General features: G+C 38.2%; 8 protein-coding genes and 5 pseudogenes across 10 annotated transcripts; 5 read left to right on the top strand and 8 right to left on the bottom strand.

Moving 5' to 3' along the window:
• Window positions 1-4,221: 4,221 nt before the first annotated feature.
• LOC143578180 (nuclear/nucleolar GTPase 2-like) lies at window positions 4,222-5,677 on the top strand (annotated as a pseudogene). The gene is made up of 6 exons (XR_013143218.1): window positions 4,222-4,323; window positions 4,406-4,511; window positions 4,604-4,732; window positions 4,815-4,955; window positions 5,040-5,140; window positions 5,239-5,677. The product of XR_013143218.1 is annotated as a nuclear/nucleolar GTPase 2-like (transcript).
• A 3,729-nt stretch (window positions 5,678-9,406) lies between these two features.
• Window positions 9,407-17,336, top strand: LOC143578170 (uncharacterized). The gene is made up of 8 exons (XM_077061834.1): window positions 9,407-9,428; window positions 10,232-10,449; window positions 10,536-10,673; window positions 10,861-10,939; window positions 11,136-11,210; window positions 11,302-11,368; window positions 17,075-17,131; window positions 17,222-17,336. The coding sequence occupies exons 2-8, from the start codon at window positions 10,246-10,248 to the stop codon at window positions 17,334-17,336; spliced, it is 735 nt and encodes a 244-aa protein (XP_076917949.1). The 5' UTR covers window positions 9,407-9,428; window positions 10,232-10,245.
• A 27,147-nt stretch (window positions 17,337-44,483) lies between these two features.
• LOC143578162 (citrate synthase, glyoxysomal-like) lies at window positions 44,484-50,050 on the bottom strand. Its single transcript, XM_077061825.1, has 13 exons — window positions 49,779-50,050; window positions 48,609-48,789; window positions 48,428-48,513; window positions 47,748-47,852; window positions 47,603-47,665; window positions 47,411-47,520; window positions 47,193-47,312; window positions 46,452-46,527; window positions 46,254-46,327; window positions 46,043-46,163; window positions 45,861-45,958; window positions 45,657-45,780; window positions 44,484-44,758 (listed from the first exon to the last, which is right to left on the bottom strand). Exons 1-13 carry the CDS (start codon window positions 50,037-50,039, stop codon window positions 44,621-44,623), a joined length of 1,557 nt encoding a protein of 518 aa, XP_076917940.1. The 5' UTR covers window positions 50,040-50,050; the 3' UTR covers window positions 44,484-44,620.
• Window positions 50,051-53,841: 3,791 nt separating this feature from the next.
• On the bottom strand, window positions 53,842-54,732 carry LOC143578169 (ubiquinone biosynthesis O-methyltransferase, mitochondrial-like). The gene is made up of 5 exons (XM_077061833.1): window positions 54,723-54,732; window positions 54,474-54,497; window positions 54,174-54,373; window positions 54,010-54,090; window positions 53,842-53,949 (listed from the first exon to the last, which is right to left on the bottom strand). Exons 1-5 carry the CDS (start codon window positions 54,730-54,732, stop codon window positions 53,842-53,844), a joined length of 423 nt encoding a protein of 140 aa, XP_076917948.1.
• Window positions 54,733-56,587: 1,855 nt separating this feature from the next.
• LOC143578161 (phosphatidylglycerophosphate phosphatase 1, chloroplastic/mitochondrial-like) lies at window positions 56,588-59,276 on the top strand. Its single transcript, XM_077061824.1, has 6 exons — window positions 56,588-56,682; window positions 56,722-57,253; window positions 57,360-57,437; window positions 58,322-58,395; window positions 58,480-58,587; window positions 59,114-59,276. The coding sequence occupies exons 1-6, from the start codon at window positions 56,590-56,592 to the stop codon at window positions 59,228-59,230; spliced, it is 1,002 nt and encodes a 333-aa protein (XP_076917939.1). The 5' UTR covers window positions 56,588-56,589; the 3' UTR covers window positions 59,231-59,276.
• A 1,138-nt stretch (window positions 59,277-60,414) lies between these two features.
• On the bottom strand, window positions 60,415-62,990 carry LOC143578160 (G-type lectin S-receptor-like serine/threonine-protein kinase SD2-5). Its single transcript, XM_077061823.1, has one exon. The coding sequence runs from the start codon at window positions 62,984-62,986 to the stop codon at window positions 60,485-60,487; it is 2,502 nt and encodes an 833-aa protein (XP_076917938.1). The 5' UTR covers window positions 62,987-62,990; the 3' UTR covers window positions 60,415-60,484.
• Window positions 62,991-63,618: 628 nt separating this feature from the next.
• On the bottom strand, window positions 63,619-72,551 carry LOC143578159 (G-type lectin S-receptor-like serine/threonine-protein kinase SD2-5; annotated as a pseudogene). The gene is made up of 2 exons (XR_013143217.1): window positions 69,993-72,551; window positions 63,619-63,726 (listed from the first exon to the last, which is right to left on the bottom strand). The product of XR_013143217.1 is annotated as a G-type lectin S-receptor-like serine/threonine-protein kinase SD2-5 (transcript).
• LOC143578179 (G-type lectin S-receptor-like serine/threonine-protein kinase SD2-5) lies at window positions 66,136-68,684 on the bottom strand. The gene has a single exon (XM_077061843.1). It carries the CDS (start codon window positions 68,680-68,682, stop codon window positions 66,163-66,165), a length of 2,520 nt encoding a protein of 839 aa, XP_076917958.1. The 5' UTR covers window positions 68,683-68,684; the 3' UTR covers window positions 66,136-66,162.
• A 2,248-nt stretch (window positions 72,552-74,799) lies between the features above and the next one.
• Window positions 74,800-81,249, top strand: LOC143578158 (G-type lectin S-receptor-like serine/threonine-protein kinase SD2-5; annotated as a pseudogene).
• A 28,731-nt stretch (window positions 81,250-109,980) lies between these two features.
• On the bottom strand, window positions 109,981-112,585 carry LOC143578157 (G-type lectin S-receptor-like serine/threonine-protein kinase SD2-5; annotated as a pseudogene).
• Window positions 112,586-116,455: 3,870 nt separating this feature from the next.
• Window positions 116,456-118,983, bottom strand: LOC143578178 (G-type lectin S-receptor-like serine/threonine-protein kinase SD2-5; annotated as a pseudogene).
• A 444-nt stretch (window positions 118,984-119,427) lies between these two features.
• Window positions 119,428-120,336, bottom strand: LOC143578177 (uncharacterized). Its single transcript, XM_077061842.1, has one exon. It carries the CDS (start codon window positions 120,268-120,270, stop codon window positions 119,428-119,430), a length of 843 nt encoding a protein of 280 aa, XP_076917957.1. The 5' UTR covers window positions 120,271-120,336.
• A 2,550-nt stretch (window positions 120,337-122,886) lies between these two features.
• On the top strand, window positions 122,887-125,018 carry LOC143578176 (cytochrome P450 CYP72A219-like). Its single transcript, XM_077061841.1, has 5 exons — window positions 122,887-123,148; window positions 123,238-123,458; window positions 123,549-123,796; window positions 124,010-124,394; window positions 124,593-125,018. Exons 1-5 carry the CDS (start codon window positions 122,890-122,892, stop codon window positions 125,016-125,018), a joined length of 1,539 nt encoding a protein of 512 aa, XP_076917956.1. The 5' UTR covers window positions 122,887-122,889.
• Window positions 125,019-125,745: the final 727 nt, after the last annotated feature.

Raw genomic sequence — 125,745 nt, 5'->3', positions numbered from 1 at the left:
TAAGGGTCTGGTCCCTTGTTTTCGAATATTAGTAGGGTTCGATTCCCTCTTCGTTACCATACAACCATACATCATACCTCGAGTATTATTAGGGCTCGATACCCTTTTCGTAACCATACAACCATACAACCATCGCTTCCTTCTTTTATCAACTTTATTACGTTCATACACGTAAACATACATATCATACTTACCATATTTATAACGTTACAACCTGACAGTACGTGCAATATCCGAAGATCGTTCACGTGCCATCAAGCAATCATTCATACATATCATACTTACCATATTCATAACGTTACAAACCTGACAGTACGTGCAATATCCGAAGATCGTTCACGTGCCATCAAGCAATCATTCATACATATCACATACATCACATATGGCATACACTTATCACTTGGGATACATGTATTAACAACACATCAAGTATGCACACAGCCCCGAAAACATAACAAGGAATGGGGCTAGAAACTCACCTGAATTCTGCTTCTTTCTTTGGTAGCTGTAAATCCCCTCTTTAACCGAGCTCGGCTGACTGTACAAGTTACACGTATCAATACTCGTCTGATCTAATCTGGTGGCCTAGTATTAGCTTACTTTAACTTATCGCTTTATAATTTATTTTCTAATCAAACTTGGCTTTAGGCGAAGTTAACCCTCGGGCGAACTTAGCTTCAGGCGAAGTTAAACCTTAGGCGAACTTGGCTTCAGGCGAAGTTAAACCTTAGGCGAACTTGGCTTCAGGCGAAGTTAAACCTTAGGCGAACTTGGCTTCAGGCGAAGTTATCCTTAGGCGAACTTGGCTTCAGGCGAAGTTAAACCTTAGGCGAACTTGGCTTCAGGCGAAGTTAAACCTTAGGCGAACTTGGCTTCAGGCGAAGTTAAACCTTAGGCGAACTTGGCTTCAGGCGAAGTTAAACCTTAGGCGAACTTGGCTTCAGGCGAAGTTATCCTTAGGCGAACTTGGCTTCAGGCGAAGTTATCCTTAGGCGAACTTGGCTTCAGGCGAAGTTATCCTTAGGCGAACTTGGCTTCAGGCGAAGTTACGCTTGAAGGCGAAGTTACGCTTGAAGGCGAAGTTCATCAGGCGAACTTAATCTTGCAGGCGAAGTTGTCGCGCTGCAGATCTGTTTGCCCATAACTCCTTCGTTTCTTAGCCAAATAACTCGATTTTGGTACCTACGGAATCGTATGATCGGCGCCTACAAACCCTAACCATCGAATCGGCCTAAAATCGACGTTTTAGGAGTCCGATTTGGGCAGTTTGGGTTTCGGGTCCGGTTAACCCATCCAATCCTAACCATTTTACAGTAATATAAGCTTTGTTGGATTGTTCTTACCTTACCAACTCAGATCTATCAACAAAATCTCGGGTCTCGGCTTCGAATCTTGATCGGTAGAATGTGTGTGTTTTGAGTGTGTGTGTTAGGAGTTTAGGGTGTAAGGTGAGAATGAAGATATTTTGGGTTTAGGGGATATTTATATCCCTTAAATCCCATTCTCATTTAACCCAAGTCCACAACCCACATCCATTACCCAACACTGACCCGACCCATATCAACTCCTATTCTTTTATTTATTTCCTAATAACCCGGGTAAACTTTCTCTCTAATATTAAGTAATATAATTAATATTATCTTGAAATTTCGGGATGTTACAAGTTTGGGTGAACTTTGTGGTGGTGGAGGAGGCAGCCGGATGGAGAAGAAGACCTGCAATTTTCGTTATTTCGACATAGTCGTCTTCTCCGGCAACCAGTAGGGGGTGGTGGTTCTGTGGTGTAGAGAGAGAAAAAGATAGGGGTGGATGGTGATGGTTTAGAGAGGGGGAGATATATTTTTATTTTTATATATATAATTATTAAATAAATATGTAAATTTACTAAGCTACCCTCATGTGCCTTCCACATGACCGGATTGAACGAATATAATTAACTGCGTTAGGGCAAAAGGACGTAATGTGATATGGGTTTTAAACATAAAGGATGTTTCAGTCATTAAGTTTGTTAAAAGACAACCACTGAAAAACTATGCAAACATGAAGGACGAGTTTTGCTATTCTCTTTAATATAAAATTTGTTGTCATTGGAAGAGGGCAAGCTCAAGAAGCATACATGCAATTTCACTTTTCAGTAAATGATATTGACGTTTTAACATGAAGGATATATTGTCTAAAAAAGGAATATTCTCTCAATTGTTATCTTCTTTGCGGACACACATGATTCATGTTGGAAATTGGGATGAATTCACGAACCCTGAATTTTGGTTGATTGATTTCTTTAGATATTTTCATAAGTTAACAATGCAACTTTTACGTGTCTTCCTTAAAAAGGTTTCTTTTTATTTTTTTAATTTATAATCTAAAATGTTTAGCAATTGGTGATATATTCTTCTTTTCAAACAGTATATTGGTCCTGTTAAACACAAAATTATTTAGCACCAAAATACATAAATAATGATATTATCAAAAATAAAAAATAAAAGGTTGCATATTTGTGTTCCGTCTATATTGAAAAATGAATCTTATGTTCTTTAACTTCAATAATTACACTTATTGTCATTTCGTGCAATTTTATTATGAATTTAGTCCTTTTGGTGGGGTTGGCGTTGAAAGAGAACGTTAAATGCTCATGATTCAATCTATTTTTCAATTGATAGTTGTTGGCACACTTCAAAAGCTCATTGTTCATCGAAATGATCAATCACTCTGTTTTCTTTATAAACATGTAACACTTTAGGTAAATCTCACATCGGCTGTGGACAGGAAAGATCGTTGGTTCATAAGTAAATGTTATGCCTCTTAAATCACCAACGCGTTTTGGGCTTAATGGTAGTGAACGAGATGAGAGCTCCACAGTTAAGCATGCTCAGGTGGGAGTAATAGCAGGATAGGTGACCTCCTGGGAAGTCTCCACCTGGGCAACCAAAAACAAATCTGTGAGCTCTTCGTGGGCAGAGCGGACAATATTGGTGGTGCGAGGGGCTGGATGTTACAAGTGGTATCAGAGCCACTCTTGTGCCGTTCAAGATGGAGGGGCAAACCTCATCAGAGACGGTGAGTCCCCGGGGGTGTCGCAAGGTACATCTTAGGCGAATCCCCCATCCGGGATTGGATGGTGGGGCAAACCTCATCGAGGACGATAAGTCCAAAAGGGGGGTGTTTTGTAACACCCTAGGCAAATCCCATATTGGCTGTGGACAAGAGAGATCATTGGTTCATAAGTAAATGTTTCTGTCTCTTAAATCACCAACGCGTTTTGGGCTTAATGGTAGTGGACGAGAGGAGAGATCCACAGTTAAGCGTGCTCAGGTGGGAGTAGTAGCAGGATGGGTGACCTCCTGGGAAGTCTCCACCTGGGCAACCAAAAACAAATCCGTGAGCTCTTCGTGGGCAAAGCGAACAATATTGGTGGTGTGAGGGGTTGGATGTTACAAGTGGTATCAGAGCCACTCTTGTGCCGTTCAGGATGGAGGGGCAAACCTCATCAGAGACGGTGAGTCCCTGGGGGTGTCGCAAGGTACACCTTAGGCGAATCCCACTTTTACAAAGAAAGTAAGGGGGGTGTTTGGTACAGAGAATTGGGGGGTGAGAAATGGAAATGGAAACAATTCTCTTGTTTGTTTACGAAAGAAAGAGGTGAGAAATGGAAATAAACCATTTCCATTTCCCTGATTTCTTTTCTCTAAAAAAAAGCGGAGAAATCATTTCTCTAGGGTTTCATTTCTCACTTCCATTCTCTTCCTTTTCACTTCTATCACCAGCTTCCTCCTTCAGAGCACCGCAACCCAAAACAAGGTATGGTTCAAATTTCCGATTAACAGATCCATAAGCATTCAATCTATATATATCAGCTTCCTTTTCACTTTATTATTATTAATCGTACGAACTGGGTTTTGAGATGTTGAGTTCTGTGTAGTTTGTCTGTGCTTGCTGTATCAAGTTGGTTTTTCTTCCATCTGTGTGTACCCACCGCTTTCCCACAAAAACCTTAATCATAATCAGAAATGCTCTTTTTCTCTCCCTCTATGTGCGATGTGATGGTCGCTTGTCGCCCCCGTTTGCCTACTGTTGTCGGGTTCAATTTCTGAACCCTAGGTGACGGTGGTGTGGTGGCCTGGTTAGGGTTTCTGATGTAAAGCCCCGTGACTGACGGCTGTGGGTCTTGTTTGCTGTTTGAGGGAATGAATTGATAAGTGGTACACATGTTTCTGATTACAGGTGTTGGATGCTAGGGATCCTCAAGGTACTAGATGTTATCATCTTGAGAAGCATTTAAAAGAGCATTGCAAACACAAACACATGATTTTACTGTTAAACAAGGTAACTGTGATCTATTTCTGTAACTAAGGTCTTTTTAACAAGGTAACCATGATCATTAAATTTTTTACTCGCATTTGTGCAGTGTGATTTGACCCCACCATGGGTCACAAAAGGATGGCTTAGGGTACTGTCTAAAGAATATCCTACTCTCAGCGTTTCATGCCAGCATTACTAAGTCTTATGGCAAGGTATGCTAATTGTTATTAGTTACTCATATGTATATGCATGATTTTTGCCATTTTAGTTTCTGTTTGATGATCTTTTGTTAAATTGCTTACAGAATTCCCTTCTATCGGTGTTGAGACAATTTTCACGCTTAAAAAGTGACAAGCAAGCTATATCGGTTGGATTTGTTGGGTACCCAAATGTTGGAAAGTCGTCAGTAATTAACACGTTGCGTACGAAAAATGTAAGTTCATTATTTCTTTTTTTCTAAGCATGTGGAGGTCTTAACCGAACTTGATTATATTTTTTTGTTTTCTTTTATGAAGGTCTGTAAGGTTGCTCCAATTCCTGGAGAGACGAAAGTTTGGCAATATATAACACTTACAAAAAAGATATTCTTGATCGATTGTCCTGGTGTTGTTTATGGAAGCAGTGATACAGAAACTGATATTGTTTTAAAGGGCGTGGTATGTGAATTTTAACTTTTATCATAATAACAATTCACTTTCATTTCAAAGATTTTGCTTATGCTTAGTGTGTTATATTTGCAGGTTCGAGTCACGAATTTGCATGATGCCACAGAACACATTGGTGAAGTGTTGAACCGTGTCAAGAAAGAACACCTTGAAAGAGCATACAAGATAAAATAGTGGTATGCCTTATTTTTCTGATATATTTGTCTCATAAAGAAGTATTAGTATTTTTAGAATTGCAAATTCAATTTAAATTTTATCTGATTTTATGTCACAGGGAAGATGAGAATGACTTTCTGGTTCAGTTATGCAAATTAACAGGCAAACTTCTAAGGGTAACTTTTTCTCTCTATTCTCCAATGGGTTAAACATGTGAAAGTAATTTGCTTTATTCAATATTGTGATATATGTTTTATGTTTGAATATACAGGGAGGTGAACCTGATTTGATGGCTGCAGCAAAAATGGTTTTACATGATTGGCAGAGGGGTAAGATACCCTTTTTTGTTCCACCTCCAAAGCAAGACGGACCAGAAGAAGCTGATGTGGCGAAGGAAGATGTGGTGGTTGACGAGGACAAAGATTTAGCAGCAAAAAGAAGCATTGAAGACATTGTTTCCTCACAGCAGCTAAAAGATGTTCCTTTTCAAGAGGATCTGTTTACTGAGAATGAGCTAAAGGGGGATGCTGCAAATGAAGTTTGATCATAGGTTTCGGTTTTCTTGCATAGGTTTTTTTGGTAATTTTATCTGGTTTTAATGATCTGTTTTACTTTTTGGGCTATTTATGCACTGGCTGTTGTAACCAATTTATGCACCTTTGAGAGTGATACTTGACTAAAATTTTGTTTTATGTGTTAGAACAAGTTTATATTCAATTGAACTGTAACAAACAAATGCTCCTGAATAGTTTGATTATAAATTATTATTATAGAAGGATTTGTGGAATTAAGGGACTGTGCTATACAGGCGTTTAATGTACATGTTTTTCCTGTCACATAAGTTGTTTCACTTGTATACGGGTGTTTAAAGTTGAGTATTTCTATGCAAATGGGCGTGATGATTCCCTTGTAAATGAGCGTTCGTCCTTGCTTGTCCTGGTAATAATAAAGTTGGTTCCTTCTAGCCTCACCCATAAAAAACATATAGAATAAACATAGAATAAATGTATGACAACGTTGTCTCGCTATATTAAAAGCTCCACTATCCTCAAATGAAAGCATCTTCATGACATAATAGTTAATATGCTCTTCTGCGTGACAGTGGTTAAAGAAAGTGAACCGCAAACCACTGCTTGCTGCTGTGGAGAAAATGAAAGAAGGTAATTGGTATATTAATCAATGCATATTTTGGTTGGAATTTATGCATCTTTTTATATGTTTTTTATTTTTTAATAAATATTTGTTATGAAAAAAATACTTGTGCTAATGATAAAGTTGATATAATTCTCTGTTTATTTCCTATGTACCAAACAAGAGAAATGATTCTCAGCTATATTTTTCTACTGAAATCTCTGTACTACCAAACAGAACAGTCAATTCTCATTCTCCAGACCAATTCCCTTTCTCTGCAATTCCATTTCTCTATTTCATTTCTCTACAATTCCATTCTCTGTACCAAACACCCCCTAAGGTGATTCTTTTTAGAGTTTTAAGGTTCATAATGTTGTTTGTATTTGATACACTTTGATGTTGCTACCGTATAATTATAGAGGTGTTATGTTTTAACCTATTAAAAGTCTAGACACTATTGGATATATGGTGTATTATGGTCCATCCATTACGTATTTTGATAAGACAATAACGCTCTCATCTAAAACTATAAATCTGGAGGCTTATATGCGAATGTCAAATTATTGACATAACACCACGACTAACTTACTTAATCCATCGTAGCTTGCGAGTAATCAAATCAAGTCTTAGAATCGATAACTCTTTTGTCTTATTAGATCTTCTTCATTTCGCTCAAGCCGAAGCCATACTCTTATCTCCTGTTGGTTAGAACTTGGAAGACCATATTGAATAAAAATGCCCATAGGTATAATTGTCAAAGTTAGAGAATCTAAAACTTTCAACATACAAAATTTGCAATATATACTTAAACGAACAAGTACAATACAATACGATTGAATGAAGAATATAAACACATATATTTTGAAAGACTAACCTATGTCATCTCATTTCCATTAAACTCAAAAACTAGGCACAAATAAAACAATTCCATGACCATATTTTTATACCAACTTTAAACAAATCATACTCTCATAATCCAAACTCAATTTAATAAACAAAAACGAAAAAATAATCCTCACCTAAAGAAATTCAAATAATCAACACAAACAAATTAACCTATCTTATCTTATCTTATCTTACTATACTATTAAAGCAACATATCTTTTTCACATGTCATTTAACTAGGTCATCCATATATGATGCCAAGTATACAATTTCTATAAATAAATTATCCACCTAATAAACAATTTAATTTTAAACATTAACTCATAAGTTGGAGAATGTTTCAAAATAAATGGTGATAATCACCATTTATTGAGTAACAAAGGCAATTAATTGTCTTCATTGTTATTTTCTAAAATTTTGAGACTTTATTATTTTTTTTTTTTTTGATTTTGGGAAATTATTTATGAACGTTTGGACTGGATATATGGATATTTGGATTGAAATGGTGGTTTAAGTCATGAAGTTTGGATTTTATTGTTGCTTAAACGGTTTAATCAAAATTATAATTGTTATATCTCATTATTATATTCATATTTGTAGTATTCTTTATGTTGTGTACTTGTATGTTTTATAATTTCAATAAAAATAGTTTTTATAGCAAACAACTTATGTTACAGCATCTACATGTTTACGATTCATAGCTTACAACATATGATTTCAGTACATGATAAAGTTTTAATTAATGTCTTTTTTTATTTCATGATATAAGTTAGAAATATGTTTTAAATTGTTATTTATCTCTGTTTTTCTTTGTATGTTAGATTTTTTTAATTAAAACAACAATGTGATACCTTATATTAATAATGTTAGATTATCTGTCATTTACAATTCATTAAAATGTATAGCACATACATACATACATACATACATATATATATATATATATAAGGTTTTAGGGGAAGGTTATTATACAAATTAAATTAACATACTAAACATACAAATAACATAGTGTAATTACAGTTATCAAGTAGAGTAATTATGCTACAAAAATAAAATAGTGTACTAATAATTACACTACTCATAAACGTAATTACACTACTAACACAGATAATTACTCTACACTATTATACCAAATTATACTACTTATTTCAACTAGAGTAATTATTTTGTAAGTAGAGTAATTGTAGTATATGCTTCTTTCTCCTCAAATTATACTACCTGTTTCAACTAGAGTAATTATTTTGTAAGTGAAGTAATTGTAGTATATATTTATTCCTCCTCAAATTATACTAGTTTCAACTAGAGTAATTATTTTGTAAGTAGAGTAATTGTAGTATCTGCTTCTTCCTCCTCAAATTACACTATGTGTTTCAAATAGAGTAATTATATTGTAGGTAGGGTAATTATTGAATATGCTTCTTCATCTTCCTCAAATATCCATGGCAATTTTCTTCGATTGGAAATATCAATTAGCTTCAATTGATGTATGTAAAATCGATTTGCAGGTTTCAATTAAGCAATCAATATTCGCAAAAGATTCATTTGATTCACAAAATTGTAACCTAGGAATGAACAGCGACAATAAGAAACGACGATCGACGAGGTCCGGTGGATGGAATCTGACGGATGCGGACGGTGACGAAATTGATAATCGTTTTGACGGTTGGGAGTTTGAGGTGGAGGCGTGGTGGCTAGAGGATCAATTGAATTAGGCGGAGGTGGTTCCGTGGTGGAGAATTGAGAAGGTGTTACCGTGGGGAATTGAGAAGGCCGGTGCTGCCGTGGGGAATTGTGAGGCAACGGAGACTTGGTTGAAGGAAAGGTGGCGGAGGTTGGCGGTGGAGTGATTGGAGTCCGGTGATTTTGTGGTGGATGAGGAAGAAGATGGAGATGGGGTCTGGTGGTTGAATGATAAAGAAGATGGAGATGTGGTGTGGTGGTTTTGTTAAGTTTATATGTTTAGTATAAATTTTTTATTTGTATTTGATTCATCTCCTAAAATTTTATACCCGTGTGTGAAACACGGGATCTAACCTAATTCCTATTATCTTCAAATTCGAATCTTCATCTAAAATTAAAAAACGGGTCGAATCTTTACCTTGTCGGGTTCAATACATCATTCATCGCAAGAAAACCAACTAAAATAGGAAAATAAATACCGAAACTACCCTCAAGACCTACCCGCCGTAAACTAACCGGCCGGAAAATAATAAATAATATCTTTCTCCGATCGTTTGATTCCGATCTCGATTCATCTCCGATCGTAATCTCCGACGCCGCTTACAGCTTAAGGTAGTCTAATTCATTCGTAATTGATATTATCTGGTTGTTGTTATGTTTGAGTATCGGCCAATTAATCTGAATTGTTAGGGTTTTTACGATGAATATCCGAAGTCAACGTGCTTTTGACCTAATATGTTAATAATAAGTTAATTGACCATAAAATTGTGATTGATAGTGTAATGATTTTATTGAATTAGGCTTGGAGCATTAAATTAGGGCAGATGCTTGTTATGTCAGGCACAATCACTCAAGTTTTAGTGCAACAGTTTAGGTTTTACACAGATTTTCAGATACGGGCATTTTTTTATTTAAATCAAATAGGCTATTTACTATTCCTACATTGATTTAATTTGGCTTGGTATTCACAACTGCAGCTTCAAATTTGTTGATCAGTTTGAATGAATGTAAGGATATTGATTATGTTTTGAAATAACTTTTTAATTATAACTATACATTGTCCAAATTTAGTATGTTATAACATAATAATATGTGAAAAATACATAATTGGTGATGGTATAAGAATTTTAATAAATTAAAGATACTTGGGAGCATAAAATTAGGGCTGATGTTTGAATTGTTGTCATGTCAGGCACAATCACTTAAATTTTATACATCACTATAATGACTTCACCATTAGATCTCAAACTAAATGCGTTCAGAAAGAAAAATATCAAACTAAATGCAACATTTAAGGTTTTAGACAGATTTGAGGTAAAGTATTGTTAAGTTGGTTTAGTATCCAGAACTGCGGCTTTGTTGATCAATTTGAATGACCGTTATGTTTTGAAAGAACTTTTTACTGCTTACTTCAGGGCTGTACTGGAAAATGAGATCAACTGACCCAATGGTGGGAGAATGGGGTGCAAAGCCAGCGAGAAGAATCCCTACTTTGGTTGATCTTTGTGTTCAAAAAGCTATAGATAATGTTAGGTATTTAGGTGATGTGGGAGAGACGGACGCGCATCTTTTAGAACGGTTTTTACCGCATTGTACTGAGGAACAGCTTATGCATATTGAGGATTCAACCGAGGTAGTTAATGCCTTTTAACATTGTTTTGTTTTCGAACAAAGATCTAGTTTAAATTTGAGATATTTCAAGTATTGTATGTTGTGCAGGGCCGAGATTTAAGCCCGATTACTGATAAGCTATGGAAGAACTTTTACACAAAACAGTTTGGTGCTAAAAGCACCAACATTGTAGTTGAAAGAATGAAAGAAAAGAGAGTTTCGTTTAAATGGAGACAATTGTATGAGGTACTAATATTTTCTTTCCCATCAAAAGTTTTTGTGACTCATTTTTTATTCTGTTTGTGTATCACAATATAGTTGCTTAAATGCTATTTACATTTTGTTAGTATCCAGAAAATGATAACTTTTTAGAAGATTTAAACAGTTTGAAAATTTATGTAATATGCTAATATATAGGTTGCTCAATCTGTAGGCAAAGCTAAAGGATGTGGAGGAGGCCCAACAAAAATCATTTGAGCGAATAAAGCAACTGTATAAAAAAGAAGATGCTAGTAAGTTATTCATTTATTATGCTTGGTGACCTTTTTGCCTTATGTTTACTTGATTTGTTTCTTGCACTGCTGACTTTTGTTTAGTTAGCTTTAAGTTGCAATTGATGATGTTGATATCTTCACACCTGTTGGGTAATTTATGCTGTATTTCTGTATATATTATTATTTTAAGTTAACCGTTCTTATGTTATGACAGAGAAGCAAAGTCGGCAAGTTCAGTTGTGCACCAAAGTGCCTCCGTCCATCAGCTATAAAAGGAGTTTTTATGGAGGTACCTTATAAAAGTTGCAACTTTCAATGGTCAATATTAATATTATCAAATATTATGAGCTTTATGACATTTGGTGATGCGGCTTCTGTAGGGCCCGGGAGCTGCAGTAATACAAAGAGTGGAATAATGAAGAAAGCCAAACAAGAATTCCTTAAGAGGTACTTGTTGCCCACCATTGAAATAATATATCATTGTTCATTTTCAGAATTATTTTTTGTGTTATCATAAAGTTTTTATCAGGGGTCATGGAAATAATTAGGTATGGGGTTGTCATTTATAACCTGTTTAATGAACATGTTGACATGTCTTACCCGCTTGGTTAAACATGTTGACCCGCCAAGCCATTTAAGATTTGAATAAGAGCACAAAATATTTTACAAGGTCAACCAACCAACCAACCAACCAACCTGTTTACGACCCATTTAATCCATTTATAACCGTCAACAGACTCGTATAGATAAGTGGGTTATACATAGATAAATTCTTGGTAATCTGTTGTATTTAGTTGTAATTGTGATTATGTTTATTATGAATACAAAGGGTCCTATATATAGATAAATGCAAAGCATTAGGGCTGGCTATAATAACCAGGTCAGGCCCATACTAAACTAATGCTATCAACTAATACTCCCCCTCAAGCTAAGGCCGGGGACCGACTTTCAGCTTGGACTTCAAAAGGAGAAAACGGTTTGATGGCAGCGGCTTCGTGAACACGTCGGCAATCTGATCATGAGTAGAGATAAACTGAACAGCTAGTTTTCTTTGAGCAACCTTCTCACGAACAAAATGAAAGTCTACTTCCACATGCTTTTCTTCTGGCATGGAACACTGGATTAGCAGATAGGTATGTGGCTCCTAGATTGTCGCACCATAAGATAGGAGGTATCGGCATAGGAACACGAAGTTCATTCAACAACGCTTCAAGCCAAGTCAATTCGGAAACTGTATCAATCAAGGCCTTGTATTCAGACTCAGTAGATGACCGAGATACAGTCTTTTGTTTTCTGGCTGACCATGAAACAAGATTCGATCCTAGATAATAGCATACCCCCCGTGGATCGACGATCATCTGGGCATCCAGCCAAGTCTGCATCAGAGAAGGCTGTTAAGTTGTGTGCATCGGTGTAGGCATGTAGTACACCATGTAGGACAGGAGAGGATTTGCTAGAGATCAAGAGTCCATGTGTAGCAGTTCCGTGGAGATATCGTAAGATACGTTTGATAGTAGACCAGTGATTTTCAGTAGGGGAATGCATGAACTGACAAACCTTGTTGACTGCAAAGGTAATGTCAGGACGGGAGAGTGTAACATACTGTAATGCTCCAACCATTTGTCTATATTTAACTGGATCGGCAAAAGGAGAACTGTCACCAAGAGAAAGCTTTGCACTGGCAATACAAGGAGAGGGTACCGGTTTAGACTGTGACAATTTAGCTCGGTCCAACAGTTCAGAGATATATTTCTTTTGGGAAAGAATGACATCAGACCCGGTACGAACCACTTCAATACCCAGAAAATAAGAAAACGACCCCATGTCTTGAAGTGCAAATGAATGACTGACTTGAGGCACCACACAATGTGATCAATAGCTTGGTTGTTATCCCCTGTCAGAATGATGTCATCAAAGTACACAAGCATATACATAAGTGTCCCATTATTAGGATATATAAATAAGGAGGGGTCTGTTTTGGATCCCTGAAATCTGAGAGTAGTTCAGGCAGACAATAGCCGTTCAAACCACGCTCGGGGAGCTTGCTTGAGACCATATAAAGACTTATGCAGGAGACACACATGGTTCGGCCTCTGGGGGTCAACAAACCCTTGTGGTTGTTTCAAATAAACAGTTTCCTTGAGATCCCCATGTAAAAAGGCGTTTTGAATATCAAGCTGCCGTAGGGACCATCGATTAGTGACAACCATTGAAAGAACAACTCTGACGGTGGTGGATTTCACCACTGGACTAAAAGTGTCAGTGTAATCTATGCCTGGCTACTGATGAAAACCTTTTGCAACCAATCGTGCCTTGTAGCGCTTAAATGCCCCATATTGATCCTTTTGACTTTATATACCCATTTACTGTCAACAATATTAGTATCAGGGGCACGAGGGACTAAAGACCATGTACCATTACGAATAAGTGTAGAGTATTCTTCTGCCATAGCCTTGCGCCAGCGAGATTCTTTGTTGGCAATGGCAAACGAGGTAGGTTCAATATCAGGTGGGGTGGTGGAGGTGTGAAAGGAGGCTGGATTGTAAGGGTTGTTCTGTTTGGGGTTAGGTCTTAGGTTTGGTGGACGTGTATGTGGTGGTGGTGGTGCGGTATGGGAGGTAGCAGAAGTGGTGCTAGTGGAATGTGTGGATTGGGTAGATTGTGAAGTAGTGGATGGGTCGGAGGTGGTAGAGTAGCGGACAAAAGCTGGGACCGAAGGAGCTGGTTGGGTTGAGGACCGACGGGAGTAGGTAGTAGGCTGGGTAGTGGTAGGCTGGGCTTGTGAGGAAGATAGAATGTGGGCTGGTTGTGACGGTGTGGGTTGGATTGGTGGGGATGAGTGTGAGGTCTGTGGTGGTGGTGGTGGAGGAGGAGGAGATGGTGTATCTTGGTCTGGGTCTGAAGGGTTGGTTCGAGCTTGGGATGTTTCAGAGAACGGGATGGCACCGGTTGGATAAGAGGAAACATATGGGTTAATAGGTGTTGTAGAATTGATGGGTTTGGAAGGAGACGGAGCAAGAAAAGGAAACGTGTTTTCATGGAACCGAACATGTCTGGCAACATAAATGCGTTCGTTGACAGGGTCAAAACAACGATAACTATGATGAGATGTGCTGTAACCAAGGAAAATGCATGGTGTAGAACGGAAATCCATCTTATGAGTATTATAGGGACGAAGATGAGGAAAGCACCGACACCCGAAGACCCGTAGGAAGGAGAAATCAGGTGTGCGTTTGAACAAGTGTTCAAAAGGGGATATGGTGGAGTGTGTGCGAGAAGGCATGCGATTGATCAAGTAAACAGCGGTTTCAAAAGCATAATGCCAGAAACGTTGGGAACATGAGCCTGTGACATGAGTGTGAGCCCAGTTTCAACGACATGTCGATGACGGCGTTCAACTGTACCGTTCTGTTCGCTAGTGTGGGGACAGGACAGACGGTGAATAATGCCAATTGAAGTGAAGAAAGAGGAAAGGTTTCGGACCTCCCCTCCCCAATCAGTTTGTATCGATTTGAGTTTGGCAGAGAACTGCTGTTCAGCCATAGTGACAAACTGTTTAAGAATTGCAAAGACATCAGATTTAAGTTTTAAAGGAAATAACCACATGAACTTTGAGAAATGGCCAACACATAATAGAAAATAATTGTGGCCATCAAAGGAAGTGACAGGGGCTGGCCCCCACACATCACAAAAAACTAAATCCAAAACATAAGAACTTTTATAATCATAAGGTAATAGGTTTATTTGGAAGATTTTCCAACTGAACAAGGATTACACTTAAAATCAAAAGTCTTAACAAAAACAGGTAAATGATATTTAGAAAGCATAGTCTTGAATAACTGGGAATGTGGGTGTCCTAAACGTTGATGCCATGTGGTGGTTGTAGTACGGGCTGTTGAAAAAGCGCCTTTTGGAATCGGCTGCTGCTGTGGAAGTGTGATTGAATAGAGTCCACCATCACTTGGACCCATGAGGAGGGTAATGTGTGTAGACTTGTCCTTCATAGAAAAAAAAGTGGCATGAAATTAAAAAAAAACATGATTATCTTGACAAAATTTTTGTACAGAAAGATTTCGTTTAAGAGCAAGAACATAAAGAATATTGTTTAAGTAAAAGGTTTTATTGGGTGAGGAAATTCTGGAGGAACCTATATTTAGGATGGGTAGGGCGTTACCATTACCAACATGTAGATTATCATCACCAAAGTATGGTTTAGCAGAGTCAAAGCCTAACATATTTGGTGCTGCATGGCCATTGGAACCTGTGTCTGGAAGCCAGTTTATAGATGATGCTTGTGAGCGGTGGTCAGCATAATTAGGGGACGGTTGTCGTGTCCTAAAGGTAGACGGATCTCTGTGCGGACATTGAGAAGGAAGGTGTCCAATCCCACACCTGTTACAGCTTCCATAAACAGTATTTGGATTAGATGCCAAACTGAACTGACCTGAATTACGAGTCTTAGTCCCCTGGTTGTGATTGTTGTTATTACGGCCACCACGGCCACCACGATTACCATGGCTGCGGTTGTAATTGGATTGCCCGGTCCTGTTGGTGTAGAAGGCTTGAGGATTGGGGTTCGATGAGGCACTGTGGGCAGGTTGTAGTTGATACCCTAGACGGCCAACAAGCTGCTGGATTGCTTGAACCGTATTAGCCGAACGGATGGTGAAGTGGCTGCTGTGGCAGCATTGAATGCTTGAGCAGGGGCAACCTCGATGTTGGGTTTTTGGATCAAAAACTCGTGGTCGGCGAGACCAGGAAGTTCATTGAATACCGTGGTAAACTCTCTAGCAAATAAGGTTTGTTTGACACCATTGTATTCCTCTCGAAGACCTGCAACAACAAGCATAAGAATCTCTCTATCTGGCATTGGTTGTCCAATGTTAGCAAGGGCGTTTGCATACTCCTGTGCCCTCGCGAGATATGCAGCCGGCGTCTCGTCTCCTTTCATCTGAATCTTCAACAGTTGGGCTCTCAAGGTAAACTCCCTAGAGGAGGTACGTGTGGCATAGGCTCGTTCAAGACCGAGCCAAAGGTCACGTGAAGTGATGCCTTGAACTGTTGAAAGCATGATTCCGAAAGAGTAGAGATAATTAACATTCAGACATGTGCATCATTGCACAGCCAAATCGTATGGTTTGGATTGGCTTGGGTGACTGGGGATGTTCCTTCTTTTCCAGAAGAAGTTGCTGGAGAAGTGATGGTTGCAGGAGGACATGGAATACTCGTATCGACATAGCCGAAAAGGCTGTGGGTTGTAAGGAATGGTTGAATCATGAGTTTCCAATGACCATAATTTGTAGAGTTTAAGGTGAAGCCAAACTTATGTTAATTATGTGAAGTCTTTTCTGCAGTTGTGAAGGCTGTAAGTTGATCAGCCATTGTGGAATGATCAAAAAAGGTAGAACCCTAGGCTCTGATACCAAGATAAACTCTTGGTAATCTGTTGTATTTAATTGTAATTGTGATTATGCTTATTATGAATACAAAGGGTCCTATATATAGATAAATGCAAAGCATTAGGGCTGACTATAATAACCAGGCCAGGCCCATACTAAACTAATGCTATCAACTAATATACATAGTGTGTAACGAGTCAAACCGCTTATGAGCTAAAAGCTCGAATTGAGCCGGGCTTAAACGAGCTCGAACCTCAACATAAGACTGTTTTAAATAATATTTGTTATATGTTTAAATTATAATTTTTATATAGAACATAAACGAGCTTGAGCTTCACTTATCGAGCTTGAGCCTATTATCTAAATAAATTTTAAAAAAACATTGAATAAAAAATTATATAATAATTATAACTGTTTGTAAAATTATGATAAAAATAACTAAATAATATATATTATGTGATCTATAAAAATTAAAATAAAATTATATAAGAAAATATTTAAAGCTGTATGTTAAACGAGCCGAGCCAGAGCTCTCATAAGTCAAACGAGCCAAGCTCGAGCCTAGTTGAGCTCAGGTGCGGCTCGGCACAATTAAACTTAGACAGGTCGTGTTCGGGTTACACTTTTTTATTTTTTCTAATTTGGGTTAGGGTTAATGTTTGACATGATAAATATACGGGTCGTGTCAGGGTTTATCAGTTCAACCCTACAAGATTTGACAGTTTTTGTATGTTTTGGTTGATTTTTTTGACAGTCGAGAGGTCCAAAACCTATCTGCTATGAAGAAAGTTGCTGTGCATGGCAATCGCAGGTATTGTTATAGTTAACATCTGTGTAGAAACAATAACCGTCTTTATGGATCGTGACCTAACCGTTGAGAAATCTTATTATTATCGTGCAGTGTTCCATCTATAAGGAAACCGATTCATATAAGGAAACCAATTCATATACCTGGAAAGTCTGCTGCTTCAAGTTCCAAGTTTAGTACAGTACTACCAACCGCAAAAAGATTCTAAAAAGCCTTATTATAAAGTTGCGTTAAAAATATTTCAAATGTATCAAAGCCGGTGTTTGTTTTTCTGTTTACCAATCAGTATTTTTGTTAATCTATGTATTCCAAAAGTATTCAGTTTGACATGCGTATTGTTATATTTCAGTTTTTAAGGGCTGGATGGAAATACTTTGCATTAAGATGGATTTTTATAAGCTTGGACGGGTCGGGGGTTTGGTATACGATCGAGATATGGAAGTCATTTAACCTGACAGGGCTAAATGGAATTATGGAAATATAACTTCCTCTAGTTGTCTAGCCGTGCGGTTACATTTCGTGTACATGGGTGGATGAAATCGCAAACCACATTTGATCTCATGCCACTGAAAGTAGAATTTGACTTAAGTTTGTTTTGGTCTCTATGTGAGTGAATTATGAAAATGAAATAGTGAACTGAAAGCACACAATTTTCTAAAACTTGCTCTGAATCACAAAAGACTTTGAATCTTAAAACATTAAGTCAAAGTTAAAAAGAAATTGAAAGAATAACTTAAAAGAGCCAGAACTTATGATAGTGCTTGTGTAATTTATGTACTAATTAGTATTATAAATGAAGGGTCAAGTTATTATACAAAGTGAGATAAAAATGAGAATGATTTATAGCCATACAAAAATACCCTTAAAAAAAATTAAAATAAATAAATAAAAAATCATAACTCAAAATTTAATACAAAAACAAAAAAAGTAAAAACACAAAAATGTTTCCACTGTCTTCCTCGTTCTTAAAAAAAAATCGAAAAAAACACAATGTTAAGTGAAAAAGACTATTGTGTCTTTTTGTTTATCATTGTGTTTTGTGTTTATTTTCGTAACTGATTGTGTCTTTTTTCCTTGACATTGCGTTCTTTTTTCTTGATATTGTGTTATATTAGTCAACACTGTGTTATATTTTGTTCAGCATTGTGTTATATTTTGCGATTTATTGTGTCTTTTTTAGTTATATTTGTGTCTTTTGTTCATTTTCGTCATTGTGTCTTTTGTATCTGCATTGTGTCTTTATTTTTTGGAACGAGAATGATGAGGGAAACATTTTTGTTTATTTAATTTTTTATTTATATTTTGAGTTATGATTTTTTTATTGATTTTTTGAAATTTTTGTTGAGGGGTTTTTTGTGTGGCCACAAATTCTTCTGACACTTCTCATTTTTATCTCATTTTGTATTTTAACTTTTCCCTATTTCGTTAAGCATAAACTCTTGATGCGTGCTAAATTTTTAAAAAGCTAAAACAGTAAAGAAAACAAATCTAACAAACAAAATTAATTGTTTTTACCAACTTCTGTATTTGGGTGATAACTGGTGAGACTCTTAGGTAACCAAAACAATATAAATACCCTTCTCCCACTTGCATTACGTTAATTACTTAGAACCTCTTCATCTTCATAATCATCGAATCCGCCATGGAATCCGATTAAAAAAACACCACGAGCACCGCCACTCGTCTATAATGGTCCAGCCTCTCGTCGGCTAAACTAGCTAAATCGGCTAGTAATGCCTAACAGGGTCCTTGTAAGGTGTTGTTAGCAACGTCCAGAACCCGAAAACGAAAATGAAAATTGCACGTATTTCTGTTTTTGGGTTCTGGACACTCAACGTGGCTAACTACACATTACAGGGAGGGTCAGAGGACCCTTCCAGGCAAGTAAAATTTGATACAGAAACACGATGTTCGTGTTCTTCATGTCAAGTATTGGGTAATAAAAGCACCTTAAGAAGTGTTGGAATATGTTTCAAAACTTCAGTATCTTAGTTTGATTGATTCTTTATTATTATAAAAGCATCATAAGAAGACAGTATATTGTAGAACTGTAGAAGCATCATAAACATCATGGTGTTTCAGGTATGTGCAGTGGTACACCCAAGAAATTTCACATGGGTCGGAATTTCTTGATCGACTATCGCTATACGTGAGTCAATCCAGAAATTTTCACACTGGGTGGGCCACCCGCCTCAACCAGAAAGCTGCAAGTTTAAATTCTGAAGAACAAGCTATCACTTATTTATCCTAAAAAATCAAGAAAATGTTATTAAAAATGGTAAAACATACAAAACCAACATAAGATAATGTATTCATTAATAGGGAAAAGTTAAAATACAAATAAAGACAAAAATGAGAAGTGTGAGAAGGATTTGTGGCCACATAAAAAACCCCTCAATAAAAATTTCAAAAAATCAATTAAAAAAATCATAACTCATAATATAAATAAAAAATTAAAAATTAAATAAACAAAAATGTTTCCCTCATCATTCTCGTACCAAAAAAAAAACACAATACAGATACAAAAGACACAATGACGAAAATGAACAAAAGATACAATTATAACTAAAAAAAGACACAATAAATCGCAAAATTTAATATAATGCTGAACAAAATATTGAAGTGTCAAGTGTGTAGAGAGTACAATTCAATTGAAAGTGCATAATAACTTCATTAATCAACCAGCCTTTTATAGCCAACAAACTACAACGGATAAAGAAAACTACTATCTACAAAATAGGAAATAAACTGAAAAACAGGAAGATTAAGAAACAAACTAAAAACAACGTGCCAATATCCCTAAGACTCGGCTTATTAAACAGAAAAATAGACTTGGTCCTCAAATAGTTTAACGGCTCTTTCATCTTGACTAGTCACTAACAATATTCCAACAAATCCTCCCCTTAAACAAGAATCCTTCAAGTTTCTTGTTTAATCATGCATATGCCCATGGCTTCACGAATCTCCTTGAACGTCTCTTCCTTGACGGGTTTTGTCATACCATCTGCTATTTGTTGCTTAGTACCACAAAACTCCAACTGAATCAACTCCTTCTCTACCAACTCTCTTAAATAATGAAAACGAACATCTATATGTTTTGTTCGATTATGCATAACCGGATTTTTGGACAACTTAATAGTAGATGTATTATCACATTGGATACTTACCATACCAGTAGCTTCTCCTATTTCCTTCAACAACCCTTTCATCCACACACAATGGCAAGCACACAAACTTGCTGCCAAATATTCGGCCTCGGTCGTAGAAAGTGTAACAATCTCTTGCTTTCGAGAACACCAACATACAGCTGCACCACAGAACAAACATACATAACCGGAATTACTTCTCCTATAATCGCTATCTCTTGCGTAGTTACTATCCGTATATACTTTCAGCCCCTCATTTTTTACTTTATCATACCTTAAACCAAATTCATTAGTTCCAATTATGTACCTTAAAATTCTCTTGGCTGCCATCAAATGATCCTCCCTTGGCTTTCCCATAAATCGTGAAATAAGACTTACTACGTACATAATATCGGGCCTCGAAACCGTTAAATACATCAGACTTCCCACGAGACTTTTGTACTTTGACTCATCAACCTCCTCCCCTGAACCCGACTTCGTTAAGACGAAACTGATGTGTGTCGGATAACCCTATAACAATGACCCTCACAACTAAGCTTTAATTAAAACGAAAATCCTAAACCACACACAACCGGCAAGTGTACCGATCGCAAGTAGTATAGACCTAGGAAGTCCGAGTATCGAACACGTGGACACGTAAGACGCTAACTATTACTAACCCTAGACAAAACCTACCTAAGAATAATATTTAATTGATTTTTAATTTCTTTTAACTTAACTGAACTAACTAGACTGACTGACAAAAGTTACCTAAAATAGAAAACTTAACGACAAACTAACTGTGTTAACTTAGGATGGAGAAAAACGTCTACCTAGGTCTGAATCAAACTGTAGGCCTAACAAGCTAATGGATTGAATGACTTCAAGACACCGGTCCCTAAAGATGACACGACTAAGGATCGCTCGGGCTCACTGGATTACCTCTCGGTCTCACTCAACAAGCCTAAACTACTCAAAATCAATTAAAACGACCAAACCGGGAAACAATTGCTAACGTGTTCTAATGATGGATCACCTCTCGGTCTCACCAACACTCGACCCTAATGGAAATGAATACTACACAACCAATGATAGAGAAACAATTCAACTTAAACTAAAATAGATCAACTAGTCGCTCAAAACACCTAAACCTGACAAGAAACGAACTCGCTCTCGCGCAATCCTTATTCTAGCATGCAAAGGCAATGAGACAACCCTAACTTCTTATCACCTCTCGGTCTCAAAGAAGGTGCCTAACCGCTGTACTTAATCCAATAAATCATGCAACAAAACCCTACGGTTGTACCTACCACAAACAAACCCTAAACACAAAGTCTAGAATCAAACAATGCACCGATCAATCAACACAAAACTAATTAACCTACACACGGGGTTTATGCAATAATTCACCAAAATTTCCAGCCCTTAAACACAACCTATTTCATGTCTAAATCAAACTTTACAATAACAATTCAAGTCTATCAATCAAACAATCAAACCGCCCTTTCATTCTCAAAGGCTGAGCCTACCGACACACGATTACTGAGTCTAAACCGTTCGGTTGCCATACATTACGTGCGGGATTAATGGGCACTGTTCTTATTTATTATATATATATTTTTAAAACCACCAAGAATTTATAAAATAACCACTACTCGGTAATATTATCATCTCCTGTTTAACGTAGAAAAAACAAATTTCAAGGGACTATTTTTTTTTTCAAAATTTTTTTATTATTATTTTTTTATGTATTTTTATTTATTTATTTATTTTTTCAAAAATTTTCCTACGACTAAGTAAAATAAACCCCATCCCCACACTTAGAACGAAATCGTCGTCGATAAGTATAAAGAAAAGAAATAAAATAAAAATAAAGTATACAAGACTAAAACAAAGAACGTGTCACTCCCCTGGTTTGTGTGCAAAATTCTCAATAGCTGAGTAGTATCCAAACGACCGTATAGCATTTCATTCGCGGTCGCAACCTCGGGAGAACCTGTTCCAAAACGCCACCATAGCTACCATGCGCATAATATAATATGCAAAACTCAAACTCACTCGCATGTAGCGGCGTACAACACGGAAAACAAAAACATAAACAAATAAACATAGTTTTGTGTTTTTGGTTTTTTTATAATTTTTTTATTTTTTTCAATAATGGAACACCTCTTAAATCGACCGACTCGAATGGAGATTGAGTACGAGCGGTTTCATCTTGGAACATCCTGAAATAGACAAAAACAAATGAAACAGATAGCACAAACATATAACAAAAATACAAACTCTACAACTCGGGCAGTCTCCCGAGTGGTGCATCCATCACGTCTATGTCTCGGAGAGCGAGTCAAGGTAGAATACCTCGACCGTCTGATCAGTCACCAGCTCGCCAATGTAGTGCTTCAGTCTATGACCGTTCACCTTAAACTTCCCGCCTTTATCCTCTATCTCAATCGTACCATACGTGAAAACCTCAGTGACCGTCAACGGTCCCGACCATCGGGATCTCAATTTTACCGGGAATAACCTCAACCGGGAGTTATACAATAAAACCAAATCCCCATACTTGAACTGCATGTTAGCCTTCAACTTTTTATCATGCAGTTCCTTCGTCCGCTCCTTATACCTGAATGACGGCGCATAAGCGTGATCTCTCAGCTCCTCTAACTCGTGCAACTGGTGGAAACGAGTGCTCTCACGGCAGAAATATCAAAGTTGACCCTTTGTAGGGCCCAAGAAGCACGATGCTCCAACTCTACAGGCAGGTGGCAGGCCTTCCCATAAATCATCCGAAACGGTGTGGAACCGGTCGGAGTTTTGTAGGCTGTACGGAAGGCCCACAACGCATCATCCAACTTGTCGGACCAATCCCGACGATTCGAACCAACCGTTTTCTCAAGAATACGTTTGATCCCCCGGTTACTCACTTCTACCTGCCCACTAGTCTGTGGGTAGTAGGCGGTTGCAAGCCGATGGTTGACCCCATAGCGTCGCAACGCCTTCTCCATCTGCGCATTGCAGAAGTGAGTTCCTCTATCACTGATCAACGCCTTCGGGACACCAAAACGAGCAAAAAGGCTCTTGAGAAAACGGAGTACAACTCGGGCATCATTAGTGGGTAAGGCCTTGGCCTCAACCCATTTCGAGACATAATCAACAGCTACAAGTATGTACTTGTTCCCATGCAAAGATGGAAACGGTCCCATGAAATCAATGCCCCACACATCAAAAACCTCACAAACCTGAATAGCATTCTGGGGCATTTCATTCCGCGAAGAAATGTTGCCGACCCGTTGGCAACGATCACAACTCCTCACAAACGCATGCGCATATTTAAAAATCGAAGGCCAATAAAATCCACAATCAAAAACCTTCTTCGTCGTCAAACTCGCACCGTGGTGACCTCCTGTCGGTCCAACATGACAATGGCCTAGAATCTGCCATCCCTCCTTAACGTCAACACACCTCATAATCAACTGGTCAGCACCTATACGAAAGAGATACGGGTCGTCCCACAGGTAAAACTTAACATCAGCAAAGAATTTCTTCTTTTGCTTGTAAGACATCTTCGGGTAGTACCCGTCCGCAAGATAGTTCGCGAAGTCGGCTAACCATGGAAAACCCTCATCCTGAGCCGGAACAAACATAAGACTCTCTGTCGGAAAGTGGTCATTAATCCTGACCCCCGGCTCTCCTAATTCAGCTCCCTCAAGACGCGAAAGATGATCGGCCGCCACATTCTCGGCCCCCTTTTTATCACGGATTTCAACATCAAACTCTTGAAGCAAAAGGATCCATCGGATAAGGGGTGGCTTAGCATCCTGTTTGCTAAAGATATAATGAATTGTCACACCCCGTTAAGCGAATTGCGGAAGCGTAAAACGGAAATGCAACAGATACAACTGGTATCAAATACATTGTTCATAAAGAAACATTACTAACTAATTTACAATATATTATATCGTTCTAACATCTTTTACAAACTAGGTGATACAATCAAACCGGTTCTTCAATTACTTTACTTCTAACTCAAATGCCCATGACATCAATCACCAATCAGACACGTAACGCACAGGAAATTACTTCTCATATCTGATTACCTGAAAAGCATGTTAAAACAGGTCAACTACGAATAGTTGGTGAGTTTCATAAGTTTAACGAAATCAGTTATGCGTACCACACAGTCATAGTTTGTATGTACGCGCGTATGTAAAAATATGTATTTACGTTTGTATAAATTTGTACAGCCATATCCTTGTGTGTGCATATGCACACATGTAAGTTTATAATATAAATTCAAAATTTCGGTAAAACCGTGATTGTTTGTTCGTACTATCTGTTTCCAATTTTCGTGTTTAACCAACCACTGTGGACCCCCTTCCTCCCACAACGGTTCCACATTAACTCAACCACTGTGGCCCCTCTTCCGCCCACAACGGTTCCGCGTTAACATCAACCACTGTGGTCTCCCTTCCACCCACAATGATTCCACGTAAACTCAAACATTATATAGTGTACACGCAAATAATTAGTATATTCTACACATAGTATTTCCTACGGCTAATCACATAGCATGTATATAGACACATATACACATATAGTATTTATCACGTATCACCAAATACTGTGGCTCCCCATCCGCCCACAATACGCATAATCACATTATTTTCTTAACATTCATGTCATAATCAAGTTAGTTCGTTTAATAAGTTGCAGCAGAACTTGGCTCATAGGCCATACTCAACTTTAGTTTATAAGTTGCAGCAGAACTTGGCTCATAGGCCATACTCAACTTTAGTTTATAAGTTTAGTTTATAAGTTGCAGCAGAACTTGGCTCATAGGACATACTCAACTTTAGTTTATAAGTTACAGCAGAACTTGGCTCATAGGCCATACTCAACTTTAGTTTAGTAAGTTGCAGCAGAACTTGGCTCATAGGCCATACTCAACTTTAGTTTGTTACTATTGTGGCCCCCCTTCTGCCCACAATAGCCCCATAATCATCACAGACCACGTTATCCCCATGGCCATTACAGACCACGTTGTCTCCCAAATTGGTTATGTTTAACATTACATAACGTGTTCGTATAAACATGCTGTCACGTGTAATTTCATTATGTTTTGCAATTCGTATTATCTCCACTCAATATATCAATCAACGATAATAATCATCTTTCGTCAGCACGTAGTCAATCATTATGTTTGTAGGGACTTTTCATATATAAATGTTCGGATATTTTATATCCTGATCCGTTTTAGATAGATAACGTATATAAACATGCTTTCCACCCCAAAATTTCGTAAAATAGTTTAAAGAGTGGGGTCATGAAGCTCACGGTTTTGTAGGCACTCAGTGCGAGATCAGCACGGGGTTCGTTTCCCTTGCTATCACTTAGTCCATATAGTCCATATTATAATAATATTAATATTTTAATATTATTATAATCTCAGTACTAAACTGGGCTGTATAACTAATCTGGGTATAGCTGGTACGCCCAGAAAGTGGTAATAGACTTAGGCTGTGATGTTGTTCAATATCTAATACTTAAAACTGAACTTAGCTCATATTCTCGTTTTCCCAATTGGGCCAAGTTGTTCGTTTACGCGTTTAGAAAACAGTTATGGGAAAATAATCTTGGATAAATGTATTTGTTAATAAAATGATTAAGTTATAAAGAATGATCACATACTGGGGTCCCGGATTAGCCACGGGGCCCGTTTCCGTTTATTCAGTTTGATTTGAGAAGAAACGCAAACAATCCACCCGGATTGTCCAGGTTTCTCATAGAAAAGTTCGTTTTTACTTAATTAATCGGAAAATATGATTTTTGATCACTCTTGGTGTTTTGATATTCCCGCAGGTTCGCTAGTCGCGAACTTGCCGGTTTTTATAAAAACTGAATTTGTTTAATATTTAAATTAGCATAATTAATTAACCGTTAATCATTAAATTATGAAAATTTAACAACTTATCAATTAAAATATCTAGATTTTTATAAAAATAATTCTGGAATTATTTACTGATTTATTAATTTATAAAAATTCATTTTGTCAGTTATATTTCGCCTGAAAATCGTCCGTTTACCCCAAACAATTTCCAAAAATTCCAAAAAAATTCTTGAATGCTCAAATCATGTCCCAAATCAACCTGTATTAATTCCAGAATGTAAAAAACTCGTGCGATATTCTTTTCGACCCAAATTCGGCTATAAAAATTCACACGAACGCATATACACAAAACACCTTTAGACTTATCCAAATGATCCCAAAATTAATATGTGATCAAAATACATCAAATCTGAGTTCCCAGAAAAATTTCATAATTTTTGAAGTATTTTAGCTATTTTTCCCAAATAATTGTCCCAATTTGGTAATAAATTCGCCAAATATTCTCGGATGGTCGAAAAATACCAAAATTTAAACAGGGACTTATTGACATGGTCCCTGATGTTCCTGAAAAATTTCAAGGCCTAACAATATGCAAATCACAACCTTAGCCTAAATAGCCTGTAAGCGAGTGTTTCGGCATTACCTTAGCGGTTTTGGTTCGTTTCCGCCTTTCTAATCAACTTTTCAAGCTCTTTTGCTCCTATGTAAGCTAGGTACAGGTCCTATATCACAACCCAAGCAATTTTTCATCAACATAACAGCCCTTAACTTAGGGTTTCGGCTAGTGCACAAAAACGAACTTTTGAACCCTAAAAACGCCGTTTCAACCCTTTAATCCGTGTTTATGGCCAAAAAAAACTATCAAACCAGGTTCCTTACCATGAGTATGATCAAAACATGTTTATGGACTATTTTTAGGGTTTTTACATGGTTAGGAATGATTTTTGGCAATCAAACTATGTTTATTTGGTATTAATCAATGTTAAACAAGTGTAAAAGTAGCTTATTTAAGTTGTTTACCTTAGGGTTTGATGTGACATCTGACCCGATCCGACCCGACCCAGGTACCCGTTTCCCTTATCCGATCTCTTTCTTTTATGATTTAATATTTATTTATACTTATATTTTACTTTTAATAATAATAATAATGTTTTCCTTCCCGCCTCTTTCTCTCTCTTTCTTTCCGCCGTCCCGTCCCTCTTCTTCTCTCTTTCCGCCTTCTTTTCCCTCTTTTTCTTCTAACTCTTTGCTTGTCCTTTGTTCCTTCCCGCCTAAGGTTGTCTGCGCAGCTCCACGCGCCAGACCCCTTACAAGGAATCCTGCGTGAAGACCACCTGTTTCAGCAATACGCGAGACGAACTCTTCTCGCAGCGCGCTAAGAATTGTAAATCTTCTCGCAGCGCGCGAAGGACGGTAGTTCTTCCCGCGACGCGCTAAGGATTTGTAGTTCCTTCTCGCAGCGCGCTAAGGATCGTAGTTCATCCCTCGACGCGCGAAGAATTATAGTTCTTCCCGCGGCGCGCTAGGAATTTTAGTTCCTCCCGCGGCGCGCTAAGAAATGTGACTCTTCCCGCGGCGCGCTTAGAAATGGTAGTTCTTTCCGCGACGCGTTAAGGTTAGTTCTGTCTGCCTTCGCGCTCGCGCTCTCTTGACCTTCTGTGTCAGCCTTCTCGCGTCAAACCCTTTGAGTTTTCTTCTGTTTAAGCTAGCCGTTGCTTTTGAGTTGTCTTATCTTTTGAGCTGTTGACCTAATCTGCTTTATGTCTGAAAAGTTACTTTCGGCGCAGCATGCGCACCAACCCCATTGGTTGACAGATAAAGTGACTGACATAATCTTTTGAGATCTGCTTTTGCCATGCTTGACCTGTACCTTTATCTGACCCGCCCATGCTTTTTACTGTTCCCTGACAGCTTTTCCTTTGCCCCCTGCAGCTGCCATATCTTTCCATATCTTTTGCTTTTGGAATCTTTTACTTTTTGAGATCTTTTCCCCTTTTTCTAGGGATTGTGTTCCCTAGGGTTTTCCTATAAATAATAATGTTATTTTCTTAACACTACACACACAAACACTTAATCTCTCCTGTTCTCCTTGCTCTCTCTGCCGCCTCCCTCTCTGCCTCCGTCTTCCTCCCTGTTCTGTCCTGCTCTTCCGGTAATATATATATATTATATATAATAATTTACTTATTAATTATGCTAACTTATAATCAAGACTTAAAACAAATCATTAAAACAATAATCTTATTTATAGGTTAACTTGTGCTTGTTTAAAGTTGGTTCTTGCTTTATCTTACACCGCATCGTTTATCAAGTGAGTAATCTCGTACCTAATCCCTTTTTGCTTTTAATGTTTTGGGATGATCATGTGTTCATACAAACTTAGAGTCTTAAACTTGTTTATGAACTTTAGTCGCGCAGTATCCCATGTGTTGAGGACGTTTACTTGGCTGTTTATTTGTATGTGTGTATCATTAACCGCTTTGTTCGGCCTATTCCGAAGTTTTCATGGATCCATTAGATGAACACGGGAGACCTATCGTTTACGGTTTTCTTTGTTTACACTTGCACAGATGTTTTCTCGTTTTTGTGCTCAATTGGGAGCACGGATTGAACTATGAACTATGAGCTATGATCTATCTAGGCTTGATCACAATCTGATTGCACCCTTGTTAAACACCAGACATACACGTGTTGCGCGCAGATTTATGATTATCTATGTATTGTATTAAACTTGATTTCTCACCAACACGCAAGTGTTTGACGTTTATTTTAACACATGTTCAGGTTTGCAGTAGCTGTTTTGGAGCTTGTGGACACATAGGAAGTTTTCTTTATTTTGGACCTAGATTAAAATGTATCAAGACAAGTTATTGCTGTTCGAATATTATGATTTATAATATATTGATTTATGTTTGATTTATGTTCTTTATTTTCCCCGCTGCGCGTGCGCGATAAAATGTGTATTAATAAATATTGACACCAATAGTGTCGCGAGTAATGAAGCAATATGTGGCGCCCCGATGTATAATCCGCCTTTGGTCGGGGTGTTACAGATTGGTATCAGAGCTCGTTGACTTTAGGATAGGTGGTTAGACGTAACGGCCTAGAATACCTAAGAGTCCCTTCTCGCGCATGAGAGAAATCTCATGTTTGCGCGCTTATTGTTAATTACTCGTTATTTATGAATATGCTCGCGCTTGCGCAGTATATGATTTTATGTTTTATTTCGCGATATTTCGATTTTTGTTGAATTTCGATTTTTTATTGATTTTACTTACATGTTCGTTTGTTGGATTTGAAAATCCGAAAAGTCATGGTGATACATGAATAGTTGATTTTCAATTTCCATTTACGATTATGTTCTGAGGTTGGAGACTTGAAAAGTCATGGTGATACATGAATTGTCAACCTCCAATACTCATTTTCTTGTATGTTTTATATTGAGGATTGAAAAGTCATGGTGATACATGAATCGTCAATCTCCAATACTCGTTTGCTCGTATATTTTAAATTGGGAATTCGGAAAGTCATGGTGATACATGAATTGTCGATTCTTGATTCGAATTTGTTACCTTTATTAAGTCTGCATTTAGGATCATTTATTTTACTTTAACTGTTGACTGTAACTGACTCCGTGAAACCAAGCTTTATAAGATTAAAACTTTGCGCTAGAACCAAGATATTAACTAAAATTAAAATTTTTATAGAATGCCTCCGCTATCTCGCCGATTTCAGAGAAGAGAAGCCTCGCGCATGCGTAGACAGCAACGTTCCCAGGAAATGGCCGCCGCGATAGCCCAAGCCTTGAGCCAAAATAATACCTCCAGTTATAACATTAAATCCTTCAATGCGGGTAACCCTCCAAAGTTCACAGGTCTTGAAGGAGCCACCGTGATGCTCCAGTGGCTTGAGAAAATAGAAAACACTTTCCTCCACACCCAATGCCCCTCAGACAGACGAACCCTGTATGCTTCCAGTGTCCTGGAATCTAGAGCGCTTACATGGTGGAATGGAGTAGCTCATGCGCGTGGCGCAGAAGCTGCTTCCAGCATGCTCTGGGAGGAATTTAAGGAAATTCTGACGCGAGAATTCTGCCCTCCCAACGAAGTTAAGCGCCTGGAGGAAGAATTTTGGAATCTTAAGCAGTACAGCGGTGAAGCGCGCGAGTACGCGATGCGTTTCCATGAACTAAGCCTGCTTGTCCCTCACCCTGTTACCCCTTCCCGCCGAGCCATAGAGAAATTCCTTGGGGGTCTCCCCATGGAAATTCAAGATTCTGTATGGGCCAGAAACCCAGTAACCCTCTCTGACGCCATCGAGTTGGCCGCTGTGCTCAGCGACAACCATGTCAGAGCAGGAACCCTGTTCCTGCGGGGAACAGAAAAGACCAAACTCACCAAGACTGTTCCTGAACCAACAGAAACCAAACCAGAACCCTCAAACCGTAACAACCTCAAGCGCAGGCGCAAGGCCTATGCGCTTACCAACCCGCCCATTACCCAACAACCCATTCATCAACCTCCAGTTTACACGCCTAACCCACTGTCAGCCTACCCAACTCCCCCTGTAGTTCACAACTATGCCCTAACCAATCCCGCACTCCCTGCCCCGCCACCTAAGAAACCTTACACAGGAAATCAACCCTTTTGCCCAACCTGTAGACTTCACCACCCAACCCAAACCCCGTGTCGACAATGTAACCGATGTGGCCGCATTGGTCACTCTGCCGAATATTGTAGAGTCCCTCCCGCCAATCCAATTACGCCAATACCACCAGTCTACCCGCAGAACCCACAATCAATCTACCAAAACCCACGACCCAGGTCGTGCTATAACTGCGGTGATCCCAGTCATTTCCGGAACGCGTGCCCGAGACTACAAGTTCAGATCACACAAGCGAATCCGGTGAACCAGATTTCAAACCAAGTGACGCGTGGACGAGCTTTTAACATAACCGCGCACCAAGCGCAAGCGAATAATGACGTAGTTAATGGTACATTTTTGCTTAACGGATTTTATGCTTCTGTACTTTTTGATACTGGCGCCGATCGAAGTTTTATCTCTCGCGCCTTCGAGCAGAAGCTTGCGCGACCGCGCGATAACTTAAAAGAAGATTTTTCAGTTGAATTGGCTAACGGTGAAACTGTTTTAATTAACTCGGTGATTAAAGATTGCACGCTTAACCTTAACGAAAACGATTTTCTGATCGACCTCATCCCCCTGCCTCTTGGAAGCTTTGATGTTATTATTGGTATGGACTGGCTGTCGAAGAATCGCGCCGAAGTTATTTGCGCCAAGAAGTTGATTCGCATTCCTCGAGAAAATGGTGATCTTCATATTTACGGCGAAAAACCCTCCAGTGGTCTTAAACTTATGTCTTGCGCCGAAGCCCAAAGACTCATGCGGAAGAAGTGTATTGCATTTCTAGCCCATGTGGTTAAACCTGCTGAAGAAAAGAAGCTTCGCGATATCCCCGTCGTGCGTGATTTCCCTGAAGTTTTTCCTGATGATCTTCCTGGTATCCCTCCCGCTCGTGAAGTCGAGTTCCGTATTGATCTTGTCCCTGGTGCTTCCCCCGTAGCCAAATCTCCTTATCGTCTTGCACCCGCTGAGATGCAAGAATTGGCAAGCCAACTTCAAGAGTTGACTGCTAAAGGATTCATTCGCCCTAGCTCTTCGCCCTGGGGTGCTCCGGTGTTGTTCGTTAAAAAGAAAGATGGATCGTTTCGCATGTGTATTGATTACCGCGAGTTGAACAAACTCACCATTAAAAACCGGTATCCCTTACCGCGTATTGACGACCTCTTTGATCAACTCCAAGGTGCCTCTTGTTTCTCGAAGATTGATCTCCGCTCTGGCTATCACCAGTTGCGCATCCGCGATGAAGATGTTCCGAAGACTGCTTTTCGAACTCGTTATGGCCATTTTGAATTCTTGGTCATGTCCTTCGGTTTGACCAACGCACCCGCCGTTTTCATGGATCTAATGAATCGGGTGTGTAGGCCCTTCCTGGATAAATTCGTGATTGTGTTTATCGATGATGTTCTGGTGTATTCTAAGACCAAGGCCGAGCATGAGCAACATCTCCGATTGGTATTGCAAAAGCTTAGAGCCGAGCAACTCTATGCTAAGCTTTCCAAGTGTGAATTTTGGTCTGATGAAGTACAGTTTCTTGGTCATGTTGTAAACAAGATGGGTATTCATGTCGACCCATCCAAGATTGAAGCAATCAAGAACTGGATTACGCCATCCTCTCCTTCTGAGATCCGTTCCTTTCTGGGCTTAGCTGGTTATTACCGGCGTTTCATTTCGAACTTCTCAAAGATCGCTTTGCCTTTAACAGCTCTAACGCACAAAGGTAAACCGTATATTTGGGGCTCGAAGCAAGAAGAAGCCTTTCTGACGCTCAAGCGTTTGTTGTGTGAAGCTCCTGTTCTTGCGCTACCTGAGGGTAATGATGATTTTGTCGTGTATTGCGATGCATCCAACCAAGGTCTCGGTTGTGTTCTTATGCAACGAGGCAAGGTTATCGCTTACGCATCAAGGCAACTTAAGGTTCATGAAAAGAATTATACAACTCACGATCTCGAACTTGGTGCAGTTGTTTTTGCCTTGAAGATCTGGAGACACTACCTTTATGGTACTAAGTGTATCCTCTACACTGACCATAAAAGCCTTCAGCATATCTTTGATCAGAAGGAACTTAACATGAGGCAACGCCGATGGAACGAACTCATCAGCGATTACGATTGTGAGATCCGGTATCATCCTGGTAAGGCTAATGTGGTAGCCGATGCGCTCAGCCGAAAACCCTGCCAGCTTAACTGTATTTTGCCGCGCACGCATCTTCACTTCGCGCCGATTCAAAGCAACCTTGAATCGCGTATTCGTGACGCGCAGCGCGCATCCATCAGTAACGGTAACCTTCGCGCCGAGTTAGCGTGTGGCGCGGAAGCACTCTTTGTCCCTAATCTGGGTGGAATTCTTTGCTATCTTAATCGCATCTGGATTCCCTTTGATGAGAATCTTCGCGCTGATATCCTGAGTGAAGCGCACAAATCTCGGTATTCTATTCATCCTGGCGCTGATAAGATGTACAAGGATTTGCGCATAACTTATTGGTGGCCCGGTATGAAAAAGGATATTGCTGTGTTCGTAGCTAAATGCCTGACTTGTTCTAAAGTGAAAGCTGAACACCAACGCCCATCTGGTTTGCTCGAACAACCAGAAATTCCTACGTGGAAATGGGAATGTGTAGCGATGGACTTTATTACCAAGTTACCTTTGACAGCAAGCAAACATGATAGCATTTGGGTAATAGTGGATCGTTTGACTAAGTCTGCTCACTTTCTGCCCATTCGTGAAAACTACCGTGTTGAGCAGCTCGCGCAGCTTTATGTCAAGGAAATTGTCTGCCGCCATGGTACTCCTTTGAGCATCATATCCGATCGCGATGGCCGTTTTATATCTCGCTTTTGGAAATCTCTCCAATCTGCGCTAGGAACTCGCTTGGACATGAGTACGGCATATCATCCCCAGACTGACGGTCAGTCTGAGCGAACTATTCAAACTCTTGAGGATATGCTCCGATCTTGTGTTCTTGATTTTGGAGGTAATTGGGATTCGCACCTGCCTTTGATCGAGTTCTCTTATAATAACAGCTATCATTCCAGTATTGGTATGGCCCCATTTGAAGCACTTTACGGTCGTAAGTGCCGCTCCCCGATTTGTTGGAGCGAAGTGGGTGAAACTCAAATCACAGGACCCGAACTTGTTCAAGAGACAACCGATAAAATCGCCAAGATCCGTGATCATCTGCTGACTGCCAGAAGCCGACAGAAGAGTTACGCAGATCGCAGGCGAAAGCCTCTCGAATTTCAAGTTGGTGATCTTGTTCTCCTCAAAGTGTCGCCTTGGAAAGGTGTTGTCCGCTTTGGGAAGAAAGGTAAGCTTGCTCCTCGATATGTTGGACCATTTAAGATTCTCGCGTGTGTGGGAAAAGTTGCCTACAGACTTGACCTGCCGCCCGCGCTCAGTAATGTGCATCCAACGTTCCATGTATCCAATCTTAAGAAGTGTTTAGCTGACGAGAACCTTCACATCCCACTTGATGAAGTTCAAGTTGATGAATCTATGCATTTCGTTGAGAAGCCTGTTGAGATTATGGATCGCGAGGTTAAGCAAACCAAGCGCAGTCGTATCCCTATCGTGAAAGTTCGTTGGGAGTCCAAGCGCGGAGCCGAGTTTACATGGGAAAGGGAAGATCAAATGAAGATCAAGTACCCGCACCTGTTCTCTGCGCAACCTACTTCGAGATAAATTTCGGGACGAAATTTCTTAAAGTAGGGGAGACTGTGACATCTGACCCGATCCGACCCGACCCAGGTACCCGTTTCCCTTATCCGATCTCTTTCTTTTATGATTTAATATTTATTTATACTTATATTTTACTTTTAATAATAATAATAATGTTTTCCTTCCCGCCTCTTTCTCTCTCTTTCTTTCCGCCGTCCCGTCCCTCTTCTTCTCTCTTTCCGCCTTCTTTTCCCTCTTTTTCTTCTAACTCTTTGCTTGTCCTTTGTTCCTTCCCGCCTAAGGTTGTCTGCGCAGCTCCACGCGCCAGACCCCTTACAAGGAATCCTGCGTGAAGACCACCTGTTTCAGCAATACGCGAGACGAACTCTTCTCGCAGCGCGCTAAGAATTGTAAATCTTCTCGCAGCGCGCGAAGGACGGTAGTTCTTCCCGCGACGCGCTAAGGATTTGTAGTTCCTTCTCGCAGCGCGCTAAGGATCGTAGTTCATCCCTCGACGCGCGAAGAATTATAGTTCTTCCCGCGGCGCGCTAGGAATTTTAGTTCCTCCCGCGGCGCGCTAAGAAATGTGACTCTTCCCGCGGCGCGCTTAGAAATGGTAGTTCTTTCCGCGACGCGTTAAGGTTAGTTCTGTCTGCCTTCGCGCTCGCGCTCTCTTGACCTTCTGTGTCAGCCTTCTCGCGTCAAACCCTTTGAGTTTTCTTCTGTTTAAGCTAGCCGTTGCTTTTGAGTTGTCTTATCTTTTGAGCTGTTGACCTAATCTGCTTTATGTCTGAAAAGTTACTTTCGGCGCAGCATGCGCACCAACCCCATTGGTTGACAGATAAAGTGACTGACATAATCTTTTGAGATCTGCTTTTGCCATGCTTGACCTGTACCTTTATCTGACCCGCCCATGCTTTTTACTGTTCCCTGACAGCTTTTCCTTTGCCCCCTGCAGCTGCCATATCTTTCCATATCTTTTGCTTTTGGAATCTTTTACTTTTTGAGATCTTTTCCCCTTTTTCTAGGGATTGTGTTCCCTAGGGTTTTCCTATAAATAATAATGTTATTTTCTTAACACTACACACACAAACACTTAATCTCTCCTGTTCTCCTTGCTCTCTCTGCCGCCTCCCTCTCTGCCTCCGTCTTCCTCCCTGTTCTGTCCTGCTCTTCCGGTAATATATATATATTATATATAATAATTTACTTATTAATTATGCTAACTTATAATCAAGACTTAAAACAAATCATTAAAACAATAATCTTATTTATAGGTTAACTTGTGCTTGTTTAAAGTTGGTTCTTGCTTTATCTTACACCGCATCGTTTATCAAGTGAGTAATCTCGTACCTAATCCCTTTTTGCTTTTAATGTTTTGGGATGATCATGTGTTCATACAAACTTAGAGTCTTAAACTTGTTTATGAACTTTAGTCGCGCAGTATCCCATGTGTTGAGGACGTTTACTTGGCTGTTTATTTGTATGTGTGTATCATTAACCGCTTTGTTCGGCCTATTCCGAAGTTTTCATGGATCCATTAGATGAACACGGGAGACCTATCGTTTACGGTTTTCTTTGTTTACACTTGCACAGATGTTTTCTCGTTTTTGTGCTCAATTGGGAGCACGGATTGAACTATGAACTATGAGCTATGATCTATCTAGGCTTGATCACAATCTGATTGCACCCTTGTTAAACACCAGACATACACGTGTTGCGCGCAGATTTATGATTATCTATGTATTGTATTAAACTTGATTTCTCACCAACACGCAAGTGTTTGACGTTTATTTTAACACATGTTCAGGTTTGCAGTAGCTGTTTTGGAGCTTGTGGACACATAGGAAGTTTTCTTTATTTTGGACCTAGATTAAAATGTATCAAGACAAGTTATTGCTGTTCGAATATTATGATTTATAATATATTGATTTATGTTTGATTTATGTTCTTTATTTTCCCCGCTGCGCGTGCGCGATAAAATGTGTATTAATAAATATTGACACCAATAGTGTCGCGAGTAATGAAGCAATATGTGGCGCCCCGATGTATAATCCGCCTTTGGTCGGGGTGTTACATTTGAAGAGTTTCTGGAAAATTAGATTGCAGCTGCTTGGACTTGAGCTTTTGGTTAAATGGAATGAATAAATTTGGCTTACATAACAAGTTTTATAAAATAATGGGGGGGGGGGTCCAAGGTTGCGGCCGCAAGAAAGATTGGGCCACCTTGGGCCCAGTTTGACCCATTAATATGATTCTAAAGGCCCAAACACGAAAATCCCAGTCCAAATTTAGTTCGGGTTCAGTTTTTGACGCGAAAAACTTATTGGGTGCGTCAAACAGCGCGAAAACGAGTGTTTTTCGGCTAGTTTTGTGTAAAATTATAAAAACATACTATATGTCTGTAAAAATCGAAAATATTTTCACGGATCGCTTAAAACATTTCAAATAAGTGGTTGGTAAGTCTTTTTCGGCTTAACGGATGATACAATGCTTGGTTTGTAACTATCTTTCGTGTTTAAGTCTATAGCGGGTAGTTAAACGAACATGTTTTCGTTTAACTTGTTTGCTATCAAACTAAGGCCATATTATCAGTATGTTGGCTTATAATAGACATATATCTCGTATAGATGGCCCATCGGGATATCTGGGTCATAACCAGACCCATTCGGTTAATCGTTCGTTCGTTACGCAATAAGCGGTCAAACGCTTATTCGAGTTTGTAAGTACTAAGGTGTACTCGATTTTGCCACGGATGTCACACGAATGGCAGAATGATCCGTGTACACAATCGTCTTGGATGGAACAAGATAGGACCTGAATTTATCGAATGCAAACACTACAGCTAAAAGCTCTTTCTCGGTGGTGGTGTAATTCTCCTGTGCACCATTCAAGGTCCGGCTCGCATAGTAAATCGGATGGAAGTGTTTATCCTTCCACTGTCCAAGAACCGCTCCGACTGCGAAGTCGGTGGCATCACACATCAACTCAAAGGGGAGCGACCAGTCGGGAGCAATCATGATCGGGGCGTTAACGAGTTTGTCTTTTAAAAGATCAAAAGCCTCGACACACTGCTCAGAAAACACAAACGGGGCATCCTTCTCCAAGAGTTTGGTCATGGGTCTCGCGATCTTAGAAAAATCTTTAATGAACCGGTGATAGAACCCAGCATGACCCAGAAAACTCTGGATGGATCTCACAGAAGTGGGCGGGGGAAGATTAGAAATGGTATCGACATTCGCTCGGCCGACCTCTATCCCCGCACTCGAAATACGATGCCCCAAAATGATGCCCTCGCGTACCATGAAGTGACACTTCTCCCAGTTAAGGACTAGGTTAGTGTCAACGCATCGGGCGAAGGGTTGATACCCTTAATGTCGATAATCTTCCATGCAATGGCCTCCTTGTGCTCTCGTAGCACCCTCAACAATCTCTCTTTCTCGACCTCCGTCAAAGCAGATGCAACAATGATTGGCAACTTCCTCTCCTCGTCCAAAAACGCGTACACCAAATGGGCAGGAAACTCCTTAAGCTCTAAGGAAGGAGGGGGGCTCTCGACAGAAGGTCGGTCCATCGGATCGTCACGTACGATCCCAGCAGACACTTCAGACTCAGGGTGATGTGACTCGGTGTCATCCTCCGTTGACTGATCGGTCATGGCAACCATCCCAATCTCCGGAATGTCCCTATCGAGAATTTGAGCGTCGGAGGCAGATCCTCCACAGATAAAGCTGAAAAACTCCCCAACATGCTCCATGATGGTATCGATAAAGTATAGGGAGTCATCAGCAGACTTGGGGTGTTTAAGTGACTGTCGAACTTCGAAGGTGGCGATCTCATCCCCAACTCTCAATATCAGCTTACCCTCGCAGATGTCAATCAACGCCTGTGCAGTGGCAAGGAATGCTCGGCCTAAGAGAAGCGGTACACTAACATCATCGTTCATGTCCAGAATGACAAAGTCCACCGGGAAAATGAACTTGTCGACACGAACAAGCATGTTCTCGACCACCCTTCGAGGGTATTTCACAGAACGATCAGCAAGCTGGATACTCATCCTGGTAGGCCTCGGTTCGCCTAAACCCAGCTTGCGATACACGGAATACGGCATGAGATTAATACTGGCACCGAGATTGGCCAGCGCATGAATACCGTATCATCACTCAAGATGCAGGGAATCGTGAAACTCCCTGGATCGGCCATCTTTTTTGGTAATTTCCTCTGTAAGACAGCAGAACAGCTAGCACTCAATGGGATGGAAGCGACCTCAGCAAGCTTCTCCTTATTCGAAAGGATATCCTTGAGGAACTACGCGTGTTTAGGCATCTAAGTCAGTGCCTCAAGGAATGGAATGTTAAGGTGAAGCTGCTTCAAAAGATCAAGAAATTTGGAATTCTGCTCCTCATCTCTATCTCTACGGAGTCTCCCGTGGTATGGCACTCTAGGTTTGTAGACTCTCGGTGGCTCGCTCGGTAGCTGCTGTCTCTCGGCCTGTGCTGAACTCTCTGGGCTTCTCCTCTGATGCACCTGGGCTGGTGGAGACTCCATCTGAATCTCCTCATCCACCTGCTCCTCTACAACTACTGCAGGCTCCTCGAATCCTCCTCCTCTAGACCTCTACTGAATCCCGGGCTCACCTCGTGCCCCTGCACCGCTCCTCGTTGTCACAGCTTTAGCGAATCCCTTCGGGTTCTGCTCGGTGTTACTCGGTAGTGTACCCTGCGGCCTCTCGTTCAATCGACTGGCTATCTCCCCCATTTGCCGCTCAAGACTCTGAATCGACGCTCCCTGATTCCTCATGAACTGCTTGTGCTCTCGAAACTTCTCCTGCGTCTCCTTGTGTCGGGAATCCTCACGCGCCATAAGCTGCGACAACATCTGTGTTTGCTGCGCCATCATCTCCTCCAAAGTGGGCTTCTTCTCCCCACTGCTCGTTCCCTCACCGGCATCCTGGAAAAGGCTCTGACGCTGCTGAAAACCGGACTGATTACGCCCCTCCAGTTGGAATTCTGATTGCCTCTCCACCCCGAATTATAAGAATTGAAAGAATTTGGATTTTGGTTCAAATTTCCTATGAAGTCTACGGCCTCCTCCTTCGAACTGACTGGGCACTGAACGGTATCATGCCCTCCTCTGCATATCTCGCATAACTTACTCTTCGTCTGCAGGTCCTTCGCAATCTGCGCCAACGCCTCTACCTGTGCTGTGAGTGTGGTGGTCGTGTCCACCGAATGCATACCGCCTGAAATAGAATCGACGGTCTTACCACCCTTGGCGGGTGGTCGCTGGTATCCACTCATAGCTAACCCGTTAAACAACGCGATGCACTCATCCGGGTCCTTCGTCGTCAGCAAATTTCATCCCGCAGCTGTGTCGAGCATATTTTGCGTCACGTACGTCACTCAATTGTAGAACTTCTCGACAACCGCCCAATCTTGCAAGCCGTGGTTCGGGCACAACGCTAAAAGATTTTTGAATCGCTCCCATGCCTCGTAGAAACTCTCGGTATCCTCCATCTGAAAAGAATGAATCTGATTACGTAGACGAGCAGCCTTAGCCGGATGATCATATTTTTCGAGAAACAGGGTCTGTATGGCAGCCCCAAGTGGCTATGGAGCCCTGTGGGAGGGACTCGAGCCACAGACTCGCTTTATCGATGAGCGAGAACGGAAAAACGCGGAGTTTCACGGCGTCTTCGGATACGCCGACAAGATGGAAGGTGTCGCAGATACACGTGATGCGAGTGAGATGATGATGCGGGTTTTCGTGAAGTAACCCGTGGAACTGAGCAGAATGAGAAATGGTGTTCAGAATATTCGAAGGAATCTGCCAGTTCGCGTTAACTTCAATGGCGGGTGGTGCGATGCTGGATCTCGTGCCAGCATTGGCCGGATGGGCCCGATCTGCAACTGTCCTCCTCGGTGGTGGAATGTCGCCCATGATCCTATCCCTATCGTCGAATTCAACGGATGAAGAAGTGGATGAAGGTGAAACGGGACGACGTCTCTCACGAAACTCTTTCTCTGACTCGGGAAATGCTTCAGTGTCAGGTGGTCCACGAGATCGAGTCTATCGCATAAAACTATAATTAGAAATAAAATTATCTAAACCATTCTAACGAATAAGCAAAATAAAACAAAAATAATTACAAATAGCACAAAAGGTAAGTCCTAACTCGGATTGCTCTCAAAACGCCTAAAACCGTGTCCCCGGCAACGGCGCCAAAAACTTGATGTGTGTCGGATAACCCTATAACAATGACCCTCACAACTAAGCTTTAATTAAAACGAAAATCCTAAACCATACACAACCGGCAAGTGTACCGATCGCAAGTAGTATAGACCTAGGAAGTCCGAGTATCGAACACGTGGACACGTAATACGCTAACTATTACTAACCCTAGACAAAACCTACCTAAGAATAATATTTAATTGATTTTTAATTTCTTTTAACTTAACTGAACTAACTAGACTGACTGACAAAAGTTACCTAAAATAGAAAACTTAACGACAAACTAACTGTGTTAACTTAGGATGGAGAAAAACGTCTACCTAGGTCTGAATCAAACTGTAGGCCTAACAAGCTAATGGATTGAATGACTTCAAGACACCGGTCCCTAAAGATGACACGACTAAGGATCGCTCGGGCTCACTGGATTACCTCTCGGTCTCACTCAACAAGCCTAAACTACTCAAAATCAATTAAAACGACCAAACCGGGAAACAATTGCTAACGTGTTCTAATGATGGATCACCTCTCGGTCTCACCAACACTCGACCCTAATGGAAATGAATACTACACAACCAATGATAGAGGAACAATTCAACTTAAACTAAAATAGATCAACTAGTCGCTCAAAACACCTAAACCTGACAAGAAACGAACTCGCTCTCGCGCAATCCTTATTCTAGCATGCAAAGGCAATGAGACAACCCTAACTTCTTATCACCTCTCGGTCTCAAAGAAGGTGCCTAACCGCTGTACTTAATCCAATAAATCATGCAACAAAACCCTACGGTTGTACCTACCGCAAACAAACCCTAAACACAAAGTCTAGAATCAAACAATGCACCGATCAATCAACACAAAACTAATTAACCTACACACGGGGTTTATGCAATAATTCACCAAAATTTCCAGCCCTTAAACACAACCTATTTCATGTCTAAATCAAACTTTACAATAACAATTCAAGTCTATCAATCAAACAATCCATAAAACCTATCAAAACCTAACAATTAGCATCATTCCTAGGTAGAACCGACAAGATTAGCCAAGCATATTAATTGGACAACAGCAAATACTCAATAAAAACACCATAAAACTCATACCAATCATCTCAAAAATCATTCAACAATCAATACTAATCAATACAAGTCAATCCTTAAAGCAATTGCAAAACTAGTTAACAATTCAATAAGAAAATCAAAGTGTTGAACAATGTTTAAATAGGAAGGCTATATGATGTTTATGGCTGTTGTTGGCTGATGGAAACTGACGGGAAATCGATCCCCGAGGCTTATTCTTGTGTCTTCTTCCTTCCCTATCCGCCACAACCTTCAAACCCTAGCCGAAAAAAGATTTTCTTCTCTTGTTCTTCTTTCTGCTCTGGTCCGATCGCAACCTGCTGCCCACTTAGGGTTTTTTAATTTTTCTTTTTATGTTATAATATAATAGGGTCTTGGGCTTTTTCATGATGTACACGGGTCGGGCTTTGAGTCTTGTCTTGAAATTGTATGCGTAAAAGGGCCGTAAACTCCTCGAAAAGCTCGGTTTCTTCAATCTTTCACCCATAGCCTACAAAATAAAGATTAATATGTAAAAGCTATCTAAAACGAGTTAAAACATATAAAATATAATATAATACGTAGATGAAACGTGCGGAAAATACGTGTGTTTTACAACACATTAGAAACCAGGTACCATTGGTACATGAACTGGATCGCCTCTTCTAACCCAAATCGTTTTACGACCTCCTTCCCTTCCTCTACCTCTACTGAATGAAGACCGTCCTCGACCTCGACCCCTTCCCCATGAAGTTTCTTGTTCCGCCTTAAGTGCTTGCTTTTCAGTTGATCTTCTCATAAACTTCTGTTCGTGGACAAGGAGAGAGCTTTGTAACTCATCTACGGACATCTGATCAAGATCCTTTGACTCTTCAATAGAACATACAATGAAATTGAAATTTTCAGTGAGTGTTCTAAGCACCTTTTCAACGATAGTTACGTCCGTCATGTCGTCACCACAGGATCTCATCTCATTTGCAATAACCATTACCCTCCCAAGGTAATCGGTCACACCTTCTCCCGTCTTCATCTCTAGCACTTCGAAACTTCTTCGGAGCCTTTGTAATTGTGCCCATTTCACCCGAGCACTACCATGGTATTTGATCTTCATAGCGTCCCACACTTGCTTAGAGGTTTCTTTATGAGTGATTGTCTTGAGTATTGACTTATCAATGGATTGGAATAGATAATTCAATACCTTTAAATCTTTAAGCTTGTTGTCTTCATAGTTCTTGCGTTGTGGAGCTGTGGCGTGTTCGTTCGGCCTGATCACCGCAACCCGTCATTTACAACACTCCAATATTCTTTGGATTGGATGAGGGTCTTCATTACCATACTCCAATGGTCATAATCCCCATCGAACTTTGGTACGTGGGTAGCTTAAAAATTGCCGCTGCTGCTTCCTTCTTCGGCCATGGCTAGACAACACCGATTACACTACAGATCGTTCTTGTGCTCTGATACCACTTGAAGTGTCAAGTGTGTAGAGAGTACAATTCAATTGAAAGTGCATAATAACTTCATTAATCAACCGGCCTTTTATAGCCAACAAACTACAACGGATAAAGAAAACTACTATCTACAAAATAGGAAATAAACTGAAAAACAGGAAGACTAAGAAACAAACTAAAAACAACGTGCCAATATCCCTAAGACTTGGCTTATTAAACAGAAAAATAGACTTGGTCCTCAAATAGTTTAACGGCTCTTTCATCTTGACTAGTCACTAACAATATTCCAACAAATATAACACAATGTTGACTAATATAACACAACATCAAGAAAAAAGGACGCAATGTCAAGGAAAAAAGACACAAACAATTACAAAAATAAACACAAAACACAATGATAAACAAAAAAGCACAATGGTCTTTTTCACTAAACATTGTGTCTTTTACGATTTTTTTTAAGAACGAGGAAGACGGTGGAAACATTTTTGTGTTTTTACTTTTTTTTTTTTCATTAAATTTTGAGTTATGATTTTTATTTATTTATTTTTAATTTTTTTGAAGAGTTTTTTTGTGTGCCTATAAATCCTTCTCATCCTTCTCCATCTCCCTTTGTAGAATAACTTGACTCTAACGAAATAAAGTAATTGCTTTCGTATTCAAATAAGAGTTTCCATAAAAGGATATGTTGATACGTAGGCGAATAGGACACTCAATTTGATGATATACCAATATACATATTAATAAGGTAGAAACCCGAAAAGTTATTTGATTTATAAGATATACTAATAAGGTAGAAACCCGAAAAGTTCTACGACACAAAATCGATTTTATATTTTGAACTTTGAAATGTTTATAAGATTTTTGTCGAACGAATGAATTTCTTTTAAGGAAAATAGCAAGTAGCTATCCCAAACGACACCAAGTTGCATTAGTTTATTATGATAAAAACTACACCAATTAGACTAATCAAAGTCATTTAACTTTCGTCGTGCTCTTTATCTAAAGGAATGATAAAGATTTGATACGCTCAAAAGATTATTGTGACCAAGAAGAGATGATTCAAGAGCTTGTTGGTATTATTAGTGATTACATAATTTTATTGTCACCCCGGTAGCAAAGACAAAACCTCTTAAGCACTCAAAGGTCCTGAGTTCAAGTCTTACAAAGTATGAAATTTGTCGTTCAAAGAAAAAATAGTTTGTCGTTCACATCACAATGGGGGACTCTAGTTTGATATTGGATATTTGCATTACCAAATACCCATAAGACCAAACATTAAACCTTAAATAAGCAACCGTCGGTGACATCAAAACAACAGTTCAGCATGGCCTTGATTATACATATATTACAAGAACCAAACAATAATCATATGATCATATATAGAATTATTAAGAACACTTAAACCATCTTTCAACTTCCATGAAAGTCAACTCACAAGGCCAGCCAAGTCAAACCCCAGACCCCGATAACCGCCTCTTTGTTGCGTTGGAGACCGACACCTGTCCTAGTTTATCAACTACAGCTCCGGTTGATGACATCCGTTCCTGGGCAGGAATGTAATGCCGCAACCATACACCCGTGTAAACCTAAGAACATACCAGCAAAATAAAGGTTTTAAAAACTACATCAAAGCTAAATGTTATACACAGCCGGCAAAATGTGCGAATCGGACAGATGAATAACAGGTCAAACCAGTTTCTTACTGCAATGGGTTTGCAACATACCCAAGCCAGAGACAATGTAAGCTCGGCTCGCTAACTCGTTCTTTAGGCCTCTTTAGTTAGCTCGTTTAAAATAAAGCCCAGATTTTAATATGTATAAATCATAACCCAAATCTATTACCCAAGTTTTAATATATATAAGATAATAAATTTTGTAGTTTATTAATTATGCATTTTGTACATGTTGAAAATATTATTTATTTTTCTTTTCATGCATATCAATGTGTAAAAAATAAAATTCACTTTCAAAAAACGAGCTAGCTCAAGCTTTTTACGAGCCGAACCTGAGCAAAAGTAAGCTCGGCTCATTGGCTCGCTCGTTAGGTCCATTTAGCTGGCTCGTTGGCTCATTTTAAAGCCCAGATTTTAACATTTATAAATTACAATCCAAAATTTTAGAACATATAAATGTATACCTCTTATATTAATTATGCATTTTGTGCATGTTAATTTCTTTTTTCGTTTGATATATATCAATGTGTACAAATATAAGATTAAATTTGCTTGAGCATTTTACAAGCTGAGCCTGGGCTCAATATCTCAGTTCGTTAAGATACACAAACCGATCAGGCTCAGCTCAGTTTGTGATTGAGCCGAGCCCCACCTGGATCCTCTCGGCTCGTTCACAGCCCTAAGTACAAATTGGGTTGGCCCACAAAATAATTTTTCTTCGTTTTACACTGTTTCATACGTAGCTACATTCTTTGATTTATAACTCGTTTGAGATACACTCGTTTCAAAAGTGGGTTGAAATCGAGCAAACCTGTGCGGGCCTCATGATCTTAGTGTCGGGATCATCAAGGGACTCTCGCCAGTGTGACAAATAACCAGCCATACGAGGTACAGCAAACAGAACAGGAAAGAATTCAGTTGGAAAACCCATCGCCCTGTTTCAAGAACGATAAATTTTATCAGTTACTTATTTAGCAACAAACAAAATTGTACGAAAATCCAAGAAAAAACATACCGATAAATCAGGCCAGAATAGAAATCAACATTAGGGTACAACTTTCTTTTCACAAAGTATTCATCTGATAATGCAGCTTGTTCCAAAGCAATAGCCACCTGTTCACATCATGTTAGCCAATGAATAATATAGATAATATGCACTAGAATAATATAATAATAATCTTATATAGTTTTAACTACCTCGATAAGGGGATCCCTGCCTACAATTGAGAAAACCTCTTCTGCTAGTTTTTTAATAACCTTTGCTCTGGGATCATAGTTTTTGTACACGCGGTGCCCAAAACCCGACATTTTTCGTTTCCTGTACAAATAACACGTGCATGATAAAATTCACACTCTTTTGATATGTGTCTCAACAGTTCAACAACTAAAACAGAGAAACAAAACTGACCTGTTTTTCACACCTTCAATGAACTCGGGAATATTGTCAACGGTTCCAATCTCGTTCAGCATCTTTAGAACCGCCTACGATGTCAGGATATCACAAGAAATTTAATAAGTTTATTTGTGGGTTCGTTTATTATCAAAAGAAATGAATGTGTTAATTTGGTTCCGTTTTATCACAAACTTAAAACAAATATCAGTATACCTCATTTGCTCCACCATGGAGTGGCCCGTATAGTGCTCCAACTGCTCCAGCAAGAGCAGTGTATACATCAACACCACTGCATGCATATTCCAAAACTATTGTTTACATTTCTATTTTAACTTATCCAGTTTCAATAACTGGTAAGCTATATTTTACTAATTTCCCTGTTTACCCTTAAACTACACTAATCAATAAATCTTGCATGTTTACCATATCCTAAATGTGTTAATAAGTAAGATTGGTATTTTGTTAATAAAAAGAGTATTAGTTGTACACGTCTTGAATTTTGTACTTTTCATTCATTAACAATAGTTAAGTACTGATGAAGTTCATTTAATAAAGTAGTTCGAACTCAAGCTTCGGGCCTATTATTTATATAAATGTCAAATATTTTTTTTAATAATATAATAAAGATAAAATCATTTAGCATATACTATTATTTATATAACAATGATAACTTAATCAAATAATATTATGTTGTATAAATCTATAATCATAAAAATGTGTATAAAAGATTATTTATAGACTTTTATAAATAAAAAAATAATTTATAAAGAATAAACGTGTCACACCCAGGTCGAGCTTGAACTTACAACATTATTCATGAGCATTAGACAGAGCCCACAACAGCTGAGCTTGAGCTCTATTAAGTTGAATGGCCCCAGGCTCGGCTCAACTTGTTTACACCCCTAATATATAACACTAAGGCCGCATCAGTTAGTTAAGCAAATAAACGGTTACCTTGATGCAAGATGTCTTGCTGCTGCTGTGGAGCAGTTCATCTCATGCTCAGCATGTAAAATAAAAAGAATATCAAGTACTCGAGCAAGTCTAGGGTTTGGTTTATAAGACTTGTCACCTCTGCAAGTTTACAACATGTAAACCTCAATTTCAATTACATAATTAAAATAGTCAATCATAGCATTTCCATATTAAAAATATGTAATAATATTATTTACAATGAATCTAGCATGTATAAGAAGTTCTCTGAGTAAGAAAGATTGCTTGAAGGAAGAACAGGTGGCCTCCCTGCCATTCTTAGATACGCTGCTGCTGCTATAGTTGGAGCCTGAAAATTAATTAATAATAAATAAGCCAAAATAATTAAAGAATAGCACTCAGATAAACAGGCGAAAACTCAAAAGTCAAACCTTTCCAAGTATGCGCACGATTTGCTTGTCTCTGACTGGTTTAGACTTGTACAGATCTTGACCCTGTATTAAAAAGCAAAACTTGAGAATATATTCAAAGTATAAAAGAATATATGTATATTTGTTTGAACGTGAAATTACTTACCCTAAGAGCAGGGTTTGCATCGGGATGGAATACAGAAAGGGCACTCATTGCACTGACTAGAACACCCATTGGATGTGCATCATGAGGCATGGCATGTATAATATCCTGCCATATAAGTGGTATGATTTTAATATAGAAAATATTCCACATCAAGAAACTTGCAAAACAACTTTCTTATATAAAGGAACCCAAAACAAAGTCATCACATAAGCATATAAAAGGTCTTACAAAGATGATGAATTTGCTCTCAAACTTTGCTAAAACTTGATGAATATGTTGATACCATAAAAACCAACATGCTCTCTCATTTTACATGAATAAGTCACTCAACCCAATTTTGGTACATTAAAGACACTAAACTTCTCTAGAATACAGATGACTTGTTACCTCTTGAATTGGTCAAAATAAGATGAATTTCTTTATGCAAAAAAGTTAATGTCACTTCATCAAATCGCGGTAACAAGTCACTATTTTTTTGACGAGTGCATGCATTCCACACAACCTTAGCAACTTTAAAACACCAAGATTGGGCTGAGGGAAATTGACGTATTTTTCTGATAAGTTTAGGGACTTCAATATGTAAAAATTAAGTTGGGAGACTTTTCATGTATAAGAAAGATGATGCCTGTTAAGGTATTTACCCAAATTTGCAAACAAGATCGAATGTAAAACCATCTTACCAAAATCCCCTGTGGGACAGCTGAATGTTGTGCTACAGTGAACTCCCAGTCCGCTAACTGGCTCTGAGAAGGCAAATTTCCATACACTACAAACAACAAGCATCAATAAACGAGAAGCAGTCACAAAATTCAAGGATATATACAACAAACTATTGATATTCATCAAGTTTCTAGGGCTTACTTAAAAGGTATGCTACATCTAAGAACGAACTACCCTCTGCCAACTCTTCGATTGGGTAGCCTCTGTATCTTAAGATCCCTTCATCACCATCAATGTAACAGATTGATGATCTAACAGGTGCTGTGTTAAGGTAGCCTGGATCATAGAGCTTCAAACCCTTATCATTGCTTCCTGTTGTTATCTGCAACAAGTTATACACAAACTATCAAATTCATGCACCAAACGATACAATTGGCGTGCTCATGTGCAATTTCAATTGGATTATAAATTTGATTGGACGATATAGAATAATGAAAACCTAATTAAATCATATCTCCTAATTACATAAAATTGTACAAAACTATCAAATTCAGCACGCCAAACTGTTACTAGGAACAGGCTTACAACTGGTGTGTTCATGTGCAAATTCGATTAGATTATAGATTTGCTCCATAAATATAGAAAAATGATACCTAATCAAATCATATCTCCTGATTACATAAACCTAATCAACTCATATATCCTAATTACAATAAACCCTAACTAACATAGTCTATCCAACACTTAAAAACCAAACACACACAAAAGCTATCAAATGTAGTGCATCATATCCATACAGTTGGTGCGCTCATGTGCAAATTCGATTGAATTATGAAATTAATTCGTTAATACAGAGTAATAAAACCCTAATCAAATCATACCTAATCAAATCACATCTCATAACTGCAATAAACCTAACTAGTATTTAAAAACCTAAATCACACAAAAACTATCAAATTCAGTGCATCAAATTGATACAATAGGCGTGTTCATGTACATACTCAATTGGATCATGAATTTTATTCAACGATATAGACTAATGAAAACCTAATCAAATCATATCTCCTGGTTACAATAATAAACCCTACCAAATATACTTTATCTAACAGTTAAAACCCTAGCTCACACAAAAACTATCAAACTGCACGCATCAAACCGATACAATCGGCTATTCGGCTTGTTCATGTGCATATAGAATCACAAAAACCTAATCAAATCATACCTCCTAATCACAACAAACCTAATCAAATGATTCACATCACATCTCATAACTGCAATTGAAGAAGCACAAACCTAAATAACAGTAACATATTCTATCCAATACTTAAAAAACCTAAATAATCAAAATCAAACTAATCAAACTCCGATTACCTTCTTCAAATCCGTAGCTCTGACGGTACCTTCATCGGAAACCGGCACTCTGTACTTCTTACCGGTCCGTTCGTCAACAATCAACACCGAGCCTTTCAAATTAGGCGGCGGCTGTACAAACACCTGAGCGGAAACTGGTGATGATTCGAGAACCGGAGTGAACGTATTGGATTGGACACAAGCGGATAGGTGAGCTGATAGTACGGCTAATCGTCCACGAGCAGCAACCGTACTGTGATTCTCAGCGCCTTCGGCTCCCATAATTGGAATTGGAATTGGAATTGGAAATGAGTGTTTTGGTGAACGTGTGTGTATTTGTAAGAGTTAGTTGCTTGCAAGATTGATCGACTGTAGCTGGTTTGGTATTGAAGTTATTATTATTATTATTTAGTATTTTGTATTGTTTATGGAATAAAATAATATTATTTCTAGGAATGCTACAATTGACCGAATTGGTTTCTCTTTATCTTCTTCCTTTTTATTATTTTTTTTTCTTTTTCAAGGTTTTATTTTATTTTGATTTTTGTGCTAAGTAATGATATATTTTTAGAGTTAAATCACATAGATAAATATTTTATGAGCAAATTCTTAAAATAGGCTAAATGATGAGAAAGTAACAAAAAATAGTCCAAATGATGGTTGGAGATAGTGTAGTTGACAGTGGCCGGAGATGGTGATGTTGGATATTGAAGGACGGAGACGGTGATGGTGGTGGTGAATAATCAATGGTGGAATGATGTGGATTCAAACTTTTTCCAAATCGCACGGAGAAGATGGTTTTCAAAAAGACGGTTTTTGTATCAAAACTCGCGGGTCGGACGGAATTTGGTTTAAAATCTCATGGGTGGGGTCAGATATATAACACGTGGCATAATATTAGTGGCTAGCGAAAACTCACGGCATGAACCCAAATATTACGGCTCCGTGAGTTTTCAATAGATCGTTATTGGAAATTTTTTGAAATTTGGATTATTTTTTGTTTCTCTCTCATCATTTGGTTTATTTCGGGGATTTGTCCATATTCTATAGTTTAGTTATAAATTCTAACATACCAATCTGTCCAAAAGTATTCTTAATCCATTCTCTGTCTTCATCTCTATATTACACTAAAAAACACTAAATTTTCTTTCTCATATACAATTAAATAATATTTTTTTTACATTTTTATCATTATCATTTATCCACTCACAACCACTTTCAAATATATTAACAAATAAATAGAGGATGAATAGGGTTTTTCTCCAAATTTACTGATCTCTTTAAATTATTCTCTCCTTTACTCATAACCACTTACAACCCTCCAAAAAATTTTAGAGATCCCTCCCGCATAATTACAGGGGAGCTATTTGGAATGCTCTAATTATATTAAAGACTAGTTTGAGGCCCGTGTATTACACGGTTAATTGATGAAAATTTTAAACTTTAACCATTAAGTGAAATGCAATCAACAAAAATGATCATATATTGTTAATAAAGTACAATTTATATTAAAATAACAGAAATTACATAACTAAGATTAAAAATATGTTGCAAATAAGTAAAACCTTCATTATATACTACATTTGTAATTGTATTGGTCGGTATACACCGTATATCAAAAATCAAAATCTTTAGTCCATGTCTACTTGTAACTCTTGATAAAGTAACAAATAGGCCTGCTTATAACTCTTTTTGTGTGACAGATAAGGTTCTTCAAGTGCATTCCAACCCTAATAAATGATACTATATCCATGAAACCAAACAAAAAAAAAATATCCATGCACATAAAATATCATACCTTTTAATTAGTTAATATGATGTCATTTGAGATTATCTGCTAATTGCATTTAATAAAAATATTGAATTCATATATTGAAATGACTTAAAGAATAAGGACTATATATTGAAATGGGTTGACAAAAATGTGAGGATGGCTATGAGATTGACAAGTGGCAAGAATATGTAGTCTTTTATTAGAGGCGGCAGTAGGAATTAGGGTTTGTTATTTGGGTTGGGTGTGTGTTATGAAAAGAAATGAACAGAACAATAAAAGGATCTGGAAGCTATTATTTGGACGGGTTGACCCGAAATAAAAACCATTTATTGAATATGAGTTAAAAAAAGTGAGAAGTGATGAGAGCTTGACAAGTGCCACAATTAAGTAGCCTTTTATTAGAGTAGTAAGATACTGCATTTTTTTCTCTCATTCAATAAAATAATACTTTTTTTATATTATTATTATTATATTTTCTCTCTCATATGCTCAAAAAACACTTTAAAAAGTAGGTAACACACTCATAGAATATGAAGACTGGTTGGGAATGCTCTAAGAACATTATTATTTGTTTTTTTTACTAATTTTATTTATAATATGGGGTTGGATCCGATACAAATAAAATTAACCTACTAAGCATACAAATAATTAGAGTAATTACAGTTTTGAACTAAATTAATTATGTTATAGATAGTGTAATAATAATTACTCAAGTTTATAATAGTTCCTTTAGCGTTTATATAATTTACTTTTACTTATTTATACATTTCTCACGATTAAAGTTGTCTGTATTTACTCTAAACACTACATAATATTTTGCATAAATATTTATTTTATGTTTTAATTCTTAATATATAATATCTTATATAATTTCAAATATATCATTGATTAGTTTATATTTTACATATTTATTTTATGTTTTAATTCTTAACATATGATATCTTATATAATTTCAAATATATTGTTGATCAATTTATTTTTATTTATGTTTCGATATATATTTAAAAAAAAATAAGTCTTATAACATATTGTATATAACAAACATGTTACAAAATATTTTTATATAAAAATAAGTCATATTGACAAAAAGATTTAGATAATATTAAGACTATGTAGCCATTTAGGCATTTATGTCTAACATATAATACCATCATCATCATCATCATCATCATCATCGTACTCAGTGATGATGATGATGATGATATAATACCAAATAAAAACAAATCTCTCTCAATCACAAATATATTAAATCGTTACGATTCAGCTTTTAATAAGATTTACATCGATGTAAAAGTAAAATAAAACATCCATTACGACCGTATATTTGAATTATATGTAGAACATTGCGTATTGAACTTTATAATAAGAAAAGTATAAAATTATTTTGTTTTTAATAATATTTCATATCATGAGAAAAATCGTGGGCATGCGCTAAATACTTCTTTTTAGAGAGCTTCTAGCTATCTATAACAAACTTTTACAAAACGTTATATTAGCTTCATATCATATTTCAAACTTTTCTTAAATATTAAATTTTATTTCACAAAAATCTTCACAAACCCCATTAACATAATATATAATATATCTATATGTGTATGTGAGAGATAGTGAGAGAAAATGGTCTACCTCACTTGTCTACCACTGGTCTATAAGAACAAACCTTATCCCAAAGACTTTGCTCCACAACAAGGAAGTTTGTAACTCATCTCGTCCACCGCCGCACGCCACATAGATCCAGACCTTGGGTTTCACACCCCATTGTGGATGCTCTGAGCACAATTTAGATAACAGTTGTGGGATATGACACATTAGGTCCCTAATGTTTTTAACTTGTTTCAATAAAGGTCCTACATGAATTATACCCGTACTGAAATTTTCAAACCGGTTGTGAGAAGATGCACAAAAGGTCAAAAAAAAAAATAAAAAAAATCCTAAAATAGTATAAAATGTTATGATCTCCGATTCGATCCTAAGTGCATCCGGATTTTACCACAAGTGGACCTTCGACCGGTGGGTTTCCCGGAACTAGAGATAAATTGGAGTCGCTTAAGGGCTACATACGGCTGGGTTAGGCAGCTGGCGATGTACTTTTACCATTGGGTCACCCCGTACGGAGTACCTAGGCATTCTATGTTTGTTGGCCGTTAAAAAAAAACCCAACAATTTTAGCTATCAAAATGGTCCAAAACTTTAAGAGAGCTAACACTTTTAGTCCCTTGTGAGTTGTGACAAATCAAACCAAGATGTTGATACAAAAAACTAGATGATAAACAAGGGTGCACCACTCTAAACCTAGCCATAATCGGTAAATCATTGGCTATTTTTAGCACCGAAGGCGATGTACAAGACATCGATATCATCAGTGATAGACCATTGACTGGTCAACGGGTCGTATGCAAAGCCAGCCATCTCTTCAACCTATAAAAATCTGGTCAAATAACCAAACAAAAAATGAACTCAAATTACACATTAACTTACATAAACCGAAGCACGCTGTAGCATCAATACTAGCTCTTCAGGTGTTATAAAACTCGACCATTGATGCGTGCCCTTTGGAAGCTGTTAATATACGATTTTTCAGCATACAAAAACTCCAAAATTTAAAAATGAAAAAAGAAAATTTTAAAACGTTATTATGATACCCAACGCAGAATGCACTCTGCTGCTACAATTGTAGAGGCGAATGCTCGCATAGAACGGTTTACAGTTGAGATGACAGTTGCTCCATTAGATTCAGTTAATGCTAACAAGGATTTGCATAACTCAGCAGGGGCTGCCACATGTTCAATTACCTCTAAAGCAAAAATTGCATAAAACTTCATCCGTTCTTCAACTAAATATTCTGTTCACAAGGTTGTAATACAAGCATCTTAAAGAATAATGCGCGCGCGCGTGTATGTGAAATGATAAACGAAAAGGGTTAAATAATGTATAGGAGGTACCGGTAGTTGTACCGGATCCAAATCCTAATACAAAAAAACTAATCATAAATCAGTTATACCAAAAATAATATAATAATTACACAAAGTAAAACAATGGTGCATATAAATCAAGACAGTGGCGAAGCTTGAACGAGTTCATCGGGAGGGGATACTATAAGCGAGTATATATGTTTTTGATAATTGAATCGGTTATTTTCTAATATTATATTCGTGTTATGTTCACATAAATTTTTAACACTAGTCATATACCTATTTCCATACATGACCACTTATAGATAAGTGACTTTGTACTTCAAATATTACTTGTTTACTTCCTTACCCCTTCTTTTAGATAGTAGTAAATTATTGGTTTTGCCATCAGATACTAAAACTTCACCTAAGATCCTTTATTTACACACATGCTTTTGTTGAGGGAAACTACTAGGCAATTTGATTTGATATATTAAAAAAAAAACACATGAAGGTAATGGAACACAACCTACATTAGACTTTTCCATTCAAAATCGTAATCGTGACATACGATACATGCTAAGGACAAATATTTGACGCCAACTATGGAAAGTTCGTTAGGAAGGTCGTAAGAACAAGCAAACTTTCAAAGCTCCTACTTTGGATAAACTCCCACTAATAAAAAGATATTTGTTGTTATAAGCTCAACATGTTCAACTGAAACCCATAAAAACTAGGTTGGTTGGTTTTTACAACAAATCAAATGCCAAATGAGAACTTCATAGTTAACATGCTTAAACAATAATACAGTAAAAAGTGAGTAACCTCCTAATCCAGGGCCGGCCTGTTAGTTATATGAAGCAAAGCTAGGGCTTTGGGCCCCCAAAATAAAAAGGCCCCCAATTTTTAAAAGAAAGATTATAGTTAATATACATAACAAGTACAGTACATGTACTTAAAGAAACAAATGCCATCCTGTATTGGTGGTAAGACTTTCATTTTCTTTATTTACATTTATAGTCGTTGATTTGATCCCTAATCTCTACATTTATTTTCTTTTTTTTTCTGCAATTTGACTTTTTTGCAGCACAATAATCAAAATCAACCTTTTATGAAATTAAATAGTAAGTCATTTTGAAAGAATAGAATATATATAAAACAATATCTGAATTAAATTAGATTAATTTTAACATATGATAAATTAAATGTGAGTTCGTTGACTATAATTGTTTTCACAGCTTTCCTTTGTTCTTTGCGTCACTGATTTTTATAATTTAATTACATTATTTTAATTCAAAGTTTTACTCATTTCACAACATAATAACACACCAATATAAAATAAAAAAATTATAAAAGGGCCTTGTATTTTTACTTCGTTTTAGGCCACCAAACTGGTTGAACCGGCCCTGTCCTAATCATAATACACAAACTAATGAACGACACAAGGCAAACACACACAAAGCGCTACTCTTACGAAGCTTAGCACCTCTCATCGACGGTATAGTTAGACATGCCCTTTAGTCATTGTGAGCAAATGAGCCCACAAACCACATAACCATACCTCATGCCCTAATCTTTCTATTTTGAAAGTCATCAAGTCATCTCCCAAAGCTTACACCCATCACTAAAGTCCTAAACATTAAATTTAACTATTTAAACGTACAAACATAGTACCTAAACTAGAGGTGCACAAAATATCCGGGTCTGGACTTGACCCGGAACTAGTTTCTACGCGTACCCGACCCGCGGGTAGGACCTGGTATTAGATTCTATCCGGAACCGGAACCGGAACCGACACAACCGGAACCGGAAATACCCGGTCAAAACCCGACCCTACTCAAAACCTGAAAAAACCGGTCAAATACCTGACTATACCCGAAACCGGTTACTGTCCGACCCAGTTTTGACTTTTGTTGATCATACCAGAAACCAGTTCCTACCCGTTCCAAATAAAAAAAAAAAACCGATTTGTGCACCACTGACCTAAATATAGTACCAAAACATTAAACAACAACCGAATCTACTTAGGTCGGCCCAAACACAATAACACATGGTTTCAATTTTAAAGTCCTCCACATAGTTGGGGTTTATAATAAAAGTATAAAACTTTAGAATAGAAAAATATTTCCTCATCCTCACCTTATGGATCAACCAATAACATCATAAAATGCTCAACACCTTCACTTTCACATATCACATCCCCCGTTGCAGTCTCTTCACCCACCCAATTCACTCATCACATCTTCATCTTCATCTTCATCTTCATCTTCATCTTCAACCCCATCACTGTCCTTCCAACAACAGACTCCGCCCAACCCACTTCTCCACCGGCATCTTTCACTCCCTTTCGGCCATCGATAAACACCAAGAAAACAAACAAAACCATCAAAATCGAGATCCAGACAACGATTCCGATGCCGATTCCACATACCCAAATCGCCTCTACAACTCTCCACCCATTTATTTAAACAAAACCCATCAAAACCCGGACAAAAAACCCGGCAAATTTGGTTGCGGCATTTCGTCGAACATGTGGTGGGCGGACTTGAAAGCGGCTGTGGGACAGAGGATTAATGTGGAGGGGCTTTTGTTCTCGGTGTCGGTGATTACTAAGAACAAGCATTGGGTGATACCGCATGTGTCGGTGCCCGATGTGAGGTATATCGATTGGGCTGCGTTGAAACGAAAGGGGTTTGAAGGTGTTGTGTTTGATAAGGATAATACGCTTACGGTGCCCTACTCGTTGGCGTTGTGGGGCCCGCTTTCGCCGTCTGTGGAGGCCTGCAAGTCGGTTTTCGGGAACAACATTGCGGTTTTTAGTAACTCTGCTGGTAATTTAAGTTTGAGAAGAATGCTGATGGTTTTGTTTGTTTTTTGTTTTGTTTTGTTTTGTTTTGTATTAATGCACGATTTGTTTGCGGTTTTTGATGGGATCAGGGCTTCAGGAGTATGATCCAGATGGAAGGAAAGCTAGGGCTCTTGAGTTTGTGATTGGAATCCGAGTCATTAGACATCGTAAGTATCGCAAAATCGATATCCTTTTACTTTTGTAAATCAAGATTCAAGAATTATGATAAAAAGTTTAAATCTTTTAAAATGAATCTTTATGGGAAACATGAGATTGTTAACATTTTATCATGAACAAGCAATATGCGGTTAATAAAGGATGTGAAACTAGCTACTTGAGCTTTGAATTTTGTGACCGAAAAGGCGATAAGAAACTTGTGTTATTTTGTAACGAGAAGTTTGTAATTGGTGTTGATAAGTAGTTGTGCTAGGAGATAGATATATGACTTATCGGGTTCATTAATATACACATAGTATTAGGTTAATTTGGTTTTATAGTCTTAGCCTACTATAGTTGTACCATATGGCATATACAACAACAAACGTATCCACTGTGATCCCACTTATAGCAGAGCTATCGTATTGTATGTGTATGTCAATATGAACAAGAGTACAATATGACTTTGCTAAAGGCTAAAGCTTAATCTGTGTTACGACTTACTGAATTAGGGTCTCGGTTATGATTTGGAAAAACCAAGTATGGTTTTTGTAAAAACATAATTTGTAATCATTGACAAGATAAAAACTAGCATGTGGTTCCAATCATAACTTGAAGCCCTAAGTTAGTAAGTCATAACACAAATTAAGCTAGCAAATGAAGTGGTTTTATTTGTCATCTATCTTTTTTTATTTGATGTTTAGTGCCTGACTAATGAAAGCCCATGAGTTATTATGTAAATGCCCATTAAGTCTTATGTAGATGCTATTTACATTTATGATTTAAGTCAACCCAAATTTGTTATATATGACTCAATCGTTTCAAACTTCAACGATACTTACTTAATGTAGGAACATCATATTATATAATTTGTAATTTTGTTTGTCGACTGTAGAGGTGAAGAAGCCAGCTGGCTCGGCTGAAGAAATTGAAAGACACTTTGGATGTGATAGTTCAAAACTCATAATGGTACCAAATATATTTTTGAACTTTCTTTTTGGTTTTTGTTAAATTTAAATAGAGCAGTAAAACCACACTGTTTTTTATTTTCAGGTGGGCGATCGTCCATTCACAGACATTGTTTATGGTAACAGAAATGGCTTTCTTACTATATTAACCGCACCTCTGAGTCTTGCAGAAGAACCGTTGACTGTTAAGCAGGTTCGTTTTTCATATATCATATTTATGAAATTTAATAGATATTAACAGCTTTCAATATATAAGAAACAAAAGTGCATTATTTACTTGTACATCATGCATAATACTACCAAGGTCGGCTATGAGGTAGGGCCGGGTGGTCGACCGACCCCGGCCCGACATCTCGAAAGGCCTGATTTTTTTTAATTATATATATTTATTTTTTTGACAAAAAGATATGAATTCATAATGTTTAAACCCAATTACTCAACTAATTTAAGGCCCACATTTTTTTCCGCCTTCGGCCCGAAATTTTTTCATGATTCTCGGAGATGGCACTGAATACTATTTGTGTGCCAAGAAATGCTTATGACTTTAATACTATCATATATGCTCAACAAAAAGATTATAATATATGATACCTGCTTTCAATTTTTTTGACATAAATACCCTTCTCTTATATAAGGATTTAGAGAAGGGTATAATGGTCATATTCTAAATTATATTATATCTAATGAAATAAGTGACTTTTGTAATTGGTTGTTTACAGGTGCGAAAAATCGAACTGGCTCTCATGAAGCGGTGGTCGAAGAAGGGTTTAAAGCCAGTAAATGAGAGGCTTCTTTCGGACGCCTTGGATTGCGTGAAAGAAACACCATTTGTTTAAAAAAAGTTATAGGGAAATCAGGAATTGAAATTATTGTGTGGTGCAAGCCTATGCATGATACTTTTTGTTACTTTATGATTATTTTATAAATGAAACCGCATGTCGTGTTAGGTGTCTTATGCAGTGCTCCAAGTTTAGTTGATGGGCGGAGTGACGGATTCAGTTTCAGTATGTATCCGAAGGACTTCATACTGTCTTCATCTCTCTTGCGCCGTTATACATCATGTTCCTAGACATTACATTGTTCTAAAATATGCTGACTTGATCATTAGGTGGTACTTACTAAATGTGTTAATACTTGTGACTACATACTTGATACATCTAGATCCATATAAAATATACTGACATGATCATTAGATGATGGTCCTGAGGCTTTAGCCTAGAGGCCCCTCATAACAGTTAAATCTAGGTTGCTAACAACTTATGGTCGGGTTAGAGAGGATGAAGAGTTTCACACCACCGAGACCACCTCAATCTAGGATGGTCTTTTGTTTGCACTGCTGTAACACCGAATTCTTGCAAGTCTGAAAACAAGGCCATGAATTGTAATTTGCAAGGACCATTCAAGGCAAGATTTCCAAATATAACCTGGCCATGAATATTGCAGCCTTTTAAAGCATACATGAACCACCCTTCATACTGTGAATTGTAAAGCGTCGGTTAAGAAAAATCCAATGTATTTTTACGACAACCATCGCATTTTAACACTTGAATAAGTGTTGGTGAAATTCAAAACATATCAAATGTAACTAGGACTGAGGTGTGCCACTCATCTTTTTGAACCGTGAAAAGACGTAGTGTTTCACGGTTTGAAAAAGATGAGTGGCACACATGGACTAATATTTTAGACTTCAAGTTATTAAACCAATAGAAACGAGGTTAATTATTAAAGCAATAGACTTTATTTTTGTTTTTAACCATATCTTACTGTGCATGCTGTATACGTGACTATGAAGCCCGTGGATTGCTAGCAGGATGCAGATGAATACATAAAATTTCCAAGCGCGTGCTTGCGTCAAAATGATATTTTATCAAATGGTTTAGTGATTCTAAAACACCATTATTCATATAAAAATGACTTAATTTAATATTTTTGCATGATAATCAAAACTGCAAGTTACAACTTCCTTTGAAGTGATGTGTACAAACACAACATATGTACACATGCACTCATTAAAACATGTATACCAAAAGATTAAGAAAGAGAACACCATAAAACATTAAGAATGTGCATAAAAGTCATCAACAAAAACCTCACCTAGGACCAGACAGAACAGAGGCCAACAATGGTGTCATATCTTTTTCATTTTCAACCACCGTGTTTAGCAGTTTCGGATTTATGAAGTTGTAATCCAAGCTAGATTCAGCAATCATAACGCCTTCTAACACCTTAACAACCGTCGACATGGAAGGCCTTTTCGTATAATCATATTGTAAACACCATGAAGCCACTTTCATCATCTCCACAACTTCTAAATCGTGGATATGCATATCTTCACTGTACTTGTCAACCATATCTAGCAGCGTTCCTTGATCCCAACATTTCTGAAGGACACTAAGTAAGTGCCAGCTTTCTTCAGGCTGTGATCTGTCAAAATTCTTCCTTCCACACAACATTTCTAAGAGAACGACCCCAAAGCTGTATACATCCACTTTTTCAGTAATAATCGAGCTCAACCACTCTGGAGCCAGATATCCTGGGGTTCCTCTCATAGTGGTCATAACTTGGGTTTGATTTCTGTCAATGAGTTTTGACAATCCAAAATCCGATACTTTGGCATTGAAATCACTATCTAGCAATATGTTTTGAGGTTTAATATCTAGGTGGATGATTTTTTGCCTACACTCTTCATGAAGATATGCTAGACCCTTGGCAACATCAAGAATGATTTTCTTTCTGCATTCCCATTCTAGCACGTGCTCTCGGTCTCTGTGGTAAATCCAACGTTCTAATGATCCGTTATTCATGAATTCATATACAAGAAAACGTTGTGATTTCCAAGCACCAAACCCTCTTAGTGTAACTAGGTTCACATGGTGAATGCTTCCAATGGATTGAACCTCAGCTAGGAATGATTTGTTAATGTGCCCAAGGCCCTCAAGACATTTAACTGCAATCTTTGAGCCATCTTCAAGAGTCCCTTCATAAACTTCTCCAAATCCTCCTTCACCAAGCTTTTTGTTAAAATCCTCCGTGGCAGTTTTCAATTCTTCATAAGAAAACCGATTTGGCATTCCTGGTACCTCGCCTATAAACTCTTCCTCCAGTTGAGAGTCCCTTCTTCGCCTGCGGATTATGGAAATAAGAATACATATACCCAACAGCATAACCAAAACACTTGAAATGATGGCAATTAATGCAACTCCTAAAGTTGATCGAGGTGATCCAGATGTGGAAGCAGAAGGAGGTGATCTTACATTCTGTACTTTTATGAAAGCTGAAGTATTGCGGTGAACTACATTGGGATCTACATTCATCATTGTGAAGAGCTCAAAAGGTAAATAACAATCCCCATCAGAAGAATTTGAACCATATTGAAATAGAGCTGCTTTGCATGAGCAATTGTTGACACATGCTTGTTTGCAAGTCTCTATGTCCACACTGTCTAAATCTACAATATCATTGAAGTATATAACATTCTCAAGTGCAATAAAAGTTTGTTCATGGGTGGCATTACATGTGAGAGGAGTAATTTGAGAGCAACCCTGGTCCGGTTGCCGATCATTAACTGCTCTGAAATAGTCTATCCTGGGAGAGCTTGACACTGGACAACTACACTGTTGATTACCCGAGCAAATGGCGTTTCTCCCACAAGCCAAAGGGTAATTACAATCTCCAAGATCGCCCGTAAGTAGATCAGACACCACTAACCATGCGCTTTGCCATTCAAGTGCTTGCAAATGCCCATCCGGCATCAGTTTCATGTACTGGTCCGGTGAAGCTTGAGGTATGGTAAGCATATTATCAGGATAATGTGGATCATCAGAAAAAAAGAATAGAGAAAAACTACCATTCCCGAACCTAATGTATGGCCTTACGATATATGTACGGTTACCAACGATTGGCCAACTGAAATAGGCCTGAGCTGGGTTTGATCCAACATAAGCAAACAAACCTTTATCTTTGACTTGAAGAGAAAACAAACCTTTTTGGGACGTCCAATTGGTTTCCGAAACACTAGGTATCAACTGTTGTCCTCGAAACAGTCTTTGCCCCGGTACCAAACAGTCTGTTGGGTAGTCAAAAGATTGCCAAACCACCGAGTTATTGACATTAACCAACACGAGGTTTCCCTCAATTAACTTCAAACCGGCAACAGATTTCCCCGTGGTGTTGGTACTCCAAACTGTGCTTCCATCAACATCCCGCAGGACCAATTCTCCGGTTGAAGTGAGATTCAGTATTGCACCATCACTAACTGGACTATCTCGGTTTGCTGACCACACAACTTCAGGTTGAGGGAACCTGAGTCTTGTTGGAACAATGAAGACAGCAAAGAGATAAGAGGTGCATGTTCCATTGCAGTAGAAACCACAGCCGAATCTAGGCCCTACTGGTTCACCAAGGAGGATGAGTCGGACCTTCGGGCCATTTGTGTAAGAGAAATTTCTATCGAAGGCAAAGGATCTATCGTTGGTCCATGTGGTGGAAAGATTTGCAGTAGTAGGGTAATCGAAGGCCGGCTGCGCAATGGTTGAGTAGAAACTTAAGATAAGAAACAAGTCAAAATAATAACATATACATGGTGCCTTCATCCCTAATGATTAAGGAATAGTACTCATTAGCATATAAAGATATATGTTTCAGATCTAAGTATCATATCTACACACTGTAAAAAGTCAACTCCATACTTGTAATTTAATTCAGAAAACCGTAAATTATGATTTGCCGTCATGTTAGTTGGCCAACCATCTAAATTATTAAATACAACTTGTATCTTCGTCTCAGAAAAATAATTGTTTAACACCATGACTCTCTGGAGACGTTAAAAGTAACTGAAACCAACTAGTACTGTTTGGCCTAGGTAAGATGCATATTCTGTATCTCGTGACAACTTTGGCCTTCAATCGTGCATTTGATATGAAACAGTAGTTGTGGTAGAAGCTCAAACGCCTCTCGAAATCCGCATATACAATATATATATTATGAGATTACTATACTTCTTAGAGACCAGAGGCGAAGGATGCTTATGCTTAATACTATTTGTGTGCTACAAATGCTTACTGCTTGAAAACTATCATACTTGCCCCACAAAAAGATTATTTTATCAGCTATACCCGTTTTCAAATATTTTTGACATAAATACCCTTCTCTTTTATAAGGATTTTCCCTATTCGGAATTATATTTAATGAAATATAAGTGAATGTTGCAATTGGTTGTTTACAGGTGCGAAAAATCGAACTGGCTCTTGTGAATCAGTGGTCAAAGAAGGGTTTAAACCAGTCAATGAGAGGCTTCTTTCGGACTCCTTGGATTGCGCAAAAGAACCACCATCTGTTTAAAAGACTGTTGCAAGGAAATCAGGAATTGAAATTATATTGTGTGGTGGAAGCCTATGCATGATTTTTTTTGTTACTTAATTATTATTATTTCAAAAAAATGAAACTGATTGTCAATGCTCAGGGTTTACTTGATGGGCGGAGCCATAGATTCAGTAAATACGAGTTAAACAGTCGAAAGCTGTAACTTTAGACGAGTTAACGGCCCAAACTTGCGTCGTGCATATGAGATTTTAGGTCATGAGAAGTTAGGGAAACATTGTGCTAACTACAGTTGTATTATATAGTCACTCTTTTTTTTCTTTCACTTATTCGTTTTTGTTTAATATATGGCCCAATAGACGTGTAATTTGTATTTGAACTTGAAAATTGTAGAAGGTAATTTGGCTACATGCATTGGGCCTAGGCCCACCAATAATTAGGCAGCATGTAATTTAGACCAATCATTCTTCAATTCCTCTAACTTGGTAGTGACCACCAGTTATCTCCTTGTCTCAAGTATGCTCTCTCCACATATGGTTTATACTTTTGATTACATGTACATACAATGATCCATATAAAATATACTGACTTAATCATTAGACGGTAGTCCCGAGGCTTTAGCCTAGAGGCCCCTTGTAAGAGTTAATCTTGGTTGCTAACAACTTGAGGTCGGATTAGAGAGAACGAAGAATTTTACACCACCGAGACAACCCCAAGCTAGACTAATGCCCAAGTCTAGCTATGAGGATATATGTAGCAACATTTAACACCATCTGTAAACTGAATACTTACAAATCCAAATACAAGGCCATGAATTACAAGGGCCATTCACGGCAAAAAAAAAAAAATCCAAATATAATCCGGTGTCCTTTGTATATCCATTAAGGCTAGGCTGTATGAGTACCTGATAGAAACCGGAAAATTGATTGATTAAAATAAACAAGAACAAGGATAGTTGGCCCAATTCGATATGGGCTGGTCTTCGATTAGCCGATTCGCAATGACAATTCTCCAAATATAAGGTGTAAAAACCCTAATTTTGATGCATAAAATTTGACACTTCTAAACTTAAATAAAGAGCTTAAATAAGCATATCGGTAGCTGCTGCATTTATTTCCCTAAAGCTTTACTCTTCATCTTCCCACTTAATTAACTAACTTGACCTATTCGTTCTAGTCTCTCGAGCCACCCATATTGGAGCTTGGTATGTATCAGTATCAAAACCTTTTAATGCATATATGAACCACCATAAAATTCATATTGTGCATTGTAAAGCATCGGTTAAGAAAGGTGTTTCTAACTTCTAAGTAATGACTCATCAGAAAATCTAAACCATATTAGTGTTGTCACAACACTAACCCTTTTTTTAATTTGGCCTGTTTCAACCCTGACTCATTCCATCCCTAACCTGTTTCGACCCATGACCCATTCTGACCCGACCCAGTTGCCAGTCCTAGTGTTGTAGATAATACCATAGCTAGATCCATATTGTTTGGTAATCTTATTAGTGTTGTAGATAATATCTATTATTAACGTTAAAGAGAATGACAAAACACCCACTCTTATGTCTCACAAATGTATTATGATACAAACAACTTCATAGCGAATAAGGTCTATTCAAAAGAGAGGGGCGTAATTGCCTACCCATATAGTTTAGATGACTAATTTAATAAATAATACGGAGTAACATTGTTAGGTGTCTTACTTATTAATATCGACAAAATTACATTGTTGATTACAATTTCAGTCTTTCTAAATCTTTATATTACAATTTCAAAAACTCACCCCATAAAATAAACAATTATACCTACCAACAAACCCTTAATCTATGGATAAAAGAAATGAAAGGAAAGTATCAACCTACTTTGATAAATTATTGTCAATAAAAAGTTGACATGGACGTATATAATTAAACAATCGGCAACCTAACCAAATAATTATTATAATTGTATTAATAAAATGTATACTAATATGTTAGGATCAAGGTTTTATTCTCTCTTTTATAAGCTATAAAGTCAACTCGTAATCTTTATTTAACTTCAAACAATTGTCTGGTTTTCCAAAAGATATATATGAGAACAAGAAATTTGGGGTATAGTAAGAACATTCACATTGATGCATTAAAGATATGATATAGGGGTTCCAATGTGAACAAATATGATATAGGGGTTCCAAAATGATTGCATAGGAACATGTTATGATAACAAATGAAGTATTATTTTGATTAGTATGCAGATTTATTTTAAGCACATAACAAATGACATAGAACATATTTTGGAATTGATCTGTAGAAACACAGCATGTGTACACATAAACTCAGTAATTAATACGTGTATACGCGTGTAATTATAAGCATTTAGGTGACCATCTAGTGAACATTCGTACCAAAAGATTAACAAAGAGAACACCATGAAACTAAGAATGTGCATAAAATTCATCAAGAAGAACCTCACCTAGGACCAGATAAAACAGAAGCTAACAATGGTGTCATATCTTTTTCATTTTCAATCATCGTGCTTTGCAGTTTCGGATGAGTGAAATTGTAATCCAAACAAGATACGACTTGCATTACACCTTCTAACACCTTAACTACCATCGACATTGACGGCCTTTTTGTATAATCATATTGTAAACACCATGAAGCCACTTTCATCATCTCTACAACTTCTGAACTGTTTAGCTGCATATCTTTACTGTACTTGTCAACCAAATCTAGCAACATCCCTTGTTCCGAATATTTTTGAAAGACACTAAGTAAGTGCCAGCTTTCTTCCGGCTGAGATCTGTCAAAGTTCTTCCTTCCACACAACATCTCTAAGAGAACGACCCCGAAGCTGTATACATCGACTTTTTCTGTAATAACTGAGCTCAACCACTCTGGAGCTAGGTATCCCGGGGTTCCTCTCATTGTAGTCATCACTTGGCTTTGGTTTCTGTCGATGAGCTTTGACAATCCGAAATCAGATACTTTGGCATTGAAATCACTGTCTAGCAAAATGTTTTGAGGTTTAATATCTAGGTGGATGATTTTTTGCCTACAGTCTTCATGAAGATATGCTAGACCCTTGGCTACATCACGAATGATTTTCTTTCTACATTCCCATTCCAGTTCGTGCTCTCGTTCTCCATGGTAGATCCACTGATCTAATGATCCGTTACTCATAAATTCATACACAAGAAAACGTTGTGATTTCCACGCACCAAATCCTCTGAGAGTAACCAGATTCACATGGTGAATGCTTCCAATGGATTGAACCTCAGCTAGGAATGATTTGTTTACATGCCCAAGGCCCTCGAGACATTTAACTGCAATCTTTGATCCGTCCTCAAGAGTCCCTTCATAAACTTCTCCAAATCCTCCCTCACCAAGCTTTTTGTTAAAATCCATTGTGGCGATTTTCAATTCTTCATATGAAAACCGATTTGGCATTCCTGGTACCTCGCCTATAGACTCTTCCTCCATTTGAGCCGCCCTTCTCCACTTGCGAATTATGGAAATAAGTAAACCAATAACCCCAAGGAGAAACAAAACACTTCCAATAGTGGAAGCTAATATAACTCCTAAAGTCGATCGAGATGATCTAGATTTAGAAGCAGAAGTAGATGATCTTACATTCTGCACTTTTATGAAAGCTGAAGCATTACGATGAACTAAATCTGGATTAATGTTCATCATTGTGAAGAGCTCAAAAGGTAAATAACAATCCCCATTTGAAGAATTTGAACTATACTGAAATAAAGCTGCTTTGCATGAGCAATTGCTGACACAAGCTTGTTTGCAAGTCTCTATGTCCACACTCTCCAAATCTGCAATATTGTCGAAGTACATAACATTCTCAAGTTCAATAAAAGTTTGATCATGGGTGGCATTACACGTGAGAGGAGTAATTTCAGAGCAACCCTGTTCCGGTTGCCGAGCGTTAACTGCTCTAAAATAGTCTATCCTGGGAGAGCTTGGCGCCGGACAACTACACTGTTGATTACCCGAGCAAATGGCGTTTCTCCCACAAGCCAAAGGGTAATTACAATCTCCAAGATAAGTGGTAAGCAGATCCGCTACAACTAACCAGCTTGCGGCTTGCCATTCAAACACTTGCAAATGCCCGTTCGGCATCAGTTTAATATACTGAGCCGATGATGCTTGAGGTACCTTAATCACCTCATCAGGGTCACTTGGCTCAACAGAATTAATGAACAAAGAAAGACTCCCATTCAAGAACCTAACGTATCTTCTAACTTTATTTGTATCGTTGGCAAAGACCGTATTACGATAATAGGCTTCTGGTGGGTTCGATCCAACATAAGCAAACAAACCATTAATTGCAACTTGAAGAGAAATCAAATCTTTTTGGGCCGTCCAATTGGTCGATGAAACACTAGGTATCAACTTTTGTTCTTGAAACAGTCTTTGCCCCGGAACCAAACTGTCCGTTGGGTAATCGAAAGATTGCCAAACCACCGAGCTAGCGTCATCAAACAACACCAAGTTTCCATCATCGGTTAAGTTTAAACCAGCAACCGATCTCCCAGTGGTGTTAGTAGTCCAAGCTATGCTTCCATCAACATCTTGTAGCACCAACTCTCCAGCAACAGTGAAATTGAGTATTGCACCATAGCTAACCGGATGGTCTCGGTTTGCTGACCAAACCACTTGAGGAAACCCCACAGTTGTTTGAACGATACCACCCCCGCTGTTGGTTTGAACAATAAAGACAGCAAAGAGGTACGAGGTGCAGGTTCCATTGCAGTAGAAACCACATGCGAATCTTGGCCCAAAGGATCCTCTAAGGAGGATGGCTCGGATCCATGAGCCATCTGCGTAGTTAATAGAGTGTGGTAAAGATGCATTGTTGGTCCATGAGGTGGATAGATTTGCGGTAGGGTAATCGAAGGGCGGCTGGGCAATGGTTAAGTAGCAATTTAAGATGAGAAACAAGGCAAAACAATAATAGATCCATGCCCTCATCATTAATGATTTAATGAACATACATTAGCCTATGAAGATATATGTTTCATGATATAATTATTATAAGATGTACGGTAGAAAAAGTCAACTTATGGTATAGTCGAATCATTTAGATGGAGTTTCCTTACTAATTTAATACAGAAAACTTTGTCCTGAGCATCTGAATTATAAGATACAACTTCTGTCTTCATCTCAAAATATTTATAAAAACCCGCAACGATATTTATAAGTATTAAACTGGCCGTCCTGGGTTGGTGGGTCCAACCCGAACATGACTCGAGCCCAAAAAGCGTGTGTTAGACACGTGAACTAGAATACGTATATATGTGGGTTGACCCAACACTACCCGAAATTTTTTTACCTTTTTATTTTATTTTTTCACATCTTAATACTTTAAATTTACATATTTACAACAAAAATTACAAATTTATATAAAACAATTATAAACTTTAAGTCTTAAGCTAGTTATCTTTCTTACTTTGAATCTTAAGATAAGATGCCCAATCAATTCGCTTAATTACATAGAACTCATTTTTAAAAAACAAAATACAAATAAAATGGGTTAAAAAGGGTAAACCGTGAACTTGCTAGGTTCGGCCCTAGCATAACCAACATAACCCAATTTTAGCTAAACAGGTTCGCGGGTTTGACCCAAACCAGTTTATACCACACCCAAACTCGAGAATTTCGTGTCGTGTTAGAAATTCACTCCCCTATATATATTTGGTAGTGATCCTAAGGTGAGCGTACCCACCAAGGCGAGACACCATAATAATTGTTTACAACAATGAATCCAAAATATTTTTTGTTAAATCAATTTCTATTCTCAATTCCATTGTAATCTATTGCCGACCAACTAAAGTACAATTTGGCAATCCAGATGGAGGCCATTATGGACGGCCAAGGGGTTTGGGTAGCAGTTGAACCGGCAACTGAGACGACTATCGATGAAAAGAAGAATAAGATGACCTGACCTTATATCTTCCAAGCAGTCATGGGAGATATGTTGCTACAGATTGCGAAGAACAAATAGGAGAAAGATGCACGAGGAGTCCTTTAAAAATTGTGACCTTGGGCTGGTCGAGTTCAAAAGTCCCGATTACAAATCATTCGAAGCGAGCTAGAAGTATTACGGATGTAGGACAACAAAAAAAAAGAGTAGAAACACAACATATTTACACATACACTCATTAAAAAAGGTATACATGTAACCATAATGCCAACGTACTAGCGAATTCTCAAACCAAAAGATTAAGCACCATCAATATTAAGAATATGCATAATGGCCATCCACAAGAACCTCACGTCCTCACCTAGGATTAGAAAGAACAAAAGCCAACAATGGTGTCATATCCTTTTCATGTTCAACCTCTGTGTTTTGCGGACTCAGATGTGTGAAGTTGTAATCCAAACTAGATTCGACTTTCATTACGCCTTCTAAGACCTTAACTACCATTGACATTGATTGCCTTTTTGTAAAATCATATTGTAAACACCATGAAGCCAATTTCATCATCTCCACAACTTCTAAACTATGTATCTGCATATCTTTACTGTATTTGTCAACCATATCTAGTAGCATCCCTTGTTCCCAACATTTTTGAAAGACGGCAAGTAAGTGCCAACTTTCTTCGGGTTGAGATTTGTCAAAATTTTTCCTTCCACACAACATCTCTAAGACAACCATCCCGAAACTGTATACATCCACTTTTTCTGTAATAACTGAGCTCAACCATTCTGGAGCAAGATATCCTGGGGTTCCTCTCATTGTGGTCATCACTTGGCTTTGATTTCTATCGATGAGCTTTGACAACCCGAAATCAGATACTTTGGTGTTGAAATTACTGTCCAGTAATATGTTTTGAGGTTTAATATCTAGATGGATTATTTTCAGCCTACATTCTTCATGAAGATATGCTAGACCTTTGGCTACATCAAGAATGATTTTCTTTATGCAATCCAATTCCAACTCGTGCTTTCGGTCTTCATGGTAGATCCACCGATCTAATGATCGGTTGCTCATGAATTCGTACACAAGAAAACGTTGTGATTTTCAAGCACCAAACCCTCTTAGTGTAACCAGATTCACATGGTGAATGCTTCCAATGGATTCAACCTCAGCTAGAAATGATTTGTTAACTTGGCCAAGACCCTCAAGGCATTTTACTGCAATCTTTGAGCCATCATTAAGAGTCCCTTCAAAAACGGCTCCAAATCCACCTTCACCAAGCTTTTTATTGAAATTCTCAGTGGCGGTTTTTAATTCTTCATAGGAAAACCGATTCGACATTCCTGATACCTCAACTATAGACTCGTCATCCATTCGGACGCCCCATCTTTGTTTTGGATTGCATAAATAAGAAAACCTGTAATCCCAAGCAGAAGCAAAACACTTACAATAATGGAAGTTAATATAACTCCTAAATTCGATCAAAATGATCATGTGGAAGTCGAGGGAGGTGATCTTACACTCTGTACTTTTACAAAAGCTGAAGCATTGCGGTGAACTACATTTGGATCAACATTCTTCATTGTGAAGAGCTCAAAATTTAGAGAACACTCTCCACTAGAATAATCTGAACCATACTGAAATAGAGCTGCTTTGCATGTGCAATTTTTGATACATGCTTGTTTGCATGTGTCTATATCCACACCCTTCATATCAACAATATTGTTTAAGTATGTAACGTTCTCAAGTGCAATAAATGTTTGATGTTGGGTGTCATTACACGCGAGAGGAGTCATTTCATAACAACCTTGACCAGGTTGCTGATCGTTCACTGCTTTGAAATAATCTGTCTTGGGAGAACTCGCAGATACTGGACAGCTACACTGTCGATTACCCGAGCAAAGGGCATTTCTCCCACAAGCTAAAGGATAATCACACTCACCTAGCGCCCGTCTGGCATCATTCGTAAATAGATCAGCCACAACTAACCACCTTGTTTCCCATTCAAACACTTTCAAACGCCCGTCTGGCATAAACTTCATATATTGAACCGATGATGCTTTAGGGATGAAAAGATCATCGTCAGGATAACCAGGCTCAGTAGAAAGAATGAATAAAGAAAAACTTCCTTTCAAGAACCTAACGTATCTTCTTCCTTTATGTTTGACTTTTCCAGAGACCGAAAGACTGTAATAGGCTTGAGGTGGGTTTGATCCGATATAAGCAAGCAAGCTTTTATCTGTCACTTGAAGAGAAAACAAACCTTTTTGGGCCGTCCAATTGGTCGACGAAACACTAGGTATCAATTGTTGTCCTTGAAACAGTGTTTGCCCCATTACCAAACAGTCTGTTGGATAATCAAAAGATTTCCAAACTACCGAGCTATTATCATCAAACAACACCAGGTTTCCCCATCATCGGTTAAGTTTAAACCAACAACAGATCTCCCAGTGGTGTTGGTAGTCCAAACTGTGCTTCCATCCGCATCCTGTAAGACCAATTCTCCAGTCGCAGTGAGATTAAGTATTGCACCTTCACTAACCGGATAGTCTCGGTTTGCTGACCACACCACTTGAGGGAACCCGCTAGCTGGTAGAGTGATATCACCCCTGCTATTGGTTTGAACAATAAATACAGCAAAGAGGTAAGAGGTGCAGGTTCCACTACAGTAGAACCCGCATGCGAAATTGGGCCCTACGAATCCTCTAAGAAGGATGGCTCGGACTCTTGAGCCATTTGCGAAATTAACAGAGTTGGGTAAAGATTCATTGTTGGCCCATGTGGTGGAAAGATTTGCCATAGGGTAATCGCAGGGCGGCTGTGCGGTGATCGAGTACCAATTTAAGATGAAAATCAAGAAAAAACAATAACAAATCCATGGTTTCCTCATTACTAATGATTGATGAACACAGTAGAGCCTATGAAGATACGTGTTTCATGATTTATATATCATTTCTACTGTTGAATAAGTCAATTTAATGATGCTATAATCAAAATCACAAAATACAAGAAGAATATAACATATCAGGCAACATACTAAAGTAGACAAATAGAAAAACATTACCTAGTATTGAAGGACTTTTCGATGATCAAACAACTTAAAAAAGGAGCATACAGAGTATCAGAATAATCAAAAGTAGACAAACAGAAGAACCAAAAGTTAACATCAGAATAATCAAAAGGGACATTGTGCACTTGAATATGCATAAACCATAAATGTCAGAACAATAAAAAATATATATAAATCTTAAGGTCCGGTTTTTGTTATAAGCTGCAAACAATACCGTTTGCTTCGGTTTGAAATTTGGAAACCGACCGATAGAAAGTAAAAAAATAACTTACCGTGAAACCAAACTGATGACGGGTTTTGACAATTTGGTGGTTTTAAACCGAACCATGAACACCCCTATGTTGGGTAAATTTTATATATGTGTCTTGTTTGGTCCAAAACGTGGGTGGAAAATATTATCTAGCAAAACCGCCGGCTAGTAGTTATTTCAGCGAGGCCACAGGCTGCCGTACAAATGATCTTGGGGACCGTGGCGGCATTTAAAAAAAACTATTTAATTAGAAAAGAGTTTTTTATGTTTCTAATTTTTTAAATCAGGAAAATCAACCATTTTTAAACTTGTTGAATTAAGGGGGGAAATGATAGAAAAAAGGAAAGACATGTGATAGCTCATAACAAGGTTTTTCCAGTTATAAAGAGTTATTATTGACAACAATCCATGAGCAAACAGTCTTAGCTAGTGTTTATTTGTAACTTTGTTTTTATTTGAGGTGTTATTTGATAAGCAGCTGAACTTGGATGACTTAAGTTGCAGTTTTAATTTTAAAACCTCCAGGTTAGGCAGCCAGGCAAAGGTCCACATCTCTTCCCAATCCATCACAGTATTTGACAAAATCAATTTCTTAAGCTTTTCAGGAAACCTAACGGATTGCACAATCTAGTTGCTTCAGGGAATGAATATGTATGTATTAACTTCAATTTTTGAAGATGCTCCAAAGAGCCTAAATTTGGAAATTCCAGATCGCCTAGCGTTGATATTAAGGGTCCACAAAGCCCAAGCTTCCTAAGATTGGGAGCCATTGAAAAGATGTTGTGGCAAGATTGATGACAACCGGATTACCTGTCGCTTGTAGAAAAGTAGGCTCCCACATAAGGTTTCCCCAGATCATAGTTTTTGTTGGTAGATAAAACTTTATGAAATTGTTATCTGAAACTCACAACAACTACTCACTAAATAATAACAAAGTAGATAGCTATAAATATTCACTCATTTGCAAAAGCTTCCTGTGCTATTTGTCTTGAGATCATGTGTGCATGCCAAGACCGGGTGATCTTAACATGAACTCTGCCGAGACGTGGCCGCAAACAATGATTATGGTGTGGCGTTGCTAACCAGTTACCCCTCATTGGAGTCATTGCAGGGTATTTTTAACTTTTTATCTACCTTTATTTTTAATTGGTCTCCATATTTACAAATTTCATATTTTTTGAGATGAAGTAATACGTCTTGTATTTTTATGCTCTTAAATGTTTGGCCAATTGACATGCATGATGATGACTGCTATGCCCTTAAGATACGGTTTTATCTAATTAGAACACACACAAGAAGTTAGAAGAAAATTTTGTCTCAAATGAGTCAACTATAGCATCATGGTGTTGACTTTTTCTACGCATGAAGTATTTTATGGGATGCAACAATGCATATTGTACCATTTTGTTTTTTTGATTAACTCATTCTATTAAACCAATAGAAACCAGCAAGTAGCTGGGTACAAACAAAAGACCACCAAACAACAAAACACCAAATTACACCATATCACAAGTACTAAAATTTACCCAATTGTCCACTTTAGAGAGGAAAATTTCCTGTTTTAACCACACGAAAGCATCTAATGATCTCCACAAGTTTCGTCATCGTGATGAAATTCGCTTCGAACGTGATTTCGTTTCTCCATTTCCACGGTCTCCATAAAGTAGTAATTATAACAGCACCATTAAAAACTTTCTTCCATAACTTGGAGCCAGTCTGATTCTTCAAATGAGTCACCACTGAGTCTAAGTCGTCATAGTCGACCTCCAAACACGTCTAGTAAAAAGACAACCAACAAACTAAAATGTGGTCCGGATCCTCTTGGGCCATACCACATCTACATTTCTCAGGACACGGTTTTCTTTATCAAATTAGAACGAAACTTCATCTCAAATGAGTTGACTATAGCATAATGGAGTTGACTTTCCTACATTATATCTGATATTTAAATCACAAAGCATATATCTTTATAGGCTCTTGTGTGTTCATTAATCATTAGTGATGAGGATATGTTATTGTTTTGCCTTGTTTCTCATCTTAAATTGCTACTCAACCACTGCCCAACCGCCCTTCGATTACCCTACCGCAAATCTTTCCACCACATGGGCGAACACTGAATCTTTACCCCATGATTCTGTTAATTTCACAGATGGCTCAATGGTCCGAGCGATCCTCCTCCGAGGATCATTAGGACCCAAATTCGCCTGTGGATTCTTTTGTAATGGAACATGCCCTCCTACCTTTTCGCTGTATTCATTGTTCAAACCAACAGATCCGGTGGTATCGTTTTACCAGATAGCGGGTTCCCTCAAGTTGTGTGGTCAGCAAACCGAGACCATCCGGTTAGCTATGGTGCAACACTGAATCTCACTGGAACAGGAGAGTTGGTGCTACAAGATGTTGACGGAAGCATAGTTTGGACTACCAGCACCACCGGGAATTCTGTTGCTGGTTTGAACTTAACCGATGATGGAAACCTGGTCTTGTTCGATGACAATAGCTCTGTGGTTTGGCAATCTTTTGATCACCCAACAGACTGTTTGGTACTGGGGCAAACACTGTTTCAAGGACAGCAGTTAATACCTAGTGTTTCATCAACCAATTGGATGGCCCAAAAAGGTTTGTTCTCTCTTCAAGTGACGAATAACGGTTTATTTGCTTACGTTGGATCAAACCCACCTCAAGCGTATTACGGTAATCAGGTCAAGGTCACTGGCAACTATATAAATACAGAAAGAAGATATCTTAGGTACTTGAATGGTAGTTTGTCTTTATTCATTCTTTCTGCTGAGCCAAGTGTTCCTTAAAAGGTGATTGAGATACCTCAAACATCATCAATCCAGTATTTGAAACTGATGCCGGACGGGAATTTAAAAGTGTTTGAGTGGCAAGAATTTGCGTGGTTAGAGGTGCCTGATCCATTTAATAGTTATCTTGAAGGGTGTAAAAATCTTTGGCGTGTGGGAAAAATGCCCTTTGCTTCGGTAATAAACAATGTAAATGTCCAAGCTATTATTTCAGTTCGGTGGACGATCAACAACCGAACCTGGGTTGCTTTGCACATTATCCTCTCACATGTAACGCTAAAAAAGAACAACCTTTGTTTCGACTTGAGAATGTTACATACTTCAACATTATTGCAGACATGGAGAACGTGGATGTTGAGACTTGCAAACAAGCATGTGTCAACAACTGCTCATGCAAAGCAGCTATATTTCAGTATGGCTCAAACTCTTCAACTGGCGATTGTTTTTTACCTGCTGAGCTCTTCACAATGATGATTATGGATTCAGATATAGTTCAACGCAACGCTTCAGCCTTCGTAAAAGTGCAGGATATACGCAAAGATTACACTGCATTGGGCCTACCACATGTATTAAATAGAGGAGTTGCCATTTTGCTAGTTATTTTGTTACAGCTAGGGTTTATAGGTTTAATTATTTACAAAATCTGCAAGCTAAAGCAGACTACTCTAATGGAGGAAGAGTCTATAGGTGAGGTACCAGGAATGCCCTGTCGGTTCCCTTATGAAAAATTGAAAACTGCAACAGAGAATTTTAATAAAAAGCTTGGTGAAGGAGGATTCGGATCAGTTTTCAAAGGGACTCTTGAAGACGGCTCAAAGATTGCAGTAAAATGTCTTGAGGGTCTTGGGAAGGTAAACAAATCATTCCTAGCTGAGGTTCAATCCATTGGAAGCATTCACCATGTGAACCTAGTTAGACTCAGAGGATTCTGTGTTTGGAAATCACAACGTTTCATTGTATATGATTTCATGAGTAATGGATCATTAGATCGCTGGATCTACCATGGAGTCCGAGAGCACGTGCTAGAATGGGAATGCAGAAAGAAAATCATTCTTGATGTAGCTAAGGGTCTAGCATATCTTCATGAAGATTTTAGGCAAAAAATCATCCACCTAGATATTAAACCCCAAAATATACTGCTTGATGGTGATTTCAATGCCAAAGTATCTGATTTCGGGTTATCTAAACTCATCGATAGAAATCAAACCCATGTTATGACTACTATGAGAGGAACCCCGGGATATCTGGCTCCAGAATGGTTGAGTTCGGTTATTACTGAAAAAGTGGATGTATACAGCTTTGGGATCGTTGTCTTAGAGATATTGTGTGGGAGGAAGAATTTTGACAGATCTCAGCCTGAAGAAAGCTGGCACTTACTTGGTGTCCTTAATAAATGTTGGGAACAAGGAATGCTGCAAGATATGGTTGACAAGTACAGTGAAGATATGCAGTATCATAGTTCAGAAGTTGTGGAGATGATGCAAGTGGCTTTGTGGTGCTTACAATGTGATTTTACAAAACGACCTTCAATGTCGACGGTGGTTAAGGTGTTAGAAGGCGTGATAAGTGTCAAATCGAGCTTGGATTACAACTTCACAGATCCTAGAATGCAAAACAGAGCAGTTGAGGTTGACAAAGATATAACACCATTGTTGGCTTCTGTTCTGTCTGGTCCTAGGTGAGGTTCTTGAGAATGACTTTGATGCTTAGTAATTAAATCTTTTGCGAAAACAACAGTTGAGATTATTAATATTTAAGTATTTTACTTCTTCTTGGTCTGTATGCTCCTGATCTGTCAAAGAGAAACATATTCAAGAGAATTGTTGAAGCCCTAATATTAAGTATAATTATTTATTTTGTAACATTATGCTTAAGTGGATATGAATGTGAAGTTTCTTTGTATATAATATAACGAGCTTGTAGATTTTGAAAAGAGAAAACAAACCATCACTAAAGTATTGATTATGATATGATTTGAGGTTGAGTTTCTGTATAAACAGAATATTTGCTAGATATACTGGATAATTTGGTTTGCTGAGAATTATATAATCAAACATTCATTTATTGAGGTTATAATATAACCCGGATTAATGATTTATTCTCTTATATATAACGTAGAAAATATCACGATGATATCATTCTCTTAAAAATGTTATGTCTTAGCGATAAAAAAATTCAAGAAAATGTATTACTACAAAGTTAACCTGATTTACCTTAAAAAGAACCATAATAGTAGACTATTGAAAGTAATAAATATAGGAATCCATCTTAATTCTACTGCATACCACTTCAAGTTCAAAGGACAGCTTGAGCACATATTAAATACAAAATTTCAACCTCCTGGTAAGTTTATATTAAAGGCTATTCAATTACCGCGAGTGGTACCTGATACTTGAATGGCATCACATTCAACATTTAGTATTCATTTTTAACAGATATTACACAGAAAAGAGTAAAACTAACATATTAGCAAATTAGGACAGAAAACTTCAAATTTGAGTGGTGTACCTAAGTCATTGTAATCTACCCAAACTTCGATTTTCATCCACACCATATCCGACCGCCAATAAAAATGTGGTCCGCATCCTCTTGGGCCATACCATATCTACTTTTAATTGGTACCCTTACAATTCTTAAAAAAACGGTTTTCTTTATCAAATTAGAATGAAACTTCGTCTCAAATGAGTCAATTATAGAATAATGAAACTGACTTTCCTACACTAGATCTTAAATTTAATTCACAAAGCTTTTATCTTCACAGGCTCTTGTCTGTTCATTAGTGATGTGGTATTATTGTTTTGCCTTGTTTCTCATCTTAAATTGCTGCTCAATCACTACCCAACCGCCCTTAAATTACTATACGACTTCAAATCTTTCCACCACATGGGCCAACACTGAATCATTATCCCATTCTATTAATTTCACAGATGGCTCAAGGGTCCGAGTGATCCTCCTCAGAGGATTATCTGGGCCCAAATTCGCCTGTGGATTCTTCTGTAATGGAAGATGCACCTCCTACCTTTTTGCTGTATTCATTGTTCAAACCAACAGTTCGGGTGGTGACGTTCTACAAGATAGTGGGTTCCCTCAAGTTGTGTGGTCAGCAAACCGAGACCATTTGGTTAGCTATGGTGCAATACTCAATCTCACTGCAACAGGAGACTTGGTCCTACAGGATGGTGATGGAAGCACGGTTTGGAGTACCAACACTACCGGGAAATCTGTTGCCGGTTTGAACTTAACCGATGATGGAAACCTGGTCTTGTTTGATGCCAACGGATCAATGGTTTGGCAGTCTTTTGATCACCAAACAGACTGTTTGGTACTGGGGCAAAGATTGCTTCAAGGACAGCAGTTAATACCTAGTGTTTCATCAACCAATTGGACGGCCCAAAAAAGGTTTGTTCTCTCTTCAAGTGACGGATAAAGGCTTGTTTGCTTACGTTGGATCAAGCCCACCTCAAGCGTATTACAATACTCAGGTCATTGGCAACTATACAATCACAGGAAGAAGATATGTCAGGTACTTGAATGGTAGTTTGTCTTTATTCAATTTTTCTACTGAGCCAAGTCGTCCTGATGAGGTGATTAAGATACATAACACATCATCAGTCCAGTATATGAAACTGATGCCGGACGGGAATTTAAAAGTGTTTGCCTGGAAAGCATTTGCGTGGTTAGTGGTGGATGATCTATTTAACAGTTATCTTGAAGGGTGTAAAAATCCTTTGGCATGTGGGAGAAACGCCCTTTGCTTGGGTAATCAACAGTGTAGATGTCCAGGTAATTTCCTTGCGGTGGATGTTCAACAACCGAACCTGGGTTGCTATGCATTAAATCCTCTCATATGTAACGCTACCAAAGAACAAGACTGGGCTCTACTTGAGAAAGTTAAATACTTCAACATAATTGCAGACATGGAGAAGGTGGATGTTGAGACTTGCAAACAAGCATGTGTCAACAATTGCTCATGCAAAGCAGTTATATTTAAATATGGCTCGAACTCTTCAAGTGGGGACTGTTTTTTACCTGCTGAGCTCTTCACAATGATGATTGTGGATTCAGATATAGTTTACCCCAATGTTTCAGCTTTCATAAAAGTGCAGGTCACAAATGATTACCCTTATCTATCAGTTAATGAAGTTGCATTAATTATCACTTTGGTAGGTTTTTTCCTTCTGCTAGGGTTCATAGGTTTTCTTACTTACAATGTACGCAAGCCAAGGCGGACCACTCAGATGGAGGAAGAGCCTATAGGTGAGGTACCAGGAATGCCGAGTCGGTTCCCCTATGAAGAATTGAAAACCGCCACAGAGAACTTTAATAAGAAGCTTGGTGAAGGGGGATTTGGAGCAGTCTTCGAAGGGACTCTTGAAGACGGCTCAAAGATCGCAGTAAAATGTCTTGAAGGTCTTGGGCAGGTAAACAAATCATTCCTAGCAGAGGTTCAATCCATTGGAAGCATTCACCATGTGAACCTAGTTAGACTCAGAGGATTTTGTGCATGGAAATCACAACGTTTTCTTGTTTATGATTTCATGAGTAATGGATCATTAGATCGGTGGATCTACCATGGAGACCGAGAGAACGTGCTAGAATGGGAATGTAGAAAGAAAATAATTCTTGATGTAGCAAAGGGTCTAGCATATCTTCATGAAGACTGTAGGCAAAAAATCATCCACTTAGATATTAAACCTCAAAATATATTGCTAGACGGTGATTTCAAGGCAAAAGTTTCTGATTTCGGATTGTCAAAACTCATGGATAGAAATCAAAGTCAAGTTATGACTTCTATGAGAGGAACCCTGGGATATCTAGCTCCAGAATGGTTGAGCTCGGTTATTACTGAAAAAGTGGATGTATACGGCTTTGGGATCGTTCTCTTAGAGATGTTGTGTGCGAGGAAGAATTTTGACTTATCTCAGCCTGAAGAAAGCCGACACTTACTTGGTGTCCTTCAAAAATGCTGGGAACAAGAGACGTTGCAAGATATGGTTGACAAGTACAGTGAAGATATGCAGACTCATAGTTTAGAAGTTGTGGAGATGATGAAAGTGGCTTCATGGTGCTTACAATATGATTTTATGAAAAGACCTTCAATGTCGAAAGTGGTTAAGATGTTAGAAGGCGTAATGACTGTTGAACCTAGCTTGGATTATAACTTCACAGATCCTAGAATGCAAAACACAACATTTGAAGTTGAAAAAGATATGACACCATTGTTAGCTTCTGTTCTATCCGGTCCTAGGTGAGGTTTTGTTAATGACTTTGATGCACATTCTTAATGATCCATAGTTTTTAAAACTCTTGCAAAAGCAGCAGTTGATACTTTTAAGTTTAAAACATAAGTATTTACTTCTCCTTGGTTTCTATGCTCCTGATCTGTCAAAAAGAAGCATATTCAAGAGAATTGTTGAAGCCCTAATATTAAGTGTAATTATTTATTTACAATCATGTTTTAAGTGAATACGAATGTGAAGTTTCCTTGTATATTATGTATTACATGACGAGTTTACAGTTGAGTTTTTGTTTAAAACAGGATATCTAAACAAGAGTCTTGGCTAACCGACCAGTTTTACTTGTATAACCTATATAACATAGTCAAGATCAGGATTACATTATTCTCTTAAAATTAATTAGTAGACTATTGAAAGTAACAAAACTAGGAATCCTTCTTAATTACAATATAAGTAAATAGTGTTTGATTACATTGAAACAGAATGTTAACCTTCTAATAATTTCATATTAACCATAGCTTTTGTCACAAACAGCACAATTTAAGCACCTTGAGTGGTATCTAATACTTGGATGTTATCAAATTCTACATTTAGTATTTGTTTTTAACAGATATTACACTATTCAAAGAAAACGGTAAATTAACATACTAGAAAATTAGGGAAGATTAGAGAAGACAATTTCAATCAATTGATCAAATAATAGAGTGGAAGATTACCTTCATCAATTGATGGACCTTACTTCAATCGTTCATCGTTGAAGGTAACTGTTTCTGCACTATTTTGTTGATTACATCGAAGCTTTATGCTCTGAATCGTTCATCACTTGATAGAAATAATTTTCTGCTCTAATCTGCCCTAATTTGCTAATCAATGCTTAAGCCTAGGCTGGTTTCGACTTTCTAGAGCTCGTTTCGAGCTCTTTTTCTAAAACTTGAGCTTGGCTCGTGTGTCGTTTTTCAAGCTCGGGCTCGATGCGTTTATTATTTATAGTTTTTAATTATTTTCATGTATTTTGAGAAAAAAAAAACTTAAATGAGCCAAAGAGCGGCTTGAGCTCAATTGTGCAATATGAATTAATACTCAGAAGTCCAAAATAGGTAAATTTAAAAATACACAAGGCTCGTTAGGGCTAAACAAGCCTAAATGAGCTTCCAATGCAAGGCTTGAGCTTGGGCTCGATAAGTAAACGCGCTTTATTTAAGGCTTGGGCTCGAAAAAACTCGGCTCATGTCGAGCTTTTTATTGATCCTATCTCGAACGACTCAACTCTTTTCCTTGATTAATGTGACATTTGAGCCAAAACAAGGTACACCTCAGTACGTATTTATCGATTAAGCAAATAAACGCTTTTTGCGTAACAAACGAACGATTAACCAAACGGGTCGGGTTATGACTCAGATATCCCGGGGGACCATCTATAAGTGATATACGTTTAATATAAGCTTAAATATTAGTAATATGGCCTTAGTTCGATAGCAAACAAGTTAAACGAAAACATGCTCGTTTAACTACCAGCTATAGATTTAAACGCTAAAGATAGTTACAAACCAAGCATTGTATCATCCGTTAAGCCGAAAAAGACTTACCAAACACTTATTTGAAATGTTTTAAGCGATTCGTGAAAATATTTTTGAATTTTAAACGTATAATATGTTTTTCTAAATTTACAATAAACTAGCCGAAAAACACTCGTTTTCGCACTGTTTGTCGTACCCGATAAACTTTTTGCGCCAAAAATTTGGACTCGGGATTTCACGTTCGGGCACGCAAAACGAGAAAAGTGGGCTAAAAATGGGCCCATGTGGGCCTTCCTAGTTCCGGCCGCAAGTAAGGGGGGTCAACCCCTTGTTATTTTGTTAAAAAGATCTTGTAAACTTATCCTTAGACCATGTATCTTCTCAATCAAGCTATTCCCTGCTGGTTCCCTTCTATTCCAGCCAAAAACCAAGGTGAGGGTTCAAAATTTTGGTGATTTACACTGGATTAAACATGGATTATGCATAAGGATGATAGTTTGATTAGTAAAACTCATAATTAACCATGCAAAACTCTTTAAAATCATCCAAAAATATAATTTGATGCTAAAGCTAGTTGGAAATCTAAATCATGATCTTTTTTGGACATAAACACGGATTAGAGGGTTTAAATGACGTTTTTACGGTTCAAAAGTTCGGTTTTGTATCCTAACCGAAACCCTAAGTTAAGGGGCTATTTGGTTGATGAAACTTGCTTGGTTTGTGATATAGGACTTGTATCTAGCCTTCATAGGAGCACAAGAGCTTGAAAAGTTTATTAGAAAGGCAGAAACGAACCAAAACCGCTAAGGTAATGCCGAAATACTCGCTTACGGGCTGTTTAGGTTAAGGTTGTGATGTGCATATTTTTAGGTCTTGAAATTTTGCAGGGACATCAGGGATCATATCATTGAGTCCCTGTTCAAATATGGTAATTTTTAGACCATCCGAGAATATTTGGCGAATTTATTACCGAATTAGGACGTTTACTTGGGAAAAATAGTTAAAATGCTTGAAAAATTATGAAATTTTGTGGGGAACTCAGATTTGGTATATTTTGATTACATATAAAATTTTGGATCATTTGGAAAAGTTTAATGGTGTTTTGTGCATATGCGTTCGTATGAATTTTTATAGTCGAATTTGAGCCGAAAAGAATATTGAACAAGCTTATTGCATTCTGGAATTGATACAAGTTTTTTTGGGACATAATTTGAGTATTCAGGAATTTTTGTGGAATTTTTGGAAATTGTTTGGGGTAAACGGACGATTTTCAAGTGAAATGTAACTGATAAAATGAATTTTTATAAATTAATAAATCAGTAAATAATTCCAGAAATATTTTTATAAAATATGCATATTTTATTTGATAAGTGGCTAAATTTTCATAATTTAATGATTAACGGTTAATTAATTATGCTAATTTGAAGATTAAACAAATTCAGTTTATAATAAAAACCGGCAAGTTCGCGATTAACGAACCTACGGGAATATTAAAACACCAAGAGTGATCAAAAATCATATTTTTGGAATAATTAAGTAAAAAAGAACCTTCTTATGAGAAACATGGACAATCTGGATAGATTGTGCACATTTATTCTCAAATCAAACTGAATAAACAGAAACGGGCCCCGTAGTTAATCCGGGACCCCAATATGTGATCTTTCTTTATAACTTAATCATTTTATTAACCAACACATTTACCCAAGCTTATTTCCCCATAAATGTTTTCAGAACGCGTAAACGAACAACTTGGCCCAGTTGGGAAAACGGGAAACTGGGCCAAGTTCGGTTTTAAGTATTAGTCATTGAACAACATCACAACCTAAGCCTATTGCCACTTTCTGGGCGTCCCAGCTATACCCAGATTAGTTATACAGCCCAGTTTAGTGTTGAGATTATAATAATATTAAAATATTAATATTATTATAATATTGATTATAGGAACTACTGATAGCGAATCGAACAAACCGCGAGTTGACACAATGCTGATTATCTACTAAACTGTGAGTTTCATGACCCCACTTTTAAACTGTTTTTACGAACTTTTGGGGTGAAAAACATGTTGATACATATCTATATACTTGAAATTGTTTGATGATGAGAATTATCTAAGTGCTAACACACGAAAGTCCCCATGAACACAGTGATTAACTTCGAGCCGGTGGCTTGTGAATAGTACTATTGGTTTGACAAGCCCAAACGGAATCGGCCTGGTTGCCGTGTCACATAGCGCCGTTTGCACATGACCATACTTATACAAACAGGCTATGTGGTGTTAAAAATAGCTACCGGGACATGTTGTGGGCGGAAGGGGAGCCACAATGGTTGATTGGGCGTGGGAAATGGATGCACGCAGCACAGACAGTCAAGGCTTCACTGTAGCTTAGCATAATTACATCATAAACACACAAACAAACGTACTTGTGAACGTACATACATACATACTTGCGTATTTACAACTATGATTGTTGTACACACAACTGATTTCTTGAAACACATGAAACTCACCAACTATTTGTAGTTGACCCGTTTTAACATGTTTTTCAGGTATACCAGACTTGGACTAGAAAGTCAATGTGCTACGTGTTTGACTTGCGATCAATGCTGGGTGAATTGATGCAAGTGTGCTAGTAAAAAGTAAAGTCGCTTAACGGACTGGTTTTAGTTTGTATCACCTAGTTGTAAACAAAGTTAAATCGATGTAAAATATTGTAAACTAGTCTGTATTGTTCTTTATAAGCAATGTGGTTGATACCATAGGTGTCTATTACATTTCCGTTTTACGCTTCCGCAAATCGCTCAACGGGGTGTGACAGAAGTTGGTATCAGAGCCATTGGTTATAAAGGATTAGGTTATCCCTTAGGGCACCTAAAATATAACCGTAGGCTCGATTAACACTGGGAAAATAAATAATAATTTAATATTATATACTGATGGATGTCGGGATGAACTTGTAGGGCAAGTGGGTTATTGTGGTTCGGAACATAGTAACAGACTTGCTTATACCAGGGAATTCGGGGAGAAGTCGCGGAACCTGTGATAGGTAAAACTGGCAACATATGTGTATAAAAGGTAATACTGAGTATGTATATATATATGTAAAACACATACGTGCTTATCTGGAACAAGGTGTACGTACTGTACTATCGATAATACTAAGTCTCCATGTAACGAATATTATATTCGATTATAATCAATATTAATTTAAAATTGTATTTTATCGTAATTAATATTGGACCTGACTATAACAAATAATATATACTTCATTTGGCCTTAAGTAATAATATCCCTTGCTCTGATTCATACTATCGAAAAATATTATGTTTATGACAAATCGTTGAACTGAAAGATGTCGAAATCGGTAGCCCCATATCGGATGAAGACTGATGCGCCTGTAAACAAGAATGCGAGGACATTCTAGCAAGTTCAAACCAAACCTTATTGTATAATTGAACTACTGACTGAGCGTAAATTCAAGGCCTAAAAAGGAACCGTGGAAGGTAAGATATACATTTGTCCATTTCAAGGGAACGCAACACTTCCCGATCCGGGCTTAATCTTTATCTCACTTACTAGTTTCTAACAGCAAATTGAACTGCTTTCTAGTCGTCTCTCCACTTCCATTGTTTAAAAACTAAGCACTGCTCCCAAGAAAATACTTAAGAAAAAGTTTGGTTTATCAAACTATAACTCTAATAGCTATCCTATTAATTTTCAATAATATAACAAACCGTGACCACCTACCTATATCATCCACCAGCTATGAAAATAATAATTGCTCTATACCTCAGCAGTACCACCAACCTTGACAAACTCTCTTTAACTAATAAATTTATCAAATCATCTGAGTATGAGTATCTCCAACCATTCATACATTATTGCCACTCTGACCAGTTTATTACAAAAGAGAACCCTCACGCTCGTGGGCCAGTGATGTATCTTGGCTAGTAAGCCTTATGCTTACTCCCAACTAACAAATTATCACTTCTATTAAACCCAACATGCTTGTGAGTACCGAACAACCTAATAAAAGAATTTTCTATAGTTACATTTAATAGCTTCGAAAGGTCAAGAAGAATACGCAAATGCCTCCCGGCTACAACACACTGTTTAAACTCATAACGAACAAATGTCTATTTACGGGAGAGACAGGATAAAACAGTTACCCAATGGTAGGGTTACATTTGTATAATTGTGCTACAAGTTGTGAACTATTCGTGATTATTATACTATGTGCCCGGATAGACAAGGATAGTATGACACTATTTTGTATAGTTTCGATACGCATTCAAGCATTTGGTAGGGTGCTATGCTGATATGGGAGAAGATTTGGATCTAATAGTACAAACATTGACCCTTACCGGGTTAAAATTACTTGTCACGGGATGACAATTTTCGATACATACATGCAAACAATGGCCTTATTAGGCTAAATCTATGTACTATTCTGGGTATACGGATACATGATTCTGTGTGTATAATACGCATATGCTATTTGAATTACCTGAATGCTAACTAATGTGATTCACTGCGCAATGAGTTATAGGGAAAATTACTATTATGTGAAGTTTAGTTGTTTATCATTATAGAATGGCCCCGAAGAAAACAAACACGTGAATTGAGACAATTGTAGCCGAAATGATTGTTCGGAAACTGCAGATAGTAACTCTGACAATCGCAGCGCGATTCGCTGCCGGCATTAATACGACAATGAATACAAATTAAATGCCAAACACTAATACGGTCGCAAATATTATTTCGCCGCCCAATACTAATACGGTTACAAATGTTATTTTCATGATAAATACGAACATTGTCACAAATAATACTCCACAATCGAGCACTAATACTACTACCGATAATGATAATTTCCCCCACTAAATGCCATTGGCAGCAAAAATATTCTACCGAACATGAATACTAGTTGTAACAACCGTGATCCTTCACGACGGGAATACTCGTTTAAACGATTTAGTCTGCAAACATGTAAATTTTAGTGGTACTAAAGAAGCGAAGGAGTTAGTAAATTGGATCGAGACGATAAAGTCTGTTATCTGTACCAGTAGCTCCCATCAAATTGTGTCGTTAATTATGTTACATTACACTACTTAGCCATGCCCTTGTGTGGAAAAAAAAGCGATTGTATGAATTCGGGAACAAAAGGCAATTATCCGCATGACCTGGGCAAGACTTAAAACCCTTATATTAAAATAATCTGTCCAAGGAATGAAATCCAAAATGAAAGGGTGGGTCAACTGGAATGCACAAACCGTTTTAACAATCTGGTTTGCCTAATGCTATGGTTAGTATTCCAGAAGTAGAGATCTTAGTTAATCCAGTTAGTCACTTAACTTTTGAGAACACCGTGACGCTAGCCGGGGTGGTGGCTTTGAATTCGATCAGGAAAGGTGTGTTGAGAGTACCGGAGAATCATCTAGTACAAAACAAACTAATCACGAAACAGGGGTACAAGAGCTACAACAATCTAAACGTAAGCACCCTACAACTCAAAATAATACGACACAATTTTAGTTCAGAATTAAATATATACAATGAAATTTTGCCAAAGTGTATGTCGAATAAAGGCATGTCATTAAAACCGGAAGGTTGGATACTATGACTGTAGCCGTGAAACCATCATGAACACTGTAAACCGACTGTTCTGACCTCACCACTTACGGTTATCCCAATCACAACCAATTCGATCACAAACTATGACAAACCCTCATGTTTACTATGAGCGTGGAAGTACGAAACGCTTCAAAAGGAACTGTCCCAAGTTAAACTAAAAAAAACGAATATCGACGTCTAACTCGACTAGAGGTCGCGATTAATGATCTGACCCGATAAAACACAGCAAGACTTAATTGTGGTGAAAGAATACATCGGTAATTACAGAGTAATATACTTCAGCCTCGTTTTATATAGGTACTGAAAGAAGTCTCATTCCCACTAACTTCTTATCCACGAGAAATGTACTGGTTAGTGAACTAAATCCTTATGCTACAAACTTCACTAATGGTAAACCTAGAATTGTTAACCAAATACTCCAAAACTATCTTATTATCCCAAACAACCAACCATTTTTATTGACCTACTCCCGGTCTAGTTGGAAAGCATCGGAGTAATTGTTAGTATGGACTGGTTAGCTAAATACAAGGTGGAAATCCTGTGTGAAGACTAAATAATTAAAATTCCTCACCCAGATCATGAAGCTATTATGGTACAAGGAAAGGAGTTTGGTTCAATATCACCTCCCGTGCCTCATCTTAAAGTGTTTACGCCAAGGGTGTATGACATTTATGGCAAACGTAACTGTAAATAACTTCGGTGAAAAAAAACATATAGAAGAGATCCCCGAAGTGCGTGAATACCTCGATGTATTTCCTAATTAACTACCTAGATTACCACCGATCTTATGATTTGAGTTCCTTATTGACCTAATCCTAGGATCAGCCTCCATTACCAAGGCACCTCATCGACTAGCACCCTTGAAGATGCAAGAATTGTCCAGTCAATTACAAGAATTTTTAGATAAAGGTTTAATGCGACCTAGTAATTCTCCGTGGGAAGCACCGGTGTTATTTGTAAAGGAGAAGGATGAAAGTTTTAAGACGTGCATTGACTACCGGAAACTACACAAAATTACCAACAAAAAAAAATATTCCCTCCCACAAATAGGCGAATTATTCAATCAACTCCAAGGAGCGAATTGCTTCTCGAAATCGACCTCCGATCCGGCTATCATCAAGTTAAAATCCAAGAGGAAGATGTTCCTAAAACGGCGTTTCAAACTCAATAAATCGCTATGAATTTTCAATTATGCCTTTTGAGCTAACTCATACACCCGTAGTCTTCTTGGACCTCCTTAACCAAGTTGTAAAACCGCACCTTAATAAATTCATTATAGTGTTTAGCAATGACTTCTCGATATATTTAAAAACCAAGGTGGAACTTGAACAACATATACGAACAATCTCGAAGTGGTTAAGGAAGAAGAAATTGTATGCCAAGTTGTCCAAGTATGAATATTGGTTACAAGAAGAGCAATTCTTTTGGGACGCATTATTAATAGAAGCGGAATTCGCATAAACCTGAGCAAAATAGAATTCAATAAAGGTTGGCAAGTACGAAGGGCACCAAAAGGAATTCGCCAAATTTTAAGAATAGCTGGATACTACCAGTGTCATTAAAACATTTTAAATATAACTCAACCACTAGCTTTCCTAAATCAGAAAGACGAAATCATGATCGAGAAGCAGAACAAGAAATGCCTTTCCAGCTATTAACATAAAACTTTATTCAGATCCAATATTAAAATTTTCAGAAGGAACTATACCATCCGTGACCCAAAGTATGAAACGATTGTTTAGACAAACATTATCGGGCATATTCATGTCGCCCAAAAGAAAGTCCTAAGAGCATGACATTTAGAAAACAAAATTTTGTACGGGGAAGATAAAAACTTTGTAAAGGAAAACCGATGAAATTCTATAACTCCAACAAACCAAGTCTAGATTCCAACTTTTGTTAAAACTATGTTACCTGATCATGGATGAAGCACATAAGTCCAAAGATTCTATTCATCTAGGTGCCCATAAGATGCACAAACATTCAAATAAATTTTATTAGTGATCCGAATGTCTGACTTGTGCTAGAATTAAGGCAGAATTTTAGAAACCCTCAGTAACGTTATAACAACCGGAAACTCCCAATAAAGTGGGAACAAATTATAATGACTTTCACAACACACCTTCGTACAACATTCCAAGAACTCAGTGTACTCAGGATACCAATTGACCGGCTAACTTAAATTGCATACTCCCTCCCGATCCATAACAACTACACGACTAAAAGGCACGCCTACAATTATTTCAACGAAACATACCTCGATATGGTATGTCTATTTCGATTACTTCGGACTGAGATAGTCATTTCGCCTCTTATTTTTGGTAAAACTTAAGAAATCGAATCGGTTTCAGCACAACCTGCCATTCCCAATTTAACTTTCGATCTGGGCGAACTATACGGACATTGGGAGACTTACATCGCAACTGTATATTAAATCTTGGAAGAAATTGAGACCAGCATTTTTCCACCGGTCTACTTCTCGTATACTAATAGTTACCGTAATATTATACAAACGACACTGTTGCAGGCATGATACGGGCAAAATATAAATCGTTACCTTATAGGCAAAAAGTTGGCAACATTTAAATTGCAAAATCTAATTTGATTTTGGAAACCACCGATTAGGCTCATAAGATTCAAAAACAAACTGAAAGTCGTATGAGACTAATAAAAGAACTATACCGATGTATGTAATGAATTGTTGACCTTTGAAAAGTGCTATTCGATTTGAGGAAACTGATAAGTTTATAGTAAAATACATAGAACTGTATGAGGTTCCTTCGAGAATTAAACCCGTAGCATATTGAATAAACTATCTCTAGAATTGAGTTCAATTTTAATTCTACTAGCAAATTTCTTATATACAGAAACAAGCAAGTGCCTTATTGATGAGGCAGAGATAATACCACTTGCAAACTCTCACATAACTGAATTTGTGAATAACATGTATAAATAATGGACGGGAAAATCAAACAGTTACGGCTCAATAAAAGTTTCAAGGATCAAAGTTCGGTAAAATCCACAACGGGAAAACAAATATATTTGAAAACGAAAACAAATACTCCTGGTTGTCCCTAAGGAGCGTAAAGTTGGCATAATCGAATTTCGGGGACGAAATTTTTTAACAGGGGAGAATGTGACATTTGAGCCAAAACAAGGTACACCCTAGTACGTATTTATCGATTAAGCAAATAAACGCTTTTTGCGTAACAAACGAACGATTAACCGAACGGGTCGGGTTATGACCCAGATATCCCGGGGGACCATCTATAAGTGATATACGTTTAATATAAGCTAAAACATTAGTAATATGGCCTTAGTTCGATAGCAAACAAGTTAAACGTAAACATGCTCGTTTAACTACCCGCTATAGATTTAAACGCGAAAGATAGTTACAAACCAAGCATTGTATCATCCGTTAAGCCAAAATAGACTTACCAAACACTTATTTGAAATGTTTTAAGCGATCCGTGAAAATATTTTTGAATTTTACAAACGTATAATATGTTTTTCTAAATTTACAATAAACTAGCCGAAAAACACTCGTTTTCGCACTGTTTGTCGTACCCGATAAACTTTTTGCGCCAAAAACCGAACCCGAAATAAATTTGGACTTGGGATTTCACGTTCGGGCATGCAAAACGAGAAAATTGGGCTAAAAATGGGCCTATGTGGGCCTTCCTAGTTCCGGCCGCAAGTAAGGGGGGGTCCACCCCTTGATATTTTGTTAAAAAGATCTTGTAAACTTATCCTTAGACCATGTATCTTCTCAATCAAGCTATTCCCTGCTGGTTCCCTTCTATTCCATCCAAAAACCAAGGTGTGGGTTCAAAATTTTGGTGATTTACACTTGATTAAACATGGATTATGCATAAGGATGATAGTTTGATTAGTAAAACTCATGATTAACCATGCAAAACTCTTTAAAATCATCCAAAAATATACTTTGATGCTAAAGCTAGTTGGAAATCTGAATCATGATATTTTTTGGTCATAAACACGGATTAGAGGGTTTAAATGACGTTTTTACGGTTCAAAAGTTCGGTTTTGTATCCTAACTGAAACCCTAAGTTAAGGGGCTGTTTGGTTGATGAAACTTGCTTGGTTTGTGATATAGGACTTTTATCTAGCCTACATAGGAGCACAAGAGCTTGAAAAGTTGATTAGAAAGGCGGAAACGAACCAAAACCGCTAAGGTAATGTCGAAACACTCGCTTACGGGCTGTTTGGGTTAAGGTTGTGATGTACATATTGTTAGGTCTTGAAATTTTGCAGGGACATAAGGGATCATATCATTGAGTCCCTGTTCAAATTTGGTAATTTTTAGACCATCCGAGAATATTTGGCGAATTTATTGGTTTGACAAACCCAAACGAAATCGGCCTGGTTGCCGTGTCACATAGCACCGTTTGCATATGACCATACTTATACAAACAGGCTATGTAGTGTTAGACATAGCTACCGAGGCATGTTGTGGGCGGAAGGGGAGCCACAGTGGTTGATTGGGCGTGGGAAATGGATGCACGCAGCACAGACAGTCAAGGCTTCACTGTAGCTTAGCATAATTACATCATAAACATACAAACAAACGTACTTGTGAACGTACATACATACATACATACTTGCATATATACAACTGTGATTGTTGTATGCACAACTAATTTCTTGAAACACGTGAAACTCATCAACTATTTGTAGTTGACCCGTTTTAACATGTTTTTCAGGTATACCAGACTTGGACTAGAAAGTCAATGTGCTACGTGTTTGACTTGCGATCAATGCTGGGTGAATTGATGCAAGTGTGCTAGTAAGAAATAAAGTCGCTTAACGGACTGGTTTTAGTTTGTATCACCTAGTTGTAAACAAAGTTAAATCGATATAAAATATTGTAAACTAGTCTGTATTGTTCTTTATAAGCAATGTGGTTGATACCAGAGGTGTCTGTTACATTTCCGTTTTACGCTTCCGCAAATCGCTCAACAGGGTGTGACAATTAATGTATTGAATGAGTGATCAACATGTTCATTAGTTGGTATGAAGTATAATTAAGAAGGATTTATAGATTTATTACTTTCAGTGGTCTAGACCATGGATTCTTCACAACTGCCATAAGACCAGGCGGAGTGGGCACGAGGAAAACCTGGGAAATGTCGGGATTCATTTTTCGTCGCCGGTTTGTAACACCACGCACCCGATTCCGGGTTTTTTACGTTGAAATCATCTGTTTTCCACGGGAATTTCTAGCATGCATGAGTTAAATGCCAATTTGCATTTTACATTTTTGTATTAAAAAAGAAAACAAATTGTCATTTTCACATACAACTAATTATATGATATTTAAGTCAAAGTTTGCACGAAAGTTGTACACACTAAAGGCAACCAATGTTAAAAATATCTTTAAAGTCACTAAAGTGTAAAGTATGGTTTTGCTTTATTGATTTCAACAAAATATTAAAAGAGAAACTAAAATAACTACATACCCCTAAGGCCCTAAATGAAACAAGCTTTTGTTACTTGGAGATTAATTTAACAAAAGAGAATTTTTTAAAAAAATAGTGTATATTAAAGGTTTCTAATCACTTGGGGGGGCTGACTTTATTTTTTAATCACTAATGGGGTAGTTGCTGTTAATAGTGGCGAATAAGGGTTTTGGAATAGGTGTGTAAGAAAATGTAAGAGGTTTGTCGGTGAGAGAATCTTATTTGCATGTGATAGTGGCGAATAAGGTTAATTGCGGTTGATAGTGGCGAATAAGGTTAATTGCGTTTGATAGTGGCGAGTAAGAATGAGGTCATGTGACCAGCTACTACTTGCCCTTAGTAATGGCGAATAACGTTAATTTCACTTGATATTGGCGATTAAGGGCGTATGATCTGCCAAGATCAGCTTCTTACATAGTTTGTTATTAAAAAAAGTTGGTTATATTAAATGAAGTTGAAAGATTAAATGAAGGTTGTTGGAGAATTAATAAAAGTTGTTGGTTTATGTTGCCTGATAAAGTTATTCTTTACAACAAACGTAAATCAAATTTCATACTCTCCAACCCAACAAAAGAAAAATGTTTGATCCTATTTTTGTTAAGTTATTTTGGGATGGTAATGTATCATACGAAAATGGCATTATTTTGTGTGATGAGTCCACCAGAAACACTATCCTTATTATTCAACGGAAGATTTCATATGAAGAATTTGTGGATTTGATTTATCAGCATCTTCAAGTTCATAAAGAATTTTACAAGCTTACTTTGAAGTTATATTACACTTATTTAGGCATTAACGAATAAACAGAGATTTTCAACGACCATAGCCTAAACGTGTTTTATTTCTTAGCTTTAGTCGAGGGTAATTTTCGCCCTAATGTTCACGTTATTATCAAGCCAAGAATTTCCATCCAGCAAACCAGTTGTACGGACATGCTTCGTAGGTTATCGGCGGTAATCGAGGCTCCCCAATAGTCAATCTATCCGTATGAAGGGTTTGCGAACCCACTTGCAGTTGGTCCATCTACCAGTTTTCATGAAATGGCTGACGCCGAGGATCAGTAGGAATAAGAAGTTGAGTCATGTAGTAGTCAAGAATCTGAACAGACCCGTCATCCGTGGAAACCACCGATGATGAAGAGGATGAAGATGAAATCATACCACAATATTACTCCACCAATATACAAGAATCCTCACATGGAAACGTTAATTATTCTTATGATCATGAGGAGTTAAGAGCTTTTGAAGCCCCTGATTTTGATGAAGATGATGACCAAGATATGGAGGTATGGAACAAAAATGTTCCTTACTTAGTGTGTGTGGGTATGTACTTTGAAAACAAAGCTAATGTAATGCTTGGCGTACGGGCATGGAATATCAAATGTGGCAAGGAGTTGTATGTTGTTGAAAGCAAACGCGATAAATGGAGAGCGAAATGCTACTCAAGAAATCCAAAGTGCAACAACAATTTTAGGAGCGACCCACCATGTAATTGGTATGTTTACGCCGTTAAGAAGAAAAATGACAACATGTGGCAAATTACTAGATGGATTGACTCACACAACTGCTATGGGACGGTAGTTGGAAACAACAATAGAAGCTTGAAATCTAGAGACATTGCAACACGTATCATCCACAACATGCGTGAAGACATTTCATATCCCATAAAACAGATTTCGAGCATTTATAAAAGATCAGTTTCACGTCGATATCTCTTATAGCAAGGCATGGCGAGCTCGAAAAGAGGCGATAGAAAGGATTTAAGGTTCATAGAAGTGTAATTTCCGAGAATTACCGCAATAAATTGCAGCATTACAAGCGGCTAACCCTGGTACTGTTGTTGAATGGTTACATGCTCCAGCCAGATCATCCGAGTGCCATACTTTTAAATATGTTTTTTTGGGCGTTTGGGCCCTCAATTAAAACATTTCTACATTGCATGCCGGTTATATCGGTTGACGGTACTCATTTGAAGGGATCATACAGGGGCAAAATGTTAATAGCTGTCACCAAAAATGCAAAAAAATACGTTGTGCCTATTGCCTTCGCCATAGTTGATGTGGAAACGGTAGAAAGCTGGACATGGTTCTTTACAAAACTGTGGGTGCACATCGCAATGCATCGGGGAAAAAAGTTGTGTGTTATTTCCGATAGACATAAAGGTATTATTAATGCCCTAAAAAACCTTAAGGTTTGGAGTGAAAATTCGGTGCACCGATTTTGTTTAAGACACATTCGAAGCAACTTAATGCAAAAGTTTAAGGTGTCTAGGTTAAAAAGACTTTGTTGGATTATTGGAAGCACCACCCAACTAAGAAAGTACAATCTCTCGGTTGGTTTAATGAAAAGAACTGATCCACGAGCGTGGGAGTATTTGAATGCTATTAGCGAGGATAAGTGGACGCTCTTGAAAGATAAGAACCACCGTCGTTGGGGGAACCTAACGACTAACATTTCAGAGAGTTTAAACAACGCATTGGGGGGAATAAGGTTGATGCCCATTAAGGCCATTATCAATTGTACATTTGAAAAAACGGTCCAACAATGGTTAATGCACACTGAGATTGCATGGAATTGTAACACAAGGTTACCCCCTCGCACATGGACAAAGTTTCAGGAGTGTGATGGTCGGTCGCGCCAACATAGTCTAATGGAGTATGATTTCAGACGAGGGAGGTACAAGGTCGTATCAAGAATACAATTAAACTCAGCCGGAGGAAATGACTACACAGTTGAGTACTTGAAAAAAAATGCAAATGTGGTAAGTGGCAAATGGAAAGGTTTCCTTGTTCACATGCTATTGCAGTTTGCCATAATAGAGGGGATTCACTTGAGAAAATTGTTCATGAATTGTACACAACGGGGGCATACAGAGCACAATATGATGGGGAGTTTTTCCCACTGGCTCACCCGGATTATTGGACGGATCCGGGTTGGAGGATTAAACCAGATACGTCCAAAATTACCACATCACATGGTAGAAGGAAGTCTAGAAGAATTCATAATGAGATGGATGTTCGTCATCCGGACCAACCAAAAATTTTTAGATGTGGAATATGTAAACAAGTTGGTCATAAATGGAATGCTTGTCAATCATCACACCCATGATTATTATTATTTAGTCATAGTTGGTTTCGTTGTAACTAATGTTGAATTTTACTAATGTTGAATTTTATTGTTGAATTTAATATCTAATAGAATAACTCTATTAATCTTAAAGGAAATTCTAGAACATTCAATACAATAAATTTAACATTACATAAACATAAGTTACAAAAATAAAAATAAACGTGTGCATTTATTAATGCTTGTGCTTGTCTCTTTTTTCAGTGCCACACCCGTGGTAGTCTTCGGTTAGCCAAGGGGAGAGATCTAGATCGAGTATGGTTTCTATCTACGCCCTCAGCTAAATTCATCTCTCGGTTTAAGTTAATATTTAGGTTTCGACCCACGATAGCATCTTGAATAGTTGGTCTTGTATTTTGGTATTGATGTATTCTGGGTGCTGATATGGATTGCAAGTTGCCATAGAAGGGCATTTGTGGTGTCGGAGTGGTAAGTTGAGAGTTAAACATTGATGAAAATGGACTCTCAAACATGTCCTAGGAACAATACGGGCCAAAACCCAATTGACTTGGGATGATAACTTGTGAGGACTGCCCGATGTTCATATTATCGTGCGGACTAGGAGATTCGTATTCAAAACTATCGGCACTTTGACTACCCATTTGACTCGTAGATGGACCGCCGATATCACTGACATATGGGTGATATGCACCACACATTTCACTATCAATTGGTTCCTCCATAATTGGGTTGTGCTCCATATTTGCCCCATGATCCCTTCGTACTTGTCTTCTTCTTCGAGGTCGTTGAACGAAAGGGGGGAGTTGAGTGGCGGCATCGGTGGTCTCATATGTCGGATTGTAATCCATATGGTGATGGGCATTTGCATATTCCATGTATCTACCGGCAATATCTTTAATAGGAACTTCATTTGCGGTTTGATACACCTGACTCAATCCGTCCACCTGCATGTAATAAGGCGTTAATAATTTTAGCTAATATTATTAATACTCTATTAATAATATATATGATTTTTCTTTCACGTTCCAGCATGTAAATTTAATAAAATTAATACTCTATTAATAATATATATGATTTTTTTTCACGTACCAGCATCTGAAACATCCCACCATCATTTGGATACTGACTTGGATTTACGTCTCTTGTGTTGGGTCTGCAACGTATAGAACCGTATGAGACCTATACCACATCATGTACTCCTTGCTAGCAACGAAAGAGTCGGACAGTTGTTCTGTAACAACTGAACTAGTGCGGCCAAACCATGAAAGAATATACTCTCTATGTTCTTCAAACCAATCAACACGCCGCCCACCAACACATCTGATATTGTGCAATTTATTATGATCTTCAACACTCAAAAGGGTTTTGGTAGGAATTGGCTGAAACATACCAAATTGTCTTAAAACCCTACTAGGAATGTGGTTCGACAACGTGCCAACATATGAGAGAAGTTTCACTCCTCCAAGACTCTTGACCGTTTCTACAAATTTCAGGAAGATTTTGTAGAATATTGTCATACGGGCACCAAAAAAATTGAAACTCGGATAAAGAATGAAGCATTAACCGGTAGACTCCCACAACGTGCGAGGGGTTGTGACGACGCGATAGTGGACCACGCCATCTTTGTACAAAAACACAGGTTAGTGAATTTTTTTAAACACATATATAATACATTTCAACATATTTTATAAAATAAATTATCAAATAATAATATATACCATGAACCATAAGGTCTACTCCAGTCAATTTCATAAAAAGTTTTTGGAGCTATTGAGGGAAATCTTTCCCAAGCCCAAAACTGCAACAGTAGCATAGCACCGCCAATCTCTGTCGACTTACGATTAACGGCTTTACAAAGATTTCTATATAAAACTGCAAGAACGGCACTTCCCCAACTAATCTGACCGCATTGATTTAAATCGTTTATGTGACGTGGACAAAGTTGTTAGCGGATTCGCAAAATAATGTTCCACCGATTATAAGTAAAGTTATTGCTCTTGCTCGTTGCATACATTGAAGTTCGGTGGCATTATCAGGAAGTTGAGTCTCCTCGATGGCGTCCATAACAAACGTCATGTTTATTCTTTGCGAACTTATTTCTTCACCGGTGATCTCTATGTCTGTCAATTCTTGAAAACTTGTTATAATTTCATCATTTGACCATTTTCTTTCAATACCACACAACACTGTACCCTCGACCCGTAAACCAAACAAAACTGCCACATCTTGTAAGGTTATAGTTACTTCTCCGAATTGCATATGAAACATGTGTGTTTCAGGACGCCATCTTTCAACTAATGCGGATATTAAAGCATTGTCAACCCTCTGTGTCTCACATTGAAAAATGCTCTCGAATCCAGCCTCACGTATATAATGCATAACATTTTCAAATAGTGAATGTTTACGAAGGTAAGACCACAATTTCACATCACACCTTCTCAACCTAAGTACACCCTCATCTTTCAAATTCTTTGGTTGATAAAATGCATAACCAGCTCTATGATTATTTCTTAGAAACAACAAATCATTGACCAAAGGACCGGAACTGAAATGTCGTGCCATTTTTTAACGTGAACAATAACAAATAATATTGAAGATGATGAAGGTATGGTGATGAAGTTATTTGAGAAATGACTTCAGATGATGAATGTATAAGAGTTTTTTTTAAGAGTTTTTTATTCATCATGTTTGGATTTTATGGATGTATATATCATGCATGTGACTCTGCAAACAATACAAGCTTTGTAGTTGTGTTGTCTATCAGCATTGTCTTTCATTTTCAAGATATTCCTTGCAAAGTTTATACCTTTTTCTATTTTTTAATTTATTTTCATAATTTTAGCATGTGAAGACAATGTAGGTTTTATTCGTACATCATAGGCCCTTAATCGCCAATATCAAGTGAAATTAACGTTATTCGCCATTACTAAGGGCAAGTAGTAGCTGGTCACGTGACCTCATTCTTACTCGCCACTATCAAACGCAATTAACCTTATTCGCCACTATCAACCACAATTAACCTTATTCGCCACTATCAGATGCAAATAAGATTCTCTCACCTAACAACCATCTTACATTCTCTTACACACCAATACCAAAACCCTTATTCGCCACTATTAACAGCAACTACCCCATTTGTGATTAAAAAATAAAGTCAGCCCCCCCCCCCCCCCCCCCAAGTGATTAGAAACCTTAAATATACACTATTTTTTAAAAAAAATCAACAAAAGAAGACCCTCTAAATTTAGTAAAAAAAATTTGTGAATCGTTTATTTTTATCTTTACATATCGTTTCATATTAACTTACTTAAAAAATAATAAGTTTTTTTTTAAAAGTAAATCAAACATAGAAAACTGAGACAAAATGGGAAGAAAATGAAAAAAGCTAATGTGACAATGACATCGCATACGGGATAAAATATTAAAATGGAGGAGATGAGGAAACCTGGAACCACTCCATGTTCTTTAACTCGTTTGATTGTTTTTTAAGGTAAATCAAGTTAACTTTGTAGTTTGTACGAGTGCATGTGTGGTACACATAGGCAAAACTTATTTAAGGTCTTTTTTCGTTAGACACCACTCTCAAGCATTTTTAAGCGAATAATAAGATTGCGATCTCGACTACGTTATATAGGTGATGCTAGACTGTCGCTATCTAGTCAAAAACAATTAAATCAAGGTCCTAATCACCTAAGCAAGCTAGGGTAAGTAGGGTGTCGAACCACGAGGAGTATGTGGTCAGTGTAAAATGTAAACGACTCCAAACATTATGAAGTAATTCAATTAAAGTGCTGATCACACTAGCACACAGTTTGGTTTTATAATAGCTAAACAAATAATCAAAGATTCAATCAATCAACAAAGCAAATCACACCTGGGAATCCAAGTACATAACCTAACAGCAAACTCATGCAACTTAACAGATAAACAATCTTGTGTCAACTACAGACTGACTAACCGGTTAAACCTTAGGCATCCACGCTCGCTAACACACAGCACTGGTTATCAAACGGTCCCTGCCAGTATGACTCAACTAAGGGCAAACGTATGCTTTCTTGCAATTAACAAGTCAAAACAATCCTACAAGCAATTATCATAACAACTGGCACACTAATCGTTCCGATCGAAATAAACCTAAACTGACGTTATGCACAATAATACTAGACATCAATACTCATAGATTAACATCAAAGATAGTTACAATCAATTCGTTCTTAATACATGAGAAAAACTGAAAGATACAATACTCTACATCCCGGGTATGACTCAAAGGAACTAGCCGCGCATCGACATCTCTCGGGCTTCGGTTATGATCTGGTAGGCCATGTATGATGCTTAGAGATGATTGGAAGTGATGGGGGCTCTCTCTTCTGCTCTGAAAATCGCCTGGAAGGTGTTGAATGGCTTCTAGGGTCGTCAAAATATTGTATAAAAAAAAACCCTAATTTTCCCAATTGTGGGGACCATCGCGTAGCGCGATGGTCCTCTCTCCTGGTCCATCGCGCTACGCGATGGACCAAAGTCAACGCCATCATTTACAGGGCATCGCGTAGTGGGATGCCCCACCTTCAACACCCATCGCGCTACGCGATGGTTCTCTTTTCTCAGCAACTTCACATGATTGCCTCGGTAAGCGTGCTGGACATCCCGGGTCTTCATTCCATGCTTGTATAGGCCCAAATTAAGCGCATTAAGTACCTGTGACCTGAAACACAATAAACATATATGAAGTACCATAGTTCCTAAACTAAACGAGTAAAACGAGTAAGTTAACACACATAAATGTGTACAAATAAACCGAACATCACATCCCCACACTTATCTTTTGCTTGCCCTCAAGCAAAACTCTAAAGTAAACATCAACCTCCATCATAGGTATATCAATTATCACCATTAATACTAGCAAGGTTTAAGGTCATACCCAGTTTCCCAGACTGACACTTTCTAAATTGACAACCCACAAATAAAGTTAATGCTATAATAAAACTATAGAATCGCCCAGAAAAGTGTATTTTGTTTCCGGTTAGGGCATTCATGTTCACACCCCTCACACTATCAAAACACCACTCGGTTAAATAGCTGGACTGACAAAAGATGTGCCAGTATATGTCTCTGCCCTCAATATACCTAATATGAGTTACAACTTAATATGCTTGCAGGTCAGTCTTATCTCCACCCATTAACCACCTGTTGCATAAAGACTCAGACTAAGGTTTTGCTGAGGCTTAGGTTTGGGTGCGGATTAGGCTATTTAGTGACTCAGGTGGATCAAACCAATATACAGACTCACGAATACAAACAACTAATTACACAATTGACTGCTATTTACATACTCGACTGCTAATAATAACTGAAATACCAAACTGATAACTTCTTTTTGTCTTTTTGCTGATTTTTCAATTTTTTTTAAACATCAATAACTGATATTTACAACTCTGAACTTTACAACTCATCTGACTAAGTACAACTCGAAATATATACAACTCGATAACAAACTGGATTTCATCACCCGAGTAAAAATAAAATAAAGGCCAAGGCTAAAATGGTGTGTAATGTTCAGTTTAACAAATGAAAAAGGAATATGGTCCAAACGGGCTCCTAGGGGATAATGTCGGGTAAGGAATTTATTTAATGAGGAAAATATGTACGGAATGGGTTTTCTAAAGTCCTAATCTCCATACAGGTGGTGGTATTAAGATCTCGAAAAGCATGTGACAAGCAAGTTCTAATTCTGTAAAACATACCGGTTTCCCTCAATAAATAACATGACATGTTTTATATCTATTATATAATATGTGTATTAAGTATAGGGGCTAATCTCACAATATGTCTGGAAATATGGGCTACCGATATGAAACATGTATACCCGTCCCCTTGACTTGTTATCCCGGCCTAAACGATTCCATTTTCAACTTCTCATTTTAAAAACATTTGTCGGGAAAACTATCGAGAAGCTGAAAAACCAACCATGACCAAAAACCTCTAACTTGGCATTAATAGCAATAAGTGACAGTTAACAACTTAAGTTTCTGAATACTGTTCGAGGTACTATCGGGCTAAAAATTTTCAATTTTCCCCCATCCCCACACTTGAGGTTGACATTGCCCTCAATGTTTAAACAATAATAAAACAATTAATAATAATTTGGGGGACGGGGTTGAACTGACAGTTATACCACTTAAAAACTCGGGGAACAAGTGTGATGAACTTGAGCAAATTATACAATTACAATTCTAAAAACTAAAATAAAAATAACAAAATAGTTTATGAAACTGAAATCACCTGATAGTAAAGACAATGCAATGCTAAACTCGGCCCACAACTCTCAACACACTCGTGACACATGTCTCCACCACTGACAAATTCTGTTTAACCAAATCTGCACAAATCTCGAGACATGTATAAGCAACCACTCACAAGTATAAGACCTAGGTCTTTCGAGAGTTAAAATTATTATTATATTATAAAAACATTACCGAGCCGAGTTAGTCAATTTCATAAAAAATTTTGTTAATTAATTAAAAATAATAAAAGACCTAACTTACTTTCGTAGGAATCACGGTTGCATTTAGCGTATGCAACAAGCCCTTTAAACCCCCGGTAGCCCAGGTGGACGAGTGAGGTCTCGTGAGGGTTTATAGTGAACACACCCACAAAGTTCTAAAGCAACACAAACAAATATACATATCAAACACAGCAGACAAACATCACAAGATATATAGAAATGTTACCCAACCGGTTACCCATACATGTTTCCCAAATATAATATAATATTATACAGACCATATGAATAAAAACAAAATAAATGGAAAACAACCAAAAACGACAACCGGTGTCTGCTGAACTCCTATCTAAGCACCTCCTACTGGGTCAAGCTGATCAGCTGCCTGACCCGACCCTGACGCCTCCGCCTGATCTCCAGCCTGCTGATGTATCTGTAAAGATGCTGGGATCGGTACCTGCAGATGAGAGAATAAAATGCGGAAATAGTCGTCCTGACGGGCCATGTGGCCCGCATCTCTGTCTGCAAGGCCAGCTGCTGCTGATGTAGTGTGTCCAATGTGACTGGCTGCTGTGGTTGTTGTCGCTGGCGGAGTGGGTGCTGCAGCTGGGGTCTCATGATGTGGGGGACATAGACGGGCTGTTGGTGAGTTGGGATACCCATCTGGAGCGCGACAGCCGCGTCTGTCCCCGGAGGTGGTGGGGCCTGAGGACCCTGTCGGACCGGGACAAGCATGGGTGGATCATGAAGCTCACAATACCCAACCCTCTAGGCATCCTCCAAATCATACGAGGTCGTAGCAGGCCCTCAGGTAAAATAATCAATCGGGTAACAGTCGAATACCCCGAGGCGCTTTGCAATACGAGTAATGTACGGACCCATAGCTAACTGGGCTGACTGGTCCTGCTAACTACGGCTCCGGAGAACGACGCAAGAAGCAGCGTCGCTATATTGGCCTCCCGGCCCGTAATCATCGATTGCAATGAAAAAAAATCAATGTTGTTGCACTTATCGTGGCCCGAATGACGGCCCACGATAGAGCAAGCAACAATGCGGTGAAGGTAACGGTGGACGGGGTCCCGAATGGACGACTCGACAACCGTGCTCGAATGGGCCCCGTCCACTATCAATTCCCAGAACTGGCCCAACTGGGCCTCGGTCAGCCAAAACTCCTGATCGGTCTGTGATCGGAGAGTATAACCCCGAATGCTCGTAAGGAACGCCGGGGTCAAAACCTCCTCCGCGGTGTAGTACCCAGTGGCCACGGCAAACTGTGGTACAGATATCTCGAATGTCTTCCGGCCAAGGGCAAATGACACCGCATGGGGCTCGGAGAAATCGGTGGGCACGTGTCGGAATGTAGAAAAACTCACGTGTGAGCTCGACATACTGTATCGAGTCACATGTGAGGACCTGTACCCACCGGTCGCTCAACATCGCCCGGACGTCCACCTCCTGGCCCACTGCCCGGAGCAGGGTCCAGTCGATCGCCTTATGTCGAAAGAGTTGCATCGCCGCGAAACGGCGATACAATGTCTGCTCCTCCGACAAAGGAGCATATCGGAGTATGATATGTGGGATCTGGTGGCCGTCCCCCACGATCGACTCCCGAAACGTGTCGGGAGTGATCGGAATCTCATCCCCGTCATACCTGATAACCCGTGTTGGGCGCACCACGGGCTGTGGGGGATCTGGAGCTCCTCTATGTCGGGCAACAGGACCTCGTCGTCCCGCGCCTGCTGGTTCTGTCACATGCGCCCGGCGGCGCCTGATGAAGGTCCTGGAGCGTCCGACATGCTGCACAATACACATGAAATATCAGCAATTGACGCGAAAACGAGAAAATTTCGGGATATCCTATATACAAACAAAATAACCAGGTATCTCCGCCCGAATGGAGATTAAGTACAGGCGGATAACCCAAATATGAGGAACGCACAAAATCCCGAAAATTTGACACGAAACGACAGACTCGAACTAAACTGACTCGAACGGACAGACACGACCGACAAGTGTCTCGAAAAACGTGCACACAACGAACTCAATCTGGGACTTGCAAAATCAGGCAGGTCGGGCCTCGAAGTTCATTTATATTATTATAATAATATTAAATTATATTAATAAATTAGAAAAATATTATTAATATTGTTATTAGTATTAATAATATATATTAAAATATTATAATTAAATTTTTATGATTTTAATTAAAATATTATTATTATTTATTATTTATTATTTAAAATATTATAATATTTATGTGATATTATATATATTAAAATATTAAAATTAAATTTTTATAATTTTTTTATATTAAAATAATATTATAATATTAAAATATATTAAAATTTTAAAATTTTAAAATTTTTATTCTTTCTTTATTTTACTTGTATTATTATTATTATTACTATTAAAAATACTTGACCCGACACCTGAACATTAAAATATAACCCGATAAAAATCCAATCCCACCAAAACTCAACCTGGCAACCAAAATCCAAGAACATCACAACCAGTGTCTCGATCAAAACCCGACTAACACCTAACAAAATCAACCTCAAACCATAATCAGGACCAAATTAAACACAAGCACGGTTCAAAAATCAACTCCCCCTTAATTGAACTAACCCGACACCACGCAAAACTTGACAAACTAAACAATCAATCCATAAGCTCAAACTAACCTCAATGTCGGAAACAATGGAATAAACACACGACGGTGAATAGTGGTGATAGGTGGTGGAAAGAAGCGGTGGTCGGCGATGATGGTTTAGCGATGGCGGCGGGTGTTGATGATGATGAAAGGAGAGGCTGGTCGCCGGAGTTCACGGCGGTGGTGATCAGCGGTGATGGTATACGATGGTGAATGGTCGCCGGCGGTGGTCGGAGTGAGAGAGAGAGAGACGGTGGGGGGGGGGGGGAGGGTGTATATATATATATTATTAAAATTTTTCGGATTATCCATCGCCCATTGCGTAGCGCGATGGGTCATCTGGTCAAGTTAGGTTTTGGACACCATCGCGTAGTGCGATGGTGTCTGGTCTGGCGTCATCGCGCTACGCGATGACGTCAGACGTCAGGATTGCCCTAGCCACCATCGCGTAGCGCGATGGTGGGCTGTCCAGGGCCATCGCGCTACGCGATGGTTCCCAGTGAACAGAAAGTTTTTGCCGATTTGGGGTCAGGTATTTTCCGACCCGACCACTTTTCAACATCCCGACATCACCCTGAACACGTTTCCGAAGTCGAAATCTGCAATGCGTACCTGGATTGACGTGTAATTGACCAAATGCTTACCGAACCACCATGATGCACACTTCACCAAAAGCTTCCCCACACTTGTGATTTGCTGCACATAACTCGAGACGAAAGTCAAACAACGACTCGACAAACATAAAATATAATGGAACACACTTACAAACCCCGGGTTGCCTCCCGGTCAGCGCTGAATTGCGTGTCTAAAGCTTGACAATGCCTCGAATGCTTCAAGAAGTTCCATAAACCGATGAAGTCACCATAGAACTCATCGATTTCTTTTCTCTCTTCCCTTTCCTTACTGTCGGTTCCCCTCCATCTTTCATCTTAACGCCTCTCTCATTCCAACCTTTCTTCTCACTGCTACCTATTAGCTAGTTCCTGTCAGTTACAAAACATCCCTCTCTTGTATGATTTGTGCACGATGGTACACACTTGTCAACAAGAGGGTTAGTAGCATTTTCGAACAATAATAACCGCTTAACACGGTTCCCACACTTAATGCCCAAAAATCCCTCAGCACAATCAATTACCGCATGTGCTGTAGCAAGAAACGGCCTGCCCAGTATGACTTCAGATTGTTTAATATTACCCTTAGCATAATCAAGTACAAGGAAGTCAACTGGGTTGCAAAAATCGTCCACTTGAACCATTACATTAGTGACCATGCCCCGGGGGTGTGTATGAATTTGATTCGCCAACACCACGGTGGTATTTACACTCTCTAACGGGCCAAACTCATACTGATCATATAAACTGTCGGGCATGACACTAACACATGCTCCAAGATCTAGAAGTGTCCGATCAGTTTTAAAATCTCCAATTTGAATTGATAAAAATGGCACTCCCGGGTCTTGGAGTTTACTTGAGGTGGTATTATTCTCCACCCCCTCATCTCCCGTGTTGGTCAATTTGGCGTTTAGACATTTTTCACAAGTACAGTTTTCACGAAAAGTTAATTAATCTGTTTTTAATTTCACTTCATTTTGGAAAACCATTTCAGTTTGACCAACACCTTCATTCTCATCACTAACATCATTCACCACCGCCTCAACAAACTGCGGTGGCGACTCAACTTCAACACAGGTAATTTCAAAATGAGGTACAAGACTTACCGCGTTAATGTGCACACTATTACCTTTCTTCGAGCTTGAGCTGGCATGTTGTGGGTTTACTGTGGTAGCGCTCGGTAGCTGACCCGCGTTCTTCTGAAATCTCGCCACGTCTGCTGCAAGCTGACCAATCTGCTTTGACATCACTTCTGCTGACTTGTCTCTCAACTCGAACTGTCTCTGCATTTCCTTCTGATTATCAGTCACAAGCTTCAACAACGCATCTAACTTTGAATGTATTGACTCATCTGAATTTCCCGAACTACCCTTCTGTTGGTCCTGATTCTAATTACCTGACAAACTGTTACCCCGGTAACCATCTCTGTTATATCCCCGACTGTTATATTGACTGTTCGAACTACCCTGTCGGTAGTTGTTCTGCTGTCGGTTCTGACTGGACCCCTGAAAGTTCGGGTTCGACTGGTTTGACGCGCTCCCGTATTTGAAGTTCGAGTGATTCCTTAGGCCCGGGTGATAAGTGTTCGAATTGAATCCTTGGCCCTTGGACTCTCCGTACGCGTAACTGACTTCCTCCTCATCGGTATACTCGTCATCATCAACCCCGAGGCAATATTCAACCTTATGCCCTAACTCGCCACAATCTGAACAAACCGAGAATTTAACCCCGACTTTACCAACCTCTTTCTTCTTCTCTTTCCGATAACTCGCGAGTTCGCATTCCAATTCTGCAATTCTGACTGACTCGCTCGAAGCTGATTTAACTGTTCGGGTAACCCCGACTTTTCGTCTTCGTTCAGCTGCTACTTCTGACTTGGAATCCTCACACATAAACTCAAGGAAATCCCAATCATCCTCTTCTGGTTGGTTCAACAACATCCCATTACATGACGATTTCAAATACTTTCTGTCCTCGTAAGTCAATCCGTCAACAAAACACTTCACTAACTCCCACAACTCAATCTGGTGGTGCGGGCATTTTCTGATCATCTCCTTATAACGAATAAATGCCTCATGAAATAACTCACCCGGTGACTGTGCAAAATGTCTAATCTCCATCCGGCCTTCGTTAGTCTTCGACTGCGAATAATACTCGTTAAGGAAAACCTGCTGCATCTCGGCCCAGCTCTCAATACTATGCATCCGTAGCGAGTTGAACCAGTGTTTTGCTTTGTCTTTTAATGAAAACTGGAACAACCGCAACCGAACCTCATCTTGATCATAAGTACCATCACCAATAGACCCGCAAATAGCTGAAAAATCTGACAAGTGTGAATACGGGTCTTCTGATCCCAGTCCGTGAAAATGGGGAACTATGTTGATGTAGGACGGACGGGATTTAAATGTCGGCTGTCCCTGCACACGCATCTGTGGGACAATCGGTGATGCACCATCTGAAATAGCCGGTCTGAACCGACTGTTAACACCCTGAACCGGAGGCCTGTAATTCCTTTGTCTAGCCCTCGGTTCCTCAAAACCTCCCCGATTAACCTGAATCGGCTGTCTCTGTTCCTCAAAACCTCCCCGATTAGCCGTGCATCGGCATTTCTCGGGCTTCGGTTATGATCTGGTAGGCCATGTATGATACTTAGAGATGATTGGAAGTGATGGGGGCTCTCTCTTCTGCTCTGAAAATCGCCTGGAAGGTGTTGAATGGCTTCTAGGGTCGTCAAAATATTGTATAAAACAAAACCCTAATTTTCCCGATTTTGGGGACCATCGCGTAGCGCGATGGTCCTCTCTCCTGGTCCATCGCGCTTCGCGATGGACCAAAGTCAACGTCGTCATTTACAGGGCATCGCGCTATGCGATGGGTCTCTTTTCTCAGCAACTTCACATGATTGCCTCGGTAAGCGTGCTGGACATCCCGGGTCTTCATTCCATTCTTGTATAGGCCCAAATTAAGCGCATTAAGTACCTGTGACCTGAAACACAATAAACATGTATGAAGTACCATAGTTCCTAAACTAAACGAGTAAAACGAGTAAGTTAACACACATAAATATGTACAAATAAACCGAACATCAATAGGTTATATTGGCAAATTAGTGTGTCAAACCATAAACACTCACAAACACTCTAGTGAGAGGCTTAGTAGTAATAGCACACTCTAAACTTGTTTAGTATCAAGAAAGTGATTAATCCGGGTTATAGTATAACCTCAATAAATGATTTTTTTATTAAATAGTTCTCACTAAACAAGTATTATACAGTATATCTAACAAAATATTTTGTTTTATGCAAAAACTCAACATCAAATCTTATCATTATGTACAAAAAAAACTTCACACTAGTGTCGAATTAAACATCATTTTGACAAAATAAATAATTACACTTGATCAGAATAAGCATATCCTCAATGAAATATATGCTAGTCACAATAGTGTTAGATTCCATAAATTACAATTGTTTCAAACAATAGTTTATTGAAAAAAAAAACCACGAAACATTATGAATGTGCATGAAAGCCGTCCACAAGAACCTAGATCATGGTTACTTACCTAGGACCGGATAGAACAGAAGCCATCAATGGTGTCAAATTTTTGTCATGTTCAACTTCTGTATTTTGCATTCTAGGGTCTGTGAAGTTGTAATCCAAGCTAGAATCTACAGTCATTACGCCTTCTAACACCTTAACAACCGTCGCCATTGAAGGCCTTTTCGTATAATCATATTGTAAACACCACGAAGCCACTTTCATCATCTCCACGACTTCTGAACCGTGTGTCTGCATATCTTCACTGTGCTTGTCTACCATATCTAGTAGCATCCCTTGTTCCCAACATTTTTGAAGGACGCAAAGTAAGTGCCAGCTTTCTTCAGCCTGAGATTTGTCGAAGTTCTTCCTCCCACACAATATCTCTAAGAGAACGATCCCAAAGCTATATACATCGACTTTTTCAGTAATAACTGATCCCAACCATTCTGGAGCTAGATATCCCAGTGTTCCCCTCATAGTAGTTATTACTTGTGTTTGATTTCTGTCGATGAGTTTTGACAACCCGAAATCAGATACTTTGGCATTGAAATAACAGTCTAGCAATATGTTTTGAGGCTTAATATCTTGGTGGATGATTTTTTGCCTACAATCTTCATGAAGATATGCCAGACCCTTGGCTACGTCAAGAATGATTTTCTTTCTGCATTCCCATTCTAGCACGTTCTCTCGGTCTCCATGGTAAATCCAGCGTTCTAACGATCCGTTACTCATGAATTCATACACGAGAAAACGTTGTGATTTCCATGCACAAAATCCTCTTAGTGTAACCAGATTCACATGGTGAATGCTTCCAATGGATTGAACCTCAGCTAGAAACGATTTGTTAACCTGCCCAAGACCCTCGAGACATTTTACTGCAATCTTTGAGCCGTCTTCAAGCGTCCCTTCGAAAACTGCTCCAAATCCTCCTTCACCAAGCTTTTTATTGAAATTATCTGTGGCGGATTTCAATTCTTCATAGGAAAACCGAGTCGGCATTCCTGGTACATCGCCTATAGCCTCTTCCTCCATTTGAGCAGCATGCCTTCGCTTGCGGATTATGTAAATAAGAAAACCCATAACCCCAAGGATAAACAAAACACTTCCAATAGTGGAAATTAATATAACTCCTAAAGTCGATTGAGATGATCGAGATGATGGACGAGTGGAAGTAGAAGGAGGTGATCGAGCTAATGGAGGAGTGGAAGCAGGAGGAGGTGATTTTGCATTCTGCACTTTTATGAAAGCCGACGCATTATAATGAATTGCCTCCGGATTAACATTCGCCATCGTGTAAACCTCAAAAGGTAAATAACAATCCCCACTTGAAGCATTTGAACCATACTGAAAGAAAGCTGCTTTGCATGAGCAATTGTTGACACACGCTTGTTTACAAGTCTCCGAATCCACCATCTCCATGTCGGCACTAAAGCTGGAGTGCATAACATTCTCAAGTGCAATAAAAGTTTGATCTTCGGTAGCGTTACACGTAAGAGGAGTAGTTTCAGAGCAACCCAGGTCCGGTTGAAGATCATCTACTGCTCGAAAATAGTCAATCCTGGGCGAGCTTGATACTGGACAGCTACACTGTTGATTACCGGAGCATACGCCATTTCTTCCGCAAGCCAAAGGATAACCGCACTCTCCAAGAAGACCGGTAAATAGATCAGCCACCACTAACTACATGTCTTGCCATTCAAACACTTTCAAATGCCCATCCGGCATCAGTTTCATATACTGAGCGGATGATGCTTGAGGTATGGGAGTCCACATATCGGGATCGTTTGGCTCAACAGAAAGCACGAACAAAGCGAAACTGCCATTCAAGAACCTAACGTATCTTCTTCCTTTATTTTTGTCTTCTCCAGAGACCATAAAGCTGTTATAGACTTGAGGCGGGTTTGATCCAACATAAGCAAACAAGCCTTCATCCGTCACTTGAAGAGAAAACAAACCTTTTTGTGCCGTCCAATTGGTTTCCGAAACACTAGGTATCAACTGCTGTCCTTGAAACAGTCTTTGCCCCAGTACCAAACTGTCCGTTGGGTAATCGAAAGACTGCCAAACCACCGAGCTATTGACATCAAACAACACCAGGTTTCCATCATCGGTTAAGTTCAAACCAGCAGCAGATTTCCCAGTGGTGTTGGTACTCCAAACTATGCTTCCATCAACATCCTGCAGGACCAATTTCCCCGTAGCAGTGAGATTGAGTATTGCACCATAGCTAACCGGATGGTCTCGGTTTGGTGACCACACAACTTGAGGGAACCCTATAGCGGGTGCAACGATATTGCTCACACTGTTAGTTTGAACAATGAATACAGCGAAAAGGTAAGATGTGCATGTTCCATTGCAGTAGAATCCACCAGGCGAATTTCGGTCCGAATGATCCTCTAACGAGGATGGCTCGGACCTTTGAGCTGTCTGTGAAGTTAACAGAATGTGGTAAAGATTCAGTGTTGGCCCATGTGGTCGAAAGATTTGCGGTAGGGTAATCGAAGGGCGGTTGGGCAGTGGTTGAGTAGCAATTTAAGATGAGAAACAAGGCAAAACAATAACAAATCCTCATCACTAATGACTAGTGAACACACAAGAGTCTATGGAGATATATGCTTTGTGATTTAATATCATATCTACTGTAGGAAAGTCAATTACATTATGCTATAGTTGACTTATTTGAGATAAAACCGTGTCTTGATATTTGTAAGGGTACCACTTAAAAAAAAGAAAAAAAAAAGAGGGAAGATGTATTACTTCATCTCAATAAATACTTGTGATTTAAATATAATTTCTACCATAGAAAAAGTCAAACACATGATGCTATAGTTGGCTTATTCGAGACGAAATTGCCTTGTAATGTAATAAGAAAACCGTGTCCTGAGCACATGGTAGTCATCATCATTTATTCATTTCCCACTGTAGGTTCCAATACTGGATCCGATAACGAACGGTTTTGTTCTTAATAAACGTGCAAGATGGGTGCGGTAAATCAAACGACCGAACATAAATAATATAAAGATAAAATAAAGGAACGATCTCGTTGTTGGTTAAAAATTGATGCATTAAGCAAAAACCGACCCCACCCAAGGTGAACTCCTCTTAGGTGGGTGATTTACACCATGAAAAATGCACATAAATAAAGACAACAAATGCCCTATTTATAGCCTAACATATTCCTTCTATAAGCTTTCTCCCCATTGAAGCTAAATGCGTGCGTCAAAGCTCTCGTCTCGGATCCGGATTGCTCGCCAACTTTAACTTAATGATTGATTATAATATATATAATGAATTTCGCCACATTGATAACGCAAATCACAATTTTTGACCTTACACCCACTATTACTTCATCTCAAAAAATTTTAAAATTGTAAACATGGTACCAATTATTGAAAAGAAAAAGAGAGAGAAAAAAAGGTAGATAAAAAGTTAAAATTTTAAAATTGTAAATATAGGTACCAATTATGAGTTATGAGGGGTCATTGGTTAGTAAGTAGCAATGCCACACCGTAATCATTGTATGCGGCCATGGCTAGCGGGAGATCATGTTAAGGTCACCCTATCTTGGAATGACTCTAACAAATAGCATAAGAAGCTTTTTGTAACACCGCGAAATTTTCGACTGAAATTTGTGCTAAAAATATCAACTTATAAAGTTTAGGGACTTAAAATGAAACTATGGAAAAATTGCATCTTCGCGCAACGCGAAGATGTTGAGGGTTAAACTTCGCGCTACGCGAAGATACTAGCACACAATTCAAAGTTTGACATCTTCGCGCGACGCGAAGATGATGGATAAGGCAACTTTGCGCGACGCGAAACCTCGTTAAGTAATAAGATTCACGTGTCAACACGTGGCATCACGAGAGACGCCACGTGTAAAATGGCGGCTGGAGTCGGTTCGCGCGGCTCGAAAATGCCAGGTTTCGGCTATAAATAGGGGTGACGAGTTTGAAGCATTCCACACCAATTCTCACCTTCACTTTCACACATTTAAGCATAGGGAAGCGTGTTAGATTGTTTGGAAGTTCCGAGGGTCTGATTTCTTGAAGTTCGTGCAAGTATTGAAGCTTTAAAGAGCCGTAGAGCAGTTAAGCGAGTTAGGAGTGAAGTTCTGCCACCTAAACAATCAATCCGCCTTAGTATAAGTATTCCAATCATTCACTAAGGTAGAATTTAAGTTTAAGTTATTGTCAATCATATTATAGTAACTTAGACTCAGTCAAGGCTATGGCCTTTAACCTTGAAAGTATTCAAAAGCATTCACAAACAGTTTTCAATAAACATTATTTTGCTAATGATAATGTTATACAAAATTATATTTTGACGGACATGTAGTAACCAGAAGGGGGATATCATTAGTAGACTCTTCTTGCATAAGGTAAGTAATTCGTACACATCCCAATCAACTGCGGGACCCGTTTACTTACCTTGAGAAGTTTGCCAACGTAATAAACCCTATTAGGCCAAAGCATGCTATACCAAACGTCACATAAAAGTAATCATGATTTCAAAATAAATTCACAAACCTCGTCAAGGTTAAAACCAGACTTAAGATCTGCAGTCTAATCAGGAAACACCAACAAGTTGATCATTCAAAACCTATTTGTTTATAGGTTAACAATCAATCACAATCAAGAAAGGTTTTCAAATCAATCACACCGATGATACAGGTGAATACGTTAACCCTTTTCAAACAGTCAAACATATACTCTATAAGATTGACAGGTTGTTGTCTTATAGAGTCACTCAAACATTTACATGAGATTACGCGATCTCTAAAACTTTATAATACAAAGTAGAGAATAAAACAACTCAGACCAAATACACATGTGTCTGGATCCAAACATAACCGTTAAACCTAAACAGTCAAAGGCTACGTGGCCGCGGGCTAATGGTCATATATAGTTTCTTCGGTATGGGCTACATGGCTCGGAGACTTGTGTGTGTGTAGGGCAGTGTTACATATACTGGGTATAGCAATATATCTGCTGAGCTTGTCAAGAAAACTATATTTGTATTATGATTGTTACTTAAAATGCTTTTAGAGTCATAACGATTCACCAGCACATAGCTGACGTATTTTAATCCCACTTGCAGGTAATTAAGTTTGATGATTACTAGATACAAGGATTAGAGTCATCCCAGAATATAGAAGTTCGCACCGGCATGATGGCTCAAATTTTGTTATAAAATCCTTGTAATGTTAAAAACAATATTTTTGTAAAACTTCAACTTGGGTATTTAATTCCCAAGTAAATTTTCAATGTAAATTAATATTATATTAAACCTTTAAGTCTTCCGCTAAAATAAACCCGCAACTCTGAGATATTTTCAAAACAGGTACCAACCATTGGTCGCACTCCTAGGCCCAATTTTGGGGTGTGACACTTGCGCAATATCACCAAAACTCGATCAAGATCAACAATCTAACCCTTTTGTTTTACGTTAATAATAAGCTAGCCAAACAAAAAATGCAACGTACAGTCCTGATTTTGATGTAGGATAAACTATAACGTTTAAGTGAATTATGATTTTACTAGTGAGAGCGTTAAGGGACACTTACAAGTTGGGGTGAGAAAAATTCGAATTTACCAGAAAAAAGACCGAGACCGGTCTGATTTTTAGATTAGAACCAAACCAAAACATTCTAGGTCCACTGGTCTTCAGTTATCATATTAGACAGGTAATATAGACAGGTAAAAAGTTAACTTCAGTTCCCATGTATGAACCTAGAAACCAAATTTCCAAATATGGACATGTAAAAATGTCTGATTTTCAAAAGTTAACTTTTGACTTCAAGTAACCAGTTCAATTCTAAGACTATATAGTGGATGATGTGTGGAGACGCCAAAGGACATGCCATGTCACACTTTAACGCCCCAAATATCGCTACACGGGTGTTAACAGGGGTGGCAAAGGTGATGCCACCAAAGCTTTAACGGAGGTGAGGGGTGTGAGAAGTGGGCCCGTCTCCACAATCAGACCGTTTTATTTTTTGTTTTTTTTTTCTTTAATTTAACTTTTAGTTAACATCGCTACATCAAAGTGAAAGGTTGGTTAGTTACAGCTTCTCCGTCACGGTAGTGACGTGACACTTTAACATACATCAATCATATGTTAAACTCACTACCATATATATGTTACATAGGGAAAAATGGTCGGTTAAACTGCAATCAGTAATTAGACCTCTAATCCATTTGATCCTCAATTGCCACGACTTAGCAATGTTCTCAACTTCATTGGTGAAATGAAATGACTCATTGTGTGAGCACGTATTGATGTTATATACAAAAACTACCAAACTAAACAAATTTAGTAATCAACTTGGCCATATTGGATAAATTCAATCAAGGTCAACTAGGAAAAATTCATACAAAAAGTTAAAGGAAAAAGGACAATCAAATAAAACCCATGAAACATTGCATAAGGACTTCATGGTTACTTACCTAGGACCAGATAGGACAGAAGCCATCAATGGTGTCATATCTTTATCATGTACTTCAACTGCTCTGTTTTGCATTCTAGTATCCGTGAAGTTGTAATCCAAGCTAGATTCAACAGTCAGTGCGCCTTCTAATACCTTAACCACCGTCGGCATTGATGGCCTTTTCGTAAAATCACATTGTAAGCACCACGAAGCCACTTTCATCATCTCTACAACTTCTAAACTATGAGTCTGCGTATCTTCACTCTATACTTGTCAACCATATCATGCAGGATCTCTTGTTCCCAACTTTTTTGAAGCACATCAAGTAAGTGCCAGCTTGCTTCAGACTGAGATCTATCAAAGTTTTTCCTCCCACACGTCTCTAAGAGAACGATCCCAAAGCCATATACATCAACTTTTACAGTAATGATTGAGCTCAGCCATTCTGGAGCCAGATATCCGGGGGGTTCCTCTCATAGTAGTGATAACTTGGGTTTAATTTCTATCGATGAGTTTTGACAAGCCGAAATCAGATACTTTGGCATTGAAATCACTGTCTAGCAATATGTTTTGAGGTTTAATATCTAGGTGGATGATCTTTTGCCTGCATTCTTCGTGAAGATATGCTAGGCCCTTGGCTACATCAAGAATGATTTTCTTTCTGCATTCCCATTCGAGTGTGTACTCTCGAACTCCATGGTAGATCCATCGATCTAGTGACCCTTACTCATGAATTCATACACGAGAAAACGTTGTGATTTCCATGCACAAAATCCTACGAGTCTAACCAGATTCACATGGTGAATGCTTCCAGTGGATTGAACCTCGGCTAAGAATGATTTTTTAACCTGCCCAAGGCCCTCAAGACATTTTACTGCTATCTTGGAGTTATCTTCAAGAGTCCCTTCGAAAACTGCTCCGAATCCTCCTTCACCAAGCTTTTTATTGAAATTCTCCGTGGCGGTTTTCAATTGTTCATAGGAAAACCGAGTCGGCATTGCTGGTACCACCCCTATCGACTCTTCCTCCATTTTATTGGCCTGTCTTCGCTTGCGGATTATGTAAATAGTAAAAGCTATTACCCCTAGCAGAAATAAAACGCTTCCAATAGTGGAAGTTAGTATAACTCCTAAAGTCGATCGAGATGACTGAGACGTGGAAGCAGAAGGAGGTGATCTTACATTCTGCACTTTTATGAAAATTGAGGCATTACGATGAATTACATCTGGATCAATATTCATCATTGTGAAGAGCTCAGAAGGTAAAACACAACCCCCAATTGTAGGATCAGTACTATATTGAAACAGAGCTGCTTTGCATGAGCAATTGTTTAAACATGCTCGTTTGCATGAGTCGGCGTCCACCCCTTCCATGTCTTCATAAATGCTGAAGTACATAACGTTCTCAAGTGCAATAAGAGCATGATCTTGGGTGGCATTACATGTCAGAGGAGTAATTTCAGAGCAACCCAGAGCAACCCAGGTTCGATTGTCGATCATCCACTGCTCTGAAGTAGTCTCTCCCGGGAGAACTTGATACCGGACAGCTACATTGTTGTTACCCGAGCAAAGGGCGTTTCTCCCACAAGCCATAGGGTAATGACACTGACCATCAATATCATTAAGTAGATCAGCCACCACCACCCACCTCCCTTGCCATTCAAACACTTGCAAATGCCCATCTGGCATCAGTTTCATATATTGCGCCGGTGATGCTTGAGGTATCTCAATCACGCCATCTGGCTCACTTGGCTCAACAGTATAAATGAATAAAGACAAACTACCATTCAAGAACCTGGCATATCTTCTTCCTTTATTTGTATCCTTGCTAGAGTCCAGACGACTGTAATACACTCTAAAAGGGGTTGATCCAACATAAGCGAACAATCCATCATTCATGACTTGAATAGAAAACAAACCTTTTTGGGCCGTCAAATTGGTTGATGAAACACTAGGTATTAGTTGTTTTCCTTGAAACAGTCTTTGTCCCTGTACCAAACAGTCTGTTGGGTAGTCAAAAGATTGCCAAACAACCGAGCTATTGATATCAAACAACACCAGGTTTCCATCATGAGTTAAATTCAAACCGGCAATGGAATTCCCGCTAGTGTTGGTAGTCCAGACTGTGCTTCCATCAACTCTCTGCAGGACCAATTCTCCAGTTGAAGTGAGATTAAGTATTGCACCGTCAATAACCGGATTGTCTCGGTTTGCTGACCACACCACTTGAGGGAACCCGATAGCAGGTAGAACGATTTCACTCGCACTGCTGGTTTGAACAATGAAGACTGAAAAGAGGTAAGAGGTACAGGCTCCATTGCAGTAGAAACCACATGCGAATGCAGTCCCTAATGATCCTCTAAGGAGGATGGCCCGGACCCTTGAGCCATCTGTGAAGTTAACAGAATGGGGTAAAGATTCATTGTTGGACCATGTGGTGGAAAGATTTGCAGTAGGGTAATCGAAGTGCAACTGGGCAACGGTTGAGTAGCAATTTAAGAAGAGAAACAAGGCAAAACAATAACATAAGCATGGTGCCTTCATCACTAACACTAATGATTAGTGAACATTCATACAAGAGCCTTTTCAAATATATGCTTTATGATTTAAATATCAGATCTACTGTAGAAAACTCATTATTTCCAACATAATCACTTTACGGTGGGTCATACTATAACATGTGGGTTTGTAAACAAAATTATTGAATATGAGTTCAGTGTATATTACCACTTCCAGTCAAGAAATTGTTTTAAAAAGTAGTTCAGAATTATGTTTGCTTTCAAAAAGTTTGATTTTTGTTACACACAAAGATGTCAAACTTGTGAAGATTTCGTCTTTAAGACAGGTTTTAAGCATAAAATCTCAACTTTTTAGTGTTAGATTATATAGTCCAGTCGATTCAGGTCAGATCATTCATCATACTATATAAAAGGTTCATGAAAAAGAGCTCTTGAAAAATATTTAAAAAAAAAACAAAAAAGTTACAACTTACAAATGAGATTCAAACCAATTAAACATCCGCTCAGACTGCAAACTAGTCATTTCATGATAAGCAAAAGCAAGATTCAACTCCTCCTGAATGTAACTAATCAAAACCTCATTAGGCAAACTCACCTTCCTCTCGCTCGCGGCTTCTTTCCACGGTAAAACCCACCCGTCACGCACCAGGTAACCCCTCTCATCAACGAACCCTTTCTCCTTAAACACACCAAACAACTCCGCCGAAGCCTTTAACCCAAGGCCCGGAACTCTCTCCGCAAGAAACCTCGGCGACAACGGCAACTCCAAACACTCAACTTCCGCGACATCCACACCTTGATTCCGCATAACTTCAAGATTCGCATCGATCAACCTCTTCCTTCGCTTATCCTTCGGCATGTGAACAAAAAGTGTAGGCGGGTAGTCTTTCGTAGCACCAATACGATCAAACACACCTTCGGCAATCATAACCACAATACTACTAAACTTCATCTTACTCGCAAGCATCGAAACGAAATAACCACCCGACGAAGCACCTAACGCCACAACCGGCAACTTTTCAAGATTTTGCTTCTTGACCCACCATTTAATAACTCTTTCAACAACTATTGTTTCCTTCATAAGTGACCAACACTTTCCTTTACTCGTAACCGCAACAACCGCAAACTTTCGGTCCAAAGCTTCACTAACAATAGCCTTCTCTTCAGGCAAACCAACACAATGATCACAATCCAATGACTTATCCCAAAAGTTAGCAGCTTTACCATTACACCCATGAGCTAGAAACAAAACTGATCTTGCAGAACCCGGGATTTGCCAAATTAGTTCGGTCCCGTTAACGGTGTCAACCATTGGACCGAATCGGGTTGCGGGTTTATGTAAATTTGTTGGGTTTTGATCTGATAAGGCTAATTGGGAGCTGGGTTTCTTTTTGTGGATTGATAATATTAATATTGTAAAGATTAGAGCTGTAATTGTGATTAGCAATGGTAATCGGGTGGTTCGGAACTTGGTGAATCGATGCTTCTTGTTGGTATTATGCATAGTTGTGATTAAGATTAAATGGGGGTATTAGGGTTAGATTTGGATCCAATGCAGATACATACCTGAACGGATCGGAGATACGGACGCCGGAGGAACCGCCGGACGGCGTTGTGGGTTCGGTATCGGACGTTTGGGCAGCAGTGATGAACCACGGACTGTACTCAAGGTGTCAAAATAGCACATCGACCCGATGTTTTCGGCGAACCGAACGGTTAACTAGTCAAACTGGTTGGACCGACCGAACAATTTTTCTCCAAAAACAACGATTAAGGCTGAAAAAAGGAATTTTAAAAAAAATATTTTTTTTTAATAATAGCCCGGTTCAACCGGTTCGGGTTCTCGGTCGAACAAGTGAATCGGTTGGAACCGACTGGTTTTTTAGGAGCTGAACAATCTACCTAGAACCGGACGACCGGCCGGTCCGATCCGGTCTCAAGAGCATTGCATCTAGCTTAAGAGTGATCAACTTTTTCGGCTCACACTAGGTTCGCTCGAAAAAAGCTTGTAATTAAACGAGCCAAACTGACTTGGCTTGATTGTAAGCGAGTCGAGCCCGAGCTAGGATTGACTTGGCTCTTGAGCTTGTTTAAGTTAAACCAAAAATGTTCAAAAAGCATGTAATAAAGTTAATACATATAGTTTTGCAAATTATCTTATTTAGAAATGTTGCATTACGTGTTTATTAATAAAATTATAATATTTTTTTGTCTTTTGTATATATTAATATTTGTAGAATAGAATAATATAACAAACCGACTAGACGAGCCATGAGCTGGCTCAAGCTTTTAATGAATCAAGTTTGAGCTTGAATTTTTAGCTAGTAGCTTTGTTGTAAAACTCCCGAGTAGGCGGCCGAGTACTCCCCGATTACTCCCCGCCTAGATCGAGTATTTCCCGCCTCGGCCGAGTACTCCGTAGGTATTTTCCGAGTAATCCCCGACTACTCCCAAGTACTCGCAACTCCCCAGTCGACCTCCTAGAACCGCCTAACAACTTTTACAACATTGGCTAGTAGTAGTAATAATAATAATAATAATAATTTTAACTCAAATTGGTTTAACCAGTAAACCATGTCACAGGTTCCATTGCCACTCGTAAAAATCTTCTTGGTCCAACAATACTAGTTTAAAACATACCACGTAACCTAACTTGTACAATCGGGTTTTAATAACACTGCATAATATGTACAAATTCACTTCTAGTTTTTATGTAGAATATATATATATATATATATATATATATATATATATTTCGAGTGAAATATAAGAAAATATAAGAATAATGGCTAAAACAGAATTTTGAAAATATTTTTTTTATTTTTAATTAAAAATAATTCTTTAGAAGTTTTTAGGAGTTTTTAAGTTTTCTCTCTAAATGTGAGTTTTCTCTTGATCCTCTTCCTATATATATATATAATTAAAAAAACCGTTGTAATGCACATACGTATTACTGTGCGATACCGTTGTATTACAAATATGTATTACTATGTATTTGTGAGTTTAATAGTGTTTTATTGCATATATTCAATATTTGTGTATTGTATATGTGTAGTAGTGTTGTATTATATGAAAAAAAAATAATAATAAAATAAAAGTCGATGTGGTACACATGTGCGTTAATGTTGTATTACACATACATACTAATGTGTATTCGATGTGTGTATTAGTCTTATATTGCATGTATACAATAGTGTTGTATTCTATGCAATACAAACACTTTTGCATATATGCAATGCACATTATTACACATGCGCACTATACCGACGAAGTTACCGACAAAATTTTTTTTTTTTTTTGAACCAAAACAACATATAAGAATAATGGGGAAAAAAAGAAACTTCAAAAAAAAAGTTAAAAATAGTTTTTTAGAAATTTTTAGGAGTTTTTAAATTTTCTTTTTAAAATAAATTTTCACTAGAACCTACCCCATATATATATATATATATATATATATATATATATATTCTACATAAAAAATATATAATTGCACACCATATCACATAACATTATTGTATTTCTTAGTATAATAATATTTTTATTTTAATAAAATTATGGTTATTTATATATATTGGTATACCTATTAGAATATAATTGCACAATAAGATATAAGGTACTTATCAAATAAATAAACCATGTTAAACTACTACAAGAAGTAATCACAAGATGATAAAATATATCGACTTTTAACTTTTCTAGTAAAAGAATATTCATATTTTACTTGATAAGTTGGGAGATCGAACTCTCTTCACCAACCACTATAGGTTAATCGGGGCCGTTAATTATTGTGATTAACACTTATTTACACACCAACCCCTCATCTTTGAAAACAAATCAACTTAAATCCCCCAATCTTTAGTAGCATATCTATAAGTATCATCATTCTCCACATGCCATAGAACAACAAATCATTCTAAAACAAGTTAATACAATGTGTTATGCTATGTGTATAGCAGTAATATTGGTCTCATGTGCACTGAGTTTTTTGAACTTGATGTGGTTCAAACCTAAGAAAATGGAGAAACTTCTAAGAGAACAAGGCCTTAATGGTAACTCTTACAAGTTTCTGTTTGGAGATTTGAAAGAGATGGTGCAATTGTTAGTTGAAGCTAAAGCTAAACCCATCGGTATAACCAATGATATAGTTCCGCGTGTCTTGCCGTTTGTCCATAAGGCCGTCGCTACTCACGGTATGTGCAATATGTGCAAATGCTTATAGAGCATTATAACATTATATATAGAGCATAAAAATATGCATTGCTTTTGCTTGCATATATAGGTAAAGTTTGTTTTACGTGGATGGGGAACAAACCAATGGTGCAAATATCTGAACCGCTTATGATACGAAAGATATTGGCTAACTATAATCAGTTTCAAAAGCCAAGTGTAAACAATCCCTTAACTAAACTTCTAGCAACAGGGTTGATCGACACTGATGCTGATCGCTGGATCAAGCATAGGAGAATCATTAATCCTGCATTCCATGTTGAGAAGCTAAAGGTTACTTGTTAAGTAACACTTGTTACTGCCTAAATTCCTTTTTTGAGTTGAAAACATGATTTTTAAGATATTTATATTATTTGGTAGCAGCACATGATACCGGCATTTTATGTGAGTTGTAATGAGATGATCGAGAAATGGGGAGAATTGTTAACCAATGATCGAAGTTCATGTGAAGTTGATGTTTGGCCTCATCTCCAGTCGTTCAGTAGCGATGTGATTTCACGTACAGCGTTTGGTGGTAGTTTTGAGGAAGGAAAACGAATATCTCGACTTCAACAAGAACAAGCACAACTTATCATAATGGCCGAACAATCGGTTTACATTCCAGGATTTAGGTGAGTAAATTTCCTATAATAAGACCAATCAGTTATTATTGATATCTTACAACGAAAACCCTATAAACGTATTGTGTATTATTGTTCAACTATGTGTAGAAATATGACTAGAATAATCACAAAGAAAATCTTAACAAATTAGATTCCCATAAAGATAATTAAATGAATCCTAGCTGATGTATTCTATCTAATAAATTATAATTGGCTTAACAGATTTTTACCGACACGATCCAACATGAGGATTAAAGAGATCGAACGAGAAGTAAAGGCTTCAATAAGAAGTATAATCGACAAGAGAGTAACCATGATGAAATATGGGAACATTGATAATGAAGACCTTTTGGGGATTCTATTGGATTCCAACTACAAAGAGATCAAACAAAATGGGAACAATTATTTTGGACTAAGCATAGATGAAGTTATTGAAGAGTGTAAACTTTTCTACTTTGCAGGTCAAGAGACCACCGCAAATTTGCTTGTTTGGACTATGGTTTTATTAAGTCAATACACAGATTGGCAAACAAATGCAAGAAATGAAGTTTTAGATGTATTTGGAGAGAGAAAACCATATATTGATGGACTGAGTCATCTGAATGTGGTAAGTACCAGATATATATGTAACTCGAATATAACTAGTTTTAAAAGGAAAACAAGCTCAATTATGAAGTGTATAAAAGATATATTTCTTCATATACCTATCCCTTGTGATTACTTGTCATTTACTTATAAGCTTTATGCCTCTCTAATAGCGGTATGTGTACATAGATTTTTCTCAATTATATAGTTTAATTTGTAGGTGAATATGATTTTAAACGAGGTTCTTCGACTATATCCACCGGGGGCGGCATTAGGAAGGATGATACATGAAGAAACAAAATTAGGGAACTCAACATTACCAGCCGGAACACACATCCAACTAAACACCATTCTTTTACATCATGACTATGATCTATGGGGAGTCGACGCCAAGGAGTTCAAGCCCGAGAGATTTGCTAAAGGTGTGTCAAAGGCGACCAATGGTCAAGCCTCATTCGTTCCCTTTGGAGGGGGTCCGCGTATATGTATTGGGCAAACTTTTGCCATGATGGAAGCAAAAATGGCGCTTGTTATGATTCTTAGACGCTTCTCTTTTGAGTTGTCTACTTCGTACTCTCATGCTCCACACCTCATCGTCACTTTGCAGCCTCAGTTTGGTGCTCACTTAGTTCTACATAAACTCTAGATGGTTGATTTCAAGTTTTTAAAACTAAAATTGGTCACACCAGTATGGTTATTCGATGTATATGGTTGTCACATATGTAATAACCAAAATATATGATATATAAATGGTGTAAAAAATATTACTCTATTTACATGCATTTATCAATACTAATGTTGTTAGGTCAAATCAATTATAGAAACAACTAAGATCAGCAAATATAGTTTTTAAAAAATTGGGTTTTGCGATTCAAAAAAGGGGTAGCGACGCAACTTGTTGCCCGCTTGCCTTCTGTTTCGATGTAATCCAAAAGACATTAATCACCTTTATTAATAATAAACAATCAATTTAACACTAAAAAAAACACCAGTTTAATGAAATAAACACTATCTTGATTTTAGTTAGTCTCTTGATAATTGTGTTGTTGCACCCGAATGTGATGGCTCTCAACCACATATGTGCTAATGGGGACTTTAAGTGGATGTGACACAAACAGCTGAGGAGATACTTTTGTAGGCTAATCTTAGTCTACATGTGACACATGACAACTATTGGGTTAAAAAGTGGGTCCTACTGATATTATTTTATAAATTCAAGGCCTAAAAAAAGGGCCGACTAGTTTGACGTGCGAGTGACGACTTCTCATTGAAGTAAAATGAAATGTCTAAAATATAGTGTCAATATTTGAGAAAAAAATAAATAAATCAATATTGTCTACTTGGTAATTTTCCCCTATTTTTAAATGGGTGCA

The sequence above is a fragment of the Bidens hawaiensis genome, unplaced genomic scaffold (assembly GCF_021521415.1).
Source record: "Bidens hawaiensis isolate Kalapana, Puna unplaced genomic scaffold, B.hawaiensis_p1.1 tig00029045_1, whole genome shotgun sequence".
Taxonomy (NCBI): Eukaryota; Viridiplantae; Streptophyta; class Magnoliopsida; order Asterales; family Asteraceae; genus Bidens; species Bidens hawaiensis.
Note: the sequence above shows the minus strand (reverse complement) of the source record. Positions and strands in the feature narration are given on the sequence as shown.

Bases quoted from the DNA above. Each gene is read 5' to 3' on its own strand.
- LOC143578170 (XM_077061834.1), top strand. From the start codon at position 10,246: ATGAGATCAACTGACCCAATGGTGGGAGAATGGGGTGCAAAGCCAGCG. The intron at 10,450-10,535 runs GTAGTTAATGCC...TATGTTGTGCAG, and splicing joins ATATTGAGGATTCAACCGAG to GGCCGAGATTTAAGCCCGAT. The intron at 10,674-10,860 runs GTACTAATATTT...CTCAATCTGTAG, and splicing joins AATGGAGACAATTGTATGAG to GCAAAGCTAAAGGATGTGGA.
- LOC143578162 (XM_077061825.1), bottom strand. From the start codon at position 50,039: ATGGGAGCCGAAGGCGCTGAGAATCACAGTACGGTTGCTGCTCGTGGA. The intron at 47,666-47,747 runs GTAAGTAATTTC...TTTTTAATACAG, and splicing joins ATGCAAACCCTGCTCTTAGG to GGTCAAGATCTGTACAAGTC. The intron at 47,313-47,410 runs GTAAATAATATT...GTAAACTTGCAG, and splicing joins TTATACATGCTAGATTCATT to AGGTGACAAGTCTTATAAAC.
- LOC143578169 (XM_077061833.1), bottom strand. The intron at 54,374-54,473 runs GTACCTCCTATA...CCTTGTGAACAG, and splicing joins TGGATCCGGTACAACTACCG to AATATTTAGTTGAAGAACGG. The intron at 54,091-54,173 runs GTATCATAATAA...GTATATTAACAG, and splicing joins CAGAGTGCATTCTGCGTTGG to CTTCCAAAGGGCACGCATCA.
- LOC143578161 (XM_077061824.1), top strand. From the start codon at position 56,590: ATGCTCAACACCTTCACTTTCACATATCACATCCCCCGTTGCAGTCTC. The intron at 57,254-57,359 runs GTAATTTAAGTT...TGATGGGATCAG, and splicing joins GGTTTTTAGTAACTCTGCTG to GGCTTCAGGAGTATGATCCA. The intron at 58,396-58,479 runs GTACCAAATATA...TTTTATTTTCAG, and splicing joins ATAGTTCAAAACTCATAATG to GTGGGCGATCGTCCATTCAC.
- LOC143578160 (XM_077061823.1), bottom strand. From the start codon at position 62,986: ATGAAGGCACCATGTATATGTTATTATTTTGACTTGTTTCTTATCTTA.
- LOC143578179 (XM_077061843.1), bottom strand. From the start codon at position 68,682: ATGATGAGGGCATGGATCTATTATTGTTTTGCCTTGTTTCTCATCTTA.
- LOC143578177 (XM_077061842.1), bottom strand. From the start codon at position 120,270: ATGGTTGACACCGTTAACGGGACCGAACTAATTTGGCAAATCCCGGGT.
- LOC143578176 (XM_077061841.1), top strand. From the start codon at position 122,890: ATGTGTTATGCTATGTGTATAGCAGTAATATTGGTCTCATGTGCACTG. The intron at 123,797-124,009 runs GTGAGTAAATTT...TTGGCTTAACAG, and splicing joins GTTTACATTCCAGGATTTAG to ATTTTTACCGACACGATCCA. The intron at 124,395-124,592 runs GTAAGTACCAGA...TTTAATTTGTAG, and splicing joins GACTGAGTCATCTGAATGTG to GTGAATATGATTTTAAACGA.